This window comes from Perca flavescens, chromosome 8 (genome assembly GCF_004354835.1).
Source record: "Perca flavescens isolate YP-PL-M2 chromosome 8, PFLA_1.0, whole genome shotgun sequence".
Taxonomy (NCBI): Eukaryota; Metazoa; Chordata; class Actinopteri; order Perciformes; family Percidae; genus Perca; species Perca flavescens.
In genome coordinates this window covers 30567179-30682905 of record NC_041338.1, presented here as the reverse complement: position 1 = coordinate 30682905, position 115727 = coordinate 30567179, and the positions used below count along the sequence as shown (strand labels likewise).

The following is a 115727-nucleotide window of genomic DNA, read 5'->3' as shown; positions in this document are numbered from 1 at the left end:
TTAATTGATAATGAAAATAATCATTTACTTGCAGCCCTCAGAAACAACATTATTCATGTATTGCATTGTAAAGCTAGTCAGTCGACATATTAAGGAAACATTTAACTGCTATTGGGTTCTAACAACCCTGTTTGGCTGATTAGCTTAAATACTTACTCACATTTTTAAACAGTGTGTTTTTTTAACGTTGAAAGAAAAAAAAAGGCTTTCAGCATAAAGACAAACCGATGTGTTTGACAAATGTAATCGAGCTGTCTTGCGTAACGTTGGCTGGTGTGCGCTGCAAAACAGAGCCGCTAACCTTACCCTAAACTATTAACAATGTGTTTACACAGGCTACACAGTTGCTTGTATGGGATGTGCTAGTAAAAATAATAAACATGGCTTCTTTTTTACGTAACTTGTAGGCCCACATAATGTAGTTAGTCAATGATGTACTCTCTTTGGCCTTGGAAGTAACACTCAGTTACTACTATAGCTAGTTTGCTCGTTAGCTTGACACGTTAACAATGCACATTAAGTTAGTGCAGACAAACTCTCTTTGTTTGCTCTTGTGTTTTGCAATGGCTTAACAGAGACATCATTCTCCAAACTCTTTAAAATATCTCAATTACTTGAATCCAATGCATAATGTTTCAACATGTAGAGAAAGTTTGACTGGCCTGCTGTGACGAGTTACATTTGCTAAACTATGAATGGACAATCACTGTTTGGTAGAGTGGTTCAGGATAACTGATGACTATGTAGATGTCGATTTGTGTTGTATAAGCTTTAGTGTTTCTCTGTAATGTCCCAAAAAAGGATCCAGATTGGAGCTGAGTTGTTTATGCATCAGCGTCTAGTACTGCATGACGTCTTGCCTTATAGTAGGAAATGTGAGTGGATGAAATAAATGATTGAAGGATTCTAATAATGTTTTATATAGTCGAGTTGGCAGGCATAATCGCTGCACAACTCAAATCCAATTCCGCCATATTTCTGCTAGTCAGGTCACTTCATTCATTCTGTTTTAATCATGATAAATGGGAGTCTCAGCGGGCACTTTTTGGAAACACAAACCCACTTTAGTGTTGCTCCGTCAGTCTGCAGCGTTTGTAAGATTGCTGAGAGGTCGGTTTTTTCTGGATGCTCCTTTTTCTTGAATGAATGTGGAGTAGATACAAGCAAGCCCAGCCGTTCAGACAGTGATGCCAGGGTCAGGGGGCTGACATCCCTCCCCACCACTATGTCGAAGGCCTCTGATTGATTCTTTGAGGTTTCAACGACTGAACGTAATCTCCCTAATGCCTGGGCACAAACAACGGAAAATTAGACAGTCCTGCGTGCTCCTTGACATTTTACATGCTTCCTTAACTGATGACCTGTTCCCCTCAGCCACTTGTCCCGCCGGTTTAACTGATAGAACAACATGTTCAAGAGTGTACCTGCTTGAAGCTACATATCCTCCACTCCAACTGCTCCTGCTACTCCCTCCCAGGTGTTTAAACACAGTTGCCCTTCTCGCTGATGTAAAACCACAAAGTGACACCAGTTCCACCACTTGAACTTGCATTTAATCAGGTGGCGTGCCTCCTTTGTGGTGGCAAGCCACTGATTAGATTTGGAGATTGAGAGCCATTACAGGAGGCTGCAGTTGGATAATGACTTAAGTGCTGTTTTGCCTTCCTTTCTCTTCAGGAAGTGATTTATCTGGATGGCCCTGGCCTTAACTGACTGGGAGGTGCCCAATGGTGAGGAGTACCATTCATAGATCATATCACCCTGCTCTGACCCCATCAACACTCACTGTCCTCCCAATGGTGATTTATGCTTTTTGTACATGGAAAAGTATTACAGTATAATACTGGTTATATTCACAGCTTGTGAGATGTGATGTTGCTTTCACTTGTTCTTGTCCTTCACTTAATATGTCCATTGCCTTGTGTCATTTTAGAAATGTGACTGAGCTAAAATGATTATTTGAGTGATAGATCAGTCGATTGGCAGAAAACTAATCAGCAACTATTTTTTCATAATTAATCGTTTTATCCATTTTAAAGCAAAAATTGGGAAACATGCGAAACATTCTCTGGTTTAAGCTTCTCCAATGGGAAGTTCTGATGCTTTACTCTATTTTCTATCATTGTAAATTAAATATATTTAGGTTTTTGATAGTTGGTCGGACAAAACACGACATTTGAAGACTTCACCTTTGACTCGTGAAAATGTAATTTGTTCAAATTAATTTGAATGCAACCCACATATAGCCTAATCCTGAACCTTATGTCGTAAAATGTATGTGTTTTCATTGATTCGTTGTTGTTGCTGCAGCAATTGTATTGTATTCCATTGGATTTTTAAAAGGCAGCAAGCTGTCATTCTGTCCATGTCCATCGGCTACTTAGTGATTTCCTGCATTTCCCAGAATGTCCTTCATCTGGCATGAGCAGTTTCCATGTGTCTGTGTCTCAAAGTATTGAAACCAGTGGTTGTAAATAGTTTTTCCTTTTCTAAGAATTGTGAAAGCACTAATTATTGTGCTTGCACATGCCACTTAAAACACAGTAATACAGCAGAGATCTTATTTATTGATTTCAATATCAATTGATCCAGCTTAACGTTATGTGCTATGTTGTAGCACATAACGTTAGCGTTAGCTGATGCTCGGTGGGTGGGGAACTTTAACGTTATAAGGTTAAAACATTGTTCAAAACGTTCATGAAGTTATTTTAAGTATAATTGTTTTGATCAAGGTAAAGTTAACATTTAACAACACTGGGCTAACCCACGATTACGTTCGCCAGCTAGCGTTAACGTTAGCTATAGATAGAAGACAAATCTAATGCTAATTTAGCCAGCTATCCCACCCTGGTTTTTCTGCCTCACTCCCCACCGCTAAGTGACTTCAGTCGGGATGAAAGGGAACAGCAGCCCTGGGGACACGACACATCCACAGTTAGTTAGCAGCCAGCCACTATTATTAACTTACAGCAAACAGAACCCAGCCAGCACAAACTCAAGCTCTGGGTGATAACGATGCTAATGGCAGTAACAGAAAGTGTTATGTTCCGTCGGGGAAACAGACCATATCGCCGGAGGCATCCAAGTCTGGCTGGCCGCGGTGTTGCGCTGAAATTCTGCCCCCTTTAGTGTTTTGCGGTCTTCTGTACAGTTACGTTTGACCCACATATGGTGACGGTAGGGATAGTCCGAAAGCCACACCCGGCAGTCATCCTATGGACGTAGGAAATCGGCCGTATCTCTGGGGGCAGCAGCTTGGCCCAACAAGTTGATCTCAGCTGGGGGAGGCCCGGCTTCAAAGGTTACTGTATTGACTTGATGCTCAAAAGTTATTTCAGAAACTGAGGGGGAAACTTTGGAAGAGTCAGGACTGCCTGTGCATCTCCCTGGGGTGAAAATGACCCACGCTGAAAACATGAGCACATATAAGACATCCCTCCCCACCACTATGTCGAAGGCCTCTGATTGATTCTTTGAGGTTTCAACGACTGAACGTAATCTCCCTAATGCCTGGGCACAAACAACGGAAAATGAGACAGTCCTGCGTGCTCCTTGACATTTTACATGCTTCCTTAACTGATGACCTGTCCCCCTCGGCCACTTGTCCCGCCGGTTTAACTGATAGAACAACATGTTCAAGAGTGTACCCGCTTGAAGCTACATATCCTCCACTCCAACTGCTCCTGCTACTCCCTCCCAGGTGTTTAAACACAGTTGCCCTTCTCGCTGACGTAAAACCACAAAGTGACACCAGTTCCACCACTTGAACTTGCATTTAATCAGGTGGCGTGCCTCCTTTGTGGTGGCAAGCCACTGATTAGATTTGGAGATTGAGAGCCATTACAGGAGGCTGCAGTTGGATAACAACTTAAGTGCTGTTTTGCCTTCCTTTCTCTTCAGGAAGTGATTTATCTGGATGGGCCTGGCCTTAACTGACTGGGAGGTGCCCAATGGTGAGGAGTACCATTCATAGATCATATCACCCTGCTCTGACCCCATCAACACTCACTGTCCTCCCAATGGTGATTTATGCTTTCTGTACATGGAAAAGTATTACAGTATAATACTGGTTATATTCACAGCTTGTGAGATGTGATGTTGCTTTCACTTGTTCTTGTCCTTCACTTAATATGTCCATTGCCTTGTGTCATTTTAGAAATGTGATTGAGCTAAAATGATTATTTGAGTGATAGATCAGTCGATTGGCAGAAAACTAATCAGCAACTATTTTTTCATAATTAATCGTTTTATCCATTTTAAAGCAAAAATTGGGAAAAATGCGAAACATTCTCTGGTTTAAGCTTCTCCAATGGGAAGTTCTGATGCTTTACTCTATTTTCTATCATTGTAAATTAAATATATTTAGGTTTTTGATAGTTGGTCGGACAAAACATGACATTTGAAGACTTCACCTTTGACTCGTGAAAATGTAATTTGTTCGAATTAATTTGAATGCAACCCACATATAGCCTAATTCTGAACCTTATGTCATAAAATGTATGTGTTTTCATTGATTCGTTGTTGTTGCTGCAGCAATTGTATTGTATTCCATTGGATTTTTAAAAGGCAGCAAGCAGTCATTCTCCATGATTTTTCAATCTAAAGTGTAGAATAGAAAATGTTCCCACACATAACTTCTTGCTTGTTTTCTCCATTTTGCTTTAACGAAGAGAACAACAATTGCGTAATTTGCTGGGGGCAACAAAAGGGGCATGCAATAGATCAAATTAACAGCACACTGCCTGGTTAATTGGGTCAGATAATTACAAATAAAATCTTTAATTTTTCAAAACGGAAGGATCAAAGGATGTAGTGATTCACAAGCTATGAAGTGTCATGTAGAATAATCACAGTGTGACAGCAAAAAGCATCATCAACAGTATTAAAGTCAGTCATCCATGTCCATCGGCTACTTAGTGATTTCCTGCATTTCCCAGAATGTCCTTCATCTGGCATGAGCAGTTTCCATGTGTCTGTGTCTCAAAGTATTGAAACCAGTGGTTGTAAATAGTTTTTCCTTTTCTAAGAATTGTGAAAGCACTAATTATTGTGGTTTAATCGTTAATCGCTTTGCAAGTTATTGAAAGTGAAACAAATATCCACTGAAGATCCAATATCAACCTAACACTAACTGTTTTGTGTAGGTGGAGAGCGAGAGCTATAACAGCAACTGTCAGCTGAGAAACACAGTGTTGTGCCCCTTCTACAAACACAACGTGTATTGTTGCTTCATTTCATAAAGGAATATTAAGTCCTAATAATCCATTACATTACGGGGAGTGTCACTCATTGTTCGGCTGGTCAAACAAAAACAATATAATGTTCATATGTCCACCACCATGTTGCGATTGGTGGAAGAAGTACTTTAAGTTTACTTAAAGGTACAATGTGTAACATTTCTGCATTAAAATGTCTAAAAACGACTATACCTATGTTATGTACTGTATTATATTAAGTTGTGTACTTACACTATCCCAAATGTTTCCAACAACGTTCAAACCCAGAGAAATCTGTTATTTTATTTTAATGACACAGATGTTTCATTTCATTTGGGCACCTAGATGATACGTTCGAGAGGGCCTTGACCAACTGCCACTTTGCTTGTTTGAAAGCCATGATGCCTCTCTCTCATGGGTGGACCAAATTCTCTGGGCGGCAAAGCAGAGAAAGGGGAGGTAACCTTGCTCCTTATGACCTCATAAGGAGGAGATTCCAGATTGGTCCATCTGAGCTTTCATTTTCTCAAAGGCAGAGCAGGATACCCAGAGCTCGGTTTACACCTATCACCATTTTTAGCCACTGGGGGACCATAGGCAGGCTGGGGAAACGCATATTAATGTTAAAAAACCTCATAAGGTGAAATTTTCATGCCATTCAACTCTCTTCAACTTCAACTTTCATTCACACAGCATCATTTTGTCACACGCAGTCATCCTATTGACGTCGGAAATCGGCCGCTATCTCTGGGGGCAGCAGCTCGGCCCAACAAGTTGATCTCAGCTGGGGGAGGCCCGGCTTAAAAGGTTACTGTATTGACTTGATGCTCAAAAGTTATTTCAGGAACTGAGGGGGAAACTTTGGAGGAGTCAGGACTGCCTGTGCATCTCCCTGGGGTGAAAATGACCCACGCTGAAAACATGAGCACATATAAGAAGCACGCACGTACGGTATAGATATACTCACCCACACACAGGAATACAATATATAGATCCACAGACGCACACAGAGATGTGCTCACACGTGACACACTGTCTGGTGAAAGGTAAGAAAAGGCACCAAGAAAGACTATTGGATTTTTTAACTGCGTCTAACTGCGTGTCAGTCACTGCTTGTGCACACACATTCATTCTCCCTTGTGGGGGGAGGGGCTTAGGAGACCGTTTTGGGCTTTAGCGGAAAGGGTGGAGGGACTGAGACGTTGTCGATGTTCCAATTTGTTGGCTAACTCCTGGATCTTCGCAATCCTACCTACAGCACCTTTAAAACTGAATTCTTAATTGACAGAGATATGCTCTTTTGTTTTCTCTCTCTGCAACATACTCTTCTATGGACACACATACTTAATGGTTTTCTTCAGCTTCAACGTCTCTTTTATTCAAAAGCATTAGAATGTAAGTAATGTAATAAGACTGGTTGGTTTTTCGTATAGTTGCCAGTCTATTAAGTACACTTAGCTAAAACTAATGCAGCCTAAAAAAATCCTTCTTTCATGAGTGAATGTTTGTCCTGCTGCATCCTGCTACGTCCTGCTATGCTCTGCTGTGCCATGCTACATCCTGTAACGCCCTGCAGTGCCCTACAGTGCCCTAACCTAGTGTTAATTTCGTCAGACGAGACGAGACTAAATATGTTCGTCAACAACCTTTTTTTCCATGACTAAGACGAGACGATGACGAGACTGCACCGATGTCCAAAAACGCTGACTAAGACTAAATTAACATGCATTATTGTTGACGAAAAAAGACAAGACTAAAATGTTTTGCATAAAATAAAAACTAAGATAAAATCGTCTCTACTTTTTCATCATGAGATAGAACAACTTTATCTAACTAGGCTCGGCTGCGGCTCATCTAAAGATTCGGCGTCTCCCCTTTTTTCCGTCTAGCCGTCACACATCCAGGTAGCGATGTGGCCCAGGCGGGGGAGGGAGGAAGCCCGGTTCAGCCTGCTGCAGAAGCTGCTAGAGCACGTGGCAAGGGAAGGAGACAGGCTTAGCCTGCTGGTGAAGCCACTCTTAAACAGCTTGCAGAACGGCCGGAGAAATGTATGCAACTGCTGGCAACAAAACAACGTGCTGTAGAGCCCGGGAGCCCTGGCGCTTCTCTAACACGTGTCTGTGTGCGAATGTATTTGCATGAAGAAATAGGCTTGATATAAAACCAGACGCGTTTAACAAAGTTGCATTCAACAAAAATCATTCAACAAGTGTATTATGTCAGGTAACTATGACATTTAACCAATATTTGAGATGTGTGAAACACTATTTGACTGAAATGTTTATCAGAAAAAAATCTCAGAAATAATTTATTTAAAAAAAGACTAAAATGTTTTGACTAAATCTTGACTAAGATACCTTGAGTTCTCTTTTGGCTAAAACTAGACTAAAATGACAAGACTTTTAGTCGACTAAAACTTGACTAACAAAAAAAGATATGTGAATGACTAAATATGACTAAAACTAACAAGGACATTTGGCACAAGACTAAATTAAAAATAGGTGACAAAATAAACACTACCCACAGCTATGCTCTGCTTTGCCCTGCTACATCCTGTAACGCCCTGCAGTGCCCTGCTATGCCATGAACTACTATGACTACTATTTCTAGTCACTGTTCCATTATCTTTATTGTGACTACTATTGCCAATGTTCATCACACCCCCAACCGGCACCGTCAGACACCGCCTACCAAGAGCCTGGGTCTGTCCCAGGTTTCTTCCTAAAAGGAGTTTTTCCTCGCCACTGCAACTAAATGCTTGCTCTTGGGGGAATTACTGGAATTGTTGGGTCTTTGTAAATTATAGAGTGTGGCCTAGACCTACTCTATCTGTAAAGTGTCTTGAGATAACTCTTGTTATGATTTGATACTATAAATCAAATTGAATTGAAATTGAATTTGTGTTGAAAATGTTTTAGAGAGGTGTTGATCCAACTGTATGATCATTGTATCATTTTGGTGGTTGTAGTTTGTGGTGCTGTTTACTGCATTGCATTATACGAGTGTTTCTGTTATTTAATCTACCCAAATTGATTATTCATGAATAGGGTGGAAAAAATAATAGAATTATAGATGCGACGTTGAACTCTTTAATATCAGGGCAACAGGGAAGGCAAGGCAGCAGATTTATTGAGAGATAGTCTCTAGTTCACAGTAGTCATGGAAGTAGTCTCGCTTTGCCAGACCCTCCTCCAAAGTGCGCTGAAGGAGGCTCTGGCTGCTCCATGTAGCATTCGGGGATGGGAGGAAAACTTGTTCTGGTTTAATGGCATTTCTTTAAAACCAATCAGAATTGTCATGGGCGGCACTAAACACCGCACAGAGCCGCTGCAAAATAGTCGTGTGAGAGAAAACTCCGATTGGATTGACAGTCTAGCTAGTTGTCTCAATTTACCCTGCAGATATCTCAGGAGCAGTCAACAACAGTCGTCATAAATCCACTGAATTTAAAATTCCAACACAAAGAAAGCAGAAGGAATCGGAAAATACATGCATCTGGCCGAATTTCCTGCAGCACTGGAGCAATCCCAGAAGTGTAACGTCAAGGATATAGACTATCAGTGAAGCAACCCATTCATGTCAATTTCATTTATAATATAGCGCCAACATGTAGTGACTTTACAATCTGTACAGCATATAACACCCTATATCCTTAAAAATGGAAAAAAAAAAACTTTAATGGAGAAAAAATGACAGAAGCCTCAATAAGAACAACATAGGAAGGATCCCTCTTCCAGGACGGACAGACATGCACTAGATGTGTGTTCAGATCTCAGTACTTCATAGTCTGCCATGACCCATTGGTGCAGCCTGGCATTAAAACAGCGGTAACACTTTACAATAATGTACACAAAAAAATAGGTAGTTAATGATTAGTTACTGTTTTTGAAAGGGTAGTTACCCTTTTTCAGAAGGGTAATGAATGATTAGTTACCCTTTTTCAAAAGGGTAGTTACCCTTCTGAAAAAGGGTAACTACACTTTAATTGTAAAGTGTAAACAGCTCAAAGTTTTGGATGAAAGGTCAGAAGCCGATATGAGAACTTAAGATAAATTTGTATTTAATAAAAAAAAATTAGTGGTCTTCTGGTATTTTACAAATTGTCCAGCACTGTGTAATACGTTAGGCAGCAGAGTGGACATACAGGTGGAAAGTAGTGATGTAGATTCTTAGATGTGGCTTGAGACCCAGCAGCTGTCTATTCTGCAGTGATTTAGCATCTGACATGGGTAAGCTTTGTGGCTCAATAGCACTAAAAGGCTCATCCTGTCTAATGGGGTTCCTCTATGACGCAGACAAGGGGAGGCAACCCCTCCCTTTCTTTTACTCTGACATATAATCCAAAACACACACACACACACACACACACACACACACACACACACACACACACACACACGTGCACACACACACACACACACGCCGTCCTGCGCACTAATGAAAAGGAAGGGAATTGAGACGATGGTGCACGACAAACAGTTGTGTAATTGCTTTTGAGAAACGGCTCTTGTCGGAGGCTGTCATCGATTTGTCTTTGCCGAGGACAACTCGTTTACTCAGTGTGTGGGAGGAGGCCTGGTCGGCAGTGATCATTACTGGACTGACTGTGGTATCACTTTTATTAACTCAATGTGGTTTGATGTTTCACTGTGGGTGGGGGGATGGGGTGGCGGGGGGTTGTCATACTTCATACTGTAGTTGCTGTGAGACAAGAAAAAAAAAAATACACACTTAAAGTTGGAGAAGATAGAAATTGCACAATGCTTCGTAGTTTGAAAGTAGTTTATTAGGTACTCAGAGCAGAGTTGGCCCATATGGTTTGGTACATGATATGTAAAGTGCCATGAGTGGTGAATCATCATAATGGCCCAAATCAAATCAAAGGATTATGTAAGAATATTGTGTGTTAGATGGTCTATACTAAGCTGAAACACTGTGGGTGTAGTGCTGGAGTTGGTGCTATCCAAACAGTGTTATGAATGAAGAGCCCGGAGTGCGTCACTGTGTAGTGTACATCCCTCCCCAGCAGATGGCCCCGCCTGCAAGTGCTTAGTTTGGATGGGGTGGTGGTGGTGGTGGTGTTGGGGGTGGGGGCGGTGGGGGGTTATCGATTTGGCATTTGAGATATAGCATGCAATGTAACATTTTTGGAAGGTTCTTAAAATATTTATTGCTGGTGATGCTTCTCCACGAACACCAGTTTGCTTTGCCTCCTATTTAATTAATGACATCCATGCAAATTGGGGATAGCAAATGGTCCAAATGACTGAAGGATTTTGTGAATGGAGCACTTACTGACTGAGGAATGACGTCAGCGCAAAGCCATGTCCCTTATTAGTGAGCCAGGACTGAGGGGAGGCGTCCCATTGGCTCGCCATAGCATCAGAGCGACGTGATTGGATGCCGGCGGATAATTAAACACCTACACAGTCAATGCACAAATCCAAGTGGTGGGATATATAGGCTGGTGCGTTGGCGCTGCATGCAACAGAATCAAGAGTTGTTCTGCAAGTTGAGAGAAAGTCAACTTATTGTGTTTTCCATAGAGATACATAGTGATATATATTTATATTTTTTTTGCTGGGTGATTATCACTGAAGGTAAGTGTTGACTTTTATTGGTGGGCTATTTGTTGGAACTATAAATGTACCTGATAAGCTGTTTGCATTTGTGTGTGGATCAGAGGGGATATGGACACAGAGTCACTGCGTTAGACTGTGGTGACGTGACTGGGTTTGTAATGGGATTGGAGCGTGGTCACTGGGGTCACCAGCATCGCCACCATCACCCGTTTGTTTGAGGGTCCAGTCTGCTACTTAAAGGCCAAAGACCGACAGAGAGAGAGAGAGAGAGAGAAATGGGAAGAAAAGGGAAGAAAGACAGAAAGAACGGGACTAAAGTGAAGAACAGCAAGTGAAAGAGGAAAAGGAAAGAAGAGATGGACAGGTGGAATGAGGTTTGAGTGTGTGTGTGTGTGTGTGTGTGTGTGTGTGTGTGTGTGTGTGTGTGAGAGAGAGAGAGAGAGAGAGAGAGAGAGAGAGAGAGAGAGACTGTGCTGGCAACTCATTACACTAATGCACTGGTCCCTTAGGGAGTTGGCAAGCTTGGAGTCCCCCCCTCCTTCCTTCCCTTTTCACCCCTCCTCTTCCAGCGCTAGCAAGAGTGCTACATGCCTTGCACAGTCTAGGACCCCAAACCTGCCCTACACACACACACACACACACACACACACACACACACACACACACACACACTCCCACAGGCATGTCTCACACCACGTGACCTGCAGCACACTAAATGAGAGAACTACCTGTCCTGTGCTTTTGGCTGAATGTTTTGGAGGAACAGTGTGTTTTGCAGAAGAAGAGTAGAGGGGATCATTATGAGGCTCACTTTTGAAGGGGTGTTGTGTTAGGTAAAAGTAAAAGCAAGGATGTGCAGCAGGAGACCAGAGCTAAGTAGTGGCAAGCTGATATGTGAGTAGAGCTGAGCTCATCTCTCTGGGAAGTGACAGGAAGCCCGTTTTCTTGTTGCAACTTCTTCCCAAAGCACCAGAGGATCAGGCACTAGCAGGTTTTTTTTTTTTTTTTTTTTTTTTTTTTCCAGATATATGTTGTTTTTTGCTTTGTAGATTCTTAGGTGACTTGAAAACTTATTTTAGCGGTGCGTGAGTGTTAACGGCAGCCGTCTTGTGCACAAGGAGCTGATGGGGGTGTCTTTCTTGCTGTGTAGGGGACCATGGTTATGTTGAAGATCTCTGCTTTCCTCGTTGCCTACGCCCTGGTCATTTGCCAGATGTACTGCTCACAAGCCGCCCCTGCCAGGTGAGACCCTCATCATTCATCATTTTACACTTCATCTCCCAGCTGACATGCATTTTATAGCTACTTGAAATATGTGGAAAAAGTAGACGGACCTAAAATCCACAGTTGTCAGAATCACACGCAACCAGTGTTAAGGAGAGGAGGGTTGATGGAAGAAAAAATTACACCTAAAAAAATTTTTTGTAAATACTTTTCACTGAGGCAATCAGGTAGAGTTTGTCTTCTTTAAAAATGCATATAACAAAATGTATAATATATTGTCAGTACTGCTAGAAAAATATGTATGGAAGAGGATGTGTATGTGGGACAGATTGACTGAAAGACATCCCAAGATAGTGTGTAATAATGTGGACGCGCACACATTTTAAATAAATATGTTCTGGTTTATCTTAATTTATGATCACTTTATGTCACTTATAAAAAAAAATATAAATAAAAATATAAAAATATAAATATGTCTGTAACCACATACTTTTATGAGAAAAAAGAATGTAGATCCCATATATTCCATTTCCGAATCATTGAAGTTTGTGTATACCTCTAATCCAATTGGATGAATTCAATCATGAAATCATGAATCACTCTCAGTGTTAAAAAGATAATAATGGAAAGAGAAAAGAACCAACACAAGTGAAACAAGACGGGGAAAAAGGTGTAATTTACTTCAAGGGGAGAAAAATGAGATCTATATATTTATATGAAGCCCCATTCAAGCCACTCCCCGCACTGTTCCCATGAAGCTATCGATTTTGTAATAAATCTCAAGCCAGTTACACATCAGCCCCTCTCTCAGATGGGGCACTTTCCGCAGATTGTTTCCCCGCGTTGGCTGGGGGCCCTCCAACTCAGACGTCATCCCCCGCCCCCACCCAGAGTTGGTGACGTCCCAGCAAACCCCTCCCACCCCTCCCTCATCCCCTCCTGACCCCTTCCTATCCATTCAGCCACTCCACCACCGCCCTACCCAACCCTTACACCCCACACACATCCTCACCCCTCCTTTTAACTGCAGGTGATAATTCTAGTGAAGGATTTAATGCTTAATCTCAATGCCTTTCCTCCCCCAACCCCCCTGATCCCTAAACCTTCTCACCCTGCTCATCCCTTCGCCGTAGACCGGGTTTAGAGTCCATGTCAGACCGAGTCACGCTCACGGACTACGAGGCGCGAAGGTTACTCAACGCCATCGTCAAGGAGTTTGTGCAGATGACGGCGGAGGAGCTGGAGCAGCAGGCAACTGAAGGAAACAGGTACACAGATGACAAACAGATGACTCCTCTTTGCTTCAACCCCCTTTTTCCCTTTTTTTTTTTTTTTTTTTTTAAAGCAGTTGAAATGTCCTCCCTGAGCAGAAAAAGCTGCTGAAAGATTAGACTTGTATGACTGAATGGAAAGTTAAACGGTGAAATTAAAAGGTAAAAGGGACAGCTCTTCTTTGGGCTACCATGTTGGACTTTGTGTATCTTTTTAGGGATCGTATCATATTCTGGTTTCACTTTTACACCACTGAAGATACAATTTTCTAGCGCCCCACTTGGGTTCAATCAGGCGTAGAGGTATGTACTTCTTAGCTGACCAAAAGAGAGAAAAACTGATTGTTTCCAAGAAAAGATGTTAATACACAAAACAAAAACCCCTACTCTCTGTCATGACCCTGCTCCCGCATGGATGAGTTTGATTTTGACTTTGTTTGAACAGACTACTATTTCCAGCCTGCCTGCCGGGCATGTGGACAGTGTATGCCTAACGGAACGAATAAGTGTGCATGATGTCAATTAAGTGGAGTTGCATGACAGTGGGAAGCGACTGGTTTCTGTTTGTTCTGTGGGTGTAAAAGATGTGACAGGAGGGGAATGACTGGGGTGTGGGTGGAGGTTTGGTGCATGAGGGGATGGAAGACAGGTTCTTTGAATGGTGGGGAAGCATGATGCCATAGGGGGGTGGTGTATTTCTTTTTTAATATACTTTTGTATACCTGCGATGGCATGAGAAAGAAATGCATGTGAGAGAAACGGCGTGTGAATGGAAGGAAAAAGAAAGACAGAGATGAAGAAAGTGTTACCTGCATGTTGTCCCATGCCTATGAGCCTGTTCTCTGCATGTGTTTTTGTGTGTCCCCTCCCCGACAGCATGGACAGGCCCCTAACCAAGCGGTGCTCCAACCTCAGCACCTGTGTGTTGGGCAAACTGTCTCAGGATCTGCACAAGTTGCAGACGTTCCCTCGCACGAACGTGGGAGCAGGAACGCCCGGCAAGAAGCGCAGTGCGCCTGAGAGCGACAGCTATGCAAGCTACGGCGAGACGTTTGACAGCATCTAACCCCTCCTCATCCTCCCTCAGCCCCTCTTTTACCTTTACTGCATCTTCCTCCTCCCCTGTCCTATTTCTCTCCTTATCCCACTTTCTTCCTTATTGTTTTTTTGGATGTGCATGCTGATTTTTCCTGCTCGATTGACATGAAAAGAAAATGACTTTTAACTGCAACCAATCTTTTTAGTTGTTCCCCCCCCCCCCACCTCCTTTTCTTTTGGCAGAAAAGTATGTGCCCCTATAATTTTCAGACAATCAGACTTAGTTTTCATAAATGTTATTCAGGAGCCAGTTCCGACATCCATCTCTGTGTACTGTGCGTGAATAGTCATTTGATTGCATTTCAAAAGCCACTGAAATTTGAAGAGTTGAGAGAGATCACTTAATCAAACCATTAATAAATGATCCACTCATGCGACACCATGTTTCTTGTTCAATAAACGTATTTTTCTACCAGGAAAGCCTTAGCCCATTTTCATTCTTAGGGGTCCTTTAAAAACAGTCAGTGGGTACTTCATGAACACATTAGCAAACATGGACAAAAATATAGATTTTAGAGGATCCTTGAAATAATCGGTGAAGCTCTCATCAAGTTCAAAGGTAAGAAAAAAACGATAGAAAATATGCAATTCAACCTTGCATGCTTGATGCATATTTTTTTAACACGTACGTCCTGTTTTTCCTGTGCTGTGAAGTTCATGTTGATAAATATGAACTGTGCAAAAATACTGATGTGTGTAGGTCTGTGTGTCAATATTGTGTGGATGAATGTCTTGGTCGGTAACCTCTGGTTTGCTCTCCTGAAGCAGCATTACAGCACAGAAGCGAGCCTGCAACACGGCCACCTGCGTGACTCACCGCCTGGCGGACTTCCTCAGCCGGTCGGGGGGAATGGGCAACAGCAACTTCGTCCCCACCAACGTCGGCGCCAAGGCCTTCGGCAGGCGGAGGAGAAGCGTCCAGATGTGAGCACTCCAAAACCTTCAGGGAAATGGTAAAAGAAAAGTTTCTTCTTCCTCTTCTCTTTTTGTTCTTTAAATGTGATTTCTACCTTTTTCTTTATTGCTTTCATAATCCACCACTTGTGATCATGAAGAGTATCATAAAAAATGTATCTTTCTCCATCTGCTATTTAAAAAAATTGAAGAAAAATTGCAATAGAAGGATTTAGAAGAGAAAAATGAATGCACATTTAACATTTAACTTGACTTTTTCACAAAATCATTTATTTGATCACAATTGGATTTAAATCATTTCTGGTTCATCATGGAATGATTAGTAAATGGAATAACGATGGACAGCAGTCAGTATTGTCCTTCGAAAAGCTTTACATTAAGTGTCTTTCTTTTTGTCTTTCTTTCTTTCAGAGGTTGAAACCAGAAAAACATCAGAAAAAAAACCCAACCTGTGAACAAAAATCCACAAAAACAAAATCATGCAGAAAATAAACACTGAACTGGCCCTTTATCCACTCCCTCACGTTCCTATGGGAAATAGAAAAAGACGCCACAGGACTTCTCGTGCCCATTTCCATCCTGTTAGTGAAACCTTTTGCTTTTGGCAAATAAGAGAAAAAAAAAGAAAAAAAAAAGCACTTTAGTTTATGTACATGAACAAATGAACTCCTGAAGAAAAAAAAACATCCTATTGGTTCCTCTTTTTTATACATGAGTATCATTGGAAAATAAAATGAAAGCTGCAGTGGTTATCACCTTCTTTTTTCCCTCCTTTCACCTCGTTAGAGCACATTTCTTCTATGCCCTCTTCCCATTTGAGATCCATACCCTTACATTCTCCATAATTCCCTTTCTGCCCAAGGGTACCCTGTTTTTCTGTGTGCCAGAGGGACGCCATTAAAGATCAGCCTACCCAAGGCCCCCCCCACAACGGCTGTTGTCTTGTGCCTTGATGTAGAACAATTTACACGAACATGATTGTACAGTTCTGTTTCGAGACGATAAAGAAGACCCGAGCGAGGAGGAGGAGAACGAAGACAGATTAATATTGTAAACGATATTGTGAAAACAGATTTCAGCAAGATTAAAATGTATTTTAGATACACTCAGGTTTGGGGTACTTGTGTTGTTCTTCAAAGGTTTTTAAGCATTTAGGTGTAGAAAGAGGTTGAATGATTCTATAATGAGAAGCTTATATTTGTACATAAATTGCTGGAATATTGATTCATGATGTCCATAAATGATTAATGTTAAATCACATGGCATTAGTGAACCGTATGTAACATATTGGTTTAAAATTTGACAAGATTTCCCAGTACACACTCACATCCTGAAAATATGTAGCACACATCTATAATTTGGCAAAAGTATTGGAAACCACATCAACATTCATACACTGTTTGGGTCAATGTGTATGCAGCAACAGTCTGCAAGTGTAAACACATCAGTTTCAGTGGGAGTATTTTCTGACACCACAGCGGCATGGATATGTTGAGATACGTGATGATAAGAAAAAAAAAATCTGCATGGGTAATTGCTTAATAAAAGGCAGCCAAACCTGCAGTCAGACTTGTTCTTCTTTAGCTCCAGTGGAGGTAAATGCACACAACTCACTTTCAATCAGAATCAGTGTATACGGCCCCTTACAATAATTATTCATCAGAAGCTGAATCTTTGTTTTACAAATATTCTACTGGAGATTTTCTTTTTTGGCATCAGTGCAGACAGAACACAACATTTCAGAGACAGCTTACAGCACAATACATTGATTAAGGTGCCTTTACGTACTGCATTTATACCAGCTGACAGAATAGTTCATAAAAGTTCGATCACATGCAGGGTGACTGAACATTTTTGGGGTTCTCTTGTTTTTACAGCAGCACTCCAATAGGTGGCAACATAATGATCTAGACTAAAGTTTCAGTGGAACTCTGCAGAGTCTCACAGGTCCGACTCAAGTCACAAAAGCATTTAAAAAAAGTCTCCACTGGTGATAAATCTAAACTGTTGGTCAACAGGTGGTCTGGTTATATTTTGTTTATTTGCACAAATGATAAACTAAAAGGAGAAAGAACTGAATCTAAAAAAAAAAAAAAACAAAAAAAAAAGGGGAAAATGACAAGGACAGAAGAGACAACATATAAAGGACAATTTCGAACCAAGGGGTTAATAACATATGTGTACCGAGTCGACCGTTCTCTGGGATATATTTTCATGCTAATCGCATGTGTCTCTAGCTTGAAACAAGCTAGCACAAACTGGTGATTAGCTTATAACGCTAGCCTTCGTTCATTTTGCGCCAGAATTGTCCTTTTCTACATTTGATGATGTTTGAACAGCGTCATTCTTCCAGGCTGTCTGGACAGCAATGAGGCGTGAAACAATAACCTTTTGAACTCTCCTGTAAGTGGATCATGAATTTAAGTCATCAAGCAGTGGTGCATAACCAGGGTGTGTGCTTTTGATGGGTTTTAATTAATGAGGAATGATAAATTGTCTTTGGTGACACACAATTACTGTCTCTGTGCTGCTGCTGAGACACATAATAGAATCCAGACGTGGAAAATTTTCCTTTTTCTATTTTCTTTTAAAAGGAGTGATGAGGTGCCGTCAACTCCAACCCTCATCAGTACAGGACTGGTCTGTATGTTTCCGGGATTGTTCATTTCGGGATTGTTCATTTCGGCCGGATGTCCGTTACCTTCCGCTTTCTTGGTGTTAGCATTTTAAAATCCGGTGGATTTCTGAGGACTATGGTTAACTGCTCCTCAGATCTCTGCAGGGTAAATCCAGACTGCTAGCTGGACTATCTGTCCAATCTGAGTTTTCTGTTGCACGACTAAAAACAACTTTTGAACGTACACGTGTTCCACCAAAACAAGTTTCTTCCCAAGCAGAGGTGTCATTTAGCTTAGCGCCGCCCAGGACGATTGTGATTGGTTTAAAAAAAAAAAGCCAATAAACCAGAGCACGTTTCTCTCCCATCCCAGAATTCTATTTGGACTAGCCAGACCCTCCTCCGTAGCGCTGTGGAGGAAGGTCTGGCAAAGCGAGACTAGTACAGGACTGGTTGTACTGGGCAGCTCTTGCTTGGTTTACTTACTGAGTTAAATAGTACTACACGGACCATTGAGTAAAGGTTACAAGAAACCCACAAAAGAAACTAAAGAAAAGGTGAACATCATTAGTGAAAAATATCTTGATGTATTTAGAAAGACCTGCAACAGGAAATAAAACATTCATTTCACATAGATCATGGTAATTGCACAAACTAGAGCAGATAAATATCATGTAAATACTATAATTACAGTTTTAGGTCATTGTTTTGCCAGCAATAACATTCCCTGTATGTATTTAAGGTGCAGTGTTTCCAGAAGAATCACAGAGAGCTAAAAATAAAAGGAGGATAAATAAAGGCCCTTCAGTTTTTGGATGAAAAATACGGTAATATGTAAGTTTGGAAATTGAGGGGATAATGAGCTCATTCAATAAGGGTGAAATTGAAAAACAGGATACAGTGTATCCTATTTTGTTGCACGGATGAATGCCAAGTGTGCACCGGAGCAAAAACAGGACATTTGTCACAGTGTGCATCACACCCAAGCACACAAGGAACCAGTGGTGGAAGAAGTATTCAGATCCTTTTACTTCAGTAAAAGTACTTATACCACACTGTGAAAACACTCCACTACAAGTCCTGCATTTAAAACCTTATTTTGGTTAAAAATATGTAAGTATCATCAATAAAATGTTCCTGTCCGTGTTTTCCTATTATATCTGATATTTCTGGATACATTTTTCTGCTGCATTAATGTGTATGTTGCATTTTACTGCCGTAGATGTTGAAGGTTGTGCTCATTGTAACTCCTTTATATACTGTTGGGTAGTTTAAGATACAGCAATGCATCATATTCTATAAGATCATTATGTTTGTAGCGGCGCTGTCCGGTGAAAACCATGTAGCTCTTAAAAGTCAGCTTTTCATGGAGTCAGCTTTGTGACGATGCATTTTCCAGGGGATCCAAGAGGCTTTTTAAAGACTTTATTTAGCTTAAAAAGTAAGAGAAAGTAGGATCATTTTCTCAACATATAAAGGAACACTTTATCCTTCAGTTTATCACAAAAATTCTACATAAACAATCGTATCTGGAGATTTTTCACTGGGCAGGAAGGGGATGAAACACTGTCATCTATAAAGCTGTCAGATAAATGTAGTGGAGTAAAAAGTATAAAGTTACATAAAATGGAAATGGAAGTAAAGTACAAGTACCCCAAATTTACTCAAGTACAGTGCTTGAGTAAAGTACATATTCACATACCAGCACTGCAAGGAACCATGGTTTTTGTAGGCTTAAACATCTCATAGTTCAGATGTAATACAAGGAATAAGTGAGAAACCATCAACACCAGACATTCCAGGTCCACGCTATAAACACTTAAAGCAATAAATGATTGGTTATAAAGCCAACTATTTGACTGGATGATTTATTAATTACCAGATGAAAGGAGATGTATGAAAAACATGTGACCTTATGCGATCGGAGTATAAACAAAAAAAGGGATTTGTGCTCTAATACCCCTGAAGCTTTAAAACCCTCAACTGTCAGTTGTTTTACAGTCTTTCCACTCACGCTCTCTCTCTGACACTGTCTGTCTGTCTGTCTGTCTGTCTGTCTTTATGTCTGTCTTTCTGTATTTATGTCTGTCTGTCTGTCTGTCTGCAGTCATGCTAGAATCCACATGGAAACTTTTCCTGCATGACTGAGGAGGGAAAAATAAACCCCCCTCTCTATATTCAGATAATTGTTGGACGGAGGGTGAGGGCTGATACGTTTGGTTGTAAGCTTCTTTCTCAGCAGTAATCTAACAATCCCACTATGCCAACGAGCACAGCAGTCCTAATGGCACGCAGCTGCTTTGAATGGGGCCCTTCCAGTTGGAAATTAGATGGTTCGTATAAGAGAAACCGAGAAGCAAGACCCCCCCGTCTCCAGAGAGAAGCAAGTCGCTAGTCCAGTTCCCAGAAACCTACACCACAAACCAATTTCAAAACCTGAGGCTTTGGTAAATGCTTCTTTTTAATGTTTAAAGGAATGGTTCGACATTTTGGGGAAAAAAGAGAGCTTGAGTCATGATAGCCCCTTTTCACACATGCACTGCAACCCTGAACTTATCTAGACATTACTCGGAGGAGCAGTATGTGAGAACGCAAATGTCCGAATCAGTTGGACCGGACATTAAACAGACATTACCCTGCCAGCTCCCAAGTACAAAGTCTGTGTAATGTCCGATTTCCCTTTAGCTCTCTGGGTGCTTATTTACTTTTCTAGCTGAGAGTTAAAAAGACTGATACCTCTCTCATGTGTGTAATGTTACATTAAATATGCTGCTACAGCCAGCAGGTGGTTAGCTTAGCTTAGCAATAAAAACTGGAAGCCCAAGTCAATGCATTCTCATGAATGGATTCGTAGGATATCTTCCGGGACATAAACTCTGCTCCCCCGCTTGAAAGCTCCCTTTGTTTTATGACCCATCGATCCACCCCAACCTTCTCCCACATATTAGCTATTCTTATAAAGCGGCATCATTGTAGTGCGTACAGTAATAAATACGTGGAACACATACAAATTCCAGTGCATTACTTTCCGAAGCTGTATGTAGGAATGGTTTATGAGAACAGCCTGAACATGTTCATTAGTGAGCTTTAGAAGGTGGTGGTAGCCATTTTTTAAAACCTTTTTACAGTTGTTTGCAGTCCCCTGCTTCCAGCCTTATGCTAAGCTAACCCATCGTTATGGCTCTAGCTCAAAATGTAACTTTAAATGGTCTCATCTAACTCTTGGTAACAAAGCATATAAGCAATTTACCCAAAATGTTAAACTAGACCTGTAAAGAATGGCGTCTCGCTAAGAATTGCCTTCACGTAGCAATGTGCCTCTGAATGGGGTTCAATGAGCACTCTCCTGTTGCATTTGCCAGGAAATGAGGTAACATTTGGGAGGAAATTAGCTGTTTACATTCAGATTTAAGCTAAAGCTAATATTTATTGACTCTATATAGTGTAACAGATCCTTATGTGCACATGGGAGCGTGTGTGGAGCCGCCCCCTTCACATAATCACATAATAATTATTCACTAAAGAATACGTCGCAATATTAACTGCAGCAACCCGGACCAGCTGAGTCTTGCTCATAATGGGAACCAGCCGACTGCCGTTTATATTTTCATTTTCCTTCCTCATTTTTAAAGGTCCCAATTTTTCCATAAGGCAGTCATTTCCAAGGCCGATGTGAAACCAGACACCCAGGAGCGCTCATGGTAAAGATCCAGAAACAACACAAGACTGGCCCGACATCCTCTCACCTTCCCCAAGCTCCCTTTCTGTCTTGTGCGACTGTTGCTGGGAAGGTAAACACCTTTTCACCGTGTCAGAAATGGGATTTCATTCTGCTGCTATTTCGGTTCCTTCATCTCCCCCTCTTTTCTGTCCCTCCCTCTGTTTCTTTTTCTCCCCTCCCTCCTTTTACTGCCACATCTGGAACCTAGCTCCTCATTTATTTATGTGGTCTGTGTTGTTTCTTAAGTCTTATTTAAAAGTCCTTTACCTTGTCTTCTTGGCAGTTTCTCTCCATCTGATGAGGTCTGCAATTACATCTCGCCATAACTGGTCACTCTGCAATTACATGGCCTACCACAGAATCTCCCCCCCCCCACCCTCCCCTCCTCTGAGCAGCACCACTGCTCATATGGCAGACCGAAATAGAATAGTTTCATGTCTGTTTGGATGGCGGCCCAGCTGAAACTATGCTCCGTTGCTTGACTGACAGTGGGATGTGGGCTTTTTCTCCCCAAGAAAAACCTTTAAGGCCAGTCACGTTTAGTCTCTGAGCAGTCCCAATCCAGCAGGCTTTGGTGGTGGTTGGCCCAGCTGGGCTCCAAGACGGGAGACAGAGCGAGACAAAGTTAGAGTGAGTGAAAGCGAGGACAGAGACAGACATTTTGCAGTGAAGAAGACAAGAACCTCTGTAACTATGAACCCTCCTGGGAACACTTAACCTTTCAGTCGCTGACCGGGGTAAGTTTGGTAACCACTTCAGTCTAATCTCAAGTTATGAGAATGTTGAAATGATGCTGAGAGGAACTTTAAAGCCGTTTTTATTTACATTTTCAGAAAACGCAGATAATAAAGTGTGTAAGATAACTTAATAAGCATGACCTGTGCAGCATGTAGCACCTGATTTAAATAGAAAACTCTGAATATCTTAAACAGCAATGCAGTTGTCCACTTGATTGACATTACAAGAGAGTACTTTCCGATTGGCAATGCATTTATTATGCAAGGTGCTTTCAGAGATTTCAAACTCCCGCATTTAAATGGGTGGTAACTTAACTGATGGCAAAGCCATTTTTCTCATAAAAGTGTTTTTGACCAACGTCCAAGTTTGCTTTTTTTAAAAATCACCTTAAAACCTTAAAACCTTTCTAAAGATGTCAGTAGCATTCTAACTTAAAAGCTTCTGATTTAAAAGAGCGGCAGTATTGATCATCTGGACGCCCAGATTCTCACAAAACATAAAGGTTATGTGAACCCCTCTGGAGACTGATATCTGTAAAATTCAAAAACCTTTTGCTTTTTTTATTTTACAATATCATCCTTGCCAAAAAGTCAGATGAAGCACACAAAAAACACCCTGTGAAAGCGCCAAGTTGTAAGTGATTCAACTGAACCCTATACCAAAATCTAAAATGTAATAGTGTGTTAAGAGTAATGCAATTGAAAAGCTAATGCATTATATTTACCGGCAAAAATAATCAGATCAGAGGTACATTTTGGGACATTTTCATTTTTCGACCGTCAGCCCAACATACCAAGCGATCGACAAATTATATTCGTTCAATTGCCCAACCCTACCGACTGACTTTAACACCTGACTATGTATGCTAAACATTTACATTTTAGATTCCACATACATTGCGTTTAGCATTCTCTTTTTGTAGGAACGTGCACTTGCCAATTGATGCTATCAAGATAAATATGAACGGCCCATTCGGGATACTGATCAGTGTTCTCAATCGGAAAGTATTTTATGTTTTTGTTAAGAGTCATGCTGGAGCTGAATGCCAGGGTAGGTTGATCTGGTTTGTGTGGGAGTGGTGGAAGAAGCTGAGACTGGATTACAGTGAGGCTGACGGTCATGATGAGGACGCAGCTACCACATGTCTCCACTACTGGCTTCTGTGTGTGCGTGTGATGTGGTCGTAAAGAAATGAGAGAGAGGGGGAGAGAGAGAGGGAGAGAGATAGAGAGAGAGAATTAGAGATTACAAGAGAGGTGTGTCATTATGTTTCTCAATATGAACTCTCTCTGTGTGTATTTCCCTTCTTTTCTACCCATCAATTGCCCAGTGAAACTTTCCTCACTCAACTTTAACTGCCATCACCTGCGTGTTCAGTGTAAATCATAGATTGTATAATATTAATGTACAGAGCATGTGTGACGTCACCCATTGGTTTGTGGAGATCCGCTATGAGTCGTCGAGTTTGCCGTTACGGGCGCAGCCATCCTGGTTGCGGATGTGACGATTTTAGACGAGAGGGAGGAGCCCTTACACTCTACGTTATGTTACACACTTTCACTGGCAATCACATCATAGCCACGCCCTAAAACACCCCCTGCTTTATCGCCGATTTTAAAATCAACGAGACCATAAATCAAAAAATGAACATCATTCTGTATTGCAGAAGACTTAAAGCGAAACTACTAGCGATTGAGACCATAAACTCATTATGAAAATGTTTAGTGAGGTAATAAATCAAGTGAGAAGTGGGTCACTTTCTCATAGACTTCTACAGAAACCGACCTCCTTTTGCAACCGCACGTGTCGCCCCCTGCTGGAATTCTGATAGAGAATAAGAGAATTAAGGCACTTCCGCATTTGCAGCACTTCGCCAAACCGGGTGCTTTGTCCATTAATATTATACAGTCTATGGTGTAAATGCATGAGTGGAAAAACGTGCAAGGGCTCTGAATGGTAACATGAACTGAACAGCAAATATGTTGCCAGCACCACAAATATTTCTGTAGCCATGTAAGTCGTGTTGTAACTATATAATTATGTGACAAACAAAAACACAGAGCTGGGTATTTAGCTATATATATGAACCTCTTCCGGTTGTTGTTAGACCAACATTTCAGTCGCTCGGCCAAGTATTTCAGCAACTATTATTGATTGGAATCGAAATAACTATTCTCGTGCTATCACACTAAAATAAGATGGGGAACATGGTAGACATTATACCTGGTATTAGCATGTTTTGCATTGTCATTGTGAGCATGCTGATGTTAGCATTTACCTCCACTGTGCCTAAGTACAGCCTCAGAGAGCCACCAATCCACGCTCATCTTTCTAGTCTTGTTTCCTTTTTGGGGGGGGTGCTTGCAGTCACATTATAATGCTAACTGTTGATTTCATCCTCAATCCAAGTCTGCAGGATTGTCCTTCACCTGCTCATTTTCCAGTGGAACATTCCTGAGAGCTCATAGACATATCAGTGAGGCATTTTTGAGTCTTTAAGGAAGAATGAATGTTGTGTTCGGTCCTCTGAGGACAGGTGGGACGTTGAAGTTGCCAAAAACACAAAAATACATCAAGAAGCAGCTGAAACACCTTCAGCGTCTTGCTCTGTTCTTAGTCTTTCTTTAGTCTGACACATTAGTGAGTCTTGCATCTGTTGACTGATTGCGTCACACAAGTTTTACAATGTAACTGGTGCCCTTTTGGTATAAAAATATCCTTTGCGAGACAATGTGATTGCTGCTTTTATAGCAAATGAAAGCTTAGCATAAGTTGTACAGAAAAAGAGCTCCATGCTCCAAACTGGTTTGAAGGGCTAATTTAGCATCAGCAGATGACGAAGCTACGACAGCCACTTCCCGTAAACATCTGCTTAGCACTTCTATCTAATCATACAAGACTGGTCAGGGATAAATGCGGAAGCACAGTTCCTCTCTGCCGTGCATTCTCCTCTGGCCCGCCTGGTGAACAGCTGAGGAGGGCGTAGGGTGGTTAACATGAACCGCACGCGCAGGTGTGGCCGTCACTGTGCTGACACACTGTTTAATTAGGTTTTCTTTCCGTTGTAATTTTTCCCCCATTTATACTTAGTCTAACCCCCACGGTCATTGTCTGAGACACTAAGAGAGTGCCTAGCGACTACAGTATCACTGAGGGTGTGACTGAACTTTGCGACCACAGCTAAAGTTGGAAACATGAAGCGGCTCTTGGCTCCACACAAGTCGGGTTTTTGAGGAGCCAGTGCCAAAGCATTGCGTATTCAAACTATCGTGCTCACACTAAACTGGCTATATGCTCAACATGAACATTTCTTTCACTCATCAAAGACAAAAGCCAAACCTGTATAGTTGCTCCTATAATAATAGGTAACAAGTTGATTCACGTTCAAGGCTTAGATCCCACACTGGGAGCTGTCCGTCATTCTCCATTAGTAGCTCCTTTCTTCTGGATGAGGTAGTTTTCTTTCTTTGTCTATTGCTATTTTATCATTCCCATCTCTTTGTCTCCGTGTGGCCTTGTTGTAGTCCGATCATTTTGTTCCTCCTCCTACGAGTCTGGTGTTCCCCACAAGCTATTTCTCTCACAGCTCGGCCTGTCCTCCGATGGTTTCGATCCAAATACCCATTTATTGCGTTTTAGTCAAGGAAAACAACAGTGTTATACTTCTTTTCTTTTAACCGTTTTGCCTGTATTTCAAAATGTACCTATACTATTGTTAAACAAATGGAAATATATAATTTATTATCTATAATTAGACATAACTATATAACTACATACCATATACCATTCTAGAAGTGAGACCTAGGGTACTTAGTTGGTAGCCTAAATGTTGGTTAAAAAAAAAGTGGCCTTGCAATTTTGAGGACATTTGCTTCGATCTGACAGCTGTAAACCTCCAAGGTGTTGTCCTGGTTTGTGTCGAAGAGGTAGGGGAGGCTGTGGTTACGGAGCTGCAGTAGAGCAGGTTGGTGGTTTTTATTTCCCCTCCTCCTGTCCACGTGTTGAAGTGTCCTTGAGCAAGACACTGAACCCTAGTTGTCCCCACACGGCACCTACAATGGCTGCCAACGATAGGTGTGTGTGAATGAGAGGCGCTTTGATATGAAAGCATCATCATCAAACGCAGTCAGTTTTCCAAATCACTTGAATGATTTTTAAAATGCATGAACTTGATGTAATGTTGATGCATAAGACAATGCAATGATGGTTGAATACTGACAGATACTCAGACACATCTGAATAAAAGCAGCCAGTGGGAGATCCTGTCTCTCTCTGTCTCATTTCTCTCTCATACTAAAGCGGGATTTATGCTTCTGCGGGGGCTCTACGCAGAGCTTACGCCGTAGCCTATGTAAGTGGCTTGGAGTTTATACTTGGGCGCCGGTGTATGCGTCGTTCTAGCATAGCAGAGCCGGCATGTGTGTATGCAGGGGAGTGTATGGTAGAGCGAGTAAGCAAGTACCGACTCTAGAGGCATAGTGAGAGTAACAAAGTGTCTCCCCTGTGCTTTCTGACCGCGATGAGAAATCTGTAGCAGGAAAAATTAACCCTCTCCTTGATTCAATGTTGTTCATAAAGAAGGAGAAACCGGAAATAAGCAGGGGGGAGTGCAACGCTACCAAGCCACAGCCAAGCAACGTGCGTTGCGGCGACATGTAGTTAAGTGCGGATCGGGTCACGTTTTTCTGTCCGAGCCCAGCCCGCGTCCGGCCCGAGCCCGACAGGCATTAAGATATTTATGTCCGAGCCCGACACAGTTAAAATCTCATTTTTTTCTCATACTAATGACACATGTATGTTTGTTTGTGTGGAAAGCCTGCTTTTATTAAGCAACTGTAGGAAGGCATTCGGAAATGTCAACATCAGCGCACACGGGACAACAAGCGAACAAGCGCACATTAATGCCTTATCGCACTGATGTGACCAAGCCCGACCCAAACCCGAACATCATTTCTAAAAATCTGTCCGAACCCGGCCTGTCAGCTACCGTCGGGTCCCGGCGGGCTCGGTTTGGGTATCTATCCTCTACATGTAGTTACATTTTTTGAGAGGTGCACGTCAGGCTATGGTTAGGTCTGGTGTAGGGTCTGGTGTAGGGTCTGGTGTAGGGTCTGGCGTAGGGTCTGGTGTAGGGTCTGGTGTAGGGTCTGGTGTAGGGTCTGGTGTAGGGTCTGGTGTAGGGTCTGGTGTAGGGTCTGGTGTAGGGTCTGGTGTAGGGTCTGGCGTAGGGCAGCTATGGGCGTGGTTTAGGTGTGTGTGACAGCAGCGACTGTTTGATCAAATAGACAGACGGTTCACCTGCCAGGTGTTTTTTTGAGAGCGACTGCCCTTTCCCAAACAGTTTTCAATGACGGCTTCTCACATGGTTCTGTGTTAACAAACCATCTGGCGCGTCAGCATAACAGTTTGCAGCCTCTGACTATTGGTGCCATTTTAAGACACTGCTGTGCAAGTTTCTTCTTCAGCACTTCAGAGCTATTGAAGAAAAGAGATACAAGCTAGTACTTCTGTGACAAATGTAGTACATTTCTACACTTGCATGTTTACAACATCAGTGGCTCGGGCTGCTACCTTTGAGTTGCTGACCTTTGACCTCATGGGTAGTACAGACAACATCTTCCTCCGCATGGAGCCAGCTGCCTGTCTCCAACATTAATCAAAGAGACAGGTTTTATGTCTTCCAAACAACTATGGTCAAAGAAAGATGTGTCCACAAAACCTCCTGCTGTTGATTGAAACGTTCATTTGTCCAAAAAATAAAATATTATGATAATAAATATTTACCACAAATGAATCAGTAAACTGTTGTGGTAAGTATGGAGAACAGGCTGGAACCCAAACCTTCTTCAATGACATACTTTTTAAATGATGTTAGACCACAGCACGAAGCGAGAATGAGAAAGCCCCACTTTTGTGTTTCTTACATCACAAAATGTGGACGACGCACATGCGTCGCGTGTAAATGTTTGACTCCGGTGACTGTTGACACATCACTGCGATAGCGTTCATGACTCAGTGGAGGCTCTCTCTTCAAAGTGGGGACTCAATTAAGAGAGTGCAGGTATAAATTTTTGCGTAGGTGGGCCCAATATGGCAGCCACTCTGGGGCCCAAGGCTGGGAGATAAATCAATATCCAACTGGTTGAATTAGAGCGTCAGCTTGGAGCCTGTCTTGCATTGACCTCTTTTTCTTTGCTGTCTTCTTTTCTTCCAATCTCCATCTGCTAATTGCAGGGAGGTCCTGCTGGGCTTCAGTCTGTTCATCTGTGATTTTTGTTACTATACTGGCTCTCTGGCCCTTGTTATTGTTCATTGGGGAGATCATGACAGGAAATGGAGGCTTCAGTAATGATATGCGCTTAAATATCTGCGCTTTTGTTTGCTTATGATTTACAGAGGATAGAAAGGTCACCACTTCCTCCTCCTTTTGAAGAAGTCTTGATGCTGTTGAGAGCACCTTAGGGAGTCTTGAGGAGTTACTCTCTCGGTGAACAACACATATCACAGCAACACGATCCTTTTGAGTCTGACCTTCTCAGCGTCACCTTTCCCATTTCTTTTTTGGCTTTCCATTATTAGACACACACACACTGTCTGTTAACGTTGCTGATAGACTTCCAAACATGGGTAGCGGCACCACCGGAGCAGGAATGGCTGGAGCAGCCGAGGCCCGAGAAAATATCCCAGGCTGGCTTCAAACTTCATTTCTACTCAGACACATAAACTCATCAACTAATGTTACTGTACAAAGCAAGTTTAGTTACAGGTTTGTCCTCCTCCAGTGTGTTGCGCACACACACACACACCAATGCAAATTTTCGACACTTTCATTACAACCACTAGTGTTGTTTTAACGTTACCCTTGGGACATAAAAAACATTTAGCGGAGAGTGAAGCCGACAGGCACACAGACAGAGTACTATTATCATGTCTCGTCCTGGTGGCTCCACAGCCCTTAGTTCCCCCGAGGATCCATGTTGGGAACAAAAAAAAAGTCAAAGTACCGTGAAAAACAGCACACCGCCCATTGCAAGTCCTCTGCACCGCCGCGTTAGATCCACAACTCCTGCTCCATTGTCCGATATCTACTCGTTCTAAACACTTTTCTCTGTGTGTACATGTACACACGTGGGCCAGTATTCTGTTGTACAGCCTGGAACACTGCATTTACGACCGTGGTTCATTTTCAATATCCTTGAAAAACTTCCAAACTTTTCTTCTCGCAGCTAAGCTTGTGTGTGAGATCTGCGCGACCTACATTCATAACACCAGCTGGTCTCAGACCAGTTGTATGTATGTAAATTTTGGGGCGTGACAAAGGTACAGACCAGAGCCAATTTGGTACAGCCACCGAGTTGACGTCAACTATTAGCTTTGTTGGGATTCGGTTTTCAGTGGCAGTTTCAAATTGTGAGATTTGCAATAGAAAAGGCATGTCAATGGGACTTTGAGGTTCTATGTATGTCCTATTTTACCCACCGAACTGTCAGTATTCAACTATGACGAGGTCAACTCGGTTTTGCATTCTATCACCCCTTTAAAAGCTGAATCGAGATAATATTTGGCATTTTGTCTTGAAAATGGCTAAAACCATTACTTAATTATCAAAATGTACATCTTCTTGACATTGTAAATAGACCCCCTTTTGGTTTTTTCCTCTCGCTGCACATTACTTTCCTTTATTTTTCACTCAATTGTTTTTTTTCAAGATTTAACTTGTGAAACTGAAAGAAACTCAATAAAACTCAAATGGTTCGTAAGACCATGGTTCAATGACAGCAATAATTCTGTCCGAGTAGGTGTTACACCTTTCAAATTATGCATACCTCACTTTCCAAGTGTTTATTTCTTAGAATATTCTGTATATCTCAAATGAGACATGGCAGACTGTTTTCCAGATCTACTTCCTCAGAAAACTCTCACATGTGTTTACTTTTCGTGCCCAAAGAGAGAAAAAATAGCACTGAAATGGCCTTTTGAAGTGCCATGTGTGGGCAAATATGGAGCTTTTCCTGCATACCTTGCGATTTTTGCAGCTGATATTTACTTATCACATTGACCCCATGTGTGTCCCATTTTCCCTGCATGTGCCTTTAATTCAGTTGTGGAATAACAGTTGGAGGAAAACGCCTTGAAAAATTCAACCCTGCCCTAAAGTGGTGCCTGTGTTCCTCGGCTTAGATCTGGGCAGTGGACCTATCCTCCACCCCTGATTCTTACTCTTCCCTTCTCCCCTAAACCCACACACACACACACACACGGACCCAGCCCACCTAATTTACTCCCACCTCCAAATGTCAAACAGCTGTAGAGTTGAAGAATTGCTGCTATTACGTCCTCCGCCCCTCCCTCTTTGCTCTCTTTTTATCAGCCATTTTGTGTGTGGCCCCTAATATCAAGTCACTCATAGGCCCAAATGTGGTGTCTAAACCTTGTATCTGTTCAAAGTGTATTTATGATGCAGCTGTTGGCTATGAGGTCATGAATTTAAATCGCAGGTGCCCGTGGGCGGAGATGGATAGACAGACAGCTGGCTATAAATTGTGCGTGCGGATCGTGGTTGACTTTTATGTTAAAGTAGTGACCTGGTCTGGCTGAGATGTAAAGATGGGCCAGGCCAATGCCATTTCCAAGGCACTCCATCTAACGGAAGGAGCTGCGTGACATAAATGCCAGTGACGTCATTCTCTGCATGATTGACAGGAGAAAATCAGGCAATAATGCTGAGGTTTGCGAACTCCTGCTGCTGTCGGGAATCTGCTTCAAAGGATTGCTTTGGCCACATGCCTGAAGTCCAACCTGGAAGCTGATTTCCTAAGAATTTATCACTTACTTTAAAAAAAGCAACAATATTCAAAGCAGCGCTGGAAAAAGCATTGGACCTACTATGAATCAGAATCAGAAAAGCGTTTATTGCCACAGTAAGTTACACGTGGAATTTGCCTTGGTGTTTGGTGCATACATAAACAAACAAACATATTGAACATTAACATGAATAAAAAAATAAAGACAGAAACAGAAACAAATATATACATGCTATATATATATATATATATATATCAACCCGGTCTCATATATGCTACTTTCTTAGTTGCTGAAGATACAGTTCTTTATCGCTGAGTGTTAAATCCCAAATGAATCAGAGGTGTTAAAATAAATAAGTTTAGCTAAAATAAAAAAGGACCTGAGAAAACAAAATACCCTGGAAGATATGTTAACACATTTTACATCTAAATACATAAAAACAACCCATTCAACAAAAATATTTGACTGGTGTCAATATCCACCTCCCCTTTTCACATGTTTTTGCACTCATCAAGGGGGCTTCATCAGTTCTACTTAACCTCAGTGTTTGTTCTTGTTTTTTTTGGCTCCGAGTTGACTCAGCTGATGTTTCATAGGAGAAAAGTGGTTTCTACTTTTGTTGCTTGGAGCTAGCCGCTACTCGGCTCTGATTGGGTTTTCCCCTCTTCTTTGCCACGAGGGCTGCATCTCAGCCAATCGTATTCGATGAGGCGGGTGTGGTTGAGGTTAAGTCGTACATGACAACACCCATAATTCCTGTTATTTTGAACACTGCACTGGGTTGTAACTGAATGATCTTTCAGACTTTCAGTCCCACTTGATGTCGTCAGTTAGGTCTCTTTTGTTTTTAATGCCGTTGCACTAAAACATAGTGAAAAAAGTATAAAAGGAAGTTTTACGAGACTAGACAGAATCTGTCTGTGTATAAACTAGCCCAAAACGCACTTGAGACCCGCTGTGTGTAAATTGTGGAGTGCTGCAGGGTGATGACATAGTACTTTGTTAGCAACATGTGTCAAGTTGCTCTGACTGATTATGGTCATATACCCTACTTTTACCTGACCACGCTGTAAGCCTGTCTCCAATTATGTCAGTGTGACTCCCTATTAGCCATGTGGTGTGTGTGTGTGTGTGTGTGTGTGTGTGCCTCTCTGCAGGCCTCGCTCATTCATTATTAAGCAGCTCCTGATGTTTTGCTGGCCGTCACTGCACAGGTGTCAGGTACCCACACGATCCCCTTCACTGAACCAGACTGAGCCAGGATCCAGCTCCAGTCTCTTCGGCCTGTTGGAGCTGCTCCCAAAGTTTTCTGAGCTCCGCTCCAAAACCTTTTGTTAGCGCTGGATGTTGTCTCATACCCGGCTGATTTCCCCCCCATTATTTATTCAGCTAACTGTCAATGGAACTGGGAAGCTTAAAATGCATTTGGATATTTCTCTTGGCGTGACGTTGGGGCTATTTGAGCTCTCAGGAGGTATGTTGCTGCTATCATCTTTTTTTCCCTTGAAAAGGAGAATTACGGGTACTTTTATAACTGATCATAAAGTACCAAGATGACAGTGTGTTCACTTTAGCAGACGTGTGGTGAAGCTATATAGTTATTTATGCAGCTGAATTTAATCTTGTTTGGGGGAAAATGTGTCTCATGCTCTTGTGGTGTCTGAGGAATGAAGAGCTGAAGTGTAACTGCGATCATTTGTAGCGACCTGTCCACTTTTATAAGTGTGACATTCAACGGGATGGCGGATTTTAGACCATGTTTGCGGTAACAAGTGTGTGTGTGTGTGTGTGCAACTTGACCCCATCTGATCTCATCTCCTTGAGCTCAGGTTGCTTAGAAACCCCATAAGGGCAGAGTATTAAACTTCCATATTATTTTGTCAAAGGAAAGAATGCTCCCAGACCCACATAGATTGCACAGTTTTTGGCCTTACAAGGGAATCTTCTCTTTCAGTCAGGAGTGTGTTGGGGATGGACTTGAAGTTTTCATCCATCCATCCATCCATCTTCGTCCGCTTATCCGGTGTCGGGTCGCGGGGGGAGCAGCTCCAGCAGGGGACCCCAAACTTCCCTTTCCCGAGCAACATTAACCAGCTCCGACTGGGGGGATCCCGAGGCGTTCCCAGGCCAGGTTGGAGATATAATCCCTCCACCTAGTCCTGGGTCTTCCCCGAGGCCTCCTCCCAGCTGGACGTGCCTGGAACACCTCCCTAGGGAGGCGCCCAGGGGGCATCCTTACCAGATGCCCGAACCACCTCAACTGGCTCCTTTCGACGCAAAGGAGCAGCGGCTCTACTCCGAGCTCCTCACGGATGACTGAGCTTCTCACCCTATCTCTAAGGGAGACGCCAGCCACCCTCCTGAGGAAACCCATTTCGGCCGCTTGTACCCTGGATCTCGTTCTTTCGGTCATGACCCAGCCTTCATGACCATAGGTGAGGGTAGGAACGAAAACTGACCGGTAGATCGAGAGCTTTGCCTTCTGGCTCAGCTCTCTTTTCGTCACAACGGTGCGATAGATTGAATGCAATACCGCACCCGCTGCGCCCGATTCTCCGACCAATCTCCCGCTCCATTGTCCCCTCACTCGCGAACAAAACCCCAAGGTACTTGAACTCCTTCACTTGGGGTAAGGACTCATTCCCTACCTGGAGAAGGCATTCCATCGGTTTCCTGCTGAGAACCATGGCCTCCGATTTAGAGGTGCTGATCCTCATCCCAACCGCTTCACACTCGGTTGCGAACCGATCCAGTGAGTGCTGAAGGTCGCAGGCCGATGATGCCATCAGGACCACATCATCTGCAAAGAGCAGCGATGAGATCCCCAGCCCACCAAACTGCAACCCCTCCCCACCCCGACTACGCCTCGATATCCTGTCCATAAATATTACAAACAGGATTGGTGACAAAGCGCAGCCCTGGCGGAGGCCAACCCTCACCTGAAACGAGTCCGACTTACTACCGAGAACCCGGACACAGCTCTCACTTTGGTCATACAGAGATTGGATGGCCCTGAGTAGAGACCCCTCACCCCATACTCCCGCAGCACCTCCCACAGTATCTCCCGGGGACCCGGTCATACGCCTTCTCCAAATCCACAAAACACATGTAGACCGGTTGGGCATACTCCCAGGCTCCCTCCAGGATCCTTGCGAGAGTGAAGAGCTGGTCCGTTGTTCCACGACCAGGACGGAATCCGCATTGTTCCTCCTCAACCCGAGGTTCGACTATCGGCCGAACCCTCCTTTCCAGCACCTTGGAGTAGACTTTACCAGGGAGGCTGAGAAGTGTGATACCCCTATAATTGGCACACACCCTCTGGTCCCCCTTTTTAAAAAGAGGAACTTGGACTTGGACTTGAAGTTTTCATCTCCCAAATTGGTGGATACAGAGACAACTGGGCAACTATGGTATGCTAGACAAAACCAAAACAGTTCAAATTTCTAGTAAACTTTTTTGTGTGTTTACTGGATGCACTGCTAAGAATAGCTATGTGTGTCTGAAAAAGCATGCTACTGTATGCTATTGTTATCATCTTGGGGCTGAGACTACTGGTGACATTTTAAATGGCACACATGCTGGAAAATTACTTTTCCAATTGATGTTTTTTTTCTGCTTGCAGCAAAGTCTATTGCTCGGCTGATTGCTGCATTAAAAAGAAAGAAAAGGTTTGGTTCTGTAAACTCCAAAAGAGAAAAGAAAAACAACTTTGCCAAAGTGAGATGTTCCTGCTTGCGCCTTGAGATCCAGTGTAAGTCCTGGGTAACAGTGGATGGGTGCTGTATGAGTGACATACGTACAATGGAGCAAAACTGTGGTTCTGCTGCCAGGTACGCTGTTGAGGGAGCCATTTCACATGTCAAGCAAGTCCATCTTCTCTGTAGAGGCTGGTGACAGACGCTGAACGATAACCGGCTCTCTCCCTCTCCCAAATGGATTTTTAAAGTCAGGAAGGCTTAAATGATCCATTAAGGAGGCATTCTAGTACTTTCCCAGCGCATCCACCAGTGTTGACGTCCTAACACTTTCAAGTCACAAAAGTATCAATAGTAGAACTATTTCAGCCATGTGCCATCCCTACAGAAACTTTCGGTGATTTTTTTAAAAATCTAATTGATCCATCTTTCCTTTTATTCAGTGTTTAAATCTCAACCCACCCAGCAAATTGTTGCAAAGACACTGGAAATGTGACTCATATTAACCACTTGTCAATATACTGTAACATTTTATTCCTGTAGCAGTTAAAAGACTATTTACCTAGAGCTGCCCTTTATTTGGTTCTGTACTTGGTGGGGGTCTTAATTATCCACTTTATCCTCTGCTGGTAGCTCACTGCAAACAGTGTGTGTGTGTGTGTGTGTGTGTGTGTGTGTGTGTGTGTGTGTGTGTGTGTGTGTGTGTGTGTGAGAGTGAGTGAATGAGAGGCAAATTGTAAAGCGCTTTGGATAAAAGCATTGCATCAATGCATTACATGTTTAAGTATCTTTTTTGTTAGTTGTCATCTGTGCATTCATGTGTTTTAACGCCTTGCTGCAAGATAATAACGTTGACTTGACTTGACTTGACATTGTCACATGACGTTTTCACGTCATTTAAAGTGAGTGTTAGACAAAAATTTGATCAAACCAGGTGGAATTAACTTGGTAAAAATATGAACTTCATTTAGCTCAAATGATTGACCAGTGGGTTAAATAATGGCCCCACAGATGAGCTATTTTCAGCGAACAACTTATGTGTATTTGTGAGGCATTGAGACAGTGAGGAGTTGGGAAAAAAAATAAAGGGAAAGAGAGTACGGATGACAGAGTATGTTGCAATAAAATGTTCTTAGACCTCTTGGACACCTAAGCCACCAGGATGCCCCAAAAAAGAGACATCTTATCAAATTATAAGGACGGCTGTGTGGCTTATTGTAGTGCTTACAATTGCAGTCAGTCCAAAGATAAAACTATTATGACCACATACAGTTTGTTCACCTTTCTGAAGTTTAATAAAGCAAGACTCCGCACTTCTCTAACTTTAAAAAACAACATCTGCTGTATTTGGAGAGCCGTTAATGTAACAGGAGTGTTCGTACACTGCTGTGTTGTTACCCGCTTTACACACAATCCATCTCCCACATTTCCTCTTGTCATTTTCTCCACTTATTTCTTAACTCTTTCAATCTCCTTCCTCCTATAGCTACTATTTTGTAGTAAGATATATGGAAACGGGAACGGTGCTTCCTCTCCATCCTCCTACACATTTATTTCTGACATCACGGTGTGTCACACTCAAACCTATGACGCTCCTGAAGCCCCTGTCACCATCACCCTGAGACATGTCAACTGGCATTGTTTTTCTATCATTAGCCACACAGCTACAGTAGAATCCGGTGCTGTGTGTCTTTAATGGAAAATGTATAGCCCTCCTTGATGATGCAGACTGAGTCAAAATTCAATAAAATGTTCTGTTTTTTTATTGCCTATCCAAACAAAACTTAGTGATAAGTAGAATCTGAGGGTAATGGGAGCTGTCAGTGATTTCAGTGGTGGTTCCCACTGTGTTTGACTTCAGTGTCAGAAATGATGGCGGTGAAATCTAAAGGATGCATTATTTTTGACAGACCACCGGAAGACCTGAATGTAGGCAGAGGGAACGCTTTAAGCTGGTGCAGCTGCTATTTTAATACAGGACTCATATTATATGTCCTTGTGAGTATACAGGGACAAACATATAAAATATTAAATTTGAACTTAGTTCAAATTACATTGCATGTATTTGCACAGTGGATTATTCTTCATAAATTGAAATCCAAATCATCTAAATCTTCAATGGAGTTTTAAAAGTGTAATTTTTCTGAGAGCAAATCAAATAACTTGCCAGTGTTGTAAGATTACACTATGTTACATGTTTTCAGTGCATGTTAGCTTCTTTCAAGAATTGTGTTAACGTGAAAGGTAGTCTCAGTCAAACACTTACCCTCTGTAGGTTTAAAAGTTTATTGTTTCATCCATAGGGAAAATCAGTTGTGATCGCTTGCTTTAAATTATTGCCAGTTACAAAAGTTTGTAATTGTGATCTTCTTATCGATCTCTGTATATTCGAAAAACTTATTTTCTCACCAAAGAATGGCTTCATATGCCACATCTGGAAAAGCTCCCAACGTCCGAGGATGGCGGTAGCACAACAAAACAATGTAGTATTGAGCCAAACTTTGCAGAACAGCCGACAGATAAGTGAATTATACAGGAGTACTTTGAGAAGTTTCTTTGGACATGGTGATACCCTTTTTGCTGAGAAAACTGAAATGTTTTCAAGCACCTTGTTCTTTGGGAAGACTACTTACAAACATACGGAAGGTGTCAAACACATTTTGAGTTTTAATGTTGTGGCTTTTTTATTAAACTTTTGCTGGTTATGCCATTCTTCTTGGTTCTCAGTGTAACTCTATGTTTACTAGTGCTGTAGTAGTTTAGCTGAGTGTAAACTTGGCAAAACATAACCCAACCTAAAATAAGTAGCTCATGCCAGTGTTATCTGTGGAATGCACTGCATTTAGACCCACTGAGATAATGGGCAAGAGGACTGTTGTGTCTGGAGAGTAAATCCTTCCAATGCCTGGCTTTATATGGATTAAACAAATTGATCAACAAGTTGGTATTTTATGCATTTCGTGACAAAATCATCAAGTTCATCATCCACATGGGTTGAACTTCTGTCAGTTAAGCGCATGCGTTACATTAGCTTGTGTTATGTTAGCTTAAGCCTTATGTGACGTTAGCTTAAGTAAGACTTCCAAATGTACTCCAGTTTGTTCAAGATTGTGCTCCCAGTTTGCACACATTATTGTCACTTCTGCAACAGTATTTATCTCATAATTCTTCACATCAGGAATGATTATGGTTGAGGCAATAGACTACACTGTTTGTGCCAGATATTCAGTAGGCTACTTATTCAGTTTATGTTAGCAGCATCTTCAAATCTGCTGTTCCACTATCCTCTGACACAACCTTTGGCTCCCTCTGCATTATTGTTTAAACATGATATACTCTACTATTTTGGAACAGTTGAAATGTATTTTAACAGCAAATCTATCATTTTACTTTGGGATAAATCTCTTACAGTGTATTGGGCCGTGCATGGGCCGAGCATGGTACCATGTGGTTTCTGAGCCTGGATTTGGAGGTTGTTTATAACCGGGGCTATAAGAAATCGTAGCCTACTAAGGGAAATATTGTGAATCATACTAACCATGGAAGTTTTGGGTTGTAAGTAGGATGATGTAAAAGTAACTTCAGTGTCATAGAATAGGAGAAACGAGCGGACTCACCAAACATTCAGACAGTAGCAGTTAACATCAGGCATTATCTGCTGCCCTGTGTGGGTCTCTCTGTCCAAGTACAAGTGTCCCCTTTGAGCCAGCCCACTGTGTGTGGGATGGGAATGTCGTGTCCATGGCTCAGCACAGCCTGCTTCCAGCTTGTTCCCACCCAACCACCCATACAGTACCCATCCTGCTCTGCTTTCCTCCCTACATGACAGCTCTGTGGTGAGACTGTGACCACTTTCTCCTCCTGTGAACCCAGTCTCCAGCTCAATGATAGGACATGAGCAGCACAGCACCGCCAAGTCACCGATGCAGAGTATGTCCACTGTATTTAAAGGCCAAAGGCCAGACACAAGTCTGTGTGAGTTAGGAGAGCAGTAGAGAAAGAAGCATTTTGTACTTAATCGTTGGCAGTTTTGAAATGAAGCCATACCATAAGGAATCAATGAGGCACTCCTGAAACAACAAGGATATTAAACTTGGAGTACACAGCCTGACTCACTCCGTCCTGAACTCCATTATATTGATTCAAGCTGGTTTTGGCCTCTCAAAATGGTGAGTGGCTTTGCTTGTTTCTTACGATTTCCTCAGAGTTTGATTCCTTTTGTTTTTGTCAAACAGAAATTCATTGCTTTTGGCACAACACTGTAGCTAAGCCACAGTTGTTTGGTATTTTGTTTTCTGCAGACCAGTTTTTGTGGTGGTTTTTACTTAGAATCTGTGAAATGCATTCTGCTTTACCACAGACTATTATACAAAAAAGGACTGGAGATGTATTTTTAACCAGTGATTTTGCAGTTATGGAGAGTGAGGTCAGCGGGCAAAGAAATCTTGGTGGTACATTGGCCTGCATATACGCATACTGTAAGCATTCGTTAGACAAAAAATAAGTTAGGAAAGACCTTGAACAGAAACAACCTGCAGGGACCAAAAGGGAAGATATCTCTGGTACTACAGTGTCAATTAAAAAAAATATATTATCTGTCTGTCACCAGTTGTCTAACTTTAGAAAGGCACAATATTGGTTGACAGAACTTTTAAGAGTTATCAAGCAACATGTCTGATGTACTAGGAGTCAATATCAGTTTAAGGGCGTTTTCACGCATGAAAGTCCGAACCAAGGTCCGGACCAAGGTTCATGTTTTTGTTACATTGTATACATTTGATCCGGTAAGTTGTGGTTCCACACTGCAGTTTTGCAAGCGCACTAAAGATCTATACGTGACAAACCTACGTCCTGCCGTCATCACATACGTGAGCTACGTCTCCAGATACTTCTAACTGATTGGTTTGTTGAAGGGCTTCCTCGTCCTCTCATATGCTCTCTCTGTGTCGGAGTTTTTCCAACTGACTGCTGCTCTCCCCCTACTGACTGCTGCTCTCCACCTACTGACTGCTGCTCTCCCCCTACTGACTAATGCTCTCCCCCTACTGACTGCTGCTCTCCCCCTACTGACTGCTGCTCTCCCCCCTACTGACTGCTGCTCTCCCCCTACTGACTGCTGCTCCCCCCTACTGCCTTGGCCCTTTTTGTTTTGTTGTGATGTTGAGAAGCAAGACACGGGAACTTTCTTTCTGGAGCATTTATTCAGAGACAAACTGAAACCTACGCTGTACATTTACCACTTAACAAATAAACTGCTGATGTATTCTCTGCTCTGATAGCCGACAGCTGTCTTCTCTGAACGCATTCACCGTCACTCTCTCTCACTAAGCACCTTAAAGGAGCTTCCCCGGTCTTGTAACACAAGGAGAGCCTGCCAGAGCTTCTTGTATTTGGTCCAAAAGTCCGAACCATCCAAAAAATGCTTTCACACTATAAACGAACCGGACCATGGTTCAGTTTGGTCCGGACCGAGACCACCTCTTTTTATCGGACCAAAATTTGGTCTTTTGATCCAGACCGCGGTCCGGGGGAGGTTTCACACCTGTAATTTTGGTTCGGATCAAACTAAAAAGTCCAAAAGTCCGGACCAAACGAGGTATGTGTGAAAACGCCCTAAAAGAGAGTTGAGGTCCCGATGCTACTTCTGTGCTAGCAGCTGCTCCATTAGCTCTTGTCTTTCTTGTGGTTTACTAACCATATTCGGAAAAAGAACTTGTATCTTCTTGCTATTTGTGATTTAAACAACAATCAATTTGTTTGCATTCAAAAAAACTACATTCACATTAAGTTTAAGGGGGCAAGGTGGAGAGTGGGGGTGTGGTCTTGACGAACTGCCACTTTGCTCGTTTGAAAGCCATGATGTCTCTCTCTCATGGGCGGGCCAAATTCTCTGGGCGGGCAAAGCAGAGAAAGGGGAGGTAATCTTGCTCCTTATGACCTCATAAGGAGCAAGATTCCAGATCGGCCCATCTGAGCTTTCATTTTCTCAAAGGCAGAGCAGGATACCCAGGGCTTGGTTTACACCTATCACCATTTCTAGCTACTGGGGGACCATAGGCAGGCTGGGGGAACACATATTAATGTTAAAAAACCTCATAAAGTGAAATTTCCATGCATGGGACCTTTAAGGCCTATTGCTTCCTAAGCTTAGTCAAGCTGTTGAGCTATACAGCTAGAATATATAAAGGACAAGGAGCTCCGATAAGAAAGAATCAAGATGACTCTTTATGTTAAATGCAGGACTTGGCGTGACTAACTACGGACAAACATTACATGAAACATGACTGCAAAACTGCAAGTGACAGAAACATGCACACGAGCACACACACACACACACACACACACACACACACACCAACATTTAAATCCCCCTCGACACACATGCAAAGGATGAATACAAGTGCAGCAATAAATCTGGAGCGCACATCGTAGCGATTTCCCTTACATACACAAGTTACTGAGTGGTTGCTATTTTACCCGGCATGTGACATGAGGCCGAGACAGAGGTGTCCTTTGTCTGGCTTACCTTCAACAGACACGTTCTCCAGGGCAACCGAGTGGGGAAACCCACAGGGCCACTCGGGTTTCAGCCCAGACATAAAAAGAAATGTCCACCCCAGCAAGAAAATTAGCCAGGATCCGTCAAAGTTGACCATCTGCTTAGGAAACTCATACAGTATTTGTGTAACACTTGCAGCCTTCCTTTGCTTGGGGATGTTTAAACTGCGGTGCCTTCAGCCCCATGGAAATAAAGTCTTGCTTTAAAATGAATAGAAGGTGCAGTTTTTCTCTTAAATTATTACAACACAACAGAGCACTGTCTGTACCAAAAACTAAATCAGTCTCGGAAGCTGTAAAAGAAATAGGCTGTGTCTCAAACCGCACACTTCTGTCAGTATACTGCTAGTGTGCACTGACCACTTACTGCCGTAGTGCACACTTTGGATGGTTAGTGTTGTCCCAAACGGAACACTTATGTTAAAACACCGGAAATGACGATCGGTTGGCTAGCCCCGCTGCCTCCGAAAATCTGACGAAAATCTCTTAAACTGACCTTTGTTGATCTGAAATGAGGACAGATTCAGCAACTGCATGGCCTATTTCTCGCTTAAAATGTTTTCAGAAACACATTTCGGTTAACTATTTTTGTAAAATTTGAGATTGTATTCTGAACGAGCCGCCATTATGCTCTGTTGTGAAATCCGGGAGAAGCCAGACCCATGTGACGCGTTCGTCCAATCAGCTGCCGGTCGACGTCCCTGGTCCCTCCCCTTTCCGCTGCATAGTGATGATGGCGCCCATTTAGTGCGTGTAGTGTCCATCGTTCCACACTGAACTTCTTGACCGTTTTAGGGGGTCACCCGGCTACTTTCAGTGCACTGACTTTTTGCGTTATCTACACTATATACTTAAAACTAAGTGCTTGAAGTGTGCAAGTAGGCGTTTTGAGACACAGCCATAGTCTTTGGAAAAACGACTACTTTCTGTTGTACACTTTTGACATTTTGCTAAAAACCTTTCGCTCTCCTCCCTCATGCATCATTTGCTGTCGGTGGCCACTTACTGCAGAATGACAGAGATCACTTTCAGTGCAATGGTCCTTAACACAGCACTTTGTGGCACACTCTAAGTGCTCAGGACTGAATTGCTTGATTGGACAACTCATCTCCATTTGTATGGTAATCCACAGAAGAGCGCTGTAACGAGCCGGAGGCACATGTAATGGAATCTGTTGGATCTGTCTCGTTGGCGGTGACCCTGTGCTCAATTATAGGCCAATATAATTCATCCACACCTCTATTGTAATAATCTAACAGTGCCGTTATGTCAGCCCTTGTTCCATGGCATTCTATTCTAACTGCACTGACTATGTAGATGTGGCTTTTTTTCCCCAAACTGGGTGCTCACTGCCAGACTTCCATGGTCCTGGCACAGTATTGGTATAATTTCTGAATCGCTGTGATGCTTTCTCTGAAAATGGCCCTGGAGGAGCCATGCCAAGACTGCAGTTAAAAGACCCCCTCCTCTCCCCCTTTCTCTCCTTCTCAGCATCTTCTTCTTCCTTCTCTCTCTCTCTCTCTCTCTCTCTCTCTCTGTTTCTATCTGTATTATCTAGTCACCTATTAATCCAGCTGGGTATCTGTTAATCGCAGTCACTCACCCACCCAAAAAAGCTGTCTTTTTTTGCTCATTATCAAATAGTTCCCTTGTTTCTCATAATTATGTAACACGGGGAGTTTCGGAAGCAAATGAAGCAAACAGTAAAAAGAATCGGTGACTCCTCTGATGCGTTGTTGTGCCTCATCCTCTCCATCTCCAAACTCTACAGAATGGATCGGTTGTTCTGTCGGCGGGACATTTTGGCTTGAACACTGCGACATTGAAAAAGCATGCCACCATGGGATCAAACCAGTGACGTCCCACGTGCATCACGCAACCCTCTAGTCTCAATTTCTTTATTGTGAGCTCTCCTGTTTACAATCATCGATCCTGTAACACTCTGGAGGCATTTAATAAGAAGCAGGGCACCACAGCTGAAACCTGCTCCGTCGAAAAGGAGGGTGTGTGTGTGTGTTTGTGTGCGTGCGTGCGTGAGAGGGAGATAGTCTTACTATTTAACTACCTGCTAATAATACTCCACAGTAAACATGAAATGTGTAACCACACCACTGCAGGATATCATTATAACTAAAAGGATTAGAGTGTGGTTCAGGCACGAGGGCATCTGTGGCTTCTCCCGATTGAAAATGGACTAATCTAAATGGGATACATCAATAAAACGGCGGAATAAAGTTGCGGGCACTTAAGAGCGTCAGCCTCTTTTGCTTAGGCTCAAAGTAGGGAAGAGAGTCACTGGCTGGCAGCCAGCCAATAAATTAGAAGATAAGAAATATTATTCCACTGGCACACCAGCGGCTTGAAGCTATTTAAAACAGTGAGGTTTATTGATAATTAAATTACTTAGAGGGAAAAAAAAAGACAAAACAGAATAGAATGCTTGGAGGCGGATCAATAAGGAGATATTGTAGTGGATAACGCTGCAGTAGCAAGCAACACAGCCAGGAGGATGCAGTGTGTGTGTGTGTGTGTGTGTGTGTGTGTGTTGAATGTTTATATGTAGAAGAAGTTCATATACAGAAGTAGTCTGAGGTGATTGTGCAACACTGTTACTTTATTCGTAACTATTTTTCACATTTGACAGGAAAATAAGTTGATAAAGGAAGATGCTTTCATGTCTTGTGACCTTGCGGTTTATGTTGGAATGTGTTGTGTTTCAGGTGCTGAGTTGAAGTAAGATGGCCACGGACAGAATGGCAACTCCTCAGAGCAGCTCCAGACAGAGCAGCTCGCTCTCTTCATCCCCGATGAGGCAAGTAGCAGCAGAATAGTTCAAGTACCTGTACAAGAGGTCTAAACTGGCAAAATAAGTTAACACCCGTGAGGGCTCACCATGGCTGTGTAGGGACTGAATGGAAAATGTAATCTCGTGTGTCTGCACTGAAATAATGCAATAGTTACCACATTGTTTGTTATTAACACAAAGTTTCATACTAACCGTCTCATGCAGGCTCTGTGTATGCTAATATTAAAAGCCAGTGATGCAAAAGATGTCTATGTCGACAACACCTTTTTCGGGACTTCGTATCCATCAAGACACACACTCATATAGAAACACACACACAAACAACATACTGACAATAATAGCCATGATAGCAAGAAATAACCCTGATGTTTCATCCCCCAAATATGCAGCGCACTTTGCCCCCTATATCTCCTTCTGATAATGCACTGTAATGGTGACAGACGCTGGTATCATGGCAGCTCTTATAGGAGCAGAGCTGGCAGTTTACAGTGGTGACGGGGGGTCTAGTTGTGTCGCTGGTCGTCCTCTGTGCTTTGTGTGGAGATGAATGTATCACAGAGATGATTGTAACAAATGAGGCTGCTGGGAGGAAGGCAGGTCGTATTTGGTTCTCAGTTGTCTTTGAGTTGGAAGACACAAACAGAAATGCGCTCATACAGAGAGAAAGTTAAGGAATTATTTCAGGATGGTGTTAATCATACTTTTAGCTTCAGTGTCTCTGTTTCATGTATTGTCTTAACTGCCAATGGCTGGTACAGCAAGTTCCAGTCCAACCAAAGAGCAGACACTTTGGTCGCTGAATGTTATACTGACTCGGTGTTTGCAGTGAAACGGAGCTGACACTTTGCTGCAACACAAACAAATATATTTATTCCCCTCCATTCACACACACAATGAGGCATATTTTCAGTTGGGATTGAACTGTATTTTTTGAGTTACTATATAGGCCAACTTTGATCTTGACATATAGGCTAAGCATTCTGTAGCAAATAACAATAAAACCACTATTACTAAAACTTACATTATCTTAATGCAGTGTAACTACTTCAGCATGTAAATAATGCACCTAAAATACAAACGTTCTCCGACATGCACTTTAACAATGCAGCCCTATTTCTGATACCGTGGGGGGCCGCCACAGTCAAATCAACATAGAGAAAACACTTCTGACTTGTATTGTTTGCATGATGCACAACACCTCTGCACCATTATTTAGACCACCATGGAACTGAACTGAAACTCAGACTAAAGGAACTTTAGATGGCTCATGTGTATGGTGAGAATGTGTGAGACACCCCTGGAGCTGAGTAAGAGTAAAATCACATCCTTGCCTCCTTCATATCTTCTTTGGGAAATATTTACCGGCTGATGTTTGATTTGAGTTGTTGGTTCAACATCCCCAAACCAATATATTGGTCTTAGTCAGGATCCTAAGAGGCAGTCAATAGCAGGAGGTCCAAAGGTTAAAACCTTAGTGATTATGCAAACACAAAACACCCACACTCCCACACTCCCACACTGCCTTCCACGAACACACACACATGACCTGAAAACATCTGTCCACGATCGGATTCCATATTTTGTGTGCATGTCTGCACACAAAAAAGCTGGAGATTAAAAAAATCCTGAAAAAACTTGTCAGACACATGTGATCAAGATGCAAAAAGAGAAGTGTGCGCATACCAAACAATCAGAAACTGAATAAAAAACAAAGCAGTGCTGCTTCAACGCTGTCACGAAAAGTTGACAGGGAGCACAAACCTTTCCAGCTGACCCAAATTAGACTCTCTGCAATGTTGAGCCGTCAACTAAACAGCCTTCGTCACAAGCTGGAGCGCTAACTGCCTGTTTATTTAGCTTTAATTGACACTTCATGCGTCCTTCTTTTCTCATTTTATTAACTTTGGGTTAATAATAATTTTTTTTTTTTAAACCTTAATGGTTATCAATTTTTAAATAAACTATTGCTGCTGACTTACAGAAATGTCTCTTTTTCGAGAAACACGAGACAAAACTCGCATCACACAGCAGTGATTTACATCTTAGTAATGTAAGTGTCAGCTGCTGATGCTTTTTTTTTTAATGGGGAAAGCCTCCTCATCAGCTGCTGTGGTTGAGAGTATTTGAGTCACCGATAATGCATTTGAATATATATCTTCTGACAGTTTTGTGTTCACAAATGCTTACACAGCGTCGCAGAAGACACGCAATGCATGCCCTTGGATATCAAATCAGTACAGCTGTCACGCCATAGGCAACCAGATGCACACACACATAAACAAACAGATCATCTTCAAACAAACAGATCTCTGACTTGCTTTCTTTGTCTGTCCCTCATACACACACTCACACATAAATCCTATTTGTTGGGAACATGGCTCAGTAAATCAACTGATGAAAGGAGCCAAATGACTGAATTGTATTAAAATAAATTGCAAACACAGATGGAACGCACACAGGCACTCAGTTGACAAACATCTTCACAACAGAACCAGTGCTTTGCCCAGATCAGATTGTCTGGACGATGTAGGCCTCAGGTTACAGTCTGAAAGAGGCTCGGCCGTTGCTCTGCGAGCAGGTTAACCAAGTTTCTGTGCCGTCATTGGTCTGTACGTTTGCCTTTTTTTAAGTTGCGGATTGGTGTTGTGCAGTGCACGCAGGAATGTTGGGGGTTGCACAAGTTTGGGTTTGATGATGAGAGGGAAAGAGTGTGAGGCTCAACGGAAAAATGGAACAAACTAAAGTGAGAGACGAGTCAGCTGGAGATGGTTTGAGACACAGAAAAAGAGAAAGATCTGCAGTATAATGTTTTGTACATATGCCTGAAGTAGGTATACCTCTATGTGGGAGGGCAGGAGTGGGAGTCAGAAAGAAAGATAACAAACAACAGAGAGAAATAAGTTAGAGAGACAAAGAGACAGAGAACAAGAGAGAAACAGACTTAGTATGTGCTGTTTTAGGTGAGCCTTGGCTGCACATTAGAGGCCGTCTGAAACATCTGGGAGTCAGATGTCTGCCCCCCGTTGCCAGGAATCAACTGTACCAGTCAGAGGCCACATTATCCCCTTACTAAGGGTTACTTCGGGAGGAGCACAGACCCAGAAAATAAAGGCGTGACTTAACGCATTTGAAAGCACCATTAGCCATATGCTTTTACCATTTTCTTAGCTCATCTGTCAGCTCTTTACACAGTGAAGCAGCATTTTGTAAAAACTCCCTGAAGAAAAAAAGGTTTGTTTAGAGAGTTCTGGTTTTCAAGCAGAAGAGGAATGCACTACCATCCCACTTTGGTCTCTTTGTATGTATGCCTCCATATTTAATTCTTTCTGGGACAAGAGTGTCCTTGTTTCCTCCATCAGTCGAAGCCAAAGCCACAATGGTCTGGTCCTCAAAATCTCGCAGCTCATTCTGCCCACATTTCCATTCACTCTGCCCCGCTGAACTGCGGTTCTGTTGTGGTATTTGGGAAAGATTTCCATTTGTTCATAAGTGACATCAGGCGTCAGACTGTGATAATCATGAAAAGCAGACGACAGTGAAGGCTCCTTCTTGCTTATAGTGTGCAGAATGACTTCCATGTCAGAAGAATACTGTGAACTGAATACAGACGGATCCAAAACAGGAATAACAACACAAAAACTTGTTTAAACCTATAATGTATAATGTAATGTTTTAGTGCTGGTAAATCAAGATGAGAGATGGAAATTAAGAGTTTTTTAATGATCTGAAGTGAAGCTGGGTCATCATGGTGAAATTAGTTAGTCAAACTTGCCAGACCTTCCTTCACAGCGCTGCGGAGGAGGGTCTGGCTAGTCCACACAGCATTCCGGGATGGGAGAAAAACGTGCTCTGGTTTATTGGCGTTTCTTTAAACCAATCACAATCGTCATGGGTGGTGGGCTAAGCGCCGGACGGAGCCACGGTGCCGCTGCAAAATAGCCTCGGGAAGGAACTTGTTTTGGTGGAATGTGTGTATGTTCAAAAGTTGTTTTAAGTTGTCTCAGTTCTTTTAAATCAAGGCTGAAGACCTTTGTTTTTGATGTTGCCTTTCTTTAAATAATTGTTCATTTCTTATACTGAAGTTGCATTGTTAAAACTGTATGACAATCTAAGCATATAAAGAGAATTAAAAAATAAGACCAGTGGGACCGGCCCGTTCTGGGAACGACAAGGATTGCGGGTGGATTACGTATATAGAGCAACGGCTTATACATCTAGCAGCCTAAAATCTCGTATTTTATCTGCTTTTATATTTTTAATTGTTTTTAACTGCTCTTTAATGTTTTATGGAAAGCACTTTGAATTGCCCTGTTGCTGAAATGTGCTATACAAATAAAGCTGCCTTACCTTGCCTATTAGTTGTGCAACAAAAAACTCAGATTGGACAGATAGTCTAACTAGCTGTCTGGATTTGTCCTGCAGAGATCTGAGGAGCAGTTAACCATAATCCTCATAAATCCACTATGTTTAAAATGCTAACACCAAGAAAGCCGAAGGTAACGGACATCCGGCTGAAATGAGGGACATCTGGTGGAATTTCCAGAGGCACATGAAGAATCCTTGAAATGAAACATCGTCCATATAGACTAGTCAAATTTAAGTCACTTAAATTAATAAAATAGGGCTGCAACAAATGATTATTTTAATGTGTGATTATTTTCTCAATTAATTGATTAACCGTTTGCCCCAGAAAATATGCCCATCATCATATTGCTTGTTTTGTCACATAGATGAGGAAAAGCATGCACATTCTCACAATTAAGAGAATGTTTGGCATTGAAAAATGTGAGTGTCAAAATAGTCGAATTGTTTCAGCTTCTAAATCACATTTACACCTTTCACCAAACCCTAAAACTCAATGTAAAACTCGCCCCCTTTCTAGTGTTTTCTTCCTCAAAGTCCTAACTGTGGAGCCCCTTATCTGTATTTTACGACATGTTAATTTCACACACTTTCCTTAAACCGGACTCACTGAGCCACACAGGGCGTCTTTACTTTAATTCAAAACATCAGTGAGAGCGAAGAGAAGCAGGCATACCAGGCACGGTGTTATGGGTGGGCCTGACGGGCCTAGGCCCACCCACTTTTCAACAGGCCCACCCAAAACTTTTCTTCAAAAAAAACAAAAACACTTTTAATATTGTAATTTGGTGAAGAATTATTAAAAATCGGCAGACAGTGAGGTTCGGATCGGATGTAGCTTGTCGGTATGCTAGGCTAGCTCCCAGTGATCTGAGAGTGTGAAAATCATTTCCAGTAAAGGACAAGGTTGCAACAGTCGTTGTTTAGGTACCTCAAACGTGCACGAACGGTCTCAGAGTCATCGCTGCAACCAGGAGATGAAGGAGAGCTGAGATCCACAACGCCGAGCACATCTTCTCTGCCAGCCCAGGATGCTAGCACGGCTAGCACGGCTAGCGCTGTTAGCGCGGCTAGCGCGACCAGCGCCGGTGCTGTAGTGCCTTTGCCTCTGCCTCGCGAGTGGATGATATAACCCTGTGGATCTGTCTTCCGTGGATGATCCCACAACTCAACCATGCTAAAGTATCCAGTCGCTTCTTCTGCTTTAGGGAGTTAAATTGTGTAGGACCGCCAGAGGATAACAGTAAGGTATGTGAAGGCTACTCTGCCTGTATTGTATTATGTCGTTATATGAGATATATGGATTAAAATAATCGATTCATAACTCAGAGCTGCAGGCGCAATTCTAATTCTATAACAGCTTGTTGTTGTTGTCAAGTTGTTTTTCCTTCTTGTCTCTTGTTATGGTCAATTATGCTTTAGGGCTTGTTAATGTGATTTCTTTCTTTTTATTAAACATGTTTATAACATTATCACACTAAAGTAACAGTTTGTCTCGGTAGAACTTGAGTCTTGTTTTACACGACAGATGACGTTGTCAATGAACACGTTCTGTGGCCGAGTATTGATTGAAACTGTCGGGCAGTTTTGTTGATCTGTATATTGTTGAAAACTTAAAACAATTAAACAGAATTGTGAAATATTCGGCCTCATGTTAAACGAGCAGAACTAAACTATGTTTTGGGGAAATATTAGATTCCTGACCACTTTTACAGTCTATAGGCCTCAGGTTAGGAGAGATGCGCTATAGCGCAGCCAGGTATGGTAGTAATGGAGATTCCAAAGCGCTCTTCTTTTGGGCAGAACCAAGGATAGCGATCGCGGATAGGTTCGTCCTTTGCACCGAAACTTTTTACAACGCAACAACCTATTTAAAGAGCATCAAGCTATTACAATCTTTATTATGTGAGCACATATAATATAAAAGTATATTAGTCAGTCATTTATTAGGTTAAACAGAATTTGATAACGTTTTTAATTTAAGGCCCACCCACAATTGGTCTAGCCCATCCAAAACTGGAATCCTGGCGCCGTGCCTGAGGCATACTCAACCTGTGCTCATGATCTATGAAGTGTTGTACGTAGTTTCTAAATCACTTAAAGCCTAGTGATATGTAGAACAAGCCTAGTAATGGGCAAGCACCCCTGAAGAACAAACTAGTTCCTGCTGTGCAATAACAGCCACGCTTGAGCGACAACAGGTGCTACTGCTTGGTTTCAAACCTGCCGTCTGCTGCTCGCTGTGCCCCGCTGTGAGCTGGGTGTTGGGCAAAGATGTGACTATCACTATGTTTAAATATATATATATATATATATATATATATATATATATATATATATATATATTGTCATTTACTTTCATTATCTTCAAGATGCGATTAGCGAATGACCAACAGAAAGCCCACGCTAAGGGTTTTAGTGCTTACTGTGTGTTTCCATGCGTACACGGTTGCTGTTTTTAGCCTCAAACAAAGTGACTCACATCCTGTGATGAGGGATTCTGTCTACATCTGTGCTACACCAAGTGTTACTTTTGTGTCTTTCATGCTCTTTGCTCGGCGAGGGTTTCCTCCAGCTGTCAGCAGATGAGTCCATCTTTAAAGCAGCCGCATGTTACTGAGTGAAGCTTTTTGAAAATGTACTGGGTTACTGTTATATGAATAACATTTTACTTTTTTTAACCAGCAAGCCATTCTAAATAGCAATTACTTTTATGCAAATTGTTCTGTCTGTTAAAAACATGTATTTCATTGAATTCATGTTGGCTGTAGTCTTGCATAGCCAGAACTATCTCCACAGCTGTACATCCGTCAAGCCAGACTATATATGCTAAAAAGTATATGAATATTAAAGGTCCCGTGGCATGAAAATTTCACTTTATGAGCTTTTTTAACATTAATATGAGTTCCCCCAGCCTGCCTATTTTCCCCCAGTGGCTAGAAATGGTGATAGGTGTAAACCGAGCCCTGGGTATCCAGCTCTGCCTTTGAGAAAATGAAAGCTCAGATGGGCCGATCTGGAATCTTCTCCTTATGAGGTCATAAGGAGCAAGGTTACCTCCCCTTTCTCTGCTTTGCCCGCCCAGAGAATTTGGCCCACCCATGAGAGAGAGACATCATGGCTTTCAAACGAGAAAAGTGGTAGTTGGTCAAGGCCACACCCCCACCCTCCACCTTGGCAAAACTCCGAACACATCTTCCTTTTTTAAGACTGACTTCAGTGCTTAACTTATCTTAATTCTTCCAGAGTCGCGGCCAAAGCCGATTGGAAAGACAGCCATCTTCTTTGTTTTTTAAAGTAGCAGGGAATTCATGCGGAACCGTCGCAACTCTGCCGTCCTTATGTTAAGCCCGCCCACCAACTCTATACACGATGTGATTGGCCTGACCAGAATTATTTTTTTTTCCAGCTCGCAAGCCAACGGAGAGTTGCTAGACTGACACTGGCTGCAAATTACATTGGCTGCCGCTAGGGTACGTCTAGATTTCTAGGCTAATGAAGTATACTACTGCTATTATTTCATTTTATCAATGGGAAACATACATGTGTACAGACAAGGCTAGCAGCAGCAGCGCCGCGTCAGACACGTTTCTGGTGTGCAAAGACATAGAAAACGCCACGCAGCCGCCACGAAACTGACACGCAACAGAAACGCCACGCTCACGCCACGCAGGCAGTGTTTGCCGGAGACCTTATGCTGCATTCTCATTCTCTATCATACCGGAGTTATCATAATTATGAGTTTCCGACTCGAGTATGTCACCATCCAGTCAGACTTTTCTGTAAAGAGTCTGATATATCCTTTTCATTGGTTTTCTGACATAATACAGAAATGTCAGAAAACCAAGCCACATATCAACCAAAGTCCAATGCAAGTCAGTGAAATGTAAATTAAATGGTAGTGTTATATTGTAAATACACAGTATCTCCCCTCGCCATTAACAAATACAAGTATTACAACTACATGCCTAACTAAAAACTGTTTCATAAATGTGTAGTTTGTAGGACAGATGATTGTGGAGCTGAACAGTCAGTGACTCATGCAGCAGAACAACTCTCTTTATGGCTCTCAAGCACAGGAAAAGTTGAAAAAGTGATTAATTTAAAAACTCAAGTTATCATTTTTGCCTGATGTGTTACAGGAAGAGTGAGCAGTAACGCAGCACACAAGCTTGATTCCCTTTGTAAATCTGTACAGCATTAAACCTTTATCGCAGTCGCACCGTGTTCCTGTACACAGTTTATCTAATTCTTCTTTTTGATTGTTTTTTAATCTTTTTTGATTTTTTTCTTCTTCCTGGTTTACGTTTGTTTTTATGCAATGTTTACCCACTACAATTCCAATTTTCAGATTGATTTAATTCATCTTCCATTTCTTAATTTTTTTTAGGACGCGTTGCATTGCAGTCCCTTTGCCCTAATTAAATTCTAGTCAGTGCACTTCAGATGAGCATTATAGGTAGTTTCAATTCACTTTGGTTAAATAATGTTTCGTTAGTATAACAAAAACTAACAGTATCTCAGTTGAATCTAATCATAATACAAAGAGAACATTTGATATTAAAACCAAACAAAAATGAATAGACTTCCAAGCTTGGTACAAAAACATGTTTAAATCTTGCAATGCCGCTTTAAAAAAAAAACAAAAAAACAATGACATCTCTTACAAACCAGCGCCTATCTCTGCTGTTGCCGCCGCTGCTCAGTTTACTGACAGCCACCAGCAGATATGAACGAGTGATGTTTCATCTCCACATCAGCATCCCTGTCTGGGATAATAGAGCTGCTGTTTCCTGACCCTCTCTTGGCCCCGCATGTAAATATTTGTCATTCCCTGCTAGCTGAAGTGCACCGCTTCCCCTCCTTTGGAAAACAAGCCTATTATTATCATCTTTTTTTTCTGCCCGTGGTGAGGGGTTTTGTGGCTTGACGGGCGTGTAAATCAAGACGGGTTCATCCTCATGTGATGCTGTTATATAACTGTGGAAAAGGGCTTTGAAATGGCCACATTGGGTTTGATATGAAGAGAAGTTTTGCATATTGATGCACATTTTAGATTGATTTGGTTGTTTGTTTATACATTTTCAGACTCATAGTGTCACTTTGGCGCTATTAGGAAATATATAATACCTGATAAACATAATAGAAATTTATGATAACCAAATCTGGACATTTTCTCTGTTTTTGTGTCATCCAGTTTAGTCTTCCAAAAATGTGTAGGTTGATTGGGTGTAATGTATACGAAGATGATGCCAATTAAGAAGTGAGAGCTCTTTCCAACTGCTCTTCAGTGACTGGTGATCAAGCTCTTTGTGGCTAATTTGACTCACTTAGTTTGAGCCACTATGTTATTCACCACTGTGCGATTAATCTCTAACAAAAGGACATTTTGAGAACCGGAGTGGTTGTTAAGAGGTTTTTCGAATGTGAGAAAAAAAACTGAAGCGGGGTCTAGCTGTATTTTATTTGCGAGGAACATTTAGAGAAAATTATTTTCTTTAATTGCCTAGATTTATACCAAAACTCATATGTCATCCATTTTCAGGAGTCACGATGATCACTATGAAACCATTTACCCCACTTAGCAGAACAAGTTCCGTATTAATGATTACTGCACTGTGTAACACTGTGTTATTTATTCTAGTCTACATTCACAGCTAATTACATCTTCATCCTTTTCCAAATTGAGGGAGATTCATTTGCCGGAGAGAGTTTTGAACTGGTGAACTTCCTCACTCTGCATCCTACAGATTTGACTACTTTTTGCATTGTTATTCCACATACAACATTTATATACATATGCAGTATGTGCATTTGTGCATGTGTCAGTGTGTGCATTTGGTCTCCATACTCAATATTTCTGAAACATATTAACTGAATGCTCTGAGTTTCAGGAAAGAATATGCTTTCTGTAGTAGAACTGGCTGCAGTTTATGTTTATGTCCTTTCGTGTCACCCAAGTTAATCTTCTTCACTTTTTAATGAGATCTTTTTTGACTTCTCCACAAGTTTCTTCAGTAAACAGCCGCCCTCTGTGTGGTTTGATAGTGGATTAGATCTAATTGGAGCTGTGGTTTTCTAATGATTCCGTCCTGTGTAACCAGCACTGGCTGAAAGCTGAAACCCAATACCTGCCTTGAAGCTGTTAATGTGACTTATGCTGGTCAATAACAAATCTTTGTTTTTGAGTGTAAACAAAGTAACAATGCTCCTCTTAAACCAGCCAGGTCAACCAATATTCAATACCAATGCAATATCCGAATGTCTCCAGCGAGGAAAAATATCAGGCTTCATTAGAGTCCCTTTCCCATGTGTTGACTCAAGGCAGAGGTGGCTATGGTAGTCATCGACCTGTCCACTTTTAGGGAGCTTTGGCTCACTGGATGCAGGACTCTGGCTTGCCCCCTTAAGCCTGCGTTCAGTAGGGTCAGTGCTGGGAGAGATTGAAGTGGGGAGGAGTGTTTGCTCTGCCCAGCCATCTCCACACTTTGGGGAAATGCTTAAACTAACAAGTGTAGAAACCAATTGGTGGATAACTGACCTCGAGTACACATCATTAATTTTAGGAATGCCGTGGTGGTTTTAGCGCTGCATTTATATTACGTGGTAAATGGAATTTTATTGTAGAGAAGAGTGTGGGTTTTATTTGCATGTATGAGGGCTCAAAAGATCATTTTAGTAGGACTGACCCACATAAGTCACGCATACATGCACTCATCAAAAACAGCATTTTATATCCAACTTTTAAGCAATATGGTTCATTTAATTTTAACGTTAAATTAACAACTAATTCCTCTCAGATTCATATTTTATAATTGACCCCTGTCCAAGCCCATCACCTTTAATTACTGTTGTTACACCTGTTAAGCTTTCCAGTTTAGCATGTTACATAGGCAGTTTACAATGATAGCTGTGGAGATTTTCCACATAACATTCCCAGTCATTTTAAAGTCATTAAAAATAAGACACACCCGGGCGTCTGGTTAGCTCACTTGGTAGAGCGGGCGCCCATATATGTATAGAGGTTTACTCCTCGGCGCAGCGGCCGCAGGTTTGACTCCGACCTGCGGGCCTTTGCTGCATGTCGTTCCCCTTCTCTCTCTCTTTCAAGTTTAAGCTGTCCTACCCAAATAAAGGCCTAAAATGCCCCAAAAAATAAAATAAATATAGAAGACACACCCTAAAAACTAGAGTTATTAAGACTTATTATTTGGTTTCATCATACCAAGCCTATACTTTCTTATAAAAAGGAAACCAGAGAAGGAGGAATAATATAGGCTAAAGAGATGAGGCTACAAGGGTAGCACAGCCAAGTTAAATTATTTGCCATTGTCCTAACAACCATTTTGAATTTATGAGTAACCACTTTTTAAATTTTCTACTGATTATACTGAGTACGTTTGTTGATAAGTGTGGCTCTGTTTGTGCAGTAATTTGTACTTTTTTATCAATAATGAGCAACTGCTATGAAACCATACAGTCAATTTAAAATCGATTTTCTATCGACAAATCAACTCGTTAGCAGGGAAAGAATTTTCTCTGCGTACACCGATCAATAAAGGCGAATGAACACTGGTCTGTATGACCTTATTTTGATGTAGGCCATTGATCCAAATAAACAGCCCGAATATATCCAAATACGAAAAGAAAAGACAATCCATACGGTCAAACTAATCTCCAACTTAGTTTAAAACTGGAACATTTGATGCAATTTAAAGGTTTGTGTTTGCCGGTAAAATCAACCATCTTAAGTTTGAATCCACATCTCTGTGCTGTATTTTTTCTACTTTTAGCCTGTACTCACACACATCTCTCTCCTGCTATTAAACCCCTGTGACACATCTCCAAAATGAATAAACTATGTCTGACTTGCTTTATTTTTCTGTGTGTTCATTTCTCCCACAGTACCCGCATGCAGTCTCTCCAGGTTGACTCGGTCCAGCGCTGGATGGAGGACCTCCGGCACATGACGGAGGTAGAGTGTATGTGTGTCCTCCAGGCCAAACCCATCGGGGTGGAGGAGGACGGCCAGCAGGGAGAGCTGATTGTGGCCTCCGGGGTCGGTGCAGGGGATCACGTGGCCAGGAACAACCTGCAGACGCTGCTCCGCCGAGCATTGGTGGTCAGCACGGAGCTCGGCAAGATGTTCCAGCGACTAGAGAAGGGACGCTGGCAAAGGGTCCACAGCACCGCCGTGAGGGCAAACTGCCACGTGCGCTCACTGGTGCATGAGTATGGCGCCGCCCGAAGCACACCGCCTGAGATGCAGAAGGTGACTGTGGGTTGTGGAAGAAGTTAGCATGTGAAGCCAGTTTGGGGTCCTTACCAGCCTTAAAAGCATCAAAGTTACAAAATAGGAAGTTACAAATCAGGCACTGAGACTTCCTGCCACACCAATTAATATATAATTTGGATAGAGAAGCCATCAATTGGCCATCAAGTGGCCGCGGTGTCACTGCTAAAATTAAATGTGACAATAAAAACCTATATTTAGTTGTAATCATATTTCCCCATAAATAAATGGATGTTATCCGTTTTATTATAGACTTCCACATTCATAAAGGCTGGTCTGTTGATAAACGGCTGAATACACATTTGCCCTTTGAAAACTTGCTATATTAATGATCAAAATGTCATACATCTTGAAAAATCTGATACTGACACCTAAGGAAATGCAGTAATGTTGTGCTGAAATCAAATTATATCGAATACATCTTGGTACAAAGCCATTAATGTCATCACAGCATCATGTTTTTCTCCTTTTCCTTTTGTTGCAGTATGAGAAATCTCTGTTGGAAAAGTGTATGGAACTGACCAATATTACAGAGAGGTAAGACTCTTAAATGCAATTAGAAAATCATGAGAAAAAATAGTAAACAGCTGGATTTATGTGGAACATAATCCAAAATGTCCCTTCACCCACAGGTGCCTTCACACCGATGATGAGTTCTTTCTGAAGTCCATGAGGGAGGCCATCCATGAGATCCTTACAGGTGTCAGTGATTCCTTCAGCAACATGATTGACATGGCATTAGCCAATGAGATCCGGGTATGTAACTGAATCATAACTCCCAACTCTGAAATATTTACCCAATATATTTTGTAACTTAGTCTTTGGTGCATTTGAACCCCATTTTGTCTTCATGAATAATAATGGTGAATGGTAAAATAATAGAAACTTTAAAGTAAACTTTATAGTAATTAATTGTCATCTACACAGTATAGCACCATCTTGGATTTTACTTTTACCATTCACTGGATTCCACAAAACACTGATTTAAGTGTTTATCTAATAAACACAGCCTTTTATCCATGCTATCTACTGATATCATTTGGGATTTATGAAATGAAGCATAGGATGTAAAAAAATCCAATTATCCTTCAACTGTTTCTGAGATTGGCGCCATGGAAAACAACAGACTTCAAACAAACAAGGATCATTTAAAAGATAACAGAAAAGTCCTGCAAGTAGTGTCTTTAAAACCACTTAAAAAAATGACCTCTATAAAGACACTTAAACAGCATTCAAAAGCAACAACTACTGACAATGTGAATTGCATTTCTGGGTCCGTAATAAAAATGTGCACAATGTTTGATCTCCCTTGCAGCTCCTGATCAAACAGATTGACTCATCGGACAGCGTTCACACCATCGGCAGTGCCATCAGCAACCTGCTGTCCCTCACCCAGGACGGACCTCAGCTCTGCAGCATCATTGCCAAGGTACTGTGGGACATACGAGTGGACTCTGTACTGTACTGCTTTCATCCTGTGCTGACATTAGTTGTACCACCTTGGCCATGAGTCTGATTTGGCTAATGATTACAATGACATGTATGTGTCTAAGATGAACCCGTCTCCACCATTTCATTGTGCAAAAACCTGTGAGGTCTGAGATATTAACGTCAGTCACAAGTCGGCGGCATTATGCGATTTTCACACGGCCCTCCCACCCGTCTTTGGCAGAAGCAGCTTCATTTGATATTACATCTCCACCTCTTGCTTGATTCTAGACACACCCCTGCTATGATCAGCTCCACCTTTTGCCAGTGTTCATCATCCAGCGGACCTGCAGATATCTCTTTATGCATGCCTCTAAAAAGCTATTTCACTGTGAGATAAGACAAGACAGACCAGACAGCAAGTCTCAATTGGCCATTAGTTAACCAACTGCTTCCAGGATACTCTTGATAAGACTCTTCCTGCTCGCCCAGACACACCGAATATTACACACAGAATAACACACACCTGCTCTGCTGCCAGATTGTCAGATCAATACTGTCAGCTCCCATTAGGAGTGAGCATTGGTCACAAATGCAGGTTGCTCAGGCGTCTTTTCCCTTTCAATCCGTTCTTTCTTAACTCTTGCAGTATCGCCGCTGGCTGAGCCCTCAGAGAGACATTTGAAGGAAACCTGCCTGCCAATGGCTGCTAATGAATACCCAATACAAAACATCCTCCACCTGCCATCTGAATTAATTAGCTAGCACCAGTCAGTCTGTCACGCTCCCACATACACACCCTTTTTACAGTAGTGCGTATCCTCTGGCTCATATCTGAGATCTTCACTCATTATCATTTTCCACAGCCTGCTGACTACTTTTGCACTTGTTTTGAAAAATGGCAATGAGCCGTTTAAATATTTGGGTGGGCACCTGATACCTCCACCTTTTCTATTTATTTACCAGTGTTGCTGTTGATAGTTTAGTGAGTGATGTTTTGTGTGTGAAGAGAAAGGAGGTAGGTGTAATGTGTGGTAGTGAAGCAGGCAGCATGCTAAATAGAGATAAATCATTGTGTATATATGCTGGAAGTACCAGATGGGTTTAACAATGTTAAACAGCATAATGGATACCAGACAGTTTAAGGCGGGGGCAGCTCCTCAGGGGAAATGTGTGATAATTAGGTATTAACTTGTCATTTGCAGTGATGACAACAACATTTCCTTTTGCTCATTTTGCTTGTCATTTGTTGCTAACTTCCACATCAGTCAGGGCAGTTGTCAGGTCATGAAGTCATCCCCTGGGTGAAGTAGAAGGATTCAAATGCAATCAACACTGTCATACTTTGAGGATTCAAACATGAACTAAATTCGTTTTCTTTTTATCAAATGAAATATTTGGGTATTTATAAAGCTGCATTAATTGATACTTTGGTTGTGTAGCTGTTAAGACAACATTGGCATACTGTATATTTACCATGTAAAGTTATGACAACTTGTTAGGAAGCAGTTGCCTTTTTACACATCCAGCATCACCAGCATTAATTTGGAGTGGTGTTTCTGGCCACCTGATGAATGTAAATCCAATATCCATTCTCTTTGAACTCTGTTTTGGTCTCCACCAACTCCCGAGGGAAACATCTGCCTCTTACCTGCTAAATGCACCACTACGTTCACCAGCCAGTCGCTAACTTTGTCTGTCTGCGGACTGCAGAACATGTGGAGCACAGTGGGTCATGCTCTTAAAACACATGCCTGCTGCTGTAAACAGCACTAATGAGAGCTGTGGGACTGAATCAAAACTGTAAAGTTGCAGACCAAAACAATGAGCTGAAAGACACTTAAAAAACTTCTTAGCATTGAGGGGAAAGAGTCCAGTGGTTATTCTCTGTGGGTTTGTCACAGCGAGACCTTTCATATACAAGTAAAAATTTGATCAATTGTAAATATAATATATTGATTATAGCAGCTTTAAATGAACTATGTAATACATTCGATTGAAAACGATTATTTGGAACTTTCTGTGGTAGCTAAATAAATTGTTAAATGTTAATGTAAATGTTTAAGTAAAGTTTAATGTATGTATGACTAATGAAAAGAGCAGCACAAAGATCTAAATTAAGAAAACTAGTTTTGTATGTTTTCTCTTGAAGTGAACAAAATAGGGCGTGAGATCTACTGTCTCTCACCTCTTTCCTAATTATAAGAACTCAAAAACATTAGCATTGTTTTATACTCAGTGCCCCGTAATGTATGTGTGGTTTATACTATTACAGGATCCTTAAAGCACTTTTCTGTAATTTACAGCTCATTAGACTCTGACTAATCACATTATCGTGACTGATTTGTCACGACTGAATGAACTGAACCCACCTGGTATACCAAGCAGGTTAAAACAAACTATACAAATGATTGTCAAACACCATCTACGCCAGCTTTTATTTGATGACCCTCTCATAATGATAAAACAAACTAAATAAATGTATCACATATTCATCTTAAAAAGCATTGCGATATTTATTCCTTAATCCACCAAAATATTTTCTTTCCTTAAGTATCAATCATTATTTATCGAACACAGTTATAGTTTCAGTTAATTTAGATTCACATTTTTCCCTTACCTGCATGTCTTGGAGGAAACAGAAGCACCTACAAACACAGCGAGAACACACAAACTCCACACAGAAAAGAGCAGGGCTGAGATCACTAAAAAGAAAAATGTTATATGAGCTGACAGTGTTTAATACTGAGCCATGTGCCACCTTATAAATCAAACAGCAGCTGGAATATTAGAGAGCGACTGTGTCATGATGTACAGGGGAGTTTGCTGTCTCAGTGTTTACCTGTTGTCATGATGGATACGGATCTAAATGTGTCCATGTTGGCAGACTCCCCTTGTGTGTGTCCTTGCTCTTCTAACGCTGAGAGCTTTAGACTGCAGGCTGTAAGAGCATGACATGGCAATAACTCAGGCCTGGTGAGAAGCAGTGTCTCGTCAAACTACGCGGGTAGAGAAGGCAGGGACATTGGCACATACAGCGCAACAGAGGAAGTTGTTCAAGTGCTGTCTCAGGCTATGTTTAGACAGAAACGATCTGAAGAGAAAATGCAAAAGTGGCGTTGCGTTATCACTTTTTATTCCGCGTTTAGATGAGCGTTTTGGGAGGGAAATCTGCGCTCATATGGTGACGCAAAAGTGTGTGAAATTCGATGTAGTATGCACACCAGGCGGCTAGGTGGTAGTGTGAAGCACTGCCACACAACACCACCAAGTCCGCGAGCCTGCGTAGAACCTTCCTTCTACTTCTCTCCCTAGTAGAGCGAAACCAAAACATGAAAGCTGACAATTTTGTCTGAACAGACGAGGAGGTGGCACAACAGGGCGTGGACTGCCAGTCAAAATATATAGACATGGACCGAATCTCTTCAGCAGTATCCTGTACCTGGAGACGCTATCTGTAAAAGTCAGATAATCAAAGCTGAAAGCCATCCGGACTAGAGCTAAAGATCTTTGCCCGAACCCGACGGGACCCGTGCGCTCAGTAAATGAGCGGTCAGGTGATGCGCTTCGATTAGCGCGAAAATGGATGCTGAGGAGGTGAAACGGAGGCTTGCCTGAGCCTCTGGCGATACATTGTGGTTGCACCGGCAAAGAAAGCAAAGTCTGAGGTGTGGAAAACTTTTGACCATGTGCATAATGAGAAATGACTCATTCTTGACAAAAGGCAAAAGAGCTGTGTGCGTGCGCACATTTGAATAATGCCGGGCTGTAAGCGGGTTCGGGCTTTTAAAAAGCTGTCAATCAAAATGTACTTGTCGGGCTCGGACCTTGTCGAGCCGAACTTTTAAGGCCCGATTACAGCTCTAATGCAAACCAAGTATAGACAGGCTGTGGACACCCAACGGCGGAGTGGCCATGGGCGATTAATCACTCTATATTTTGATTTATGTAACAAAATATGGGGTGGGTTGCCAGCCACCACAACAATAGAGGCTGCAGACTTTTGTGTTTTTACCCTTTAGACGGGAACACGACGGTGGAGCGTTTTTTAAGATTTCCACTCTGGAGGGTGGTTTCACTTTAAAATAATTTAGCAGAGGCAGAGATATATAGGGGGGAATACCACGCATCTCCCCGGGTAAAATTGCACCCTGCTAACAACCTTTTTGTTTGCAAATCAAGAAGTAAACTGTCAGCAACCGCAAGAAGCTGCAGGCATTGTGTGAGCAAACACAACAGACCAGAGCACAGAGTTCATTTAAGAAAACTGAGATGGAAAGAAATTACACGCTGTGACGGCCTTCACATGCAAACAAACGGATAGAGAGGCACAAGTAGTCAAGTTTCACATGATGATGTTAGTGGAGCAAGTACCAAAGTGCATGAGTGTGAGGATAAATGTGTTATGTTGGCTTCATTGAAGGAATGAGGATGAAGTCAGTGGAAACAATAGAACTGCAAGTTGTTTGATGGGGAAAGGAAAGAAACGACAGACAAGCCCACTGATCTGTGAAAAGGAAAAGCAGGAGAAAGTCTGTAAAGATAAAACAAACCGAAAGCTTCTACTACAAACTGATGATTGTTTAAATAAAACTGTCTGGAGGTTATCTTTTTTTTAGTGAATAAAGAAAGATAGCTAAATGCTATAAGATTGGTGAAAGTGAAACCTTCCACACAGTCTCATTTATTACTGCCTGATTTCATGTATCAAGCATATGTAATAGTATTACTCAAATTCCAAATATAAACATACATAGGTGCTGATTCATGTTTCTGCCGGTGGGTGCTTAAAACAGTTGAATGTCCCACCCTCTATATAAGCCTTCTGCAATAACCACAGCCTACATGACTTGTTATTATACAGATTTATAAAAAGTAGTCAAACGCACACATTTCAGCACCATAGGAAATTAACAGTGAAGACCGACACACTGGAAATCAAAAGTTTAACTAAGGATACTATACACTGTGAAACACACGGAAATTAGGAATAATCAATGCTACCGAAATAATTTAGTAAAAAGGTTCAGATGAAGATAAATCATATAGGCCGAGTGCACAATCAAGCACAATCCGACCCTGCCATGTGAGACACCGCTGCTATAGTACACCCATAAAGAACACATAACAGTATAGGCTACAAGCCTATTAACTAACAAATTACCCATAAACACATAGGCCCACACAGCGACTAAATATATCAAATTGGATTGGATTTGTTTTTCATTCACCATTGAAGTTACTTTTTTGCGAGGATAGTGTTACTCCTTGAAGCCGTGATCTTGATGAATGCCGCACAGATGCAGTGCGGAGTTTGCTATCAAATCAATGTAAATGGGGCCTTGATTTGGCTAATGTAAACATAGATGCTATTAGAGCTAGATTATCGAATCAGACGACCACAAAAATTAAGCTGTACTTGGGTACAGCAGTGGATGGCATGGCAAAAAGAAAATCAATAAAACATCACAGTCAAAAATTAAAAATGAAAAAAAAGAAGAAGAAAGAAAACTAAGCAGGAGTTTTGCACTTCTGCCCCCCTTTGATTCACCTGTCACATTCAGGTTGGTAGGTCAGTATTTTCACCATTAAAGCAGGCTTTAGTGAAAGTGCATTGTTTCAAATACAGTCCTAAGTCCTTAGAATGGACAAATGCAGATACAAATACAAAGGTATCATTGTTGTAACTTGTTGGAAATCTTTTTTTAAAACTTTCAATACAAATTTTTACTTTTTAAAATATGTATATGTATGTAAATATCACAAAATATGACTTTAAAACCAAAGAACTAAAGCTCAAAAGTCCATTAAAATATTCAGATTTTCTTTACAGACTCACTCTGAACCTTATTTCCGAACACTATGAGCAATATTTGCGTCACAGAATAACAACAGGATCAACAACCTCCAGAACAGCTTGAATCAGCCTGCTAGTCTCTGGAGTTTCAAAAGGTTTACTGAAAACTGTCGGTCGGTTTTCGCAGTTCTTTCAGGTATGGTGGAACAATATTGCGTAGGCGGCGAACAGGGGAGAGCGGTCAGGCTGGAGGGCAGGATGATTAGTCACTCCAAGCCCCGGCAGCATGGCCTTAGCAGCATATGAGACATGCCAGCCCAGTATAATGGCCTTATTAGGATAATGGTGGTTGTTACAGGCCTTGTCTTCCTCCAGGTAATTCTATCTATCTGCACGCTGAATACAATTCAATACCTGCAAGTGTTTTTTGTCAGAGGGGTGCTTTGGTGTAGACAGAGCCAGTACGGGAGCTATTTTTGTTTGTTTATACCACACATAATCCAACAGAAAATGCTCAACTATTATGGCTGGCAAATCATCTTTTTTCAGCTCAGTGTTTTCCATTCATGAAATATGTATATTTTGGCTGTTTTTATCTGAGATGATCAATTGTGTGAGCCACTTGATAGGTTCTACGGTTGGCAGGCATGCTGAGTAAAGGCGGCCAAATCCATTGATCATTCCAGGTCCTCTGTACTCTTTAAAACCAGCATGTTGCTATTGGCTTGGATCTGCTGGGACCTGTTGGCTCTCACAGCACAGTCTAGCAAGAGCAATTTGATCCATCATTTTGCACAATCATATATGCTTCAAGACAAGAGTTGATTATGACGTATGGTGTATAATGTGGCGGTATGAAGCCTAATGTCAGGCCTGTGAAAGTCTCAGAAGAGCTGTACTCTCACTGGAAGCTGTTTCCCATCCTAACCACCCTTTTGTCCCACATTAACTAACAAAAATGAACAGAAAACCAATTGCAACAAACACAGTCTTCACTTGTCTTCACGAGAACGCAACTTAAGGCACCTCATCATGTGGTGTTGCTGGGCATTCTTAAAAATGGGCACTTCATTATGTGAAATACCTAATATGCAACAGTGTTTATGTTATCTAGAAATCACGTTTAAATATTAAGAATTTGTTTTCCCAATTCATTGCACTGTCAAACGTCATCACTGCCTGCATTATGTTCACAGGCAATATTATGTACCACATACATGTAGCACTTTAAAAGCACTATGGCAAAGATTAGGGAAAGATACTGGTTAATAAATATGTTGGGTCTCTGGTCACTGTGGACTTTTTCTGTATTAAACGAACACCACGATCTTTCCCTGACCTTAACCAAGTGCCTAAACATAACCATAAAAGGTGTAATAATGCTGTAGTCACTACACACAGATATTACAGTACAAGTTCAGATATTTGGCGAAACAGATTACATTTGTTGTCAGTGAACATTTAACGGATACGTTCAGTACCAACCATGTTGGGAATTGCCAGATACGTAAAATAACATTTCCTCTTTATGTTACTAGAAAAGTTAATCAGGCGGGCACCATGTTTCTTTTGACAGATATTTGATGTTGCAGATTAGTTGTATATGCATGTAATTTATAGGAGACATGGTTGCAATATCATATATACAGTACCTGGAGCAGGTTTTAAGGATATACAGTGCGACCTGTTTCTGGGCATGTAAACTGTGGCTTTGGCCAGCAATGAGCCAGGCGGGTTGAGTTAGCAGCCATATACTAAAGTCACACCAACAATACTGACGGAAGAAATCTCAAACTCCAATAACAAAATGAAACCAATAAAACCCCCACCCCCCTCTACTCTATTCAGAATGGTACAGTTCAAGTCCCCTCTACTATAAAATCCATTGGAAGCTCTCACTTCCTGTTTGGACCCATGACCTGCAGGTAATATGGATGGGTGCTCATTAACAAACATTTGGTTAATTGAATATAATATAGTATAATATATATATATATATAATTGAATGTATTAATACATTGAGTCATTATTTAATTAATGTGAATAGTGACAGTATGCATACTGAAACGACCAAAAATTACTTGTGTTAACAATAGGTTAGCATGCTATTACCATATATATGCTTACTATGCTAACATAACTCAGCCACAGAGGCCTGAGCTACACAACTTAGCAACACAGGACTAAAGGTCTACTGTGCCAAGAGGATGGAATAAATAAATAATAGAAACTAGAATGTGTCTGGCCAGCACTAAGGCTTGTGAGAACAGTGAAAATGAGTGGCGGGTTAAACCAAATACATAACGTGTAAAGTAGTTTGTCATTATTGTTCCATATTCACATGCAGTATTTCTCCATTTGATACACTTACTTTAATTAGAATGCATAGTATTTAGGAGCTTTACCTTATTTCTAAGACACCTGACACACACACACACACACACACACACACACACACACACACACACACACACACAAATGATGCCTGAAAGCGGTTTTACTGTTGGGTGGACTGAACCTATCACAATTTAGCATCAGTGCAGATTTATGATGCACTTTTCTAATGCACAAACATCTAATTACTTTTCCTTCCTTCACAGGAAGGCGCTGTGGTAGCCCTGTTTAAGATCTGCAGGCAGGACCGCTTCAGGGAGCTCTACGCTCATGCTCTGAGAACAGTGGCCTCCATCTGCTGTGTGGAAGAAGGCATCAACCAACTGGACAAGGTCATTATGTCTCTCGCTGTCACGCACAAATCACAACACAAATTACAAAATGTTGAAATAGAAGAGACAAACATGAATTAACTTGATATCATACCAGAGGAGAACGAGCTAAGGAAGGTCAAGATCTTGATAATATCTGACTGGACAACTTAATTGAATTCATTTAAAACAGAGACATTTTAGCATGTCTGAAAATATACATTAGCATGAATCCAATATGTTATTAGCAAAGATAAATTGGCCCATTTGTGAAAAAACAAAGAAACATCTGATTTACAACACTGGTGATAGGCTTACTATACAGTTGGTCAGGTATCTACTATGGTAGCCATTCACAAATACAGTTCAACTTAGGGATTTACTGTGCCTTCCAAATTTAAAGTTCCAATATGTAATATATTTACTGTAATAAATCCAAAAATGACCCCAATGCTTGATCAGATATTAAGGAAACATGCTAAGTGGAAATACTATCTTTTCTGACAACAATGCTAATGCCAGTATTTTCTACTTTTGAAATTTCCGTTCCGTGACGGAATTTCTGTCTGTGTTTTGGGCTGTGTGTTGTTATCAACTACCCAGTTTGCCAGGCCGGGTTGCCAGATATACTTGTAAAAACGAAACCCAACGTGCAACAGCTGTAATGTTAGTACAGCCATGAAAGCAGCAAACAAACAAATGGGATTAACGAAGATAGATTCTACCCGACCTAAAAAAAAAAAAAAAAAAAACGTCTTGTTTCTAACAGTTGCGTGACCAGAGACGTAACAAACCTCGGGTAAAAATTGGAGGTGTATTTGAAAGATGAAGACAGCTTAAAGCCCAAAAGGACGCAGAGTTGGCTTAAATCCTCCTGAACAAGTAAGCATTAGCTTCAGGCTAATTTATCACTGGTACAAGGGACAGGCATTTTCTGTCATTTTAACATTTGTGTACTAAAATTGAATTATATAGCTAGAGTACCCGAGTTGGTTACTCGCAAAAAAACAATTGAGACATAGCCAGTAACGTGATCTCGACTGGTCCTGGCTAACGCCGCCATGCTAACCCTGCTAACTGCTAACGTTACCGGAGGACCAGGCAAGCGGGCCATGGCTGTTTACAACACGTAGCCTGTTCAGCGGCCGGAGCTGACAGTGGTTCCTACCGTAATTCTGAGCCTAGGAAGTGTGTCTGTCCGTTGGGTGGAGAGGACAGAGAGGTTGTTGTGTTTTTAGCAGTTCCAACCGTAATTCTATGCTGAAAAAGTGTGTCTGTCAGTTGAGTACAGAGCTCCGCGTGAGCACAGGCTTTTATGACAGTCAGTATAGCCAGCATATAACGTTAGCTACTCCGCTGTGCTGTGAAGTAATGTCTGGCTATGTGAGACAAGTGTCTAGCAACATTGTTGTGGATGCTGCTGTCTCAGACTGGCAACCTCCGTGAACTTTGAGTGTGGGGAGGGGTGGGCGGGGGAGACGACTTTCTCCAGTATTTTGAATTTGTACTGCACTAACTATTTCAAACACTAGCTGTCAGTATTACATATTGCACCTTCAACATTAAAACATGAAGTATAAATAATATGTGAATATCCATTTTCTACATCATATCATAATTATTTAGTATGGGGTCCATGCTCTGTCTCTCTTTCAGCTTAGGGGTCCCTGGCCTAAAGAAATGGAATACAATTCATCATAGATGAGGGGATAATAATTCACAGAAGAGGAACTAATCTGTTTTTCATGGCCAGATGTACAACATTAATTAATATGAAGAGGAAAATGGCACATCAGCACTTATACAGATTTTCTTGCCAAGGAAAAATTGGTATGTTGATGCTGTAAGACAACAAGAGAGAAAAAAGAAAGAGAGAGAATGAGATGACATTAATCTCAACTAAGTACAGTACTTCCAGTAAAATACATTGGCTCCTTCCAGTCCAGACAGATTATGTTTACACTGATCAGCTGAAGTTGTGACTCAGACAGGAGGCTGTTCCTCTACCATAGACTGTTATTATTAATATTTACAGTCAATGTCCTCTCAGCAGCAGCAATAGCAGCAGCAGCACAGTCTATATTCTGTCTACTGTTGTACACATGCAGCCATGCTCTCACTTCCTGTTATGACTGGGAGGCTAGTTTATTTTCACAGGTGAACATGTGCCAACAATGGCAGCAGCAGCAGCGGGAGGCTGGGCTGCACAGAAACAAAGTGTGTGATTGGGGAATCAAAAGATCAATGAAATGAAGGGTTTCCTTACCGTGAAATGAAATAATCTTTAATATGTTGTCTATATATATATATATATATATATATATATATATATATATATATATATATATATATATATATATATATATATATATATATATAGCAGTTCCAGCGTTCCATGAACGTGATTATATTTTCATGAATGAGTTCACCAGTTTCAGTTACCTCAGGGCAGGGGAACCATCATTAAACTCTCGCTGTATAATTTTAGGATTGGAGACAGTGAGAAAATAGGCATCATACTGTGTACTGTGCTTTTTTTTTTGATGACAGGATTATACAGCACACACACACAAAAAGATGAATCATGATTTGCAGTGTGTCACCGTGGTGCGCAGAGGTGAGATCATTAGATGGGACCTTCTGACTGCTGAGTTGACAGGTCAAATATTTAGACCTGGGTGACTTCTCACTGTGTGTGTGTGTGTGTGTGTGTGTGTGTGTGTGTGTGTGTGTGTGTGTGTGTGTGTGTGTGTGGAGCCAGGGAGAGAGAAAGCTAATGATACAAGCTTCTTTGTTTGTCCTTGTTTGTTCTCTATTGAGAATTCAAACAAAAAATAAACAACAGACGCACCTGTGTCGAGCAAGCGAATATAACCTGATTCCGGCTAATAATGATGCCACAACGGTGTCTGTGTTCACATATAGAGCAGCTGGGACACCATGAATCACCCGAGTGTGAAAACTCTTTAACAGGAACCAAAGTCCGCCCCAGATTAGCAGCCTCGTCCCGGGAGAGAGGCTGTCAGGCATATCTACGCTACCAACCGCTCACCGGCGATCGCTCAGGCTTGAGAAACACAACTGTCGCTGTTGAAGGGTGATTGAGAAAGAGGGGCCGGCATGCATCTGCGCTGCTCATTGGTCGATTTAGTATATACTAACTAATACTAAGTTTTATCCCCAAATGGAACATTTTGAAATCGTGACATCTTGAATGGGAAGAGTGTTGATGAGGAGCTGCTCCAGATGAACAAAGAAACAGAACCTCCACATGAGGTATGGAGGTCTGCAACATTGTATCAGACTGAAAGTTCAAACTTTGCACTACAATCATGTTTTCATGGGAAAAGCTACATCAGGCTTAATAACTTTAGGCTGCAGTTCTGAAATGTGAAATGAAATTATAGGACATTCTTTCTTTTCTATTTTTTGTGATTAACATTTTATTTATTTATTTTTACAACACACAAAAAATATAATTTCAAACACAACCCCTCCATCCCTCCCCCCCGTCATCACCACCCACCCAGACAAAAATCAAGAAAAGACGACACAGTAACTACAATATTCAAGACCATACAAGAAAAAAAATAAAATAGACAAACTTCAAACCAAATAAACATATGTATAAATGACATGATTGCATAGTAAAACCTAAAATGAAATTATAGGACATGATTTCATTAAAGTTCAACACACGCTGGCCATTTTGTGGTGTTTTGTTGTGTTGCAACATTTGATGTAGCACACACCAGGCATGCGTGTCATACTGAAGGAGGAAGTAGTCAAGATACGCTAGCCTGGATGTAGCGATTCGAGAGATGAATGTGACAAAATCCCTTTCGTGGAGCATCTTGGCATGTTGATGCTACGCTTTCATGACACGTTGACGTGCGTCAGTCTGCGATGGTGTTACCCTTTATCATTTCAGCAGGGCCTCTCACTCTTCGGATCCAATCCCTCCAGGGTGCCATACAGTACAGACCAAAAGTTTGGACACACCTTCTCATTCAATGCGTTTCCTTTATTTTCATGACTATTTACATTGTAGATTCTCACTGAAGGCATCAAAACTATGAATGAACACATATGGAATTATGTACTTAACAAAAAAGTGTGAAATAACTGAAAACATGTCTTATATTTTAGATTCTTCAAAGTAGCCACCCTTTGCTTTTTTTAATAGCACTGCAAACCCTTGGTGTTCTCTCAATGAGCTTCATGAGGTAGTCACCTGAAATGGTTTTCACTTCACAGGTGTGCTTTGTCAGGGTTAATTAGTGGAATTATTTCCCTTATTAATAAAAAAGTGATGAGATACATCCGGTGTACGGTAAATGAGGAGTTTGGGAATATCCTATTTTAGGGAGGAGGAGGGGGTGTGGGTAGGGATGCGGCGGACGGAGTGTGTGGGGGGACGATAGATGAACGGGGGTGTGGAGAGTGGATTGTTCCACGTCAGTGGGTTCGCAATGGCACAGTGCTGCTGACGTCCACGGAGACAAAAATAGGGAATTGTCCTGTGAAGCTCAGTGCGCTGATGCTCGTCAGCAGATAAGACTGACAGGTGTGGCGGGCTGGGAGCTGACGCTTTGTCTCACTCTGGGTGCTCGACTCTAAACTTTAGTTTTTAGGATTGTTGGCTGGTGGTGGCTGAGCATCCACAACATTAATTTGCGCTTTCCCTGAATAAAGGCAATAATGACTGTGATTGAAAAAGGAATACAGCAATACACTGTAATACAGTAAACAAAATGTTTCTGATGTATCAGGTAATGGGTTATTCACCAGACACCAACACAGTTTAGGTGTTCACCTCCGCCATGGAAACCACAATGTTTATCACAATGTATGTAAATTGATAGTAGGGAGGATTTCCAGAGTGTGTGCTGATTTTTCACACTTAACACATGAGCGCGACCTGGTAAGAATGGCTGTAGAAAGTTGTAGTAAAGTTTGTATGGACTGTGCAATACTGCCCCCAAGTGGATGAAGATCTGCTCTACATCTCCGTTATATACTGAAGCGTCCAATACCAAATCTCACACACACACACGCACACACACACACACACACACACACAGATGAGATAATGTAAATAGGAGCTCATGCCCCTGAGTAAACATCTTGTTCCTGCTCTTCTATAACTCTGAGCTCCTCCTCAAACCCGATGAGGCACACACCCCGGGTCGATGCCAGCCAGATATACAAGACTTTCTTGGCCATTTAATCAGAGTAGTGTGTTTTTATTTAGTGATTGTGATTACAGGCTGAGCTGCAATACAAGTTTTAGCCAAGCTGACACCATGAACACGTCTGGAGGGCCAGCGATGCTGCAGATGTTATGTCATCCCTGCAGTGTTGAGATGAAATGTTCAGTGAGAGTTTAGTTCAGCAATCAGACAGATCCCACCAAAAGTGATCTTTACCTCTACTACTAGCTATTTTAATGAATCGCCTTGAAGTGATTTGGCATGTTTTACCTCATTTTTGTTTGACATTTAAAAAACGACATAACTACAAAAAATGTCAAGGATAACACAATAAAGTCCAAAACCTGTTTCCATTCTAGTCCTGGATGTAAAAGGAATGTAGATGAAGGAGGCCAGGTAACTATAGGTAACATCACGCTGTACCAACTAGGGTATCCGTGGATCCTTAAAAAGTCTTAAAAGGAAAAAGCAGAAAGTGTGCAGAAACCCTGACCAACAAACCGACACAGTTTTTTTACATACCAAATTTTGCATAGGCCATAATATGACCTTGTAAAAATGTGTTGGTTACTGATTAGTTTAATGTGCAAAGGGGACTTTTTACACAGAACCTAAAGGAACACACCCATGTTGGTATTTAACCAAACAAATGTCGGCAACGTTGGCTCAGGTGGGATGGGCACATAGACTGTTAGTGTTTACAGTCTGTCGGTGGGCACCATTATAATGGAGTTCCCCCATTATAAAGTTCTTACTCCATTATAAAGTATTAAACACATTTCGAGATTGATTTCCAACCTTCCATGCAGCCAGTGGTTTCTTTTCAATTTTCTACAATATGTAAATCAATTAACAGCGACATCAGATTTGTTTAAATTCATTAATGCATTGTAGTGAACATGAATTAGCATTTTCTGTCAAGGTAATGCAGTTAGTAGCAGCCAGGGAGGTGGAAGCCCCTCCCTGTTGGCTGTGTTGTGTGCGCCACACTGATGAAGGCCAGATGGTGGAAAATGTTTGACTTCAATGTCACATTTGACTCCGCTTAAACCAGATCAAAGTGTTACAGCTATCATGCCCCTTTTGTCAATTCCATGTTCAGGTCAGGATGTCATGTTAAAGTGCCCATATTATGAAAAAATCACTTTTTCTGTGATTTGGGGTGTTATTTTGTGTCTCTGGTGCTTCCACACGCATATAAACTTTGAAAAGAAAAAACCCATCCATGCTGTTTTGAGTGAGATACGGATTTCTGAATGTCTTCTGCCTTCAGTCTCCGGGTGAGCTGTTCAAAATCTGCACGGCTTTCTACGTCACTAGCCGAAACTAGCTAGCATGCTAGTGCTAGCATGATAGCTTGTTCTCAATGATGAAAACACTGCTACAACACACACAAATTCACCCTAATCTACAAAATAAATTGTATAGAACTACTTACATGTCCCTGTTCTGCAGGTATTCCAAGCAAAGTTTGGAAGTGCGCCCTCGTTTAGAAGAAGTCTCCCGGCTAATCCTGCCTTGTACAGGCCGAAGTTGGAGAAACAGCTAGCATGTGCGATTAACAATAAAGATGTTAGGGAAGTTGAGAAGTCTCACTCTGTAGCTAAAACAGAGACCTTACACGGGGGGGAAAAGAGGAGCTGCAGCAATGGGCAGGACAAGAAAAATATGGTGTTTTTCGAAAATTAAACCATGTAAACCTATTCTGGTACAATCTCAAATTACAATTATGAACGTGAAAATTAGCATAATATGGCCACTTTAAAGGTGCTCTAAGCGATGTCACGCATTTTTTAGGCTACAACATTTTTTGTCACATACAGCAAACATCTCCTCACTATCCCCGAGCTGCCTGTCCCCTGAACACACTGTAAAAAAGCGCGGTCTCTGTAGACTGCTCAGGCTCCACAAACAGCTAGTAGGATGTGGGGGTTGAGGGGTTAGTGCGCGGAAGGGAGGGGGAGGGGACGGGATGAGGAGGAGGGAGGGGCGAGCTAGCCTCCGTTTTGTTTGACAATACTTCGAAAGTCAACAAGAAGTGACATCACCCAACATCGCTTAGAGCACCTTTACGTGCCAACGGCTAACTTATAATATAGGGAGTATATTTCACATAAAGATGATATTGCCGTTGTTGCTGAAGATTTTAAATGTGGGCACTAGGGCTGCACGATGCTAGGAAAATATGCGATATGCGTAAAGTTGTTAAAGTCGCAATAACGATACTACTTGCGATCAATAAACAGATATTAAAGTGTACTCAGTTCTGCGTTTCTGCTGCTTTCAGCATTCTGCTAAAATACAAGACATTGCTTTTTGAATTTAAAATAAATGAAAGGAAATCAATTCCAACATTATTTTAATAAAAAAACTTGGATATTGAATTAACTTTAAAAGGCCCCACTAAAGAAGAATGAACAGTTTTCTACTGATATTTTCTTTCAACTGACACAAACATTTTCGGAGCGTCTTTCTCGATAAGTCACAGCCTTCCACGATGTGTTTATTGCGCCAGTTAATACATCGCGATGACGATTAAAAAACAATATATTGTGCAGCCCTAGTAGGGACCTGTGCATGTCCCAATAAATGTCTCCCCTAAATGTACACCAGCACAATGTAAAACAGGTTCCTTACAGAGTAATTACTGGAACGTACTGACAATCATTGACTGACAGTGTGATAGTATCCCAGGTGGTTTCCGGTAACAACATTTTCTCATCCATCTAAAACAGATGAATAAATGATTACACGGTACCTAATGTGTACTGTATGTTGTCTGACGTGTAGGTGGATGGGATCCTGTGTCTGGCTGACATCTTGACTGATGAGAGCAGCGTGGAAGCAGCCAGGGCCGAGGCAGCGGCGGTCGTGGCTCAGATCACCTCACCTCACCACACGTCCACACAGCACCTCGCCAGCTTCCTGGAGAGCATGCACGACATCGTCACGGCGCTCATCAGTGAGTGGGCCTGACACTGATAACGTAGTCTCGCATTGCCAGACCTTCCTCCACAGCGCTGCGGAGGAAGAGGGTCTGACTAGTCCACACAGCATTCTGGGATGTGCTCTGGTTTATTGGCATACATGGATTTAAACAGTGCTGCTTTTAAAAAAAAAAAATTAGGCTTTGCAATTGTTTTAGGAGGAAGGAAATGGAATTGATACGTTTGTTAGACCTCACAGGTCCACACAATACAAAAACACCTTTATCCAACCTTAAGATTACTTTTAGGGTGTTTTTTATTCATTTGTTTATTATTATAGAGGTTCAGAGCGGATATTTCATGTGTTTTTGCAATCGATGTTGTATAATACAAAAAGTGAAGTAAATGCAGTATAGTAATACATCATAAAATAAAAATACAGATTATAGGATTGTACTTTGTTACCCCCCTTTTCTAAATTACATACAAAAGCTTGTTTGCTGTCGGTGCTCCCAAACACCAGAACAGCCTCCCTGATTAAATATGCCTCATTACAGCACCTTATTCAATTCCTTTACATCTCAATCTACAAAAACGGTTCAAACATAACTTAAAACCTTTAAAAAAAAGTATAACAAGTGATCCGGTTGCCAAAGGACAACAAACTGGAGCTAATACTGTGGTAGACCACCAGAGTAATTCATGGTTTACCTTCCTTGCATTACATGTGCTGCTGTGTTATGTCATAAACACTGGTGTCTTGTTCTCTCAGAGTTGTGCGAGAGCGCCTCCTGTGGTGAAGTATTCCTCCTGGCGTCTGCAGCCTTGGCCAATATCACCTTCTTCGACAGCATGGCCTGTGAGATTCTCCTGCAGCTTAACGCCATCCACATCCTGTTGCACGCCTGCAGAGACCGCCAGAGAGTCGACACACCCTACTCCAAAGACCAGGTACACGTCTGCCATTAGCTGTTATTTCTCTTAAAGTAGATCAAAGTAAAAAAAGAAAAATAGTATATAATAATATAGTCCATAATATGATTTATGGAGAAAAATAAAATCACAATCACGATTACTTTGGTCAATATTGAAATCACAGTTATTTAACACGATTCCTCGTTGACTTTTGGAAAGATGTTGCAGTTATTGAACTTAAAAAAACAGTGAAAAAGTTGGTAACACTTTACTTGAAGGTATCTACATAAGAGTGGCATGACACTGTCATGAACTCATAACACTGTCATGACACAAGAACCCTAACCCTAACTTGCCATGACAAAAACCGAATGACACTTAATGACAGAGGCGTTACGTCATAAACGTTTATGACTTGCTTATAATGTTTATGACACGTTCATGACAGTGTCATGTGTTCATGACAGTGTCATGTCACTCTTATGTAGATAGCTTCAAGTAAAGTGTAACCAAAAGTTAAACAAATCAACAGTGAAAACATCTAGAACTCTGAAATTTCCCTTAATACTTTCCCCAATTCTTTTTTTTGCAGACAAAAAGGAGTTTACTCGCAAAGCGTGTACGTGCAAAATAATCGCATTTCTCGATTACTCTGTTTTTGTGATCATTTCGTTATTCTTTATTGTTTTAATCTCAGGTGGTGACAATCTTGGCAAACCTGTCGGTCTTAGAGCAGTGTGCTTCCGAAGTCCTGCAAGACCAAGGTAATCTATTTTAAACAATACTGATTATAACATGTATTGAACTACTCACTAATATCCATACGTTGATGTACAGGCAAGATAAAGCAGTGCAATTCGTCTTTAATCCTCAAGATGTCAGCATCAGATAATATTTGTGAAGTGGCCTGGAAGATTTTAAATAAAACATCAACCGCTGAGCATATGCTAATATTTGCAACTGCACAACTGAAATGCATTTTAATGTTGTTGTTTTTTTAATTCCTTCATCATTCCATTTTATTTTTTATGCTCTTACAAGCGAGTCCATTCTATATAACATATTCCATTGCCTCCATGCTTTTATCCATGTATTGTAAAAATACATGGATAGATACAGTACACATTTTGAGTACGGGCCTGGGTCATTGTGTCAGAGCCTCTGATTGTGCCATGTATCAAATATTCATGTTGTGGTATGGTGAGATTAAAGGGAAAGCTTAGACAACATCAGGTCAATTATAGGTCACAGGTCAGGGGACGAGAATATTGGGCCAGTCTCTATTAACCAAACCTCTTCATGTATTATTGTCTCTCTACACATTCAAGGAATCTAGGCAGCTGTATTATAAGGGAATGTTTTGTCTCAGGCCTGTCTGCTTTTGGAAGTCGGTGGGCCAGCCACACTTTAGCATACTTCCAGAGAGAGAGAGAGAGAGAGAGAGAGAGAGAGAGAGAGAGAGAGAGATAGGCTCAAATAGGCTTTAACTTCTGTGTTTAGGCGACGGCCACATCTTTTTTCCCTTAAAGGTTCAGCTAAACGTAACGCCTCCAGCATGAGTTTAAATACACTTTGTGGAAGACAGGAACTTCAGAGAGTTGAGACGGCACTGCACAATAACACATCGTGGTTAAACTGTACTGCCTGCCTAATTGTCTCCTCAATTGAGTGTTCATTAAATGCTTCTTTGTAAGTCCTAAGTCTCCCAAACCTTTTTCACCTACATGAAATGAGTTTTTCCTTAACATTCTTCACCCATTTAGTTCTTGTTTCAATGAATATAGGTCCCTTAGTCATTTCCAAATAAATTTTATGGCTTGCTTTTGCGAGTCTTTAAAAAATTGGATCATAGAATAAGTAGGCACCTATTCATTCTTCAGAGCAGTAGTGGTAGTGTGCACATCCCCCACCGGTGAGGTGCAGGGCAAAAGGGGCTGGATATAACTTAAAAGAATGAGGTGCCTGCTGCAACATTTTCACTTTATCAATGTGCACGGTGTATTTTAAGGTCAGTTTGGTATAGTCTTTGTCCTTTGTAAAGACTTTTGTGTAACCACCTGATGACTGACTGACTGACTGTGCTGTTTTTATCTCATCTCTTTTTTTGGGGGGATTTGGCTTTCTATAAGGGCACTCTTGGTCAAAAGTTTTGTCTGACGGTCATGTGTGTAATGTCTGGCTCATTTCTAATTCACCTGAGCACTTTGTTGTGTCTGTCTTGTTTAACTTTATGTAAGTTTCAAACCGCTTTGTTGGGTTTAGTTCTTATGTTTCTCATTGCTTGTCTGTTTCCTGTCTTCATTTGTTTTTATTGTGTCTTACTGTAGCTTCGGTTCCATGTTTCTTTTCATGACTGTGCTGTTTGTTGTATGGCTGTTCCTTTCCATCCTCCCTGACACCTTTGATTCTTTGGATATGTCATGTAGGAATAGAGCGACTGCTGCTGCTGCTGGGAGAAAAGCCATCCTCCGGCAGTCCATCGGAGGGCGCTGCCTGCGAGCGTGTTCAGCAGAAAGCTGCAGTCACTCTGGCCCGTCTGAGCAGAGAACCTGACGTGGCTCAAACAGCCATCCAGCTGAAAGGTACCTTTTAGTTGTATTATAACACTTTATTTTTTCAATTAAAAAGTACTTTTGACAAATGCGACAAGTTGAAAGAAACAACGTGAAAACAAGTGCTGAAAAACAAATAGTAAAAAGAAACCGTGTACACAGCGACACAGAATAATTATTTATTAATGAGAATGAGCGTAGCCAACCCAAAGCATGCTGTAAATTAAATTGAGTGGCTGCTGCTCCTCAAGTGAAAAACTTTAGTTTTTTTCACAATTTATCGCTATGTATTTAAGCAACCTATATCTAAGAATAATTGTATATATGCGGTTCTTAGTACAGCTGACTTTGATTGACTAAACTACATTCCATCATGATTTGGGCTCAATAAAGACGTAAGCCAGTTGTGAGACAGGATATCATGACTTAGAAGGTTATTCATATATATATATATATATATATATATATATATATATATATATATATATATATATATATATATATATATATATATATATATACACACACATGGATCTAGTAAGTAAAATTACAATACTGCTGGACCTTGATGTACTCCATTTGTAATTAAAAACAACAAAACAATGAACTATACACGATTCCCTGATTATGCATCCTGTTCAAACTTGAATATTTAATTCCTTTAAGAAGGAAAAAAACGTTTTACAAGATCATTTCACAGGCCAGAGGTCCTTGTCCTAACATTAGACAGAAAAAAAATCCACTTTGAATGTACTAAATGTACTGTACGTCCATTCCCCAGTAGACCTCTTTGTCTCAAGGGAGGCAGCTCTCTATGAATGCTTCATGAAACGCCATAATCATATTATTGGAAACATGGTAACAAACAGTATCTTATATTCCATTACAGATCCAGAGATTGAAAGCATTTTTTTTTAACTAGAGGCAATACCATTTTGTGGTTTTCTGAGATGTGTATAGAACATTAAAGGTCTCATATTGTAAAAAGTGAGATTTCCATGTGTTCTTTGACTATAATGCAGGCTGAGGTGCTATCTAAAAACTGTGAAAGTATCAAAACACTCAATCCACATACAAATGCACACAGCCAGTATTCAGAAACTGTGCATTTAAACGAGCAGGACTTCCATACGGTTGTGATGTCACAACTATACTATATATAGGTAGAAAGCGTAGCTAGAGTGCCGTTGCAGTAATTTCCCGCCTGCAATGACGGTGCAAGGCTCTGAGAGTGCAGATGCGGAAGACCCAAAAAGCGCTGACCAATACGGGCAGTCTGGGAGGGGCAGTTAAAGAGACAGGCGCTAAAACTGAGCGTTTCAGACAGACAGTGAATATTCAGACAGACAGTATGAGAAAAATAATTGGTTTTTTGAACATTAAAGTATATTAACATGTTCAAGTAGAAATACAAGTATGAACCTGAAAATAAGCATTATGTGGGACCTTTAAGTACAAGCAAAAACGTAAATGTAACGGAAACGTCCCTGTTATTTTGGGAATGTTCTCAGCATTACAAAAAGTACTTTTTTTTTTTTTTATGAATGTCTCCTGTACACAACTGCTCTCTCCACACCCCCTGTTTATAGTTGATCTCAATGTCAAAGAATGGGACAAGCTTGTAAGTGATTTTTTTCCTCTGCTGTCTTTAGCTGTTCCTCGTCTTATTGAACTGTGTCGCTCCCCTACTGAGAGAAATAACAGCGACTCAGTGCTGGTCGCTTGCCTGGTAGGTATATTTGTTTGTGTGTGTGTGTGTGTGTGTGTGTGCATGCGTGTGTGTGTGTGCGCGTGCAGACCCGCACAGATAGTAAATGACTCCATGCCCCGAAAACATATATGTAATTCAAACTGCCTATTTCAGCCTTGCCTCTAAAATACTATACATTTCCAGCTGCTATACTTGCTGTACAGTACATCATTTGTTTAAACTATGGGCATTATACTACAGGCCTGCATGTGTAACATCAGTGCACCAAATGACTGTCCAATTTAATAACATCCACAGGGCAATATCTGAAAATTTAAAATATATCACAACCTCAGTATCTTTAAGCCATGTTGGGATAGCTGACCGGTTCACATCATCTCAAACCTTGTATGTTTAAATATGTACATATCATGAATATTATCCCTGCTCGCGCTTTATCACTCTCTCATTCTGGTTATGATTATTAAAGACAGATCTTAGGGCCGATGAGGGGATTTGATGCCCATTATGGTCAGGAGCCTAATTGGGCTGCCTCGCTGCGCTGAGAAAAGCCCTCCTCTTCACTGTGCCCACACTTGTCAGTGTCTATTCTAATTAATGATTAATGATTCTATTTTATCTTTTTAGCCAAGGGGTCAAGTAGAGCATTTGTAGGTGTTGAATTTTTACCTTCAAAAGATGCTGAGCTTCCACAGATCATTTTGTAATCTTTAATGTAAATGTTGGAGGCCCTCCGGGCTGAATAGGCTTCAGATGTCACACATATTACTATATTACATGTGCTCTTGAAATCACGGTATGTTATTGAAACAGGTCTGGCCGGACTGCATTTAATACAGTATCACTACAGTTTGTTATTCACTGTAAACCTGCAGACACAGTTTTTTTTAAAACATATTTTACCACAATATGTAAGCTGCATATGTATTTACATGACGTCAATGTATGTGTTTGCATACAGCAGTACAGCATGACCTTAATATGTGAGGATATTATGTCTGTTTTTGTTGTTGTGTTTGTGCACATGCATACTGATATGTGTGTGTGTGTGTGTGTGTGTGTATATCTCCAGGCTGCCTTGAGGAGGCTGGCAGCAGGGTGTCCAGACAGCATCGAGGCAGCCGACCACCAGCAGCTGATCAAACCGCGGCTAGTCGACTCTTTCCTGCTGTGTTCCAACATGGAGGAGAGCTTTGTATGACGGCCTGCACAGCGAACACTGCTAGTGGAGAGCTGGACTCATGTACAAGATCATGTACATGTACCGTTGCGTGACACAGAGAGGACTAATGAGCAGCTTCACTCCAGAACATTGCATCTATTTCCCGACTGGAGCTTTGGTTTGTCACTTTGTGTGTCTTGAGAAGATTTGTCATACTGGAACATCAAGAATTTGGGCAAATGGAGTGAGACTGCAGCTGCATGGTGTCAATTTGGATGGATGCAGAAGACATCTGTATGTAAATGTACATAAATGGGTTGCCTAGTGCAACTCAGTGACCACATTAAATGCAATGAATGTGTACAATTTAAAAAAAAAAGAAGAAAAAAAAAAGAAGTAATTTGTTTATTTTATTCCACTGGGGATTTCATATCAGTAATTTTATCAGTACTTATTTTCTAAGATAGGGTGCTCCATTTTGAAAATGAAAGAACCGGTTCTGGAATAAAACACTTTTTACTTTATGTCGCCACTGTGCATTTTATTTGTGCAATGTCTGAAGATATTGTATCCAAATCATGTTGGCAATCTGAGAACAGAGAAATATCCATTGAGCGCATAATTAATGTAAAATATCTCCGACACAAATGATGATCTGAAGCATTTAGCATTTGTAGTACCAAGATGATTGTCTGGTGAAATTCTTTTATTGTTTGTCTGTTAATTCTTTTGTGCCTTTTTTATGTTTTCAATTATCAGCCACTTTATTTTGACCATTTACAACTAAATTATTACAGTTAGATTAACTATTACATCTTTTCAGTTTGTTCTTTGAGTACCTTAATTGACAGGGCACTATTAGGATTTAAGACTTGACTGAGACATGTGGCAACATGATCTATTTTTCCTGGTGTACAATATATTGTTTATTAAAGCTCATTGTATGGCATGTTGAGTTATTCTCTTGAATTTATTTGCCATTAATATCAAATATTATATTTGCCACTGGAAAATGTATCTATAAAAATGGTCTTGAATTTGAATACAGAAATACCTTTTATTTAAAGAGAATTACCCTTATTGTATGCCATGCATGGAATAAAGGCAATCATCTGTCTAATGTTCAGTGTGTGTGTCATTCTGGTGAATTACTGTCATATCACTAACGCTCTGTCACAAAGCAACCCCGTTCTTCTTTTCCTAATCCCAACCGTTTCTTCTTTTCCTAAACCATAGCCTCGCGATAACATGCCACGTGGCTTTAGAAAGTGCCACGTGGCGTGTCTGTTTACGCTGTGACGTTGCAGACTGCCGTCCGCTGTATAGAGCGTAGACATACACGCGGATAGCTCAAAATGCGTACAGATAACACGCCACTTGGCTTTAGGAAAGTGGCGTGTATGTTTACACGAAGTCATGATGTCATGTTGATGCTTCAGTTGTACATAAAGTAAAGCCAGTACAACTGTAATCACACAGAGATAAATAATGTATCAGCTGACAACACAACACATCTAAGTATAATTTAAAGGGTATCAACCGTTTTTGTGTGTAAGTGACTGACGGGAACAACAATCTTTTAAATTGGTTCAGTATTAATTGTGAACACTGTAACCGACAGCTACAGACTGGGCTGCAATGTGACCATACGGGGTAAATGTTTAGCGTCAGTTTGGACCACTAAAAGTGCTGTTTTTGCCACTAAAAGGCTCCGATTATTATTCTAAGTGTATGAAAACATTATGGAAAGGATCCCTACAGAGATAGGCCTTTTTAAAACCTCTTTGAGACCTTTCTGTTTAACCAGAAACAGCATTAAGGTCGCTAGCGCTAAACCCACCAGACTCCATTTAAAAAAACATGTTAGTGTCTATAGAGCCAACATATTTTCACATGTAAATCTGTAATCTATGTGTGATGGTCGGAAATGTGGAAAGACGACCCAAAACGCCTTTTCATAGTTTTATTTTATTTCTGTCGACTTTGAATGAAGTGTATTTTACGATGCTAAAATTACTGTTCATTTACATGGAGTCTGGTAGGTTTAGCGAACGCAATTTCGCGGATGTTTTTATGTTTAAAATAAGGATCTTACTCTTTAACAGAAGGGTCGACCTCCTTAGAAATCCTTTCCATAATGTTGTCAGACACTTAGAATATTAATCTGAGCCTGCATAGTTGCCCTATTAACTTACATTGTAGCTTGTTTCGCTGCAGCTTCTCTCGACTGTATGCAGGTTTATAGTGAGTTTCAGCTCATTGTTTAGCTGTTTATTCAATTACTCTCACCTCTCTTATAGCGCCATTTTCAGCAAAAAAGCTCTAAAAAGCCACTGTACACTACCTGCTCAGCAGCAAACAGACACAGTTAGAGACTATCTGGTAAACATGGACAGATATTTCCCTCAAGAGTTGGTAGAGACCAAGAACAAATGTAAAAGAGTGAATATTGGAATTATATTTTACAGCTGGCCAGAAACCAGAAAATAAATGTTTCTCTGTATCTGACATTTAAGGTAACATGCGCACTTACGTACTACTGAGAAGATAAAACTTAAAGTCTGATCCATTTTCTATACCAGAAATGTAATCATCTTTGAATAGAGATAGCTTAACTTGACTAAGTTAAAAAGACTGCAGTTCAACTTCTGATCATAATTATTGTGGTCACATAGACCACTGCTACACCCCCGGTACAGCAGCAAATAAACACTGCCACCAGTGTGAGTGCAGTCGGGGTTCACGCTGCTAAAGTTCCTCCGAGGGCCCCCACCCACCCCACCCGACCTGCAGCTATCTCAGAGGAACTGCGCTCTCACTTTCTGTCTTCTGCACAAATGCAGGCACAGGGATGAGAAAAGCCTTTGAATGAGGTTCACTGGGAAAGAAAGAGACTAAGAGGAGGTGGACCCAGAGGTCTACCTGTTGATCCTCTGTGAACCGCCTGGTCCCTTTCAAAAAACCAGGAGGGACATTTGCTATTTAAGCCTCCAACTTTCCAAAAAACATTGGGTCTCGTTGAGATGAATACAAGTACAGAATGTAGCCGTGTGCATTGGAAAAACTTTTCACACATTGAGAAATCATTAATTCATCCGCCGTGATTTTGAAAACGTTTTTTTTTTAATTTTTTACACAACATTAAAAAAAATCACTTGCTGAAACGTGTCCCAATCACTGAATGCAGCAAGTGATTACAAAGAAATATGCGAGAACTTATCTGCAAAACATCCGCCCTTTGTGTTGTCATCTCTTTGATAGAATCACTCTCAGGTTTTTTTCTTCCACCCCCTCCATGAGCCTTCCTCTCCTTGGAGAGACAATTGAGGGTCTTCTTGCTTTCTCTCTGTAGCTTCTATTTAACCTAAGGGCACTTATGCTGAGCCTGGACTTGTTATACTCCCAACCCAGAGTTGAGACAATTGAGCTGCTTTGTGTGTGCGCACGTGTGTTGTCCAGCATACACGTGGGACTGTGTTCAGAGGCCTTTGTGATAGAATATGCTCCTGCCTCACTTTGTTGAGACCCAATGAAATATGTATCGATGCAGAGGCGAACAAAACAGACGGCCTGAAAACACAGATTCCTTTGATATTGTTTTGGTTCCACCGTGACCATGATGCCGAGTGTAGTTTAATTAAATCATCCTACCAACGAGTTCTGCACATCGCAAATAAAACTTGATAATAAAAAAAGGGTCATTTTCATGTCATCTTCACTGTCTCAAACCATTAATAACAGACACTTTGTGTAAGAGAAGGATCTGAGGACTTGTAGTCTATTGGAAGGAGACAGTCACTTTGTGTGACTCTCCTGAGACTTTAATATTTTATGGGTCACATCTTTTCCTTTTGCCGCAGAAAAGTTTTTCTGTGTCCGACTCTTTTTATTTCAGAGTGCTTGAAACTAGACAAACTTCTTCTTTGAAACTGCTTTCAGAAGTTGTTATATTAGACTTTACTTTTGCAAAACTCGCAAATTAGCATGCAATAATTTGGGCAAACTTAAAAGTAAAATTCCTTTGACAAAGAAATGAAAAGTGATGTAAATTTTTAAGATGCACACAGAGAAGTGTTGGCCCCTTGTTTCCACCTAAGTCTACTGAGGCCAAAGGACTCCATCATCAACAAGGAGGGGAAGGTTATTTTAAAAGGACCCCCGAGACCCCTAATCTGTGTTAGGAAGCACTCTTTGTTAGTTTGGTATATTTGACTATAAATGCCATAAAATTTGCTTTATGGTTGCCTTCAAATGGAATTAGTGGAAGTTGCTATTTTTTGCATGAGAAGTAAAAAACTCAAATGTCTGATACTTAATCAAGTGGTTTAATGCTGTATCCACACAATGTTGGCAAAATCGAAAGAACAGGGACACTTTAATGAATTATTCCAAGTTGGTAGCCCCCACTGCAGCATTGTGATAATCTATCCATCCATCCATCATGACCTGCACACTCCCAATGAATGCTGAATATCACTAGCTACTGTAGCTAGTTGGCTTGCTAACTTGTTTGCAAAATAGTTAGGTCAAGCTTGCGGGCCAGTTGCAGTTTCTGTACAATATTTACTTGTGGACTATAGTAACAGGGTGCAAATATTCCTGGCCTCTAAAAAAATAAAGCCACCACTTAAATTCCACATCTGGCCAGCTGTTCTGTTGAAAAGAGAGGACGATTACTTACATTTATCATGTTGCCTCTACAGTAAAATGTGCTTCACGTTTAGCTTTGGACTCTGAAAAGACACACACACACACACACACACACACACACACATACACACGCACACGCACACACACACACACACACACACACACACACACACACACACACACACACACACACACACACACACACACACACACAGACACACACACTGCTGCAGACCTCATAAAGGCTAATTATGTCCTAAATGCCATCACCTGTTGGACAGCCAATTAAGAGAGTAATATTCCTGTTTACTGATATCTCTAGTCCAGTCCCCAGCTGGCTCCCATTAGGGGACCCAGTGGGGATTTTAATTGCTGAAAACCAACCACAACATTGAGTATAAATTAATATCAGCAGTTTGCGTTCACAACTTCTGGCTAAAGTCATTGGAGGGTGAAAGCCTAATGCCAAAAATGTTCAGGAGTTTGTGTACAGTGGCTTTATCCTGTAGCTGCCGTGCATTAGTGCATCATAAAGTTTTAAACACTGTTCTGGAAAAATCATGATTTTATTCTACTAAAGGTGCCTTGATACCACAGAAAAATAAATAGTGAATAGACTTTATGTAATAAAAAGAAATAACTACTGGCAGAATAACTTTTTTTTTGGTTGTTGGTTGTGGAATTAATTTAACATTCATTGAAAATAAGTTTGAATGCCACTGTCTGTGTGATATTTGAAGTATTTTAACTGACTTGTATGGAATAGGAAATTAAAATTATTTTGAAATATTGTCATTGGCTGAAAACACTGGTAACAGAAATTCTGGAGTCTACAGTACAGAGGAACAATTATGACAATCCTAGAGACGTTCTTTTTTAAAATGTTTTTCACTGACCTACAGGTGGCACTAATGCACCAAGACACAGAAATGCGTCGGCAGAGACAGGACAGAAGAAGACTGCAAGCTAGCAAACATGGATGCAAACAATTCTGGATTTAAAACACTTAAGAAAAAAGTTTTGCAAATTGGTTAATGAGAAAATACATTCATTTAACATGTTTTTTTTAGAGCTCAAGGATACAAACAAAGCGTTTTGGTGAGTATCACTACATTTTGTCTGTTACAACTTTTTCTTCTTCTCTGCACCAAGTTCCCAAAACAAGCAACAAATTAGAAAATTACTCTTGAATGATATGAAAGATGATTTCAACATTCCGTCAGTTGGTAAGTCAGGGGCAATGGAGGTGCAAAGTGGGAGAAGCTGCTGTTTTTAGAGGTGTTTTCCCCCAAAGTCCCATTTGATTTTTTGATTTCCTCATTGTTCCTCAGCATTGAAACATGGGTGTCTCCTGACTCCTGAATAATGTAAAAATAATATAGGTTTGTTATGGTGTGATATCATAATTATATCTCACAAAATAATGGCGACCGCTGACCTATCATGTGACGGCGACTTGTGACAGTTAAGTTTAGCGAACCGGTCATATGACAGTTACGTTTAGCAGAGAAAAGGTGGCAGTGAGCTTACCCAAAAAGTTGACTGTCATGCAGTGATGTGACAGTTAAGTTTAGGCACCAAAACAACTAGTCAAGATTACACAAAAAGTTTGTGGTTTGGGTTAAAAAACCTGTCCCCTTAAGTAGTACTCCTGGGATACGAACACTCATTACCTGGTATTTTGTGTTTTCCCCTTAACTTATTCCGGGACACAATCTCCGCTCCCCTGCTTGCAAGCCCTGTGTTTTGGGATCTATCACCCTGACCTCCTACCCATGTAGATTTCTTATACCGTAGCAGTCAATGTGGTGCATACAGTAATAAATACATGGAATACATATGAATTATAGTGCATTACCTTTCGTAGCTATATGGACAAATGGTATGAGAACAGCCTGCTTGTATTGTATGGTATAATCATGATAACATAATGTGTGGTGTTCTGATATAAATAATAATGGACTCAATGAAGAAAACTCCAATCTCTGACTCCGCCAAGGAGGTTGTTTGTTTGTTTGTCAGCAGGATTACAGAAAACTACTCACCCGATTTCCACTGTGGAAGGGTGTAGAATGGGCCAAGGAAGAACCTATTACACTTTAGAGCAGATCTGAATCACAGGGCAGATACAAATTATTTTACACTTTCGTTAACATTGCGAGATAGGGCACGGCCTTGGAAGAGGCCTGCACTCCCAGTGTGCCCTTCTAGTTTTTTGTGTTTAGGTGTTATCTCTGCCAGGGACAGTCAAGACCGACACAGAAAAAGAAACCTTACCTGTTCATAATTCATGCGATGTGAGAGACAGCATATCTTCTATTTTAAGATGATCATTTTGCATTATTACTTGTAATGATCAAAAAAAAGCAATTGCAGAGTAACAACACTGTAGAATCAAATTAGGCCATATTATTTACTTTAAGAAGAGCAATTTCACAAGGAGCTGAAGTGCAACTTCACATTTTAAATGTTGAGTCTTTATATTATATATATATATATATATACCGTATATAGTATAACAAGAACATTCTGGATTGCCAATGAAAAGTGTAACAAATAACAAGCAACACACTTAAACAATGTATATTTTTCCATTCTTGAACTTATTACTTGTCTTGAAGAATCCATAATCCAAAGCACGTTTCATCAATGGTTTTGTTTTGAAGGAGGAAGTTACTTTAGAAAAAAAAAGCATATAGGGCTGGACTCGGTCGAGACCAACTAGAATATTTGACGAGTCCAATGGCCGAGTCCGAGACAAGTCCAAGTGCAAATACCAACGAGTCCAAGACGATCCGAGATGATAGAAAAACATCTTGAGTCCGGACTCAAGTACTGCAGCACTGACCTCTGCACCCTCAATCATTTCCTTATATCAGGATATCTTGGAGTGCATTATTTCTTACTTAACTAATTTAATCAAATTACCTTCTTTCCATCATACAGTACATGTAAATCCCATAGAACTATGGTAAGTGTTTCACCCTATTTTCCAGTCAGTATTTAGCCAGCATCCAGTCAATAAAAACCTGACATTATCCTGGCATTTAAAAAAAAAAAAAAAAAGATAGCTCATTTTGCCGAAAGAAACTAAATTAAAATTCAGCATGATTAAAAACACTCTACTGACAAGAAGCTACAATAAAAATTAAAAGCAGCATCTGCATGTTGATAAAACTACCACAAAAGCAAGTCAGGCAGTACGCAGTGTATTGTAAACTATACCGGCACAGACCTTCAAGGTAAAACAACACCGGTGCTCTTTGTGTTCACCAGAATTCCTGGTGGACTGCCATGAATTTGTTCAATTGTTGCTTGAGTGCACCTTAATTTGTGCATTCCAGGCAGGACAGCAGGCGGTCACTCTGCGTGGGTCAGAATTGAATCTCAAATAAATGCTTCATGCCGAGGCTCAAACAGCTCCTTTTTGTCCCAAGGCGTGCGGCCTTGATAAAATGTTCCGCATGTTCAGCGCTGCAATTTGTTTTTCACGCCATAAAGTAGAAGACAAACAATGGTGATTACTTTTCAGTAAAAAAAAAAAAAAAGAACATTTCAAATCTTTTTTCATTCACTAAAATAACTATTGAGCGTGGTGTACAGTAGCTCATTGGACAGAGAGCAGGGTGGTAGTGGAAAAGGAATACATTAATGAAATGTGGTGATTAAAATTTGAGCAGCCACAGTCTTGTTAGTGTCAAAGGGTGTTTTATTAAGTCTGTATTTTTGCATTTTAGAGTGTGTGTGTGTGTGTGTGTGTGTGTGTGTGTGTGTGTGTGTGTGTGTGAGAGAGAGAGAGAGAGAGAGAGAGAGAGAGAGAGAGACAGACAGAGAGAGAGAGACGGACAGAGATAAAGACGAACTGCTGCTCTCTCGGGATTGGGGCAATTCCAGCAGAGAAAAACTGCCTTGAACATCACATGTGAACACATATGTTTGTACCTCTAAACTTATGAGGACCCTCACTGACATAATTGATTCTAGTCCCTGAACCTTATTTATCGATACAGCAATATATCGTTACCGATGCGCAGGCTCCAAATAGCGGTATTTTAATTAATAAATGAAGGCGCTCTAAATTGATTTCCCTCGAGGTGGAGCTCAACACATGAATGAGGGAAATTTGAACTTGAGTTTCCTAGTCGAAGAGGAAGAGGAAGAGGTTTTCAACGGGATGGTGGACTTCTACCAACACGTGTATATACATACAAAACTGCACATTAAGACATTCACACGTTCTCCCTCACTTTCTTCTGCATGCACACACACACACACACACACACACACACACACACACACACACACACACACACACACACACACACACACACACACACAGTCTTTTTAGATCATTTTAATGAAACGTTTCTCCATTGTCTCTTTTTAGGCCTGTACAGAACGCCCTTACTTAACCACAGTTAACGCATTCTGTTCTCAAATAAATCATCCAGCTTCTATAATGCTACAAACATACCCACACACACTTTCCCCTCTCTGGTCCTTCGGGCCCCCCTCACCATTAACACCGCAGCACGCCTTCTCCATTTAGGTCCTCCAGTCCACCCAAAGTCCCCCCTCGCACACACACACACACACACACACACACACACACACACACACACACACACACACACACACACTCCTCCTTCCTCACTCTCCATCCAGCGTCTCAGAGGATTTGTGGAGAGATTTTTTTTTTCTGCAGACGACCAGGCTGCAGAATTGTATTTGTTTTTTCTGTAGCGCTGCCTGTAACGGCAGACAGTAGCAAACCGCCGGACTGTGTGTGTGCTAACTGTCTGTGTCCACAGTTGTTATGACGGAGTATATCATGTAACAGCCTGAGTATCTGTAGCCTTTAGGTTTTCAGTGTCTAACAAGCCTGAGTAAGTCTGACATTATTCTGGACTGGCATGAGCAGTTTTTGGTCTCCAGGGTGTTTATATTTTGAGTGACATGTTGTGGGATGTCTTCTCCAAAACTGTGCTGGATGTGCAGACATGCCAGTTGCTACAAATACCCATATGTTATGTGAGTGTTATAGTGGCTTTATCTTTTTATTATTTCATTTTATTATTTCACCCAGATTCCAATATAGAGATCTGTAACCTGTACTCATAATTAAACATCAAGACGTGTGACTGATGGAGTTTGCTCTCTTGTAGTGGATGTTTGAGCTCGAATGATTCAGCGTTTTTCTTTTCTTAAGCAACAGTGACTTTGTATATATGTAAGTGTATTTATTGTGGCAATAAAAAAAACTTTTCTGATTGTGATTCTGACGAGGAAAAGACAGACATTTGCTTTTCTTTAAACTTAACATAACCAGGGATGTTATTTTGAACAGATTCCTATTCATGACAGCCTGTTTGTCTTGAATGTGATTTTTAATCCAGCTAAAAGCTACGCGTCTCATAGAAATGACATTTATATTCTATTTACTGTACTTGTTTTAACAAATGACTGTGTTTGGTGTTTTTTAAGTGAAGGGAATGCTGTCGGCAGGACTCTGACACCTGAGACTGGGATTCACATCCTGATTCGTGGATCGGTTTAGGCAACAGAAGCACTTTGGTTAAGGTTCGGAAAAGATTGTGGGTTTCAAAAAAAGAAGTTAATAATAAAGCAAATAGCTCCTGTCTCCAGTCACTTGTGACTTTTATTAATATCAAACCAAGATCCCTATTTTCCCTAATCTAAACCAAGTGCTTTGAGTGCCTAAACATAACAAAAAAAACATTAATCATGCTTTAGTTGCCACGAGCAAGCTTAGATACTGTTTCACAAATGAAATATGTTGCCGGTTAGTACTGACATGTTGCAACTTGCAGATATCTTCATTAAAACACTTTTTCTTTCTTATCTTGATAAAAACACATTTCAGGCAGCATTATGTTGCATGTACTGTATGTACAGCACTATATCTTTAAAAAATATTTGCTGTTACAAAATAGTACTATAATATAAACGTAATTTCTAAGAGATGGTTGCAGGCGGAATAGAGTGGCACCATGATGTGACTGAATAACTTTTTAAACATAAACAGAAATGATAAAAAAGAATGAAGACATCCTCAGAGAAGGTTGTTGTGAGTAAAAGCTTAGCTAGTACATTTGGCGTGTATAATTTGATTTTGTTTTATTGCTTCTTTTTTTTTTTTTTTTTTTTTTTTTCGTCCAACACCTTGTTGGGTTTGTGATGGTATGCTGTAGTCTCGGGAAAGTTTTGCTAAAACATAACGAAAAAAGCCAGTGTTCAAACTTAGTATAGATCGTGGCTTCATTGTTCACAGTTAGCATGGAAATTCAGTTACAGAGTCATTTCATTTGATCAAATCGATGGCAGTGACAGGCTCAGTTTGTGACAAAGATGGCTGTCAAGGACTTGCCTTTTGGCTAAGATTTGAGCTTCTCAACTCTGTATTCATATACATGTCAAAAAGTCATTTTCATGTCTGTGTCTCACAAAAAAAAAAAAAAAAAACACCTCACATGTTCAGATAACCAGATAGCATTCCCATCTAGTGTTCAACATCTTTTATTGGGTACATTAAACTTCAAATCCCTGATTTTTATTTTATGTTCCTTTCTGGAATTGCTCTGTAAAATAGCTACTACATACATGCAGACTTAATTCCATTTATCAAGTAAAAAAAAAATCTCTATCCTTGTGCTGAAGCTGCTGACTCCTTCGCTGTACTCTTCCGCGCTGCTGCCCTCCAATCTAACACGGCAGCGGCATTACCATCTTTATGTAAATTGCTCTTTGACACACAGACAAGGTGGGGGGGGGATAGGGGGAGTGTTTGTCAAAGCCCTCCACCTTCTCCTCATATACCCTGACAGGGGAAATTACAGCCGCTGGTCTGGCCTTCTCTGTTAGAGACACTTGTAGGCCGAATAAAGAGTCTTTCTTCAAGAGGGGAAGCAAGAGTGTGTGTGTGTGTGTGTGTGTGTGTGTGTGTGTGTGTGTGTGTTTTCAAAAAGGCCGAGGTTTCCTCACAGATGTTACAGTATATTTTCGAAACAAGATCCCGAGACTATCCTCGATCTGTTAGGACTAATTCTTTTAAGTATTCCCCACTTTCTTCAAGTATGTCATACCAACATGATTTTTAAAGAGATTAAACAAGAGCAGCCATTGTAATCAAAACAGGTAAGGACAGGAGGTAGATATTAACTAGACAGGGCACTTGACAGTTGTTTTTCACCCCCCCCACACACACACACACCCCATCAAAAGAGACCCAACAGCAGCATTGAGCGCAGATCTGTGTGATTTTCTCGCAGATGAAAGTGAATATGTAATTAACATGCTATAATTGCTGGCAGTCTCTCTTTTGTAGATCAAGATGAAATGATGCGAGCTCTCTCCCAAGCCAAGGTCAGAGGCCCGAGCCTATGCAGTACATATTTAATGGAGAAAGACAGAATGTGAACATACGTGACTAGATACGTGAGCTATACTGTATTTTAAATATAATCCCCAGCTGCTAATGCTCATTTCAGCCCGTGAAATAAATCAGGCAGTCAAATAAATCCTCACATAGCATCTCACACTGCATTATTTATTATTTTCAATGTGTCATTAATAAGAAATGTTTTTTTTTTCTTTTCTTCTTTTTTTGTAGTTTGCAGGGTCTCAATCCAGAGAATAATTGTTCATTTCCTCAACTTCCAACATCATTCGGTAGCCAGACCACAACTAGAAAACACTCCACTTAACATAAAAGTAAATGGGCTACCTCTGCCTCATGTGCTGACGTGGTTTCGTGGCTCATTCTTCATTTCGAGATCGTTTCAGCGTTACCGCCAATGCCGCCATGCTCTATAAACCTTGTCCCAACCACCGCACTGCTCCTTGCTAACGGCATCACAAGCACAAGCCCTCTATAGACTTCAAACGTATAAATTGAGAATGATTTAGCTTTACGAGTGGCCCCTACGAATCCGCGCAGGCATAAGACAAGACAGCATTGTTGGACGGTGAACACCCCAAAACAGTGTGGTTAGAGATGGAGCTGGTTAAGCGTCTCTCTGCCAATGATATCAGATTAAGCAGAGCTTTCAGGGCCCGTCCGGTGCTGGCTACATGCATGACCTCATCAGCTGTGGCTCGGGTGGTTTGGCAGCGAGCGACCGTGTATAAGCCGTGGCAGGAGATGACAGAAAACGAAGCAGAGACGCTTTCTGCAAAAAAAGAGCGTGTTGGTGCCGACACTGGCAACGGTTTGATCCTTAAATGCTTTATTTGATAGAATTAAGTCAACAAGAGTAATGCTTTGGAAGCATTTGGGGGTTCGAAATCCTTCGAATGATCAGAGACATGTAAAACTATTAATTCACTTGTTTACTACAAAATATGAAAGCTTTGCGACAGTAGTTTGGAAACCCTGAACTTTTGCTCAGTGGCTAAAATACACAGTCCAGAGTATAGTATTAATAATATAATCAGCATAGTCTTGTCTTACATGGCAGAGGGGATGAAATGACAGAGGGTCAAAGTAACCGATGGACAAAACACAATTGTAAGCAATCAGTGAAATGCAAGCAAAGTAAATAAATTAAATTAAATAAAAAGCCTTTTAAAAATGGCATTAGCAAAATAAAATGGTCTTCTTGACTACTTACGCCATGACACTTGACACTTGTCACTCTTCAAGTCAGAATGAGTCAGAATGAGGCCCTCTAATTTCCTTTAGCTGGTTGAAGTCAAACATTGAAAACCTGTCATCATCCTGAGGTAGGGTCTTTTCGGAAATAAATCCAGGACTTAATATTATATCCCTGACACCATCTGATGTTGTATATGTTGTATTTTATAGCTATATTAGCATTAACCAAACCCAAAACGTATTTGTCAAAATTAAAACTTTGCAGTTGTATATAAGAGCACGTTTAATTTTTACATTATTATGAGCAAACCTCCCCAAACTGTAAATAAGCTACATTATTGTACGGTACTGACTAAAGATCTTTTTGACTTCACAAACCTGCAGCTCAATCAGCGCAGGCATGAAGTGCAGCAGTAAACGTCAGGTAAATGACAGTGACTGCAAGCACAACACTCCTGCAGCTAGACGGGTCGCACGTCAATGCAAATAAATGTGACAGAAAATATCCCGTCCCCAGCTCTGAGTTGTCAGTGCTAGGGGACAATTAATTGCAGTTACAAAGTATTTGCTTTCCCCATGTAGATCAACAATGTAGATCAAAAAGCCTGAATCCCGCATGTCACCCTCTTCACATAATGAGGAAACAGCGGGTGTCATGTCTGGACTTGGCAATATGTTACTGACATGAGAGTTAGAGTATTAAATGGACTAACTGCCGGCTTTACTGTCGAGGAACACCGGTGTCTGAGCCCCATGATTATCGCGGCCCCAAACAAAAATGACATTTGTCTGACAATAAAATTGGATACTAACCTGTCTGAAAGCTGTCTCCATTTGCCTAGAACAAACGTTGGCGTCAGCAAACAGTTTGACACACTTTCCCCTTGAATGCATAGAGAAGGCGAAGCCATCCTTTGGCTCACGTTAATGGCCCCTCATTGTTGGCCGCAGAGGATGTGGCGCTCTTCATACCGGTGGATGATTGAAAAGAAAATTGAATCCCTTTTGATGTGATAAATGTGTCTATTACTGCATTTGCACACAAAATGTCGGTGGAAATTATAGTGGGGAGGCAGGGCTCAGAGGAGAAAAGACATAGGGATGGCATATTGGCTAGCTTTGATTGGAGCTGAAATATAAATATACTGTACCGGTAGATGTAATGAGTCCAAGCTCCCTGATTTTTCCACAGGAACTTCATAAATGAAAGGCCTTGAGAGCCCCAATTGTGAGACTATATAAAAAAGGTTAAATGCCTGCGTAGCCCCCTCTCTCTATTTCTCTTCAAAGAGCTGTCTGATAAAGAACACCAACAACTGTTTGCCTTGTAATAAAAGGAAATTTTCTCTTTTCAAAAACTTCTGAAAGACAGCAAGAAGCACGATAAAGGAGCCACGGTATTTTGTGTTGCACTGCGAAGGACACAGTTATATTTATGTATTTTATCGAACTGTATTGTGTTGTGTTGTGTTTTACTGTAGTGCTTGCTGAAGCATTGTATTGATAACAAATATTCGTAATAAACTGCCCAGGGATGACGTAACAATTAGCTTATTACTATTATTACATCAACTCTGTCGCATTTACATTGAGGTGGAAACTGAAGTGTTGATTAATGTGCCCTGTCCCTGATCAAAAAAATCAAATAAACTTGAAATTGTTAAGACAGTTGATGAAGTGATTTGATGTATACATTTACACAAACCATTTATCAAAAATTTTATATTATATTTTTTTATTTGTTGTTGTTTACCGAGCTGCAGGTCCGTATTCTGAATTTTTAACTGAATTTTCAGTTTTTATCATGTGTAGTCCTTAAATCTTACTTAAAAAGTACTTATTGTAGGTGATTTTAATATCCATGTGGACATTGACAATAATAGCCTTAGTATTGCTTTCAACTCAGATTCAATTGGTATCAGTTAGAGTGTGCATAACGCCACGCACTGTTTTAACCACACCCTCGACCTTGTGCTGGCATATGGCATCAAAATTGAAGATTTAATAATATTCCCGCAGAATCCTTTATTATCAGACCATTTTTTAATAACTTTCGAATTCTTACTACCCGACTATACGAAATTAAATAAAAGCTTCTACACTAGATTCCTATCTGACAATGCTATAGCTAAATTTAAGGATTTAACTTCAGTCCCTCCCAAATTGATAATTTGGTAGACAGTGCTACGGCCTGCTTATGGACATCTTTAGACTCTGTTGCTCCTATCAAAAATAAGATGACGAAGAGAAGGAAACTAACACCTTGGTATAACCTTGGTATTAAAACAAATCTCACAAAAACTTGAAAGTAAATGGCGTTCCACCAAACTGGAAGAATCTCATGTAGATTGGCAAGACAGTCTGAAAAATTCAAAAAAGATCAGACTATTACTCATCAGTAATAGAAGAAAATAAAAATAACCCAAGTTTTCTTTTCAGCACAGTAGCCAGGCTGACCGATAGCCACAGCTCTATTGAGCCATCTATTCCTCTAGCTCTTAGTAGTGATGAATTCATGAGCTTCTTTAATGATAAAATTATAACAATTAGAGATAAAATTCATCACCTTTTGCCCTCAAATTCTAACAGTTCACCTTTAAACGCAGGAGTGCTAGAAAGAACAACAAGACCTGACATATACTTAGACTGCTTTTATGCTTTTATGAGTACACTATGAACCATCCAGACCTCTCAGGTGGTCTGGGACAGGTCTGCTTGCTGTCCCCAGAGTCCAAACTAAACAGGGGGAAGCAGCGTTCAGTTTTTATGCTCCACATATCTGGAACAAACTCCCAGAAAACTGCAGGTCCACCGCAACTCTCAGTTCTTTTGAATTAAGGCTGAATACCTTTCTTTTTTATGTTGCATTTCTTTAAATAATTGTTAATTTATAAGTCCTCTGGGAGACCAGGTTTGGAACCTGTGTTGCAACAGAAAAAAAGTTAAAGTATAAGTCCTCTAGGAGGCCCGAGTTGGACTGAGTTAACTTGTTAAGCCCTTTGGAAGGCGCAGTTTGGAACTGGTAAAGTCCTCTGGTACCCCTTTTCCACCAAGGCAGAGCTGGTGCTGGTTCAGAGCCAGAACCTAGTTTCAAATCGGTTCTTTGATTTTCGACCACGAAAGCACCAGCTCCGAACCAGTAAAAGTGGTTCTTAAGTAGCACCAAATCATTGCTGGGCCAGAAGTAAGAACCGCTTACATCAGTGGCTGGGGGCGGGGTTACCGTGACCAACAAGACGAACAGAAACTTGTGACCGCCATTTTTGAATTAGCAGATAAACACAATGGACGCGATTAAACAACAACAACAGCAGTGGTCAGAGTAGGAAACAAGCTGTTTTCTTGCACTATAAAGGCGAGCTGCGCGAACACATTGGATCCGCCAAGTTTGGATGCCGATGTAGGTCCGCAAAGCCATGAACATCAATAGCAAAGCAACATCCGCCATTGTTGATGGTGTGTTTGTGTTTGGCGCCGCCGCGTTAACGTTGCTGGGAAAGATGAGACGTATACAGTGACCCAGTTTGGAACTGGTTAAGTCCTCTGGGAGGCCAGGTTTGGAACCTGAGTTGCAACAGAAAACTGTTTTAAAAAAAAAAAAAAAAAGCCCGAGTTGGACTCGGTTAACTTGTTCTTATACTGCACTGTAAATTTTATTCTCGTCTTTTATCTTTTTTACATTTGTATAATCGTTTTTAACTGCTCTTTAATGTTTTATGAAAAGCACTTTTTTTTTTTTTTTTTGCTCTGTTTCTGAAATGTGCTATACAAATAAAGCTGCCTTGCCCAACTACTGCTCACCACTGGTGGAGTTTGTGACTGTTAAATGCCGACCATTCTACGCGAATTGTGTTTAGTTACATCCAACCAAGCGTTAATGCTACCAATGCGTTAGCTGAACTTTCCGGAGCCTATAATGTGTGTGCACTAAATGTAATAATAATAATAATAATAATAATAATAATAATGCATTTTATTTATAGGCGCCTTTCTAAACACTCAAGGTCACCTTACAAATTCAGCAATAAAACACTCAATCCATTAAACAAGCAATCAGAGAAACAGGCAATAAAATATCATGATAATACTATTAATAAAAGAACAATAAAAAGGGTGGGGTCATTACAGTCAAAGCAAAAATGAAAAAAAAGAAAAAGAATGAAAGAGAGTAAGCCTGTCTGAAAAGATAAGTTTTTAGGTGAGATTTGAAAGTGGTTATGGACGTGGAGTGTTGAATGTAGTGGGGCAGAGAGTTCCAAAGGTGGGGGGCTGAATGACTAAAAGCTCTAGACCCCATGGTAACCAGACGAGCAGGTGGGAGGATGAGCTAGATGGAGGAAGATGACCTGAGAGAACGGGTGGGTGTCTTGATACGGAGGAGCTCGGTGAGATACTGAGGGACAAGATTGTTGATAGCGTTAAATGTAAGGAGGAGGATCTTGTAAATGATGCGGTATTTCAAGGGGAGCCAATGAAGTTGCTGCAGGACAGGTGTTATGTGACTGATGGAGGGGGTTCTGGTAATAATGCGGGCAGCAGAGTTTTGGACTAGATGTAGTTTATGGATGGATTTGTCAGGTAAACCATAGAGGAGAGAGTTGCAATAGTCTAGTCGGGAGGTGACCAGAGTGTGAACCAGAATTTCAGCACTGTTGGGGGAGAGAGATGGGCGCAGATGAGAGATGTTACGTAAATGGAAATATGCTGACCGAGTGATGTTATTGATGTGGGACTGGAATGACAGAGCTATCTAGGATGACACCCAGACACTTAACCAGGGGGGATGGGGACACAGATGAATTGTCGATGGAGATAGAGAAGTCATTTATTTTTGAGAGGATGGATTTGGAGCTAAGAAGGAGGAGTTCAGTTTTGTCACTGTTGAGCTCCAGAACGTTTAGGGAGAATCAGGATCTGATATCCTGAAGACAGTTGGATAGAGAGGTGGGATGGAGGGATGTGGTGGGTTTAGTGGATAGGTAGAGCTGGGTGTCATCTGCATAGCAATGGAACTGAATGTTATATTTACGGAAAATATAGCCAAGAGGGAGAAGGTAGATAATGAACAGAAGGGATCCAAGGACAGAACCTTGGGGAACACCAGAGGAGAGGGGGGAGGAGTGGGATCTGAAAGTTTTGAGTTGGACAAACTGAGTACGGCCAGAAAGATATGATTTAAAGCCTGTTTAGTATGTTGTTTTTATATAATGTCGTTTTTATATATTTCAAATGTGTAACACCACTTTAGCCACGGTGAAACGCTGTTTTGTGTCTCACTGTCTATTATGTCTGTAAACGGTAGGCGTGGCTTGGGAGTGGACTCGTAGGGAAGCAAAGCATGTGCATTCTGGGAGTTGTTGTCTTTCATCCACATGAGCCAAAAATACATTTTCTGGCTTTTCTCGGTCTAGAAGGCACCAACTTCTAAAATATTTTCACATTTCTAATACATAAATGACGCAGTTTAATACATATTCATCTTTCCAACGGTGAAATATCCCTTTAATTGTGACCAGGGCAGACACAGCTATCGGGGTCAGTCAGGGGGAGATGCTAAAGGAGACAGACTGCCCGGCGTTTTTTCTGAGTTATTTGACGGATTTCCCTTTTCCTCTATGTATGTTGAGTTTTGTCGACGTGTTTCAATGTACACTAGATGAACTGTTACCGGGTGAAGAGGACAGAAGGGCTAACCGGCCGGCGGAAAACAGCAGCAGAAACGCCACACTCATAGGGCCCTATCTTGCACTCAGCGCAATTGCCTTTGTACACCGACGCATGTATCATTCTTATTTTGCACCCGACGCACAGCAGACTTTTCCCTCCACCGACGCACGTCGGTAAATTAGGGAATGTATTTGCTCTCCCGGGGGCGGTTCAACGAAAAGAGGAGACGTGTTCAGGCGCAAACGTTCCCTGATGCTATTTTGCAGTTTCAGAAAACAATTCCGCCACAGACCAGGAAAAACCTGGTCTAAAGTCAGTGGTGCTGGTCTAAAGTCAGTAGCGTGTTATTTAGATGCTATTTTAGGGGCGCATGCTTGGCCATAATGTAGCGTGTGCACAATGCGCATACACTTTGCTTCTCTCATCTAAACGGACGCAGCAGTTCCCATTTTTGCAAACCATACATAATTACAAAAAAAAATATTACTGAAAATGCGCTTCAGGTGTTTCAATAGATCAGGAGGCACTTTACAGTACAGTCCTCAAAAATTCGCAGCATTCTTTGTGGCTTGTTGTGTTTTACACAACATTTCGATGAATCATGGATGTGTTGATGACATAAATGAGGAAATATTAGAGGACCTAAGGAGACGTGATGTTGAACTACGGTGGGATTGGACACTCCGGCGGAATCTGGCGCGGGAGTAATGTGCGATGCGCTCCTGGTGGAGCGGGTGGACAGAGATGGAGTGGGGAGAGGAGGAAGGGGCACAACAGGTGCAGGTGATGCGTTTGGAGGCCCACGCTCCATTGCTGCAGCAATCCTCTCCAGACTTGAGCAGATGCGCCCGAGAGGCCGCAGCAACATCGCCACCTGGCCAAGACGGGCATTTGTTACTCTGCCGCATCCCGGACAGCTCCCGAACAACAGCGCCCGAGATACACCCACAAAGCTACTTGCGTTTTGCATTTGATAATTGCGTTTCAGATCGTTAAAATAGGGCCCATAGTGTCCCTAGTCAGCAGTCAATCATTTAGCTCATTGAATCATAATGTACAATGGAACCAATCTCTGATAAAAACCTAGACAACAAGAGCAAACAATCATAGGGTTGGTTTATAGTGTAACAATAACGTGCGAAAATGTATGCCCAACAATTCATATAATATCTTACGAAATTACGGTGACCAGTCACCATATGTGACAGTTAAGTTTAGACACCAAAAGGTGACTGTGATATGGCTGTGAGCGGTTGTGATGTGAGTTAAGTTTAGGCTCCTAAGATTAGAAAAAAGTTTGTGGTTTGGGTTAAAACACCAGCCCCCGTCTTCCCATCAAAAAACTTTTTGTTGTCCCTATCTAAATTTGTTGTTGTTTTTTCATTTTTTTTCACGTTTTTTGTGTGTGTTTTGGTCACTTTTTTCCACATTTTTATAGTTTTTTTCTGATGTTGGTATCCCTTTCTTTGGACATTTTGTCGCTTTTGGCGGCGTTTTTGACGCTTTTTTCCAACATGACAGTTTTAGGCGCTTATTTTGATGTCCCATATTTCTGATATAATTTTTTTTTTTAAACGGGTCAAATTTGACCCGAGGACAGCATGAGGGTTAAACAGTACTTCCAGGAAACAAACATCTGTTTCGTGGTCTTATACTACGTCCTCGGTTCATTATTACTACGGACAGTAGAGGGCGCCGCCTTACAGCTGTCTTCAATGTGAGGATTACAGTAAGAAGTATATGGAATACATACAAATTACAGTGCATTACTTTTCGTGGCTACTTGTGCGAATAGTTTGTGAGAACAACCTGTCCACACTTGTGTGTCTGCATGAGATTCTTTATCCAGAGATCTTTGAAATGCTTTGTAGCAGTTTCCATTAGAAGGAAAGGTGAAGGCATATAATCTTTTATCAGCAACAAAAAAAACATCTATAAATAATGACATCTTCTGACCCTCTCCTCATCTATTTTCCATTTTGCTGAATAGATTTTCTCACTTTCTCATGGTCCCATTGACCTAAGAACTTGAGGGAAAAAGACAATTTCAAGAAGTGAAACTCCATCAACATTAACTCAGTTTTGGTACTCTTTCATTTGGTCTCCAACACAACTGATACTTTGTTGATTCTTTCATAGATGACTAATTTCCAAGGCTCAAAGGTTAATGCCAGCCTTCTCTATACTTACAATCACAAAGAGAGAAGCAAAGTCAGACATACAGTAAGTGAATCTGTCTGAAAAGTGTCATAACCGTATATCTTCGCATGCCTGGGCTATTGTGTGTGTCATCTCTTTTTCACCCAGCCCATTTGTTGAGCTGAGCTGTACTTGAGAGCTACATGCAGTAGCAATGCCTTGCCTTGCCTTGCCATGCCTTGGAGTAACACAAATACTCACTCCACTACTCTATTTTACCGCCTGACCCTTACATTTTTAATCAAGACACTCATCTCTCTTTCAATACACAACATCTTTGATGATGAGACTCTCTTTGATGGCAAGTGAATTTCATTTTCGTCTAAAAGCTTGCAAAGTATTCGGTTTGAGATGATCACCACATTCGTGACTTCTAGGCAATTACTGCAATGATGCAAAATGGTAAACATTGGCCCAACATCTAAATAATTTAACAGACTGAAAACATGCTGCTCCAATGTTTATGAAATTCGTTTTGTGTTTACAGTGTGATCATGTTGAAATGTTCCATGGCATTGAGCTAGCATGAAAGGTCATGTTTGAATGAACTCATTCTATGATATTTAAATGGGTCCTCTGGATTACACGGTGACTCGGGTCAGACAATAGACTTCCCCCATTCAAAGTCTTGCCGGTGCAGCCAAATGTAATGCATCTGAAAATTATTTACAGAATCAAAAGTCATTTTATTGGCCGGATTTTTTGTTGTGTGCTTACTTTTTAGCTTGAATGAAATTCAATAAAGTAAACTCTAACCTAAATTCTGCACACTGCCTGTGGGACTCGCTGCAGTGATGTTTGCTGCATGCTCCATTTTAACGTTAGAACAGCGTGGTGGGGCAGCGAGTGTCAGAGAGCTGTGCTGAAATTGACTGCAAAGAGAGCTCAGTTTTTGGAGAGAAAATATGCTGAGCTCAATTTGGACACAAGTGTTGTGTCTTTTGGCTGACAGCACATACTGGCATCTGTTTGAATGGATTACAGGCATCCCATAATGAAAAGTTAATTAATTCCAGGCCTTTATGCTTGTGTTGCAACTCATTTGACCCTTGAAGAATGTTTTATTTTTTATTTAAGTAGTAATTTCAAGTACAGTGAAAGGTTTTTTTTCTTCATTTTTGTGTGAAATATTTGCATCTTTTAGTACATTTTAATTTCACATTATATTAAGTAATATTCTATATACAGGCATTTTCCTATTACCTGTGCCTCAGAAGGACTGATACAGCACAATATATGGTTCAACGAGTAAGTACATGAAAGAGGTTTTAGTCAGCTGCAAATATGGCTTGACCCCAAAAAAATTCTAACAAAAGATTTTTCAGTGGTTTACAGTAGTATCAGATGTACTTAAAAACACACTAAAAGTTGACCAAAGTTTGACTTCAAGAAAGGCCCCATTTTCAAAATGGCGGCTGCCAGGTCCTTAAAAAGACCATTACTCCTTTGTATTCCTATTACACCATGAATACTAGTACCTTATACATGTTTTAGCCATGTAATAATCTAATTAGCATATTTGTATGATAAATAACTGATTAAAAGCACAATTATATATATTAAAGCAATTCGTTACAAGCATATTTATGCAAAAAATAAGGGCAAATACAATTACAATTTATTAATAAAATTTCCCTTAAGTAATTCCATTGTCCATTAGCTCCCTTCTGATGAACCTCTACCACATCAGAGCCATCTCTTAAGTTTTTACAGCAAATGGGGCAAGTTTCTTGGTTTACAACAATATGACTCATGGTCAAAATTGCATTTGGAGTGTACTTTTTCCTCAAGCTAATCCAACAATGTCATCCTCTCTTAATACACTCACCTTGTTGGCCTTTGTCATGTGTTAGAAATCTTTCTAATGTTCTTTTGATACCCCCATAAAATGACACTGAGAATGTGTCTGAGAATAAGACATTTGTGCTGTAATATACATTACCGGTCAAAGGTTTTAGAACACCCCAATCTTTTTAGTTTTTTATTGAAATTTTAGCAGTTCAAGTCCAATGAATAGCTTGAAATGGTACAAAGGTAAGTGGTGAACTGCCTGAGGTTAAAAAAAGTAAGGTTACCCAAAACTGAAAAATAATGTACATTTCAGTATTTTACAAAAAGGCCTTTTTCAGGTAACAAGAAATGGGTTAACAACGTAAAGCTGTTCTGCAGCAATGGAGGTTGATCAAGCTTTGAAAGTTGGTGCTACCAATTCCCACAGGAGTTCCAACTGGTCTGGATTACTTACAACCCCCTCTGTTTGTATAAAAGTATTGTTGGAACACACTGTGGTACCATACCCTCGTGAGCATTATTTGAACAGTATTGTACTGCAGAAAGTAGTGTGTTGCTATAAAAATGGCGGGAAAAAGGCAATTAACAATGGAAGAGAGACAGACCATCATAACGCTTAATGTTGGTCTTTCCTACAGAGAAATTGCGAAGAAAGTCAAGGTGTCAATGAGTACAGTATTCTTCACCATCAAAAGGCACTTAGAAACTGTGACAGGAAGAGGTCTGGCAGACCCAAAGCCACAACAGAATCAGAAGACAAGTTTCTGAGAGTCAACAGCTTGCGTGATAGGCGGCTCACAGGACAACAGCTTCAAGCACAGCTTAATAGTGGTCGTAATAAGCAAGTCTCAGTTTCAACTGTAAAGAGAAGACTTGGAGCTGCAGGTTTGATAGGTCGAGTTGCAGCAAGAAAGCCATTGCTAAGACGTCAGAATAAGAAAAAGAGGCTTGCCTGGGCCAAGAAACACTGCCAATGGACTACTGAAGACTGGAAGAAGGTGTTATGGACTGATGAATCAAAATTTGAAATTTTCGGTTCATCACGCAGGATTTTTGTACGCCGTTGAGTAGGCGAAAAGATGGTTCCTCAGTGTGTGACATCAACTGTCAAACATGGAGGAGGAAGCATGATGGTCTGGGGCTGTTTTGCTGGATCCAGGGTCGGTGATTTGTACAGAGTGAAAGGCACCCTGAACCAAAACGGCTACCACAGCATTTTGCAGCGTCATGCAGTACCCTCTGGTATGCGCCTAGTTGGTCAGGGGTTCATCCTACAGCAAGATAATGACCCAAAACATAAGTCCAAGCTATGCCAAAACTACCTTAGCAAAAAAGAACAAGATGGTAAGCTTAAAAACATGGAGTGGCTAGCACAGTCACCAGAATTAAACCCCCGAGCTGGTTTGGGATGAACTGGACAGAAAAGTGAAAGCAAAGCAACCTACAAGTGCCACACATTTATGGGAACTTCTGCAACAGAGTTGGGAAGAACTTTCTGAAGAATATTTGATTTCCATTGTAGAAAGAATGCCACGAGTGTGTTCTGCTGTTATATCTGCCAAAGGGGGCTACTTTGATGAGTCAAATATTTAGAATACATTTTGGTTTATAAATTGATTCCATGATTTCTCTTTTAACTTAAATTGTAAATTTTTTCTATTCTTTCATTTCAGAATACAATAAGACATTGAACTGCATGAATTTCAATAAAAACCTGGGAAAATTGGGGTGTTCTAAAACTTTTGACCAGTAGTGTATATTATTTTCTTTTCTTTTTTTCTTCTTTTTTTTGTTTTTACCCACCACACGTAATATAGGAGTTCTGAAGGTTCAGTTACCAAGGAGACAGGGGGCTTCACCTGTTGCCAGACTGAGGGAAAATAACTGTTCCCAGTGAGGTGGGGGGTGGTTAGGGCTGGGCAGTATATCGATATTTTATTGATATCATGATATGAGACTTGACATTGTCTTAGATTTTGGATATCGTAATATGGCATAAGTGTCTTCTCCTGGTTTTAAAGGCTGCATTATACTGCATTATGGTTAAGTGATGTCATTTTCTGAACTTACCAGACTGTTCTTGCTGTTCTATTATTTGCCTTTTCCCCACTTGGACATTATGTCCACATTACTGATGATATTTATCTAAAATCTAAGTGTGAAGATATTTTGTTAAAGCACCAATTGTCGTCCCTAGAATATCACCTCAATATCAATATTGAGGTATTTGGTCAAGAATATCGTGATATCTGATTTTCTCCATATCGCCCAGTCCTAGGTGTGGTGGTGGTAAAAGTAATTTAAGTTATTTTTGGGTGGAATAACTTTTACATTGAATGTTAAGTCTGTGTTTTAGCAAAGAAAGGGTATGTGTCCAAAGACGCGTACTGAATAGGAGTTACATGACATAGGCTAAATCGTTTACATCTCTGGTTCACCCCAAAAAAGATAAAACCTTACAGTAATCTCACTAAATGTATTCCATAAGTATGTCATCATGTCAGTGCAATTTAGACAAGTCCAATGGATTCATAGACCCAGAAAACATGTGGTTAGACACCAAGATTACTTGGCTAGGTCAAATAATGAAGGAGTTAGGATATTTTGAGGGCTTCCTGCCATTGGACACCATCTTGAAAATTACACTTTTATAGTGGTCAAACTTTGGTAAACTTTTAGTATGTTATTAAGGACACCTAATACTACAAAAAACAGCTGAAAAACCTTTTGTTAGAATTTTTTTAGGGTTAGGTGTTTTTTTTTCATCCGCCTATTTACAGAAGCACAAACTTAACATCATCACGCTTCAGACATTGTGTTTTAAAACCAACGTTGGTTTCTCCCAATGGGTTTTCTCATTGAATTATGTTTAACACTCACTGTGCCTCCTGGCACCAGTGGTTAATATGTAAACTCTGAAGGAGTGGGGATGAAGACACCCATAGGAACATTGGCCCCTGATAAGCAAGCTGGACTGCTGAGTCACTGGACACACAAGTGGACAATTCCGGTGACCTACAAATACCACTGATGGCTCTTGAATTGTTCAGACAATTTTTTTCTTGTTTCAAGATTGAAACCCACAGTTGGCTTTCCAGAATTGTGATCCAAGTGGCTCCAGTTTTGTAGGATGTTTTGATGGTCTTTGAACAGAGTAGGACTTTGCTCCAAAGGTTTTTGAAGTTCTGGACCTCAAACTTTTTGAAAGTAAAATCTCTTCAGACTTTACATCTGCTTTGTTAAAAAAAAAAAAAAAAAAATGGACATTAGGTGTGCTGGTGCTGAGAATCAGCTTCTCCATGTGGACCTCCATATTGATGAGCATGAACCTCGGAGAGGCATCCTGGATCTCCTCAGCAGACTCCGTCCTCTTTGGAAGGCACAGAACATTCAGATGAAGGCAAGTGAATGTTGATGTCTTATCTAATCCTGTTTTCCAGTAAGTTCACATTCAAGTGTCACTTTAACTTACTGTATCTCTACAGACTGTGCAACCCTAACTTAGATGTCAAATGCCACATTATTATGTCACATGACATCTCAATTGGCCCGTCATTGACATTGTCACTGAATCATGGATGTCACTGTGACATTTGTAAATAGTCCTTTTAATTGGGTCTGTTTAGTATCTTCAGACAAAAAGTAGCACGGACGAAAGAGAAGCAAAAAGACCATTTTCTCCCCACACTCATTTTCATAGAACATCCAGTTTGTAAAAGTGTAGACTTATGATGAGGTTCTTGTGTTCACAGGGGATATCATCATGCTGTTTCACCCTTTGTGTTACTGCAATTTGAGCAGTTCCACAGTATGATTTCCATCATGGCTATTGTCAAAAGATCCTTTATAAGCTGTGGTGAACTTTTTTTCAAATATTGTTGGAGTACTATTTGGCCGTGCAGAAAGGCCGATTAAACGTGTAGTGTGAGTTAACAAAATGTAGAAGATTAATAAACAGCGTCTGCCCAGTTCAAAGGGTACTAATGTTTTTTTCAACCTGGACTTTATTTTCCTATATTTTTGTGTGTAAGTGACTGATAGGAACAACAATCTTTGAAATTGGTCCAGTATTAAGCGTGAACGCTGTAACCGGCAGCCACAGACCGGGCTGCAATGTAACCCTCTGAGGCAAATGTGCATTGTCAATTTGGTCCACTAAAAGTGCTTTATTTTGCCACTGAAAGGCTTAGATTATTACATTAGTACATTATGGAAAGTATCCCTTCAGAGATAGGCCTTTTTAAAACCTTTTTAAGACCTTGCTGTTTATCCAGAAACAGCACTGAGGTCGCTAGTGCTAAAGCCACCAGACTCCATTTAAAAAAAAACAATACTTTTAGCGTATATAGAGCAAACATATTTTCGCATGTAAATCTGTAAACTATGTGTTTATTTCAATCAAAGCTACAGTTGTGATGGTTGAAAAAGTTTTCAAGACGATCCAAAATGTCTGAACCTGGTGGATTTAGCGAACGCAATTTTGTGGATGTTTTTATGTTTACAAAAACGATCTTACTCAAGATTCAAGTTTAACTTTATTGTCCCACATTGTGGGAAATTTGTCTTGAGCACTTAACTCATGCTGCAGCCTTAGTAAAAACAAATAAGACAACAACAGCATGTACAAACAACAGATACTGTAATAACTCTAATACCATAGAACAGACCGTACTATGGTCCTGATGGTGTATAAAAAACCCAACAGGGTGTCCTGCAATGCATTAGTTAAACATTACTCAAAATAAATAATAACTAAAACTGCAAGCAGTTATGACGGGGCCCAAGCCTACGATGCCAGTCACCCCCGACGCCCCGGTGAGCCGCGCCAGTCGCCCCTGATGACCCGGGGAGCTGCGCCAATACGGGACCTAAAGCATTACGTGGGGGGGCAAACATTGGTGAATATTGAGAGGTTTGATCCACAAGGTCTGCGGTACTCTGCCATTGCAAATGTAGTGGTTAACAGTTAATCTCCATGCATATACAGACTACCTTTAACAATTCTCTACAATAAACAAACTTCTTAACCCCCCTGACCACAGTGGACAGCAGAGAAAAATGAGAGAGTGACTGAGAGGGTGGAGGGGGGGAGGAAGGTGTGATGGTTGAAGGAGCAGGGGAGGTGGTCAGGTTGTTGGAAATGGTGTCAGAGGTACCGATTTATTTTTTTGTCCGTGGGTGCTCACAGGCGTAAGCCCTTTAAAAAAAAAAAAAATAGTAGTCAAAAATTGTTTTAGGAAATGGACAGCGTCCGATGCGAACACACATGCCTATTAACTCGATAATTTAGCCGTAAAGTAGGCTTTCAACTCAGGACAGCGCCACTCACAAATACAGATAGGATTGGAGATGAAAATATTTACTGGCACGTGACCACAAGCAGCTTCGTGGGAAATTAAGAATCAATGACACCAACATAACCAATCACACTATCAATCACTCTCCACTTAGAACCAACTGCAATATTTAATTGCACAGTATCGGCGCCTATGAATGGTGTTGATTTTGGATTGAAAAAGTGGGAGAAAAGAGTTACATTTGTCCACTCTGAAGCTTGTAGAAAGTTTGTCAGGTGGGTTAAGAAGTTTTTTTTTTTGCGTAACAAAACGTAACAGTAGGAGGTAAATATCAGTAAATACTGAGGAAGTGTGAGCTGCAAGGTCTGTGATACATTCCCATTGCAAATATTCCATTAACATTGATTAACAGGGCAAAACTCTTTTACATTTTTACACGATTATAGCGCACACTAATGCTTTCGTGTTGATTGCATTTACTGTGGCAGAGATATTGCAATTGCAAATTTGCCATTGAAATGCATTGAGTTATTGGCCAAAACAAATAAACGTTACTTATAGCGCCCCCTAAAGCCTGATATACGCCAAATTTGGTACAGAGCATCGTAGTGGTATATTGAACAAGGATCTCAAGTCCTTTGCTGATAACATGTAATTTGGCAGAGATATGATAAAGTTAGTGTTTAGTAGCTAGCTAGGGAATTTTGTTTGGTCGTCAAATGCGCATAATTTAACGTAGCAAAATTCCTTGAGTAACTTTTGGTCAGGTCCATCACAAGATGCTATCTACCAGGTTTCGTGCAGATTGGTCGCAAAGCCTAGGACAAGTTCGAAAAAGTTGGTTTTGCACATTGCGAAAAAACCTTTGCGCGATATTGCGAAAAACCTTTGTGCGGAAATGGGCGTGGCCTATATCATGTGATTCAGCTTTATTCAAGGAAGACGTGGATGTAAGGTTTTCTAATGTGCGATGTGTAATGTGGGAGTTAAAGGCAAAAAAAAAGAGAGATCACAAGTACAACAATTACAAATCTCCATCATCATGCAGGCCTGTTTTGCCTTTTACCTGCAGCTATTTAGGAGCTTAATAGACAGTGGAATAAATTAGTTTTTGAATAGGTTAAGTCTTTGCTTGTCGCAAAGAAGCCTGTTCATAAATACTTTGAATGGATAAGTGCTCTTTTACACCAATGATCTTTCATGAAGTATGAATCAATCGGAACAGTTTAATTTTCAACTGCACACGGAGGTTGCCAAACCAAGCTGTAATACCGTACCTGACCAGGCTCTCCAGGACTGCTTGATAAAATATCAACATACATTTTTTATCGACGCCACGAATTTGCAAACAATGTAAGAAACGCAACCGTTGCTGCAGTCTGCAACAGAGACTGTCGACATGTGTGCTCCAGGTTAGTGACTTGTCAATATAAACACCAAGATATTTGTATGAGGGATAATAGTACAGGTATGGAATAATAGTAGAGTGTTTTCAGATAGAGGGAACAGAGTGAATGTCTTGAGAGTTCTGGAAGATGGGGCACCATGCCTCTGCCAGCTCTTTGCTGCAAGATTTCAAAAGGCCATCCGGTCCAGAGGCCTTCCTGGGGCAGATGCAACTCTTTAACAGAAAGGTCGACCTCCTTAGAAATCCTTTCCATAATGTTGTCAGACACTTAGAATATGAATCTGAGCCTGTCAGGGGCAAAACAAGCACTTTTGTGAAGGTAAATACAAGCTGGACAATTGCCCTATTAACTTACATTGTAGCTTGTTTCGCCGCTGCTGACTGCAGCGATCTCGCTTAATACTGGACCGATGTCAAAGATTGTTGTTCCAATCAGTCACAAAATAGGAAAATAGGGTCCAGGTTTAAAAAAAAAAAATGGTAGTTCCCCTTTAACTAAACCCACTTGCATGCACCTGTTAGCAGGACTGCTTACTCCTCTGTGATTGGCTGTGCTCAAATTGGCTTGTCCAGCATGCTGCCTGTTGCCTAGCAGCATAATCAGCCAAGACAAGTTAAAACACCTGTGAGTGTGTGTGTGTGTGTGTGTGTGTGTGTGTGTGTGTGTGTGTGTGTGTGTGTGTGTGTGTGTGTGTGTGTTTGTGTGTGAGAGAGAGAGAATCAGTGGTTTGGTTTTTAGTTTTGTCATATAAATTTGAGCTAAAATGTTGTTTTGAAATCTTAAAAATATAAACTCTTAAAAATAGTAAACCACAAACAAAACTGTACATTTACATATTTGATAATACTGAGTGACAATACATGCAAGCAGTCTATTCTATACAGCATAGTGTTCCTTTGTTACAATGAACATGGACTGTAGTTTACACTGTGTGGATCCCACATGCAACTGCTGCTGTAAATCTGCAGCTAAAATAGATATTATATCCTCTGTCTTCAGTAACGTATGCTAAAAACAACAGAGCCCAGCTGTTTTAGGACATTATTTAGCTTTAAAAAAAAAAAAAAAAAAAAAAAAAAAAAAAAGTATATTTGAGAGCCACAGGCTGGAGAAGTCAGTGTTGAGAGACAGACTAACGCAGTGATGGTTTTGGTCTTTTCATGGGATATGTTGACATAATGAATAAGATAAATATAGAATATAGCCATGTATATGCTTTAAAATGGAAAGTTGTGATCATGTCTGAAGTACAACCTGCTGACAATATGTTTGTCTTTTTCTTAAAAAAACAAAACAAATAAAAGCACTTTATGTAACAGATAAATTAAAAACATACATGGTGATAAAATGTAAAACAAAACTGAAATGTCTCATCTTCTGTACACATGGCACTATAAAAAAAGACAAATGTATAAAACCAGCAGAAAAGCCAAGGTTACTGGACAACAAAAGTAGACGTTTTTATTTTATTAACCCTGGGAACAGATGTGTAGTGTTGTCAAAGCATCTGTTCAGAACAGGATAATCCCATTCTGGTCCCATGTGCAAACACAAGGTCCAATCTTTCGCAGAAATAGGGTTTATGTTTGTTATGTGACAGCACATTGGGTGGGTGACCTCTCAATCTACAGCAGGTCCAGTAGTGTACACAAAGGAGTGGATGTTTCACTTCAGCCCCTGGATCCCGACAGTCCCTTTAATGATGTATTGTGTTCTTTTTGGACCATACACTATAGAATGTACAGGGAAAGGGGAGATCATTCCTACTGTTACACGGTTTTTCTTTCTTTCTGTCATATCTTGTATTTCATCCTAGTATATTTCTTACTGCTCTTGTTTTTATTCCTTCCTGTGACACACGTTGTAATCAGTTTTTTTGACATATTAAACAATAGCTCAAACTCAAAGGCGATTTGAATGCTTTATCAGGATGCATAGTATCCTGGATCCATGAAATAACTGGCCTTTAAAATTAAAAATCTGCCTGCCTCTATGGGAATTTAACATAGGGGTGTACTGACTTTTGTTGCAAGCGGTTTAGACATTAATGGCTGTGTGTTGACTTATTTTGAGGGGAGAGCACATTTACACTGTTATGCAAGCTGTACACTTAATACTTGTACATTGTAGCAAAGTGTAATTTCTTCAGTGTTGTGCCATTAAAAGATATAATGAAATATTTACTCATTTTTGTGAGATACTGTATTTAGAGTCAAGCCTAAGTATTTGCATGGCTTGTTTGGATACACCTGCTGTACTCTGCATTTCTCTGTGTACAGAAATGACTGTAAGAAGTGCTATAAATAGTGAGTGTTTTTTCAAATGATAATAATAAATAAAACGCATTAAATAAGAAAATTGGACCAACTTTCATTTGAAGATAATATGTGAAAATCCAAAACAAAGCGAGTCTGGTAACAATGACAAAGCCGTGTGGAAAGTATCCAAGTGGCCTTCCATCCACTTTATAAATACTTGATCAGATATCAAGGTGGGCATGTTTGTTCACTTTCCGTCTAGATGAAAAGCTGTTGTGTGCAGCGCCCATCTGAGGCTCTGTTGTGGAGACTGTAGCAGAGAATGAGAGACTTTGAGAAACCACTGAATGACAACAAATTTCCGATGGGGCCTTTGCAAGCAAACAGTGGTCACTGTGGTATAGTTGTGTACACATACAGAGCAGTAGTGCTGGAAGTTCAGACTGCAGCTCTCCACAGCTGTACATCTACATCTGTCATTTACCTACTGTCACATGCACATGGCCTACCCATATCTCCATGCCAGATCAATTTTACATTTATTTATATTTGTTTTTTGTTGTTGATTTTTTACACATAATCACTCTACAAGACATGACCACAACATTAGTTAATAATTCAGGACCCATCTTTGTTAATATTGTATTTCAATGGTGTGAAATAACCAAAAACCAATTGAAACACAATTCTCCTTTAATGGCATAACTAATTCTCAGTGGTGGAATGTAACCAAGTATTTACTTTATATATTTTAATGTTATGCTACTTTATACTTCTACTCCATTTCATTTCATAGGGAAATTGTCACAGCCATAGTTACCAGTTGCTTTTCAGGATTTTCCATGTAAACATATGATCAATTGATTTGAAAATATGAAAAAGAAAGACTAAATTACAAAAGGTTCATATTTAGTGCCACTTTGACAATATTTAAATATCGTAAATGAGTATATATATATATATATATATATATATATATATATATATATATATATATATATATATATATATATATATATATATATTTTATACTTTTGAAGTACATTTGGTACTGTTCTGGTTTTGCTATTTTCACTATTTTTAAGATCTTAAAACTTAAAACCACCACTGCTGATCCTTCGATCCTTCATGTTTTACACACTGTGGTGCCATGTCACCATCTGTGAGGGTCTTTAGATATTTAAGAAATTCAGGATCAAATATGTTGTGATTCAAAATACACAATTATTGTGTATTAAGTTTATTTCCCAGTACACAAATTAACAATAGCTGGTAAATTATCTATTTGTTTCTATAGTTTATTCTTTTGCACAAACTGTGTCTTTAATGCAAACTCTGTATAAAATGTTAGGTAAATGAGCCATAACGGTGGTAAATTAGCAGCCTGTAAATTGATATGGTACCAAAAGACCAAACATATTGCTTTTATTTACCTTCTAAAGCTCTGACTGCAACCATGTTCAGAGTGATTAGTCGAACATTGACATGGACAAACAGTAACTCAGACTGAGGTTTAGAACAGTGACCCATCACACTTTGCACGTTATTCACTTACATAATAGTTACAGAATAATGATGTGACTGCCTGTTACACAAACTCTAGTCAGACCTTCATCCACAGAGCTGTGGAGGAGGGTGTGACTAGTCCACACAGCATTTCAGCATGGAAGAGAAACATGCTCTGGTTTACGGAGCAACGGTGCCTCTGCAAATTAGCCTCTGTAAGGAACTTGTTTTGGTGGAACGTGTGTACATTCAAAAGTTGTTTTAGTCATGCAATAGAAAACTCAGATTGGACAGATAGTCTAGCTAGCTGTCTGGATTTACCCTGCAGAGATCTGAGGAGCAGTTAACCATAGTCCTCAGAAATCCACTGGAGTTTAGAATGCCAACACAAAGAAAGTGGAAGTTAACTGAAATGAGGAACATCCGGCGTAATTTCCGGCGGCACCTGAACAATACCGACTATAATAGACAACAAATAATAGACTATATAGATACAAAAGGCTATTGCATGTGTAATTATATTGTCCACATGTCAGTTATAGCATGAATGCTATCACGAAAAAATCCTAATTTTTTTAAGTGGTCGTGTTGTGTTATCAATGTTATCTGTTAAGTTACACACAAGCTCCTATTTCATATGTTGTAGAAAGCCAGTGTTGATTTTAGTGTTACGTACTCTTTGTAGACTGTTGAAATATGTTTTACTCTTGATAAGCTGATTTTAAATTTTTTATGTTGATTTCCTGTCCTTTCAGAAATTCACAGAAGGCATCACCAACCAGCTAATTGGATGCTACGTGGCATCTCTCCAGGAGCCCGGCTGTGTTCTGGTGCGACTGTACGGCAAAATGACGGAGCTCTACGTGAACAGGGACCTGGAGGTGGAGATGTTCCAGGTCTTCCACGCCCACGGGTGTGGTCCACAGATCTACTGCAGCTTCCAGAATGGCATATGCTACGAGTTTGTTAGAGGAACGGTGCTGGATGATGAGCTGCTCCGACAACCATCCATCTACAGGTCTCTG

At 40.8% G+C, this 115727-nt stretch overlaps 3 protein-coding genes across 5 annotated transcripts in view; all 3 read left to right on the top strand.

Moving 5' to 3' along the window:
* The first annotated feature begins 9370 nt into the window (after positions 1 to 9370).
* Positions 9371 to 14519, top strand: LOC114560616 (calcitonin-1). Of its 2 annotated transcripts, none has more exons than XM_028586114.1 (4): positions 9371 to 9445; positions 11949 to 12040; positions 13156 to 13290; positions 14170 to 14519. In XM_028586114.1, exons 2-4 carry the CDS (start codon positions 11955 to 11957, stop codon positions 14357 to 14359), a joined length of 411 nt encoding a protein of 136 aa, XP_028441915.1. In that variant the 5' UTR covers positions 9371 to 9445; positions 11949 to 11954; the 3' UTR covers positions 14360 to 14519. The 2 variants fall into 2 exon arrangements, with proteins under 2 accessions (XP_028441915.1, XP_028441916.1); XM_028586115.1 differs by lacking the exon at positions 9371 to 9445 and adding an exon at positions 9659 to 9825.
* A 7652-nt stretch (positions 14520 to 22171) lies between these two features.
* On the top strand, positions 22172 to 82309 carry insc (INSC spindle orientation adaptor protein). 2 transcript variants are annotated; one of them, XM_028585663.1, is made up of 13 exons: positions 22172 to 22381; positions 44161 to 44252; positions 56514 to 56880; positions 57386 to 57438; positions 57534 to 57657; positions 58217 to 58330; positions 66727 to 66852; positions 74835 to 75006; positions 75744 to 75922; positions 76584 to 76650; positions 78313 to 78468; positions 80091 to 80167; positions 81222 to 82309. In XM_028585663.1, the coding sequence occupies exons 2-13, from the start codon at positions 44179 to 44181 to the stop codon at positions 81348 to 81350; spliced, it is 1638 nt and encodes a 545-aa protein (XP_028441464.1). In that variant the 5' UTR covers positions 22172 to 22381; positions 44161 to 44178; the 3' UTR covers positions 81351 to 82309. The 2 variants fall into 2 exon arrangements, with proteins under 2 accessions (XP_028441464.1, XP_028441465.1); XM_028585664.1 differs by lacking the exon at positions 22172 to 22381 and adding an exon at positions 38988 to 39051.
* A 25182-nt stretch (positions 82310 to 107491) lies between these two features.
* zgc:113516 (ethanolamine kinase 1) overlaps positions 107492 to 115727 on the top strand; it is a 29119-nt gene continuing 20883 nt past the window's right edge. The window contains exons 1-2 of the mRNA XM_028585251.1: positions 107492 to 107632; positions 115458 to 115720. Of these exons, the coding sequence (XP_028441052.1) occupies positions 107492 to 107632; positions 115458 to 115720 (404 nt within the window). The remainder of the gene's footprint in view (positions 107633 to 115457; positions 115721 to 115727) is intronic.

Excerpts from the sequence above, each read along its gene's own strand:
- LOC114560616 (XM_028586114.1), top strand. The coding sequence starts at position 11,955 with ATGGTTATGTTGAAGATCTCTGCTTTCCTCGTTGCCTACGCCCTGGTC. Across the intron at positions 12,041-13,155 it reads TCACAAGCCGCCCCTGCCAG|ACCGGGTTTAGAGTCCATGT; the intron begins GTGAGACCCTCA and ends CCTTCGCCGTAG. Across the intron at positions 13,291-14,169 it reads CAGGCAACTGAAGGAAACAG|CATGGACAGGCCCCTAACCA; the intron begins GTACACAGATGA and ends CCTCCCCGACAG.
- insc (XM_028585663.1), top strand. The coding sequence starts at position 44,179 with ATGGCCACGGACAGAATGGCAACTCCTCAGAGCAGCTCCAGACAGAGC. Across the intron at positions 44,253-56,513 it reads CTCTCTTCATCCCCGATGAG|TACCCGCATGCAGTCTCTCC; the intron begins GCAAGTAGCAGC and ends TTTCTCCCACAG. Across the intron at positions 80,168-81,221 it reads CAGTGCTGGTCGCTTGCCTG|GCTGCCTTGAGGAGGCTGGC; the intron begins GTAGGTATATTT and ends GTATATCTCCAG.